At 41.0% G+C, this 121,896-nt stretch overlaps 6 protein-coding genes across 7 annotated transcripts; 3 read left to right on the plus strand and 3 right to left on the minus strand.

Moving 5' to 3' along the window:
* Positions 1–9,390: 9,390 nt before the first annotated feature.
* zgc:153675 (uncharacterized protein LOC768179 homolog) lies at positions 9,391–17,739 on the minus strand. The gene is made up of 3 exons (XM_038296719.1): positions 17,570–17,739; positions 12,043–12,130; positions 9,391–10,404 (listed from the first exon to the last, which is right to left on the minus strand). Exons 1-3 carry the CDS (start codon positions 17,576–17,578, stop codon positions 10,118–10,120), a joined length of 384 nt encoding a protein of 127 aa, XP_038152647.1. The 5' UTR covers positions 17,579–17,739; the 3' UTR covers positions 9,391–10,117.
* A 7,892-nt stretch (positions 17,740–25,631) lies between these two features.
* rbbp5 (retinoblastoma binding protein 5) lies at positions 25,632–57,906 on the plus strand. 2 transcript variants are annotated; one of them, XM_038296706.1, is made up of 14 exons: positions 25,632–25,770; positions 27,374–27,399; positions 27,514–27,686; positions 28,607–28,747; positions 28,830–28,992; positions 29,108–29,217; positions 30,770–30,889; positions 30,979–31,132; positions 31,236–31,307; positions 31,469–31,586; positions 31,985–32,054; positions 34,514–34,749; positions 54,861–55,100; positions 57,558–57,906. In XM_038296706.1, exons 1-14 carry the CDS (start codon positions 25,752–25,754, stop codon positions 57,608–57,610), a joined length of 1,695 nt encoding a protein of 564 aa, XP_038152634.1. In that variant the 5' UTR covers positions 25,632–25,751; the 3' UTR covers positions 57,611–57,906. The 2 variants fall into 2 exon arrangements, with proteins under 2 accessions (XP_038152634.1, XP_038152635.1); XM_038296707.1 differs by having other exon boundaries at positions 25,633–25,770; positions 54,861–54,938.
* Positions 57,907–62,539: 4,633 nt separating this feature from the next.
* Positions 62,540–64,249, plus strand: LOC119790919 (tripartite motif-containing protein 35-like). Its single transcript, XM_038296685.1, has 2 exons — positions 62,540–62,695; positions 62,792–64,249. Exon 2 carries the CDS (start codon positions 62,809–62,811, stop codon positions 64,195–64,197), a length of 1,389 nt encoding a protein of 462 aa, XP_038152613.1. The 5' UTR covers positions 62,540–62,695; positions 62,792–62,808; the 3' UTR covers positions 64,198–64,249.
* A 6,538-nt stretch (positions 64,250–70,787) lies between these two features.
* LOC119790924 (nuclear factor 7, brain-like) lies at positions 70,788–72,470 on the plus strand. Its single transcript, XM_038296692.1, has 2 exons — positions 70,788–70,928; positions 71,025–72,470. The coding sequence occupies exon 2, from the start codon at positions 71,042–71,044 to the stop codon at positions 72,428–72,430; it is 1,389 nt and encodes a 462-aa protein (XP_038152620.1). The 5' UTR covers positions 70,788–70,928; positions 71,025–71,041; the 3' UTR covers positions 72,431–72,470.
* A 13,180-nt stretch (positions 72,471–85,650) lies between these two features.
* On the minus strand, positions 85,651–89,910 carry LOC119790925. Its single transcript, XM_038296693.1, has 2 exons — positions 89,491–89,910; positions 85,651–88,567 (listed from the first exon to the last, which is right to left on the minus strand). Exon 2 carries the CDS (start codon positions 88,534–88,536, stop codon positions 85,651–85,653), a length of 2,886 nt encoding a protein of 961 aa, XP_038152621.1. The 5' UTR covers positions 88,537–88,567; positions 89,491–89,910.
* Positions 89,911–99,003: 9,093 nt separating this feature from the next.
* LOC119790942 (protein SSUH2 homolog) lies at positions 99,004–121,653 on the minus strand. Its single transcript, XM_038296722.1, has 12 exons — positions 121,520–121,653; positions 114,604–114,699; positions 111,431–111,521; positions 111,222–111,351; positions 109,343–109,403; positions 106,461–106,585; positions 106,314–106,376; positions 105,056–105,135; positions 102,978–103,070; positions 102,788–102,893; positions 102,400–102,507; positions 99,004–99,885 (listed from the first exon to the last, which is right to left on the minus strand). The coding sequence occupies exons 1-12, from the start codon at positions 121,542–121,544 to the stop codon at positions 99,751–99,753; spliced, it is 1,113 nt and encodes a 370-aa protein (XP_038152650.1). The 5' UTR covers positions 121,545–121,653; the 3' UTR covers positions 99,004–99,750.
* Between the last annotated feature and the right edge of the window lie 243 nt (positions 121,654–121,896).

Genomic DNA, 121,896 nt, shown 5'->3' on the forward strand with positions numbered 1-121,896 from the left:
ATGCAATACTTATGCTAGTACAAAAAGGCAGATGGTAATGGCAGCAGAAAAATTATTATTACCAATTATGTAAGATATAGCATTTGTAACAGTAACAGTGCAAAAGAACAGTAAATATAGCATTAATAGTAGTGCAGGAGACAGTTTGTCCAGAGTGATTTTTTTTTTTAAGGGGGGCTCAGCTTCCTGACAGCTTGGTGGATGAAGCTTTCTGTGAATCTGGTGGAGCGGGCAAGAGCCTGAACAGACAGTCTCTGAAAATACACACATGCACAAAGACTGTCTGTCTGTCTGTCTCTCTTTCATGCACGCACATGTCCTGCTTTAATCCAGTTTCTGACGAATGGAAATGGGTCGAATTTGTCCAGAGGAGGTCCGTTGAGGTCCACAAACAGGAGTGAAGACCTGCTGTCTTCACGCAATCTGTTCCCACGAACAGGCTTGACTGGCTCCACTTCCCAAAAAACAGCATATTTGTGAATAAAGGTTTTGAATTTTAATACTGTGTTGTGTTCTGCGTCATGTACAGTGTGTACATAAATCGACATGAGCTAATTTGTTGAGCTGCTTCTTTATTCGGCAGATACTCAGAATACAGTTACAACGTGAACCGTCAATACGTACGTTCAACTACGTCATGCGTGCTGTATCATGTGACTATGTAAACGAATCACAACGTTATATGTAAATGAGGAACGGCACTTCATAAACAATACATTCTGTCAGAATGTTACATCCCCTTCCTTTTAAAGATATAAACTACTGTACATAGAAGTGGAAGATGTTGCACTAGAGTGCTAAGTATTCCAAACTAACACATTTTACAACAGGTTATATGAAACGTCTGAAAAGCTTGATAGTGTGAACTTGAAACTCAAAACTGTCACCAGGCGAAATATACATCCTCTGAGTATGCGCATAATCATTCAGTACATCATCACACATACCACAGAGATCTTAGTATATAAGAGAAAAACACCAAAGTGGTTAACCAATTTTAGAGGTCTAAAATGTCTCGGGGCCTAACCACACGGCCAAACCGTGTGTGGTATGTGACCGGCACTGGAGTGGCTGGTGTTGGTGGTGTGTGAGCTGTTTCTTCAGGTGTATGCTGGTTGCTGGAGTGGTCACTGGGTTGAGCAAGGGGTGCTTCTCCAGTGTCCATGAGGTGGCGGCGGTTTCTCCTGTACTCAGCTCCATCTGGTGTTCGAATATAGTAAGACCTGGCAGTATCAGCTGGTTGAACAATAACGGCTGGTTTCCAATGTCCGTGTACCTGAAAACGAATATTTTGTCCTGTCTTTAGCGGTGAGAGCGGTGTTGAAGATCTGTTGTAGTATTTCCTCTGGTGGTCCTGACGGAGGGTTCTTCTGGTGCGAGTGTCCTGACAACTGACGACTCTGGGCTTGAGCTGCTGATGCGTGTTAGGAATAATTGAGCGCAGGCGGCGACTCATGAGCAGCTGAGCTGGTGTTTTGAAGTTATCCACAGGTGTGTTGCGGAACTCCAGGAGGCTCAGATATGGATCCTTATGATCAGCTTTTGCCTTCTGTATGAGCGACTTGGCGATTTGCACAGTTTTTTCTGCCAAACCATTGCTCTGCGGGTAGTGTGGACTTGAAGTTATATGTTTAAACTCCCATGCGTCTGCAAATTCTTCAAACTCCTTGCATTTGTACTGGGGGCCATTGTCAGAGATCACAGTTTGTGGAATACCATGTCTTGCGAAGTGTGCTTTAAGCTTGTGTATTACTGCAGTTGCGGTTGTGCTGGACAGCTTGTCTAACTTGAAATACCTGCTGTAATAGTCGACTGTGACTAGGTAGTTCTCGTTGTCCAGCGTGAAGAGGTCAGTGGCAACCGTTTGCCATGGCCTGTCAGGGATGGGGTGACTTATCATGGGTTATATGATGTTTGACGGTCTATATTCTAAACATATAGAGCATTTCCCAACCAAATTTTCAATTTGCTGGTTCATCCCTGGCCAGAACAAAACGTCACGTGCACGCTGCTTGCACTTTTCTATGCCCATATGTCCTGTGTGGATTTTGGACAGCATTTCTGCACGTAGTGATGTTGGTATTATTATTTTTTCCCCTTTAAACAGGATGTTGTTCATCTGGGACAGCTCGTCTCTGTAATTCCAGTACTCTGTAATGCTCTTGGGGCATTGCTTCCTTTCCTCAGGCCATCCATCTTTGATGGTCCTTTTTAAGAGCGTTAATTGTGTGTCCTTCTCAGTTTCGGCTTGTATCACTTTCAGCTTAGCATCGCTGACTGGCAGGTTGCTATACACTGTATGTACTTGTAAGTCCATGCCTTCTGAGAGGCTGTTGTCTGGATCAGGTAGAGACTTTCTAGAGAGGGCATCTGCAAGCGGAATGTCTTTACCTGGCTTGTGGGTGATTGTGACGTCATAGCGCTGCATTGGAGGATCATTCTTTGCAACCTCGGGGGTGCTGCAGTGAGCGGCTTGCGTAGAATGGACTCCAGTGGTTTATGGTCACTTTCCACTATGATGTGTCGTCCGTATGCATACTGGTGAAAATGCTTGCATCCAAATAAGATGGCATAGAGCTCTTTCTCGATCTGTGCGTAATTCACCTCACTTTCAGTGAGTGACCTGGAGGCATAGCCAATGGGCTTTCCTTCTTGCAGCAGAGTTGCACCTAGACCGTGCTTGGATGCATCAACTTGCAGTCTGAGTTCTTTACTGGGGTCATAGTATGTGAGGATTGGTCCAGGCTCACGTGTGATTAGCTCTTTCATGTTTTGAAAAGCTCTGTCGTGCTGTGTGTCCCAAACGAACTCGTTCGACTCCTTGAGTAACTGGCGGAGCGGGGCATTGATGTCTGATAACATGGGGGCAAACTTTGACAAGTAGTTGACCATCCCAAGTATGGTTTCCAGTTCCCCTTTGTCTTTAGGTGGCTCCATATTTCTGATGGCTTTTATCTTGGCTGGGTCGGGCTTAATGCCGTCTTTTGTGATCAATTGTCCGAAATAACTAACCTCTGTGGCGCAGATAACGCTCTTGTCAGGATTAAGTTTGACTCCTTTTTCACGGGAGCACTGCAACATTGCACGTAGGTTTTTATCGTGCTCCTCCTTGTTCTTGCCGTAGATGAGGATGTCATCGACTATGGCTGTGACTCCATTTAGACCTTCATAGGTCTCATCCACTTTGCGCTGAAACTCATCTTGTGATGACTTAAGTCCAAATGGTAAGCGCAGAAATCGATACCTGCCAAACACAGTGTTAAAGGTGGTTAGCTTTGAAGATTCTTCAGTTAGCTTAATTGCCCAGTACCCAGATCTGGCGTCCATTACACTGAAGTAACATGCTCTTGCTAGTTTGCATGTAATGTCCTCTAGTGTTGGCAGTGGATAGTGCGGGCGCTTTATCACTTTGTTGAGATCTTTGGGATCTAAGCATATTCGCAGCTTGCCCGTGCGTGGTTTTTCTGTTGCGACCATCTAGTTTACCCATTCAGTCGGTTCTGTGACTTTGGTGATGATCCCCTGTTTTTCCATACTTTTCAGTTCCTAGTGAAGACGGTCTCTCAGTGCGATTGGAACGTGTCTTGGCAGGTGTATTACTGGAACTGCATCAGGGTCGATGTGGATGGTACATTCACCAGGAAACAGGCTTATTCCTGTAAAGACATCAGAAAACTCCTCCATGATCAACATGCCTGGGTTGTTTGAGACTGACATTATCAGCTGTATTAGCTTAAAGTCAAGACATGCTTTGAGTCCTAATACTGGCGGTGCAGCAGTGTCGACAACATGGAATTCAATGGCAGTTTAATGTCTTTAACGGCACTTGATGCTGCACTTCCCTTTCACTGCTAGCGGTTCACCTCCATAGCCATAGAGGGGGCGTGATGAGTGCTCTATGGTGTGCTGTATTCCTAGCCTTCTGAAGACGCTGGTAGGAATTACATTAGCTGAAGCACCTGTGCCCAGTTTAAATCTGACTGCAGCTTTAGTGTGGCCAACATGAATGTCTGCAAAAACCTGCTCTCTGTCGTAGCAGTCGTGTTTCTGTGTTACCGCATCAATAAAAAGATCTTCCTCATCTGTCAACACGTCTTGTTCCTTTTCATATACTGCATGCACGGTTTTCCTCAGTTTTGAGCGGCATACTTTGGCAAAGTGATTCCATTTGTTACACACTTTACACTGCTTTCCTTTTGCGGGGCAGCTGTCTTTTGGTGCATGCGCCTTATTTCCACAATAGCCACACGTGTTTTTAACTCTTTTGTCACCATCAGCTTTGTTGAAGCCTGTTGCTCCACCATTTCCTCTGTTGGAATGGTGCGGCTTCCATGGCGCTGCTCTCGGCGGCTGTCGGCTAACAGCATGTACTGACTGTTCACTGCTGCCTGATATGGTTCTGAGTTGTTCTTGTGCGACTTCATGAGAACGTACAATGTCTATTGCCTTATCCAGCGTTAGATCTGATCCGGCATCAAGCAGCTTCTCTCTAACTCGTGGGGAATGGATCCCAAACACGATGCGATCACGTATCATTTCTTCGCTATTAGCATAACTGCAATCCTTTACTAGCAGCCTCAAATCCGTGACGAACTGTTCAAAAGGCTCGTTTTGCCCTTGTAGTTTTTCATTAAACTTATATCGGGCGAAAATGATGTTGCTCTTTGGCATAACATATGCTTCGTAGTGATCATAGTACGTTTTTAATAACTTACGTTGGTCTTCGGTTAATGTCCATGTGTTGAAAATGTCCCTGCCTTTTTCTCCGACCCAGAGGAGGAGGTAGCTGCACTTCTCGTCTTCCCCCTTTTTCTTTAGAGGCCCTGAGAACATAAGTTCGACATGTTGTTTGAACTTCCGCCATGCGTCGGGCAAGTTTTTTGCATCCCAGTCCATGCGGGGCGAAGGTACACCTGAGGCGTCCATCTTTCGTCGATAAGCCTTTTATTCTGACACCATGTTGTGTTCTGCGTCATGTACAGTGTGTACATAAATCGACATGAGCTAATTTGTTGAGCTGCTTCTTTATTCGGCAGATACTCAGAATACAGTTACAACGTGAACCGTCACTACGTACGTTCAACTACGTCATGCGTGCTGTATCATGTGACTATGTAAACGAATCACAACGTTATATGTAAATGAGGAACGGCACTTTATAAACAATACATTCTGTCAGAATGTTACATACTGGACATGTTGAGCTTAAAAACATTTTAGTGATCATTAACAACAAAAAAATAATTTATGTCCTGCCCTCACTCTTAGCTTAGCAGGTAGATAACATCATTTCCAATAACCACACCGTAAGCCCTTTCTTTGGATTTACTGGCTGGTATGGATGGATGACTGAATGGTAAAACTGCAACAAAGAAATAATGTGCATAAGTGTTTGTGTCAACAGACAATTCCAAATAAACAGGCACGATTCTCCTAAATAATAAACTCAACATATTACCTGAATATGTACAGAAACGCATATCGACATAAACAACATGTTAACATTAGCCGCTAGCTAGCGGCATCGCTAACGACTAGTAACTTCTCTTCTCGGTGACCTTTCTTGCAATAAACCTCCAAACACAACATGAAACATAGTACTATATGTACATAAACGAAATATACCCTTCACATCAAATTATATGCTGTACTGGCCAAAAACGCAGCACAGAGAGAACAGATGTAGCTATGCAGTGTTTACTCGTTAAACAGGAGGACACCAACTGCTCTACTTCCGGTGCTTTCAAAATAAGACTATATCAAATATTATACATAAGAAAGCTTATAGTATATAACTTAGAAACAATACGCAAATTTGAGCAATGGCTTCCTAAGGAGCCAGAACAATTTATTTAAAAATTTCTTGACACAATTTAAGACCCCCCTTAAATTTTGCTTTTGAGGCTTTCAGGTGCTCTCATGGGGGGGGGGGGGGGGGGGGGGGGGGTCGAGCCCCCCCGAACCCCCCCCCGTATTTCGCACTCTGTCTGGCAGGCCAATCAAATTGTCAGGGCGGGCTTTATACGATGATAGACAGATGATCAACAGTTACGTAATCAACCACGTCACCAAAGCGCGCTTGGGTGACAACAACAATGGCTGCCGCTGGAGAGTTGATGTGTGTAGATTCTGCTATTAGGTCTGTTCTAGAAGATATCGACAGCAAATTAATTTTAAAAGAGGAACAGAGAAACGCGATCAATGATTCTTGTGCTCTATGGAGCAGTATCAGACTCATATTCTGACTAGAATTGAGTAGGACTACGTCAGGCTAGGATTGGCTGGCTCCACTTGGCAAAAAACAGAACATATTTGTGAATAAAGGTTTTGAATTTTAATACTGGACATTTTGAGCTTAAAAACATTTTAGTGACCATTAGTGACAAAAAAATATTTTATTTTAAAAAATTTTGGCACAATTAAAGACCCCCTTTAAATGTTGCCTTTCAAGCCCACCCCCCCACCCCCCTGTATTTTGCACTCTGGGCTCCATCCATCTTCCAATCAAATGTAACCACCTTCCCTGTCCATGCGGAAGAAAAGCAGGCCCACATGTTAATAGTGCCACCACCATGTTTGACAATGGGGATTGTGAGATGAGCTGTGTTGGCGCCATAGTTTTGCATTGTATCCATAAAGTTCGATTTTGGTTTCATCTAACCACCTTCTTCCCCATGATTGCCCATGTCTAACAGGTGGCAAACTTTAAAAGATACTTTTTATGGATATCTTTCAGAAATGTCTTTCTTCCTTAAAGGCCAGATTTGTATGGTATACGACTGGTCGTTGTCCCATGGACAGAGTCTCCCACCTCAGCTGTAGGTCTCTGCCGTTCATCCAGAGGGAGAATGGGCCTCTTGGCTGCATCTCTGATCAGTCTTCGTCTTGTTTGAGCAGAAAATGTAGAGGGCCAGCAGGGTCTTTGTAGATTTGCAGCGGTCTGATCCTCCTTCCATTGTCCTATTGCTTGCACAGACCTCCTTGGGATGTTTAAAGCTTGGTGAATCTTTTTTGTATCGAGATCTGGGTTTAAACTTCTCCACAAATGTGTCTCAGATCGGCCTGGGTGAGTTCCTTGTTCTTCAAGATGCTCGCTGCACTTAAAACAGGGGCCGATTTATTTTGCCCACCACACTCTTCAGTTCTGTTATTTTTTTAAAACTAGGCTGATTCTCACCCCCAATCCAACTTATAGATATCTCTTGATTCCTAACTCCGGTACCAGGCAGGACTCTGTTGTCCAACTTCACACTTCCTGAAGATATAATTTTTCTATTTCTGGAATAAGTGGTTTCTATTCTGAGCTTTTTCCTCCAAAGTCTTCATCTCACCGATTGCACAGACGGATTCCTCACATCAGCACTAAGGAAGCTCTGCACGTTTAGCAGGGACAGGATTCAGTGCCTCCCTCCTCAAGAGTAGGCACCTTTTCATCTGTGACTCCATGAAGAAAAAAAAAGTTACATGTTGAAAATAAAAAAGGTACGATCTGCCATAGTTATAAAAAACATTTGTTTTGCTCTTGTAATTTATTTTTTCCCCAGTGATATTGAAAATGCTATTAAGCATTCCATATTTACTTAGTATTGAAAATTTGATTTTGGTATCTCAGTGAGATGCTCTCCCCTACAACACATGAGGTTTAAACCTTCCAGGGTGAAAACTTCTGAAAATTTTGCTTTTTTGTTTTTAAGATCTAATGTTGAATTTGTCAAACACTTTGGTCTGATGGCTGTTATATGTTTTTAGCCTCCAAATGAAAACAGCAGCACTTTAAAGGAAAAGTCCGCTCATATTTAGAGTTCAAACTTCTGAAAGTACTTTAAATATGAAGTTCTTACATATTGTTTAATAACTTTGTGTTTTTAATTAAGAGTAATTTTCATTTGAATGTGCTTTACTGGAGGCATCCATGTTTGTCAAAGAACACTACTGCCACCTACTGCTGCCCGTGTCCTCACTAAGACTAAGAAAGTAGAGCACATCACCCCGGTTCTAAAGTCCTTCCACTGGCTCCCTGTATCTCAGAGAATAGACTTTAAAATACTTCTGTTAGTCTATAAATCTCTGAATGGCTTAGCACCTACATACATCACAGACTTGCTATCAGTGTATCAACCCTCCAGACCACTCAGGTCTTCTGGCTCCAGCCTGCTCTGCATACCTAGAACCAGAACTAAACATGGAAAAGCAGCATTTAGTTCCTATGCTCCACTTATCTGGAACAAACTTCCAGAAAACTGTAAAAGTGCGGAAAGCCTGAGTTCCTTTAAATCAAGACTAAAAACACATTTGTTTAGGATTGCCTTTGGCTGTTCTAGTTAAACAGTTCAACTAAAACATCATTAGTTCAACTTTTTTATTTTCTTTAGTCCAACTGTTTTTAATATTCTTTTTTGTTTCTGCATTTTTTATTTTATTTTTCCTACTTGCTTTGATTCTGTTTTATTTTCCTGTATTTTAATCATGTAAAGCACTTTGCATTGTCTTTGTATTGAATTGTGCTATACAAATAAATTAGCCTTGCCTACTGGTTTGTGACGTCACTGTGAGGTATTGGCTGTTGATCGGCTGACGACCAACCCGTCCGTGGAGGATCAGGAATCAGAAAGGTGGAATAACACTTTTTTTTTCACTTTTCCCCGATGTATTCCAGCATCCAGCTGCCATGCACGTGGGCATTGTCAGTTTCACTATAGCTCTGGTGAATTTCAATGGTGAAGTCCTCTGGAAATCTTCAATAATTGTTGTTGATTGCAGATGAAGTGAAGCGGCCAGGATGAGGATCAGAACCTCCAAATCCGAGCTCATGGTTCTGCACCAGAGAAAGGTGGACTCCCCTCTTCAGGTCGGTGCAGAGTCCTTGTCTCAAGTGGAGGATTTCAAGTTTCTCAGGTTCTTGTTCATGAGTGAGGGACGAATTGAGCGTGAGATCGATAGACAGATCGAGTCGGGGTCAGCTGTGATGTGGTCGCTGTATCGGACTGTCGTGGTTAAGAGGGAGCTGAGTCGATCAATCTACGTTCCCACCCTCACCTATGGTCATGACTTCTGGGTAATGACCGAAACGACAAGATTGCAAACACAAGTATCCGAAATGCAGAATGGCGCTAGGCTTACCGCACCGTGACGTCACTGGCGGAAGATGGCAGGAGGGAGGGGTTACTATATTTGGGCAAAAATGGCCGCTCCCAGACTCAGTGATCGCAATAAAAATTATTTTTATCTTTCTATTAACGTTATTAATTAAATCACTGTGAACGTATTAGTTTTATATATAAATAATGATCCATAGATTATTCCTTGCTGACCGGACTTTTCCTTTAAAAGGCACCAATACATCCAAACCAACACAACCTTAAAAACCCAGAAAACAATCCCAGCTCATCCTAATGTTCTAAACTACTTTATTGATAAAGGAAAATAATACAAACATCTTTCACATAGTTCAACTCCTCCACAAAAGCTGCATTGAAATGCTGATGTTTGCTTCCTGCTCTGAAGCAGAGGAAACATCGATTAAAGGAGCAGTCCACCTTTTCTGAGTAACATTGGGATCTTTAAAACCTTTCACTGTAAAGACGCTGCAGAGGAGACCCAGGCTCTGCTTTGGTTCGAGTGTCGTCAGGCGTTAGGTATTTCAGAGAGACGTCCCTGCATGCAGAAACAGGGGGGGAGGGGCAACCACTGCCCTTGGGGCTCCGCAGCAGAAGAAACAGTCTGATCCCTCAACACTCATTCATTAACAGACAGGTTTCAATAATACTTCAATATCACTGCAAAACAAACAAAGCATAAAAATCAGCATCTGAAGACAGAAGGTTCCAGCAGAAGTCTTCGGGTTGGAGAGCAGAAAAAAAGGGGCGTGGCCTCAGACTGATCTGTAAACTGGTGAAAGTGTTCATCGAGATGACGCCACATATGGAGCTGGAGTAGAACAGAGATGTTCGGGTTGTGGAGAAGTACTTAGAATATCTAAGAGCTGCACAGTATTTTACAGTCTGGGTGGCGTCAGGGGAAGGCACTGTGGCGTCTGATTGGTCGAGATCGGCTCTCTCTCTCTCTCGGCTCAGGGCGGAGCAAATCTGTCAGTTATCCTCCCAGCATCATCGGCTCCTCACTCTGCTTTGTCTTTCCTCTTGGCGGTGAACGGCACTTTGTTGGCGACCGTTGAGCCCACGCTGGAGACTCCGCCGGCCACGGCTGAGACTCCGCCCTTCACTAGCCCCACCCCCATCGACGGGACTGTGGTCACAGCCGATTTGGTGATCTCCAAGCTCTTCCCGCCCACCCAGGCCACTCCTCCCACCGCGGCGCCGACGACGCCCTTGGTGACGTTAAAGAGGCCGCCGGTGACCCGCCACACCATGCCGGGCGGGGCTGTGGCGTGGTCTTTACCAGGGTCTGGAAAACAGATCAAACACAGATGTCTGATTTAGCCTGTTGTAGGAATATGTGGGAACCACTGTGGCAAATTTAATTTAGATTTTCCATTGCTCCAAGCACAATCATGTAGCAGTTTAACTCTAGAGTTTCCATCTTATGCAATGTGATGGGCCTATTTTTTTTATTATAATTTAAAGTAATCTACTGATGGTATGAAACAGGCAGTGTGTTGTTCAATGCTGTAGCACAAATATTGTTTACAGTGCGACCGGTCTAACTAGGGAGTAGTAATATGGCGGCCAGGGGCTTTACTTCAACCCTGTGCTACTAAGGTGCAATCAGCAATCCAGTGAATTAATAGAGAGCAGTGGTCTGTGTGCTAGCTGCAGCTCTACTCTTTTCTATGCGGCAGCAAACCCACTGTAAGCATATAATAATAATAAAAAAAAAAAAAAAAAAAAACATGTCATGCAAACATTCCAGAACATTCTGATCAGATCTGTCCAGCTTGAGAGGGGTGGTTTATGCCGATTCCCAATCAGAGCTGCATGCATATAAACAATCAAAATAAACATGCTGGTCAGAGTGTTCTGACTGGCATGTTAACATTTCCAGTCTGGTCGGCCATTTTACTCTGATTACCCATGTCCATATAAACGGTACAATCAAAATATTTATATTTTCTGCAATTTTAAAATTATGTTCTGTTAAAATGTGAGAATTACCCAGCCCTAGGAATCAACATTTTTCACCACCTTCCTCACATCACCTGGTTCTGATTTCAAGGTCAGATCCATCCAGATTAATGGCAGGAGTGGAGGCCTAGTGGTTGCTCTCAGAGCGAGACCCTGAACCCCACTCGGCTCCCCGGGAGCCGCAAATGGCAGCCCACTGCGCCCAAAGGGAATGGGTTAAATGCAGAGAGTGAATTTCTTTGTGCTGTACTTGTGACAGTGTAATTAGTGCAATAAAACGCAGAGCGACAGTCATAAAGGTGACTCCAGTGGATTGACTGAAGCTGATCTGCGTCTGTCTCTGAAGCAAAGACATGATAGAAAGGGAACCAAACATCCAAACATGGTCTGGTGGGATGAAAGTGATCCAACTCATTCCCAGTTTGTCAGATCTAACTCTAAATCATATGAACTCTGAGCTCTTAATGGCTGCAGAAGGGGAGATGCAATCTTAACTGTAAAGATCTTTATTCATTTTAATAAACAAAAAAGACTCACAGCTAAAAGTTTGTCTAGATTTTTTTGTTTCATCTTATTTTAGAAATAAGCAGACATTGGTTATAAGGTAGAGTTTTTATTTTCCTCTAATCTTTATTTAACGTTAAATAGATGTGAAAATATAATTTGCTGATTGGTTACATTAGAGGGCTTTAACTGACTGACTGAGACTGCTTCTCTGATCCTCGGGAGGCCGCAGCGCCATGGTGACCCAGAGACGCTGGGGGGGGCCTGACCCTGTGCAAAGTGTCTCAGAGCTGCGCCACAAATACACTGGAGCTGTAACCGCTGGAGCACACAAACACCGATCCTCCTGATAGAACAAGCCTTTCTTCAACAGCACCAGCAATATGTGAGCCCAGATTGCACCATGTTCCCCACTGAGGTCCCAGCATTTAGACACGTCCCTCAGCTCAGCGCTTACCCTCTGGTGACTGGCTGTCGGCCGGTTCGGCTTCATCTGACGCCAGGCTGGTGCCGGGCTGGGGCTCCACGTTCACGCTGTTCACATCCTGGAACCAAAACAGGAAAAATCCTGAGGTGGCATCAGGAAATAGACCAGACCACGTGAAAAATTCCAAATAACATTCCACCGTTTAGTTTAAATTCAGACAATTTATAATCCATCTCCTGGATTAAATTCAGTCTAAAATGGAATGTTTGTTTCTGTAAAGGGGGATTTAAAGTTAACCATGCAACAAATTATATGTCAGATTAAATAATACTACTATTACTTATACGATAGTATCAAGGTGCCACTTTATTGCATTCCTTATACTATATCCGTTGGTTGAGCTGTTCTTTTTCCATCTCTTTGCAGATGATGAAGCAGACTGAAGATGTTTTATCATTATCTCCCTTTTATCTCCTCTTTCTTTCATCTTTTCTCCTTTTTTTCTGTTTCTCCTTTCCTATTCTATTTACATTACAGTGTCCATTTAATCTGTAATAATCCCTGCATAATTATAATAAAGCTTATATGCATAAATCAAGCGGAACACAATGGCGATAGCCATACTGCTCCACTGGGGAAAGTAAAATCTGTTGGGCTCTTTTTGGCATCAAGACAATTATAATAATGATAAATTATTATAATTATGATAAATTAGTTATTTTATTAAATTAGTTATTTTTCTGCAACATGATGGTCCCGGTTCTTTAAATAAGAGATGCACCAATCCAATCTGATATCTGGGCTGAACATATCGGCCACCATGTGAGTGAAGGCTTTAGACTTCACATAAACAGTTAAAAGTGACAACACAGATATAAATGTAATTTATTTGTTAATAAATATAAAATGTAAATTAGCAGCAAAAAAATAAATAACAGTTCCATGTAAAGTGCACCGAATTGCATCTCTGATATCAGATTGCTGATATTCGGTCAATGTATCTAAAAAATGCATCTGTTTTTAATAAAGGTACCGATTTATAATCCAAACTTCAAAGAAGATATTTTATCTATTAGTCCTAAAGTCCATAGCTACAAATTAATCAAAATAATTAATTTCACAATAAGAAAAAGTATATACATATTTAGTAAAAGTGTAGATTGGTGCAGAAAAAGGTCAATTTTATATTATTTTAATAATTGTTTTATAAATTTTGATGGGTCCAAAATATATTAGGCCAAAAACATCAACATAAAGGATCCTGTACTAACTGGACTAATAGATTGAAATCATGTAGGATGAGCTCAAGCGTTGCCTCATCCTGCTAGCTCTGTGCTAGCTGACGCCATTTCTCACTGCTTCATTTTTCAGCTTCAAGCAAAATAAATAAATAAAATTAGTGTAAACATCAGTTAAACTTTTGAGGCTTGGTGTGAAGCAATGTGAGGTCACGCTTCCCACATTTGCTAATGCTAACCATTAGCATTAGCTGACCTTGCAAGCTGCGCCGAGTGAGAATTGGCAAGCAGGAGGGCGCCACCTACTGGCTTGGAGGAAGTAAAACTCATAGATAACTGTATTCACTTTTATTGTAGTTTAACTAACCCAAAACAATGCATCAAATAGAAACAAGCAGTTAGGTCAGTGTTTTAGTTTTGATGCCTTAGAAGAAATAACAGTAGGGATCAGATCAATGGATAAAGTGCTGGTGAAGATTCTCAGTCATCCGTACGGAAGAGGATTAGGGCCAGTGAAAAAAAAAAAAAGTTAACTGATTTTTAAATTTTATTTCAGAGTAGTATGGGTAACAAGTCAGCTATGGCTTGATGCTAACATGTTTGTTATCTGTCAGAATTCTGAAAAAAAAAAAGCCAGAATTCTGAGGAAAAAAAAGCCAGAATTCTGAGGGGGAAAAAAAAAAGTCTGAATTCTGAGGGGAAAAAAAGTCAGAATTCTGAAATAAAAGTCAGAATTCTGAGAAACAATTCTGACTTTTTTCCCATACTAAATTGAAATAAAATTTTAAAATCTGTAAAAAAAAAATTCCAGTGGCCCTAATCCTCTTCCGTACATCCAGCTCATAGTCATTCCAAATAAAGTTCAACAATCCACTGGACTTTGTTTCCAACTTTGAAGACGTTTCGCTTCCCATCCAGGAAGCTTTTTCAATTCAAAATGTCACAAAACAGCGTTGAGTTCAGAGGCTTTAAAGAGTGGACCAAAACCACAGCCTTGTTTTGGCTTAGAAAACATGCAGATTGAATTAGCATGTCTCTTTCAGAGACATAGACAGGTATCAGGTATTGCAGGTTACCAAAGAACCCAACGACTGCCCATTCCTAAGGGGCGGACCCGTTCGTCTGGCTCAATCTGCATGTTTTCTAAGCCAAAACAAGGCTTTAAAGTCTCAAACTCAACTCTATTTCTGACATTTTGAATTTAAAAAGCTTCCTGGATGGGAAGCGAAACATCTTAAAACTTGGAAACAAAATCAAGCAGATTTTTTTTACCTTTTTTGGGATCAGAGATAAAGGTTCAGCTTTTTCGGATGGACAATAAATCCATTTGAAAATGTCCTTGCTCAGGAGATCTATAAGCTAATAATAATAATAACTTTATTTATCTCACATTGGAGAATTTACCTCTACATTTAACCCATCCCCTTTGGGGAGCAGTGGGTTAAGGGTCTTGCTCAGGGACCCAGAGTGCAGGCTGTGGGGATTGAACCAGGTACCCCCTCATCCCCTCGGGGAGCAGTGGGCTGCCATTGTGCGGCGCCCGGGGAAAAAGTTAAAAAGCCACAGTGGGGATGTTGATATGTTTGGATAATCTGGTGTACTTGAACACATCACAGAAGAGCAGCTGCTTTGGGGAGACCTCTTCTGGCTGAGAGGGACCCATCAGGATGGTACCAATGGGCCGTCCTGATTGGGTGCTGCAGGCGGCTGGATTTTTACTTATTTTTCCACCATAACCAGAGATATTAACATTCTTCCCAGCGTTGTTTCAGACGAGTAATTTGATTCTCAGACCTGTGGACCTTGTTGCTGTTTAGATGAAGTTCTGATGCAGTCCACCTTTTTCTCCATTGTAGCTACATGAGACACCTAGTGACACCTGATAGAGTTTTAGCAATGGCTGGGAGTGTCCTGGTGTTACCTTTAAAAGCTTCCCTACAGAAGGCTGCATGGAGCTCATTCAGGAGGAGTTGGGATAGAAAACAGGTCTGCATGTTTGAGGGACGGCCTCAAACATTAGGGTTTCTCTTCACTACATGGATCAGGACAGAACCTCGCGTTCCTTCTGGTTCTTCCACCGGGCTGCAGCTCTCCACACCTATAATGCCTGCAGCTCTTTGCAGATCCCATCGTTCTCCGTCTGGTCGCAGCATTTCTGACTCCCTACCTTCTCCCCGAACTTTTCCTCAGAGTTTGTCCTGAATGCAAACCAGACGTAGAGCTCTGCTGTTATGAAACTCTGGATCTTGGCATAAAGTCTGAGGAGGATTGGGAAAGACGGAGGCCTTCCTGGTGCCCAATCTTCTATCTGCGCTGATCGACATGGAGGAAAACTCAGAATCTGTTTGCTTGCAGCTGAATTTCACACGAGGACACGACTGCAGCTCAGAGTCACGCTTAAACCAGTGGCGGCCGGCCCATAGGGGGCGCTGGGGCACCGCCCTCCCTGATAAGAAGAGAGAAACGTAAAATATATTTTTAGAAATTAACTCATAAATGTCTGTTTTACTCTCTAGACTGTGTAACTATAAGCAAAACAAATTATATAAACTACATTTCCCTATCTACTGTCATTAATTTGTGGATTTCCACAGACAGACTCCTACCGTCTCTGTTCTGGGGGCTGTGATCAGACTGACCCACATTTGCAGAGAATCTGTCAATCATGTACTATTGCTAGGTGAATTTAATGGCCAATCAGCGTCTCGGAACTTTATGGTATTGGGGCGCTGAAAATACTGCGCTTTTACAGGCTTCTCTTCTGAACCCAAGCGCAGGTGCAGACAATTAGAGGGAAGATGGCGAATGTAACGAGCGAGATGCAGCTTCCACCAAATTCGGTGAGATCCTTATTTATCTACCCGTTTGCCAGAAGAACATCCCTGTTGTATGATATGAACATTTCATTTCATGGTTATTGTGACTGTGACGAATCCACCTCGTCGCTTAAAACAACCTCTCTAACTTTGCGCGCCACACACACATTCCTGTTATACTGTGTTTGTGAGGACCAATACACTCGCGCTGAGACCAGTAGCTCCATGAACTTAAAACACACAAGCTGTTCCTGGTTACCTGCTGGCGTATTGAGGGTGCACACTTAATATTTCAGTGGGGTTAGCCGTGTGTGTGTGTGTGTGTGTGTGTGTGTGTGTGGGGGGGGGGGGGGGGGTGTGGGTGTGTACGTGTTTATGCGGGGACTTGTCATCTTCAGTCTGGCTGCGTCTTTGCTGGGTTCAAACCCAGTTTGGTGTAATTGAATAAGTCAATGAATCTGTGTAAAAGAATTAAGTTGTAAAAATTATTTGTTTTTGTACATCAATTGTTTGTGGAGGTAATATATGGACAAAACTGATTAATGAGAAGAAATCAGAAATAAGAGAGCCTGAGGTGAGGGGCTTAAACTATTTAATGAGGGCTGTGGGAAGAAAAGCGGCAATTTTTGTTTTCTGTTTCTTTGTTACATTGCTGGTAACTGGAGAGAGGCTGAGGCCCAGAGTATCTTGTATATGTTTAGTTTCTTTTGCACCCTGTTTTGAGTTTTTGAGCTCAATAAATCACCAACACCGGTAACCCGACTGAGACTGGATTCTTGGAGGCCAAAGAACCCCGTCACAGTGACCCAAATCATCACTGTTACTGTTATTATATAGTAAATTAAATCATTACTGTTAAATTGTATGTATTGTCCAATTGTTTATTTGAATTCTTATTCCGGGTTAGTTGGAGACATACACTAGGCTATATCAGCCCCACCAAAAATATTTTTCACCAGCCGCCACTGGCTTAAACGTGTAATTATCATATTTTTAGCTCCCTCTGAATCTGAAACTTTGGCTGTTTTATCAGATAGTTTTGAACTGGTGTGGTGTTTGGTTGGAAGTAAAGGCCTCAAAGCTCCATCTTGTTGAATCCATGAAAACCATGTTCATGTTTCCACCTTGAGACATTTAAGAAAAGACAAGGCCTCATTCTTCTGCAGCCAAGAGCTGAAAACATGAAGCCTGACAGCCTTTCAGTGAAATATGACGCACATTTCATCTTTTTTTTTCTTAATTTATTTAATCTGAAAGGAGATATTCATCTCGGTCCTCTTCCCTTGTGACTCACAGCTACAGTTCTTGCTCTTTTTTCTTTTTTTTAATAAACGCAACTGTAGTTGCAGGAGGGGCTCATATGTTTTAATGTTAGAAAATAAACATTTCCTCCTGAATAATAAACCCCCCTGTAATGTCTCCCATCTTCACTGAGGGAAGCAGTTGAACTTGGAGCATGCTCTGACACATCTGTGCCTTAATGAGATACTGGTGCGTCCTTACCTTCACCATTGTTCCCAGTGCGTCTCCCTGAGCTGCTGCAGGTCCTGATGTCAGCCTGTGGCTCTGCAGCTGCAGCCTTCAGTCCTCCTCTTCAAACCAACTCACTAACTTTTCTGCACAACTGCTCCTCTCTGCTCCTCTGTTGCTTCTGCCGACGTGGCGCCTTCACCACGCACAAGCGCACACGTACACGCATTAATCCCCCAGCTGTCAAAGGCGATACAACAACAACCCAGACTTCCGGTTGAGCCCTTCAAAGTAAAAGAGTCAATCAGGAAAAAACAAGATTCAAACTCAGAACCTTTTAGCTAAAAGGCAGAGATGGAAGAGTGGCCAAACAACGCTGCTGTTCTGAAGTAAGAACAGCATTAATTCAACATTTAATAGAAAGTAAAAGATTTACTGAATTAAGAGTCAAAAGCTACTTAGTATAAAAGCTACTGAAGAAACTGTTGGCCCATAAGATCCGATTTTATGTTCATAATAATTTAATCCACAGAGTTATGTGCCAATTGTGGTATTTTGAAGTATAAAATAAAATGACACAAATAGACAACATGGTCATAAAATGACAAATTCTTGTAAATGAAACATTTTGATTTTCAGCTTTCAAAATCAGAATCAAGTTTATTGCCAAGTAGGTTTGCACTTACAAGGAATTTGACTTGGTGTTGTTGGTCCAGACAAAAAACTAAATAAGATAGAACATATATATATATATATATATATATATATATATATATATATATATATATATATATATATATATATATATATATATATATATATATATATATATATATATATATATACACAGAAGCTATCTACACACAGTAGACTGTGCGTTAATGTAACGCAGAAATCCTGATTGGGGGAGAGAAACATTGTCCAGTGTGACGGGCGGCTCTTGGCCTTGTTGATAAGGCTGGTAGCAGATGGGAAAAAACTGTTTTAGTGACAGGAGGTTCTGGTCCTGATGGACCGCAGCCTCCTGCCAGAGGGTAGTGACTGAAATAATCTGTGACTGGGGTGCGAGGGATCAGCCACAATCTTCCCTGCACGCCTCAGAGTCCTGGAGGCGTGCAGCTCCTGGAGAGATGGGAGGTTGCAGCCAATCACCTTCTCTGCAGACCGGATGACACACTGCAGTCTGCTCTTGTCCTTAGCGGTGGGACCAGCGTACCAGATGGTGATGGAAGAAGTAAGGATGGACTCAATGATGGAGGAGCAGAACTGCACTGCATCATTGTCCTGGGAAGGTTGAATTTCTTCAGCTGCCGCAGGAAGTATGCAGGAAACCTACAATGCAGCAATTGAGTTAATCTTTCCCGCTATCATCGCAGACCCAGCCCCTGTACAGAGAGAGGAGGTCCTCTCTTTCAGCCAGGCCAACAATTCCCTCTAACGACCCCCCTTTCAGAGACATAGACAGGTATGGGGCATTGCAGGCTAACAAAAGAGGCCAAATGACCCCCATTCCAAAGGGGGGGACCTGTTCGTCTTTCAATTTGCATGTTTTCTAAACTTAAACAAGGCTTTGTTGGGCTCCTGTATAAAACTTGGAACTCAACACTATTTCTGACATTTTGAATTGAAAAAGCTTCCTGGATGGGAAGAGAAACGTCTTAAAACTTTGAAACAAAGTCCAGTAGATTGTTTTTAACTTTCTTTGGAATCACTATGACCTGGATGACGGAGAATCTTCACCGACATGAAACATTTTTAAAATCTTTTTTTTTTTTACCTGAACTCATGAAACCAATATTAACCGTTGATATCCTCCATCTGGTCTGTCCCCGTTTGGCTGTGTCTCCATCCTGGACAGAAATATCCGCTGCGCTGCTGCCATCAACGCTTTCGATTACAGATGATAGAATTGAATCTCTTTTTTAAGTGTTTGGTCCAATTTCTCTCTTAGACATAACTATGGGCTCAGATTTTACTGTCGGTACCAGTATTTTCTAACAGTGAAAATATTCATGGATCATTGTTTCTAGGTTCCCTTTATGCGTCTAATACCCCATTTACACTACCCTTTAAAACCGTGCCGAGACCGGTCCGAGCTCAGTAACTGAGATAACTTATCGTGTGTAAATGGAAAGCAAACTGAACTGAACCGAGCTAGACACAACCGAACCGAGCTAACTGCAGACCAGTTCCAGAGGTGGGCTCAGCTCGGTTTTTCCCTGGCTCGGTTCTCTGATAACAAGAGCGCATGAGCAGAACGCGTCATCTCCGTCTGGCTGCACATCCCGATTCACACTCCATTCCTGTAGGTGGCGGTAATGCCCCTCTGGAAGTTGTTTGTCAACCAACAAAAAACAGAAGAAGAACAACAACTTCTTCTTCAACTATAAACAGAAATCGAAATATTCTCCACGCAACATTTTGATTTGCTTGATTCCCTCCTCCTTCTTCTTCTTCTTGTGTTTTATGGCGGTTGGCAAACAACTTTTGGTGCATTACCGCCACCAACTGCTTGATTTCCTCCTTCAATACTGGCAGTAATACCGCAGATCGTCACTAGGAGGCGAGGAGTCGAGGAGCCGAGATAGCGTGATGTGTAAACGGTCGTCAGAACCGAGCTCGGCCTGGTCAACTGATCCGAGCTCGGACCGGTCTCGGCATGGATCGGTTTTTCAAGGGTAGTGGTATATTTCTGTCTCCTTGAACCCCAGTCAGCCTCGGCAGATGGCCGCTCACACTAAACCTATCAGACTAAGTGGTTGGGAGGCAGAACAGTTTAGGATCAGGTAACTAAGAACTCCAAGGTACTCTAAAAACACTCTCACCCCTGGCTAGGGAGAACAAGAATAATCTGGGGTGATGACTGGGTGGATCAGATGAGAGGTAATGAGCAACCAGGCAGATTTAGACAGGTGAATGAAATGAGGGATTAAGCCAGTCATTAGTGCCGAGATCATGACATCCTTCTCTCTTGTACAAACTAGTTTCCAAAGATTAAACTATATAATTAACAGTTTAGGCTGACTTGTACTTTTTCTGATCTCTAACTACAAATAAAACCTTCTCTCTGATGTACCTAAATCAGAAATGATCCTTCAGTTAAACATAATATTAATACAGTGGTTCCTTTGCTTGGCTTCAACATGGGGTGTAAACCCAGCTCCAGCACAATGATCCACCGCCGTCGTGCAGGGATAAGAGGCACAAATAGATGGTTTAGTTCAGGGGTGTCAAACTGGTTCCAGAAAGGGCTGTGTGGCTGCAGGTTTTCTTTCCTACCAAGCAATAGCACACCAGATTCCATTCATCTCATCAAGGGAGTCCAATCTGAACATGATGACTTGATGAGATGACTGGAGTCTGGTGTGCTATTGCTTGGTAGGAAAGAAAACCTGCAGCCACACGGCCCTTTCTGGAACCGGTTTGACATCCCTGGTTTAGTTGGTGACCAACTAAACCAGGGATGTCAAACCAAATCAATTAGAAAAACAAAGCCCACAGAATAGACCAACTGTTGGTCTATTCTGTGAGTTACGGTTTTTCTAATTGATTCGTGTTTTTTTTTTTACTGATGATCACTATTACACAGTCATTTTGGTTTCATTAAATACATTTGTAAAATCCAGAAGTTGTTTTAGTTGCCTAAATAAATACAATCTTAAGATCATAATAATTTTATTATGTTCCTGGAATTTTAACAAAGCCCTTGTCGTACCCTGTAACTACGTTTAGCAGAAAAAACATCTTTTTAAACATATTGTAGCTGCCATCAGAGTCAACTCATTTAAATATTTTTAATATTTAGTTAAAAACAAGACATACTAGTATTGAAATTAAAGGTTAAATCATAAATAAATAACTTTTATTTAATTTATGTTTATGTACGTTGGTTAAAAAGCTCATTAAAATGTAAGGAGGAACCTATGTTTTTTTTTGTTCCGCATGTCAGGTTCTTGTCCATGGGAAAGATTGATTGACACAATTCGTTTGGTTTTTTTTGCGCCTGTTTTTTCAAGAAGTTTCACCAGAAAGCTTTAAGACTGGTTTTCTGAGAAAAGCTGTATAAGTTATCTTTATTCCTCTGGAGTTTATGCGGCCAATGAGGTACGACTTTGTTTTACTTGGATTTATTTGTGTAAACCTTTATATTTTTTTTTTAGCTAATTTGGGTTTCTGTTTCCCTTCTTAGTTCTGACGGCATTTTTTGGGGCTTTTTAAGACGTGTCCACAATAAATGGCTGTTAAAACCAAAAGAATGACGTTAAGCCTTGATTATCTCTAGAGGACTAACGCATATAATTGGAAAAAAATATCCATAATTGAACTGGAGAGCACCTTCAGTGACTGACTGCTGCACCCTAAATGCACCAGGGAGCGTTATCACAGATCCTTCCTCCCAGCAGCTGGAAGACTCTAGAACCACCACTGTTCCCAACAACCTCAATAGGTTGTTACATTCATGCTGATTTTTGTAGTTTCTTTCTGGGGCTAATAACACGCTGATGTATTTTTATTTTTTTTTGCACATCTGTGATGTTGCTGCTATTTTTCATATATCCATTACTACAAGTATGTCCACAGCTGTTTACTGTTTATTTACTCTGAAGATATAGAGTATTTATATGATAAAAAACACTACAGTACTTTATGTGTTTATCTTTTATCTGTTATTTTTATGCAGTTTTCTATGGTCCACATTGTGTGACCACTTCTGCTATAACCTTTAGCTGCTGTAACACCACCATTTCCCCATTGTGGGACAATAAAGGGATTTTCTATTCTATTCTATTCCCTTCCTAAGTATTTTCTCTTTCTCAGAAATAATTTTGTTGCAGTTTAAAATCCAACTGTTATATGAGTGTGTGAGTTTTTTTAACTCATATTTTTGTAGATAATATTATGATTTTAATGATACTTTGAGTTGTACTTTTGCAACAGGTTCCATATAAAAACAATGTGGACTTTTGTTTTGTAATCAGGAAGCCAGGTGTGTCGGTTGTTGACGCAGCAGTTCCGGCTCCTTCCCCGGATCCTGCATCAGCCTCTGTTTGCCCTGCTGGTCTGATGTGGAGGTGAGAAGTCTCATCAATAACAGATGAGTTATCTTCAGGAAGTTCAGGATGAAAAAGTTCTTTAGTATCAGATTAAAATATAGCTCATAAAAATTACTTAGGATATGAGGAGGTAAGTATTAAATTGATCAGTTATATTAGAGCCAAAGAAGTTCACCCATGATTATAGCTTGTGGTAAGGAGCAGAAAACTAGGCAGTAGCCTAGGGCCCAAAGTTCCTGGTGGCCCCATAAAACTATTTCCATATATGGTTAATATAACTGTTCCTTATTTGTGCACATTAATTATATTTTTGATAAAAATCCTTTTGCTAAAATGCCATCAGAACGCTGATAATATTAAGTGTGTCTCAGCCCCCCCCCTTCAGTGTCCACCATATTGGATCAGTCCATTTGCTGCACAAACACAGGAAGGAGCAATCAGCTAAGTTAGAATGGGCTTAGTCAATGGAAAATCCTTTATTCCTTTTGAGACAGCTTTAAAGTTGCCAATATGAAAAGAAACAGGGACAACAGAAAACATAGAGTGGAAAACACCAAGAGAAGGGGATGAGAGCAACAAAATGAATGACGTATAGCTATTCTATAAAAAAATCTGTATAATGGGTCTTTTTTATGTGTTGTCTTATCAATTCACAGGGCACCCTGCCTGCCTTTACCTAAGGCCCTAAATTTTCTAAATCCACCCCTGCTTTTAGAACAAGAGCTGAACTGATTGCTGCAGAGTTTGGTATCATTCTCCTGTCAGTGACCCAGTTGGATCAGCAACATTGGGCGTTCCGGTACTGGTCCACTCAGTGACTCTCCAAGGTTCAAAGGTCGTGGGGTCCATATCATCAGCCCTACACTGCTGCATGCCTGACTCTTAGTTTTCTCCTCCACTGTGTTTGAGTTTCTTTAAACATGGAGCTGTGTGTGTCCTGATAACATCTCCACTGTGCTCTAACCTGTCCTGCTGCCATCTTGTTTAAGAGACAGGAGAATCTCTCCTTTGACCTTTCCATAGAGCCAGACCTGCTCAGTGTCGTGACCTCTAACCTTTTACCTGCTAAATGAGACCTGCTGAGTCTGAGATGGAGCTCTTGGGTTTGTGCTCATTTCTCTGAGCTTCACGCTCCTGCCTTAATCCACTGAGCGTCCACTACTGAAAATATTGGCAGCCCTCTGAGATTTTTCCTCTTGGGAATAATGTCTCTCTTTGTAGGACGACAGACTTCAGATGAAAATGACCTTAGAATCCTTCCAACAATAATTTGCATCATACTAGCTCCTCTGTCTGCTGTCATTGCTGTTAAATCAGTCTTAGTATTTTTCATAGCAGCAAACTGATTATAACGAGTCTTTAGTTGTTGATCTATTTATTTAATTTTATTCTAAAAAATGAACTATAGTTGTCGTCCATCTGACGTTGCTGGCCTCATGCAGGGAACTCGGTTTAAATTTAATTTTAAAACGTTGATATGTCAGTCCTAAGTTTATCTATCTATCTATCTATCTATCTATCTATCTATCTATCTATCTATCTATCTATCTATCTATCTATCTATCTATCTATCTATCTATCTATCTATCTATCTATCATCTATCTATCTATCTATCTATCTATCTATCTATCTATCTATCTATCTATCTATCTATCTATCTATCTATCTATCTATCTATCTATCTATCTATCTATCTATCTATCTATCTATCTATCTATCTATCTATCTATCTATCTATCTATCTATCTATCTATCTATCTATCTATCTATCTATCTATCTATCTATCTATCTATCTATCCATCCATCCAACCATGCGGAGATGCAGGGGAAACCATATCTGATGGGGAAACGTAGCTCGACATAACACCGGCACGTTTCAGTTGTTTTGATTGTATGGCGCCCCCTGCTGTCGGTTAGTCAGAATGACAATTCTCCATGCATCACGTGACTTTTGGCAGAAACTTACTGCGGAATGGGAAGATTTGTCTTGTACGCGAGCAGAGATCGTTTTGTACTCAGGGACAAATTACTAATTATATTTTAAGTGCAATGTTAGAGTCCGGTTTGTAAAACTAACTGTTGTGTGTGCGCAACATTTAAGGACAGTTTGAAAAAAAAGTTTTATTTGTGTGTGACATTTGAGGAGAGTTTGTAACACAAGTTTTATTTGTGAGCAATAAGATTTATTTGAGTGCAACACGTTTATTTGTGAGTGATACGATTTGTTTTTGTGAAACATGCTTTTGCAACATGCTTTATGTGTGTGCAACATGCATTTTTGTATACAACGTTTTGGCAGAAAAATCACTCCACAGACGGATCGCAAGCAACTTTAAGGTGCATACCGCCACCCACTGTAAATGTGTGTGTAGCAACATTACATCAAATTCTTTTTTTAATTTTTTATTCTGAATACCGGTATAAAGAAATAATGCTTTCCTTAATCTGTAAATATCCTTTATATTTAATTAATTTCCCAATATTCATGTTTGCCTCTCCTTCCAACCATTCTTCTCAATTTCTCCCTTTCATGTTCATAAGGTTTACAGTTCATCAGTACATGTTCTACATTTTCTTTTTCTCCACATTTCTTCACATTTATCATTATTTTCCTCCCTATTAAATATAAATTGTCATTTAAATAGGTATGACCCACTCTTAATCTGGTCATTATTATTACTTCTTCCCTTCTGTTTCTCTCATTAATGATTCTATTTAATACTGATTGTTGTGCCCATAAATTCTAACACAGCCCAGGGCTTACAACATGTCAATCAACAGGTAGTGGGCGTGGCCACCACATTTCAGTTTAGCGTCATCCCTAAATCCGCCACTGTCAAATAGTATATTTCTCACATTAAAAATTCTATAAACACATTTATTGCTGTCATTCACTGTATAACATGTATTTGTATATTGGTTCTTTTAGTTATTTATTTTATATGAGCCATTCAAATTCTGTTTAGTATAACATTTAGTGAGATTGTGGCACTTTGACATACATTTAGTTCAGGCACATCTTTGGTGGCTATGTTTGGGGTCCGCCGTGGCGCAGCTCTCTGGACATTTCCAGTAAACCTTAACAAAAAACGATCATTTTAGACTGAAATATTTAACGAACTCGGATTTGTGGGAGTTTGGGTCATTGGACACCCAGCCATGAATCTAGAGCTGCTCGGTAATTATATGAAGATGCTTTTGTTGTGTGATTAATGCTCACTTTCCTGCAGCGCTCCGCTCTTGTTGTGGTTAGCTTATTCTGTTAGCCGAGGATGCTAACAGCTAAGCTACTAATCATATTTAAAATATAAACAGTTAGAATTGTCGATTCAACTTAAGCTATTCAATTTAAACGGGTAAATTAGCAACATAGTCTTTGATATTTATGAATTATATCATTATTCTTTTTTTGAAAGTAGAGAACTGTCAGTTAGCCGAATTTAGCATCCGTATCCATATAGCATCGTTCGGTGTTCTACATTAACTAATACCTAACTTATAAAAAGTTCATATGCCTCCAATTTAAAGGATGTTAAATAGTCGACATTTTTATAGTTAAACGTTTTTGTCGCCCAGGGCGTATTTTCTTATTCGTGAAAGCCGTGAATCTAATTTAAAGTAATAAACAACATTATTCACTCTGGGGTAAATCAATGGAAGCCTTTTTTGTTTGTTTGTTTTTAATATGCCACCGTTCTTAGGTACCATCCAAAGTGCTTCTGTAGGGAAAAACAATGGTCATGGTTCTTTCAACATAAAGAAACCTTAATCTTGTTTTGACATCACCTTGAGTTCAAGCAATGTTTCTCAGATGCTGAAATACTTTTTTAGTCATTAACTTATTGTGGGTGATAGAAATTGGATACTTGATTAATGTAATGATGCAAGTATTGTTGTGTAATGAGATATAACTCAAAAATGGTCAGGTATGTGTTATTTCTTTGTTTTCTATTCAACCAGCCAGTTGTTCTTATAATTTATTTAAAGTGATCTGAAGTTCCTTCCTTATCAGGGTTCCTGCAGGTCTTTGAAAATCATTAAAAGACATTATTTTTTAAATTAAGCCTGAATTGGCATCAAAATTCATTAAATGTGATTATCGTGGCATTTAAAATGCTTTACTAAAAAAAAAATAAGTTAATAAAAAATTTTCGTCAGATATATTACGTATAAATATATATTATAGATATGTTTGTGTTTGAGGTGAAAAAAAGCTAGAGAATGGGGGAAAATGCAATCATCAGCAAAAGTGGCTGGAAAACAAGAAATTTGGGACATGGCTGCAGCCTGTCGATGGTAAAGATGACAAAGGATTTTGCCGTGTTTATATGAAGGTCATGGGTACCTGTTGATGGCATTAACATTATTTCTAAGAGCATTAAAAGTGCATTAAATTAGAGTTACTCATTCCTGTATAAACCCTGATATTGATTGCCCTTTCTTAATTAACATTTAGAGAGACATCAGTGCACAAACGGTACAACCTTTCCACCGATATATATATTTTATTATATAATTTTTCAGGCTGATTGCCTTTCTTTTTCTCCATTTACATGATGAAAATGACAGAAGGACACTGAATGTGACACAATTCTCGATTTAAACGTAAAGAAACATTTATTTATGAATCATAGAAAACACTAACAGTGATAGCAAATAGAGAGAAAGTCAGTGCATGCGCTGATGAATCGTTCGATGCATCTGTCCATCTCTAATATTAATCCTTTATACATTTAACTGGTTTGATTAAAATTCTATTCTGTGTGTTATTTTTTTTGTAGAATCGTTTGGGCAGAACTATCCAGAGGTAAGACACCATGTTTTAAAGCAGCATGGGCTTGATGAGCAATTATTAATAAACTTCTTTTAGAGCTTTCTTTATGTTCCATCTGGTGTGATAACTCTGACTTTGTTTTTTCAGGAGGCAGATGGCACCCTGGACTGCATCAGCATGGCCCTCACCTGCACCTTTAACCGCTGGGGCACGCTGCTGGCGGTCGGCTGCAACGATGGCCGCATCGTAATCTGGGACTTCCTTACTCGTGGAATCGCCAAAATCATTAGTGCACACATTCACCCCGTCTGCTCCTTATGGTAAGAAACGTTGTGATGATACGTTATAAATCTGTTCTAATGTGTTCGAATGAGGACAAACTCTGCAGCCTCTTTGTCCTGCTGTGCTTTAAAATCGTAGGGAAATCATATTTAAATGTCAATCATTATGGCTCAAACAAATGTATTCTTTATCAGACTATATTGTCCCAAATTTTCGAAAAGTTCTATTTAAAATCCTGTCTTAAAATCTGTTTTTTTTTCCTCGTTATTTTATGCAGGCCAGTTAGTTCTACGTCAGCCTGAACACCTAAATCATATCAACGGTCATCTGTCAATTTAAATGTTTTCGGTCATAGCATCTTGATTCATATGTTGCAGCTAATATACGCAACGGTTGAAATCAGAATCCTTTCCTTTCCCATTGAGTTGCGTCCCAGTGTTCACGGGGATGGACGTCTGTGTCTTCAGCAGGCGTAGAGCTAACAGAACTGGCAGCGTTGCGAGGCAAGGGCTCAAACATGTACGGCTGGAAGCCTTCTACACCAAACCAAGCTTCTGCCGCCCTGGCGTCCTCTTCCACAACATCTTCGTCCCCGCTTTCCTCCTCTAATGAAAAAAAAGGATGACGGAGGAGACTCATCCACGATCTCCGACACTAAACTCTCCTCCTCTTGCATGTTTCCTCTGTCCATAGCGTTCCTTGACAGTGTCGTTTTTAAGTCACCAATTTAGTGCTACTTGGTCCCAATGGAATTTCCCATTGGGAACCTACTAGCACTAAGATGCTAACTGGTTAGCATGATGCTTCCGACAAACCGGCCACAATCAAACTTGCTTGCAAAGTGTTAACGACAGGTTCTCTGTTTGATAAGCTGGTTTAACTGTGAACATTTTCTTCTCAGCGTTAAAACGGGTCACAGGTAACTTACAGGATGTCTTGTTTATGTTTTTGGATCCAGTTGGAGTCGAGACGGCCACAAACTGGTGAGCGCCTCGACAGACAACATCGTTTCCCAGTGGGACGTCCTGACTGGAGACTGTGACCAGAGGTTCCGCTTCCCTTCACCCATCCTCAAACTGCAGTACCATCCCAGGGACATGTGAGTGTCCAGCTCTGAGCCGCAGCTCAGAACCCTCCTGCAGTCACTTTCAGCCTTTTCTGAACAGGGTTTGGTTTTTCAGAGACAAGGTGCTGGTTTGTCCGATGAAGTCGGCTCCAGTCCTGCTGACGCTGTCCGACTCCAAGCATGTTGTCCTTCCTGTAGACGACGACTCGGATCTGAACGTGGTGGCAGCTTTCGACCGGCGGGGAGAACATATTTACACCGGCAACGCCAAAGGAAAGGTGAGACCCAGGAGGGCGGTTAGAAGTTTAGCCTTTTCTGGACCGGACAGCGAATGTGATGGAGCCAGAGGTCACTTCCGGGTCAAAGTTGTCACCATCATGTTTGATGTTTCAGATTCTGGTGTTAAACACAAACACTCAGGAGCTCGTGGCTTCCTTCAGAGTTACAACCGGCACCAGCAACACCACAGCCATCAAATCCATCGAATTTGCACGAAAAGGAAGGTGAGATGCAGACGGAGCTCCTTCTAAATCCAATCCTGGTTCAGAACCTTTTGTTTGGTTTTATTTCTTATAGCCCCGTTTACACTAGCCTTTAGAAACCGTCAAGAACAGTCCGAGCACGGTAACGGACATAACCGTCGAGTGTAAATGGAACGCAACTGAACCCTACACTGATCAGCTTTAGAGCTCAACTCAAACTATAGATGAAAACAAACCAGTCATGTGACCACTAAACTCTTAACAGTTCCTTGTGAAGCTTATATTGTATATAATATGTTCTTTCTTATGTATTTGTCTGCCTAGGGACTACGGATGAAAAGTAGCTTTGTAGCTATAATCCGCCATATTTACATTTGTTTTTATACTGATGTTCATTAATGTGCTTTGTCCCTATTCAAATAAATAAATAAACTGGACTTTGTTTTTGAAGACTTTTCACTTCCTGGATCGGAAGCGAAACATTTTCAAACTTGGGAACAAAGTCCAGTGGATTTTTTTTTATTTTATTTTTTTTTATTGCTATGACCTGGATGACTGAGAATCTTCCCCAGTAAACTAAACCGGACCTGTACCAGACACAACCCAACGGTGCTAAATCTAGTACTAGTTCAACAGTAGGGCTGGGCAGGGTTCATCTGAGGCTCGGTTCTCTGATAACAAAGAGCGCATGAGCAGACGGATACGCCGGGTTTTCCGGTGTGTCTAGTTTTGCAATTCTCGGATCTCTTCCCCCTTTCACAACACAAACTTCTTCTCAGCCTAGACTCTGGGCTGAGAAGATGCTATTTTCTTTGCCTAATTCCGCCTTGAGAGCTTGAGTATCGTGGAGTAGCGACGGGTTAAAGAGGCATCTTGAAGCGTTTCGACACATTACCAAACTATTAATCCTGTCTCACAAAATACTGACACCTGCTGCAGCCAATAAATAATGTAAACATATATCATGAGGTGAAACCTTTGGGGAAAATGTGAATGATGATGCTTGTAAACTAGGATTTTAAAAAATTATTTCAAAGCAATAAGAACAGTAAAAACTAAATAAACTAAGAGTCAATTTGAAACTAACTTTCATTCAGATAAGTTGAGAGATAACTGAGAGGAAAAGGACGACGCAACAAGAAAATTAAAATAAAAACGTCTCAAATGTTCCTATTCCTTTTAGGCTGCTCCAAAATTCTTGATAATTTTAATTTTTTTAGCAGATGCATCATGTTGACAGAAATGTTTTTAACACAGATTAGTGAGTCAGTCAGTTAGAAGCAACTCCTTGGTCACATGACTTTCTGGAAACGACACGCGCATCGATACGCAACGGTGTTGCTGGACCCATCACTATTGTGGACCGTTGATATGAGGCGAAGAACCGTGCTAGAATGATGTGTAAATGGTCATAAGAACCAATTAGGGACAGTTAACTGATCCAAGCTCCACATGAATCGTTTCAGAGGGGTAGTATAAATATGGTTGGGTCTGTTTTTTTTTTTTTTTTTTTTTTTTTTTTTTTAATCTAAGCCTTGAACTCCATGTCTGCACCGTGTTTTTAATGATGCAGCTGCTTCCTGATAAACACAGCCGACAGAATCATCAGGGTGTACGACGGCAGAGAGATCCTGACCTGTGGCCGGGACGGCGAGCCAGAGCCCATGCAGAAACTACAGGATCTGGTCAACAGGTAGATCAGCCTCCCTCAGCGTTTCACCTGACCTCTGAGGCGGTTAGGTTCCTAAAACAATAAATGTTTGTAACGTTTACTCTGCCCAGGACTCCGTGGAAGCGCTGCTGTTTCTCTGGAGATGGTGAGTACATCGTGGCCGGTTCGGCCCGGCAGCACGCCCTCTACATCTGGGAGAAGAGCATCGGGAACCTGGTGAAGATCCTGCACGGCACCAGAGGAGAACTGCTGCTGGATGTCGCTGTAAGGGCGTCCAAAATTAGATTTCTGCGCCTCGTTGCACTACATGGAAAATAAAACCCCTCTATTGAATGTCTGTCAGTGATACTGAGATGATTTCTTGCAGTGGCATCCTGTTCGACCCATCATCGCCTCCATTTCCAGTGGAGTGGTTTCCATCTGGGCTCAGAACCAAGTGGTGGGTAACAGTCATGAACAGAAATAAAATCCATCAAATATTTACCCGGTCTGTCTATTTTAGATTTTACAAATAAACTTCCAGCTGCGGTTCAGGCAGACGTGATTTGACTAGGCCCTTTGCTTGCCGTCGGTTTGTGATCCTCTGTTTATTTGCTGTAGGAAAACTGGAGTGCATTCGCTCCAGACTTTAAGGAGCTGGATGAGAACGTGGAGTACGAGGAGCGAGAGTCTGAGTTTGACATCGAGGACGAAGACAAGAGCGAACCGGAGCAGACAGGTACACTGGAAAAAAACTAAATCTAGATAAGTAATTTTTTCTTAAATAAGTGCATTTGTTCTTGAATTGAGAAGGTTAAAGAGACTTTTTTCCAATGGAACAAGACAATTTACAAACTCATTTTAAGTGCATTTTATTTAAAAGTCTTATTTTAACAATAAAATTCCTCATTCCACTGGCAAATCATCTCATTTACCTACTTAATTTAAGAAATTTCTACTTATTTTTATATAGTTTTTCTAGTGTACTGACCCATTACAGGTTCTGTTTTATATGTCTGATGCTCTGTGTGAAGGTTTCTAAAGCCACTCTTGTTATATTTTTTTTTGTTGGGGGTGAGATGTATTTTATTGGTAATTTTGTGACGGCTGAGAGGTGAACTTGTGGTTGCGTTCCAGGTGCGGACGCTGCAGAGGATGAAGAGGTGGACGTAACAACCGTTGATCCTATCGTCGCTTTCTGCAGCAGGTAAACCCGCTGAAAATCAGAGGAGATTTATGTCCACCTCATTTACACTGATAACCCTAAAGTCATCTAACTGATTGAGTTCTTGGTCATTTGTTTGATGACACAGCAATATTTTTTTACTCTATTCTTAAAAAAAAAAAAAAAAAAAAAAAAAAAAAAAACTTTTTTAGAATCTAGTTTTTTTAATAAAGTTTCTAATTTATTAAAACAGCATCATTTTCCCACTGATTTTAGCCTCACTTCATCCGTTTGGTATCAATCTTTTATTATATTACGTCTTTATAATGAATGTTTTTAGGGTTTAACTTTATCGTCATTTAGATTTAAATCACATGCATGTGGAGAACATTTCAGTGCTGATGGAAAATGTGCAGCAACATGTATTAAGAAAACCTGTCAGATTGGAACAAAAGTAATCTTTAAAGACATAGAAGAGAAACATTTATTTAAAAGAGATTAAAAAAAATAAAAGATCGTAAACATCCAGTATATTATCTTATTCTGGTTTGATTTTTAAGATGAATTTCTGCTCTTAAATTAAGACTCTTCATTTAAAGGAAAACTCTGAGCAGCAAAGAATAATCAGTGGATCATCATTTATAACTCAAACTAATACGTTCGCCGTGATTTACTAATTTTAGCGTTAATCAGTAAAAATTGCGATCACTGAGTCCGGGAGCGGCCATTTTTGCCCAAATATAGTAACCCCTCCCTCCTGCCATCTTCCAGCAGTGACGTCACGGTGCGGTAAGCCTAGCGCCATTCTCCCCGCTTTACAAGCTAAATCAATGGGAACTACTAGACACATTTGCAATCAACAACAATTATTGAAGATTTCCAGAGGACTTCACCATTGAAATTCACCAGAGCTATAGTGAAACTGACAATGCCCACGTGCATGGCAGCTGGATGCTGGAATACATCGGGTAAAAGTGAAAAAAAAAAGAGTTATTCCACCTTTCTGGTTCCTGATCCTCCACGGACGGGTTGGTCGTTGGATCGCCAACTTGAAGAGGGAGGATTTGCCATCGAACTTCTGGCCAGAGAAAAAACCCGTAATATGTAGCCAACATTTGGAAGAAGAATGTTTTCAAGCTGACTTGGATAATAGCGCGTTTTGACAAACACCAGATACAGCTCTGGGACTTGATCAACAGCCGATACCGCACCGTGACGTCACAAACCAGTAGGTGGCAGTTAGGGCTGGGTATTGTTCAAAAATGTTCGGTGCCGGTACCAATACCAATACCTTCACTTCGATACCGGTTCCTGAACGATACTTTTTTCGATACCAGTTTTATAATATCAATTCAAAGAAAAAGAAAATTACACAACATAAAAAAGTACAAATCTTGAGTTTTATTTTAGCTCTGATTTTTCCTTTTACATTTTTCCTCTTACATAAAAAAATAAAAATCAGTGACTAATATTCACTGTTACATTGTGAGGACCTTTTTACTTAGCAGTTTTCCTTTAGAAAATTGACCATGTCTGACAAACAAGCCCGTTGAATGGGATCCTACTGACAGCGCACCGCTGGTATGTGGGGGTCTGAGCGGCTCCCACAGAAATATTGGAAGGCAGGATGAACTGACTGCACTGATTAAGTTTTCAGGTGGATTTTCCCACTTAAAAACATAATAAAACTACTTTATTCCCACTGATCACAGGAAATACAGCTGCAAGGCAAAGAAAGGATAGAGTAGCTCCGCCCAACGCGCGTCAGAGCCACTTTTCGACCGCGCAGCCAGAGCAGCAAAGCTGCTTCAGCCGCGCGTCAGAAGCTGGTACAAGCAGCAAAAATGAAGCAGCAGACGCGTTTTTGCTGCTCTTGCTGCGTCCAGTTTGAAAGCAGCATGATTCACTCCGCTCTGGCTTTGCTCCGCCCACGGGCTGCAGAGAGGAGGATGGTCGCGCCGGCTGCGGTCCGCTCTCCTTGCAGTCAAACACCGAGCAACTTTCTGCTCTTAAATTGTTTCCGTGCACGATGTATTGCACTGCGCGCTATTGGCATCAGTCTTAATAAAGTGAAGCCGCACTTTTGACCTGGGGGGCATTTTAAAGGGGTTCCACGACGCTCGCAACCAGTTCACAACAGATACACATGAACCCTGGCTGTAGGCGGGACCACCTGTGTATTTTTCCTGGATGACGCAATCACGTTAAGTGTTAAAGCCAATCACCGAAACTTGGTACCGAAAGACGAGGCATCTTTCGATACTCTGTAGAACCGAAGCATTTCGGTCGGTACCATAAAAGTACCGAAGTTCGGTACCCAGCCCTAGTGGCAGTAGTGTTCTTTGACAAACATGGATGCCTCCAGTAAAGCACATTCACATGAAAATTACTCTGAATTTAAACACAGTATGTAGTTATTTCATATTTAAAGTACTTTCAAAAGTTTGAATTGTGAATATGAGCGGACTTTTCCTTTAACTTTTAAATGTTTGTCTCTTTAGTGATGAAGAGCTGGAGGACAACAAGGCACTGCTGTACCTGCCTATCGCCCCCGAAGTCGAGGATCCTGAGGAGAACCCCTTCGGTCCCCCACCGGACGCCTCGGTTCAGCCTGGAGCTCCAGACGAAGCGCTGGCAGGAGCAGACAAAAAGCAGAAGCCGCCCTCATCTGACGGAGGCCCGGCCAAGAAGAAGGCCCGCACCACCACCATTGAGCTACAGGGGGTGCCCAGTGACGGTAAGATGGGAGAATCATGATGTCTGGTTCTGCTGTTGGTCTAAAACTAAAGAAGATACGTTGATTTTTATCAGATGGAAAATTTAATTTGGGATCCAACCTGTTTCCTCTACTAATTAGATTTTACTGTAAAAGACCAATTTGCAGGTTACATTTTTGACAAAATGCAAACTAAGTGTTGTCGAGTAGGACCACGTTCAAAAGGTTTATTTAGGATTGAAAGTGTTTCGAGCACTTAATGTATTATATTTGTTATGGCTGAAACAATTAATCAGATAAATTGTGATTAATTAGGAGTTCAGTCATTTATTAATCAATTAATCATTAACTGGAGTACAGAGACTAAAGGGAGAACGGTTCACAAAATCCACGGTTCGGTTCACGGTTTTCGGTTCGGTATATGTTGATTGTTAGGAAAATCTATGATGTCTTGTATAGTCTGTTTAAAACTGAAAGAAAAAAGCAGTCTGGCATTTGATACATCATTGTGACAGTTTTAGGTTAAAAGTAGTAGAGATTCTGGCATTGCAAGAGAGGAGACAGTGCTAGTTCCAACATGTGCTTCATTTATTTGGCAAACAATCTTTAACAAAGAAGCATAGGCTCTATCAAAACTAGACTTAAGTCCCTTTGTTTGAAATTAACTCAAGATAAATTGACATGTTTCAATTCCCTGATTATCAAAACTCAGTTTGTTCTGCAGTATTTGAAATGCAATCAAATAAATGAAAAAATGGCCAAAAATTGCACTTTGACCCAAAATGGCCGACTTCCTTTGGGTTTTATGGCATACCTCCAAGAGACTTTTTTTCATGATTTGAGGAGATTTACCTGTGTGCCAAATTTCAGGTCTCTGTGACTTACAGTTTTCCCCCCACTCACGTTAGGGGGCGCTGTGGCGCAATTTGGGGGCGGCCATTTTGGATTCCATTATAGACTGGCTATTTCACACGGGGGACAATTTACTGCCACGTTTTCTTGAGTTTTTGAATATGCGAAGTCCCCGTAAAATGCGTTCAAAGTGCTACAAGAATCGTAATTATAATAATAAGAAACTTTCGAAATACAATAGGCTCTCGCAGCCTTCGCTGCTCGGGCCTAATAAGGCTGGATTTCTTATCAAACTTAAAGTGCCACTGTGTTATCTAAAATAACAAAATAAATAATCCAGTAAATATTATAATGATCAATATAAAATATAGCATAAACCAAACTAACACATACTGCGCTGCTTATAAACAACAAGGCTCTGCTCATTCTATTATAATGTTTTCTGCAAGAAGAGGAGTTTGTCCACATTCTCTGCCAAAAGATGAGATCTACTAGCAGTGACAATGTCTCCTGCTGTAGAGAAAACTCTCTCACTTGGTACGGATGTACCTGGGACTGCAAGGTAACGTCGGGCCAATTTAGCAATAGGAGGATACTTCTGCTCGTTGCTTCTCCATCATGCAAGTGGATTTTCATCCACAGGAATGCATCCTGTGAGTCTGTATGACACGACCTCCACAACTTTCTTTCCGCTGTCATCGTATGTCACTCTAAATGCAAAGTGGTCCCATACAGCAGACCTATAAAGTGCTGCTGGCGCGTCTTCCAACTCCAGTTCTTTCCCACTCGCCATACCCACACAATTCTCCACAACAACTGATTTTTTTCTGCTACAGCCGGCTACGCTGCTTCGCTTCTTCTTCTTCTTGTTTACTACTGGTGGTTGGCTTTGGCCGCAGTTAGGGGTGTAAATAATAATCATTTTGTATCGATGCATCGATCCAACAGCCGACGATCCGATGCATCGATACGTCCGCAAGAGTATCGATTCATTTTTTTTTTTTTTTCCTCAGGTCTATTTTTATCCATTTGCTCCTGGGCGTAATTCTCCCTCCCGTGCTGCGGTGGAGCTAAACCTATTTTGCCCTCCTACCTCGCTTCCTGTTTGTACTCCTGCAGCAGTGTGTTGCAGTAAGCTTGACACAGACATTTTTAAATCATGCTCAATATTGAACCGCGGTCTGTGCTACATGCTGTGGGTCTAGATACGGCCGAGGCGGAGAGGAAGTGGGGGCGAATTAGTCAGACAATGGAGGGACATGAGGGCCAAAAAGAGCGGAGATCCAGGTGGAAAAAGGGTCCCAGCGTTCCCGCGCACCTCGCTCTTCTAGCGGGTCAAACTTCACGAGTTGTTTTCCATAATTTCGGTCATAAAAACAAAACAAGCCGGCCTCCTGTCTGCGGTCAGCTACAATTTGGGAGAGGAGCAGCGGAGCGTCTGCTGAGGGGGCGGGGACGTCTGGAGCCGAGGTATTGCATCGCACTTCTTGCACTGATTATGTGCAGGATTTTTTGATGCAACTTTTCTACTTCTGCTATGTGCTGTTGTTTCTAAAAAAAAAAAAAAAAAAGCATAACGATGTTACAGCTTTCATTGATGTATTTCAAACTTGAAACTTTGTTTAGCCTGTAAGGTGTAAAAAAAAAAAAAAAAAAAGTTAACCGATGAATCGGATCGAATTGTACGGTGGTGTATTCTTGAGTATCGAAATTAATGGAATTGTTGGGTCAGGAAATCGATACTGAATTGAATCGCCATGATGGATGTGATTTACACCTCTAGTCGCAGTACCGCCACCTTCTGCTCTGGAGTGTAAACGCTTCACCTATGAGAAAAAGGAGCAGCGCATGAACTGAACGCAACACACGCAAATCGAACCGAGAGAATGGTTCGACTGTGAAAATCCTTAACGTCAACCCCTGCTGGAGTGATAGTTGCTGGAAATGGGCCTCTATACACTAGGGATGGAACGGTTTATGAAAACCGTCCGAACCAGCAGAAAAAAATCAGTTGTTGTGGAGAATTGTGTGGGTATGGCGAGTGGGAAAGAACAGGAGTTGGAAGACGCGCCAGCAGCACTTTATAGGTCTGCTGTATGGGACCACTTTGCATTTAGAGTGACCTACGATGACGGCGGAAAGAAAGTTGTGGATAAAAGTGCAACAGTGTGCAACACGTTTGTTTATGCTAACAGCAACATGTCCAACATGTCATGCTAACCCCGAAATCCCGCATACTCCGTCAGCGCTCCGCTCCGCTGCGCTCCAGACCGCCTGTACAAAGCAAAGCCTACAGCCTGCGCTGTGGCTCCCGTCCGCTCCCCTCTGAGTTCCTTGAAGATCGTAGAGAGCATGCACCAGATGATTAAATTCAAAGCAGCAAAACATGCGGAAATGATCCAGGGTTTCCGTGGATCATTAAAAATAATTACAATTCATTATTTTTTGGGGATTTTTTAATTAATTTCATTAATTTTATGGGATTTCGGTGTAACAATCAACATATATCCCGAACCGAAAACCGTGACCACGAAACCGTGAACCGAACCGAACCGTGGATTTTGTGAACCGTTCCACCCCTACTATACATCTATGTAGATGTTGCACCAAAAACCAGACATTTGCAGCTTGAATAGTCATTTACCACATTAGCAATGTATAGAGTGTATTTCTTTAAAGTTAAGACTAGTTTAAAGTTATCTTTATTGAAAAGTACAGCGCTTTTCCGTCAAAAATAAGGACATTTCAATGTGAGCCCAAACTTTTGAACGGTAGCGTAGATCACAGCATCTACAGCTTTGTCAGTTCTGGAGTTAATAAAAGAAGTGAGCAGATCCAAAGATTTTCACACTTGGTCTTTGCATCTGGTGTCCCCTAGTGGTCAGGATTGGAACCAATACTTTTATTCTCTACATAAATTACATATGTAAAGTTTTAGGAAAATTCTGTTTCTTTTTTTCTTTGTAGATGACAGATATTTTGTGTACAGGTGAGAGCTGATAGCAGCTCATTGATGATTTCACACCGAAAGGACTTAGCCCTAGCATGCTAGCATCCAGAAAACTCCAACATTTTAGTGCTTCTTTAGATATTTCAGAGTTCTCACTGATTGGCTATTTTATAGCCAATCAGTGAGAACTAATTAGGCAAACAGCTTGCCATAGTCCCTGTTGAGTCGCTCTTTGTCTGGTGCCTTGCTCATGGACCTTACTGCCTAGGTGGACCTTAGCAGGAGCTTGGGACCCAAGCCTCTCCACCACGTCAAGGTGGCGACTCTTCGAAGAGGAACATTCACTCACACACTCACACCAGATATTTGAGGGGAAAAGCAGCCAAGCATGAGGAGCTCTATCAATACCTGCCAGTCTTTCTGCTAGGCTACAATGCTATCAGCACTGCTCCACCATGCTGCCCTTTGAAACATTTGGGATGTTTCTAATTTACAGACTGATGACTTTTCATCACACGTAAAACCCACACATCCATCCATCCATTCATTAAAACACTTTTTTTTATTATTATTATTATTTTTATTTTTTTTAACTGCTGGAACAGATATAAATCATATAGAAGCCGCTTTTAGTTCTCCTGCTCCAAAAATCTGGAATAAACGTAGTCACTGGGTAAGTAGAGGGGTAGGTGGCGGTAGAGCGTTTGCAGCCCGATCCAGCGGAAGAGAATTTCAGTCTGAATAGACGTTTCTACGTTGCTTCATTCTATCTCTTTTCTTCCACTCTGCAGAATCTGTTAGTTCAATCTCTAACGTTCTGCTCTCTCTGCTTTTTCTCATAGTAGCTTCATCTGGTCTGTTCCTGTTTGGCTGTGACTCCATCCTGGAGAGACTTATTTTAATGATTCACTTCTATTCTCTTTAATTTTCTGTTGTCTCTTACATTCTGCTTTTCTTTTTCTATCTGTTTTCCTCACGTTCAGCTCTTTGAATTGTCTGCCACTGAAATCTTCTGCATAGATCAACCTGCCTCGCTTAGAGTCCGTAGCTGAAGCTCTAATAGGCAGACATCTTCTGATTGTTTCTGCTTTGGTGCCTGAGGCGGATATGATGCTGATGGATCTACTGGAAATATCCCAACAGATGGACTGGAATCCACTGGAATCCAAAATCGGTCCCATTCGATTCCCATCAAACACGGTTTGGCTGTTGGAGTCTTTTTAAGGGGCTTCCATTGAGAAGGTCTGGTTCTTATGGTGACCAGGAAGCACGTCTCTGGGCACAATCATTCACACACCAATACACTGAAGAGGCCAATTAACCGGATAGGTGGGGGAAACCGGAGCGCCCGGGGAAAACCCACGCAGGCATGAGGAGAACCACTTCTCCACCATGCTGCCCTTTTTTTTTTTTTACTTTTGGGATGTTTGGATTAAAACATTTCCAAGGCCAATTCTTTCAGTATGGTGGTTTAGGATGTTTAGAGCTGATGGTGTCCAGTTCAGTCCCAGTATAATTAAACCCTGATAAGGTCTCTCTGCGTCACTAAAAGGTTCTAGTTCCTCCCTTCTGAGGTGGACTTCTTTCTCTTTAATTGTTCTGGTTTCCTCAAACCCAGAGAGTGGCGAAACCTTTTCCAGGGGCTCTTCTTCCCTTTCTCTGGGACTTCCTCCTCGGTGAGTTGAAGGATGGAATCCTGACTGATTTCCTCGTCGGTGGATGTTTGTTTGAGGGCTGAGATCTCTTGCTGCAGTTCATCCCTTTCAGCTCTAAGTTGGTTGATCAGATCAAGGTCCTCTGCTGATTTCTTTGAAGAAGTTTCTGCCTCATCATTGAGGAGCGTCTCTAAACGTTCCAGCTTTCTTTCCAGGTGAAGAACCTCCCTTTCTTTCTCAGAGACGATTTCCTGGTGGGAAACTCTTTCTTGTTCCAACTCTCTCTGCAGCAGACTCTCCGTCTCTTTAAGTTCTTCCTGCAGGCCTGAGATTTTCTGAGCCATTTCCTGACGGAGAGCCTGGTTCTCTGCTGTCAGGCCGTTGATGACCTGAAGGTTGGACGCCGATGTCTGTGAATGGGCTTCTCTTTCTTCATCCAGCTCTTGTTTTAGTGTTTCTGTCTGTTCTCTCAGGGTCAGATTGTCCTGTTGGTACTTCCTGATAGCTTCCTGCTGTGAAGCCCTAATCCGGTCCACCTCCTCCTGGAAACCAGCTGCTGTGTCTTCAGGTGTTTGTTCGAGGGATTCTAACATCTTGTTCATGGTTTCAAACATGCTCTTATTCAGGACCTCCATTTTGTCGGTCATGTTTGAGGTTCTCTGGTTGTTTGCGTTCAGCTGCTGTTTAAAACAATCAAGCTCTATTTTCAGCAGGCTAACCTCCACCTCATACTTCCTTATGACCTCTTAGTCAGAAAGTTTGACTTCTTGCAGCTGTCTCTGCAGACGTGTCTCCGTCTCCTCGGCGCTTTGTTCAAGGCTCGCCATTTTTTCAGCCATTTCTTGCCGGAGAGCTTTGTTCTTGGCTGTCAGGTTGTTAAACATCTGGATGTTGGTCATCGATGTCTTTGAATGACGTTCCATCTCCTCCATCAGTTCCTGCTTCAGCGTTTCTGCCCGTTGTTTCAGAGTAGCTGTATCTTTTTCATACTTCTCAGTCATTTCCCTGTGTGAAGCCTTTACGGTTTCCAGCTCTCTCTGTAAATTGGCCACCATGTCTTCAGTTTTTAGCTCCAGGGATTCATGGACCTTTGCTTCCTTGGTCTGGAACTCATTCTCTGCTTTCTTTGAGTAGTTTTCTCGTTCTCTAGTTAACTCCTGCTCTAATTTCTCCACTTGTTGCCTCAACATAAGAATCTCCATCTGGTTCTTAGAGACGGTTTCCTGACTGGAGGTCTGAAGCTGCTCCAGTTCGTTCTGCAGAGTTTGGTTCTGGTCTCTCAAAGTGCTTATAAGCGTTCGTCCATGCTCTATTTTCAGCTCCCGTGCTTCGGTTAGATTCTTCTGATTCTGCAGCTGGTTCTTTGTATCTTGTAGTTCTTTTGACAAATAATTCACCTTACGCTGCTCTTCTTTTACTGCTTTTCTCTCCGCATCCAAAAGACATTGGAGTCGGTTCATGTCCGCCTCAAAGTAATGACCAGGCGGAGGATTTCTGCCTTGAACCCAGGCACCCTGGTTGTACTGGTTTCTCCGTCCACTTTCCTGGACATACTGCCCCCTCGGCTGGAATCTTCTTGTCTGGTTTGACATTTTTACTCAAATACGATTGGAGGAAAACAATTCACTGAAAACGATCAAACAATATTTGCTAGAAACTCGCTGTATGTGCTCTGTGCTCTGTGGGTCCAGGGAACTGAGGTGGGAAGAATGTGTGGGAGGAATCGTAATGTCTGAGGGAGGTCTTAGAATTAGAATGACTTCATAGAATCAGTTTGAACAAAAACAATGAGAGAATATTACTTTTGTTTATGTTCAAAATTAGACTAGAATCTATTTGGTGTTTCCATTGCAAAGCAAGCAGCATAGAACGCCATTGTGTCTTTTTATGCTCCTATTCTATTGTGGCACACACACAATATAGGTATCAAAATGTCCGGCTCCGTCTAGGCAAGGGTGTGATTACTTTTATAAGCGATTGGATTTATCTATATATCCATATATATATATGAGCCTTTGCTGTGTGGGCATACATTAACCTACAAACACAGTTTAAATGGTCATTTGTAGATAAATCCTTTGTTCTTCAAAAACTGAAAACGGTATGTCGATAACTGCTACGGTTTTTCTAAAATCAGTCTTTAAGCTCCACAAAGGTTGAGGGAAAATCAGACACAGGATTTTTGAGAGTGGGAGAGAGACGATTTCTGCAAACATGAAATGTTTTTATATCGCTCTCACGCCGGTATCATTTTATCTACAGTCACCATTTGTTGTCAGTTTGTAGACTGAAGCTTTGCTTTCACACAATGTCTTTGGAATTACTCTAAGATTTATAGTTTTCTTGAAAACGTCCCCAGACCGACCAAAAGATGATGGATTTCCCATGATTTTCCCATTCATTTTCTTATTTTATTTTAATTTTACACAGTGTCCTGTTTGGTGATGTGGCAATAAGAATAATTGTCTTGATGCCAAAGAAAGAGCCCAACAGATTTAACTTTCACCAGTGGAGCAGTGCGGCTATCGCCATAATGTTCCGCTTGATTAATGCATATAAATAGCTTTATTATAATTATGCAGGGATTATTACAGATTATATGGACACTGCAATGAAAGCAGAACAGGAAAAGAAAAACAGAAAAAAAGGAGAAAAGAAAGAGGAGATAGAAGGGAGACAATGATAAAACATCATCAGTCTGCTCCATCACCAGCAAAGAGAAGTAAAAATGACATCACAACCAACAGATATAGTATAAGAAATGCAATAAAGTAACACCATGATACTATGGCTGAAGTATAAGTAGTATTATTTAATCTGACTTGTATACTGTGGTAGCTGAAGATCAGAATATGCCCCCCACCCCCCCACACAATGACCTACATAGATGTGTGTTGTGAAAATGTTGTAGATGAAAGTGGCTAAAATGCAAAAATAAAATTAGGGAGGGGGGGACGTCATTATTCGTTTCGTTGGAAGAAGAGTGATTTAAATATCGGAAATGGATTCTATATTACTGCTAGGTGTGACCCTTTCCTTAAAGGTGCAGCAGGAGATCTTGGAAAAATGATTCCAGCAAGTTATACTTTTTAATATACACAACCATGCCTCTCCCTTCAGACCATCCCTCTACTATTTATTATATATATATATTATATATATATATGTGTGTGTGTGTATGTGTATATATGTATATCTGTATATATATATATATATGTATATGTGTGTGTGTGTGTGTGTGTATATATATATATATATATATATATATATATATATATATATATATATATATATATATATATACACATACACTCACTGGCCATTTTATTAGGTACACTTGTCCAACTGCTCGTTAACACTTAATTTCTAAGCAGCCAATCACATGGCGGCAACTCAGTGCATTTAGGCATGTAGACATGGTCAAGACAATCTCCTGCAGTTCAAAGCGAGCATCAGTATGGGGAAGAAAGGTGATTTGAGTGACTTTGAACGTGGCATGATTGTTGGTGCCAGAAGGGCTGGTCTGAGTATTTCAGAAACTGCTGATCTACTGGGATTTTCACGCACAACCATCTCTAGGGTTTACAGAGAATGGTCCGAAAAAGAAAAAAACATCCAGTGAGCGGCAGTTCTGTGGGCAGAAATGCCTTGTTGATGCCAGAGGTCAGAGGAGAATGGCCAGACTGGTTCGAGCTGATAGAAGGGCAACAGTGACTCAAATAACCACCCGTTACAACCAAGGGCGTAGGTTTGATTTCAACTTTGGTAGGGACACTATTCTTCAGTTTCATTGGTCCTTTGCAAAAATATGCATGCTCTTTTTTATGCTTAATGTGAGCTTCAGGGCTCATTTTGTTAAAAGAGAACAGCAGCATTTCTTGCTACATTAATACAAATCTTATAAGCACGACATGCACTAGACGCTGTTTATCAATATTTAAAGCATCACTGGCTCTGATGAATGTGGAATTAGGACTTTTTCCACTTTGAATAGGATTGCATTTAAATTTACCTGCGACTAAGACAGTGTCTGTTTGACCAAATATAGTCTATAATATGTGGATTTATCCTGTGTTTTCTTCTGAAGATATAGAATTGTGCAGAGGTAAAACCCACTCTTATTTTTTTTATCTAATATGCTCTCTCTGGATCAGGCAAAATAATACATTCAAGGGACGGCAAATAAATGTATTGTATTTACATGTGCACTGGAACTAGAAGAGGAACTGACACTGAGGATTTAAAGGTACACTATGCAACCGGTGTTGATTTTCCAGCGAGGCTCCCCCCAGAGGGCGAAAGTAAAAGTGCACTGTCGTAAATATGCACAGCTGTTCTCCTGGTTTCTCCGTCAAGCCAGGCGCGGTTGTTTTGAGCTTAGCAGACAGGCGAACGCAACGAATGCACACACTGGACGCAGCTGGCGCGACAGAAACAGCGAGTTTACATGCAAGGTCAATGGTTGACGCGCGTCAAGGCGCAGCAAAAGGTCCCACGGCGCGTTTTTAGCAGCAGGCGAAGCGCGTCCGAGCAGCTGAAGAAGCGCGTCGGGCGCGTTTAATGCTACGTTCGCTTTTATTATCCTGCTGCCTGCAGTTTGGATTATTTAGATGAAAAACACCTACCAGCTGCTGCGGTGAACCGCGAGGAGGCGACCCGGCCAGAGGCTGCTGATGAAGGGATTCCTACTGTCGGCGCACCACTGGTATGTGGGGGTCTGAGCAGCTCCGACAGAAAAAATATTGGAAGGCAGGATTATAATCTGAATGAACTGACGGCACTGAGTACGTTTTCAGGTGTATTTTCTCACTTAAAAACATATTAAAACTACTTTATTCCCACTGTTACGCCCACCAAGGACACAACATATTTGAGGACACGAGACAAAAAATGAGGGTTCAAAAAAAGATATTTTATTAATAAATTCTCTCCGTTTTAGTTGTTCTTGGTTTGGCTTCTTCAGATGTTCTGCGAAGAGAAAAATAGTTAACGGCCCTCAAATCCCGTGCCCCAAAAAAAATAAAAAAAGAAACCCAAAGTAACAACAGAAAGTTGGACCTGGCAGGCCGATCAAACAGAATAAAACGGTACAGCAGGGGGCCAACCCTATACAGGGCCGTCGAAGCCCCTACTGGTACCGGACTAAAGGCAAAAAATAACCTAAGCGAAAGAAAAATCGAAAACAGGACTACCGGTCCCGCCAGGCCAAAAACCTCAAGAAAAAAGTAAGAAAAAGTTAACAAAAATACCACATGGCAGGCTGGAACGTCCGCTGCAGGCCGCAGCGACAAGACAAGTGCGCACCGCGCACGATGGAGCAAATGAAGCAGGTGGGAAGTGGCGTCCAAACGAGGTTGGAAAGGAACGCGCTAACGTGCTGAAGGCCAGCCTATTTATAGGCGGACGACAGCACCACAAATTAACATAATTAACTTGCTAAAAGAATCCCAAAATATATTAACAAAAGATCCTTCAACTAAAGTTTATAAGAAACAAAGAAAAGAAATGGACAAAAATCATAATGTGCCCGAAGCACATAACACCCCCACCCAAAGACTCTGAATGGGGTCTGAAGTAAAAAAAAACCCCAACCCATTCAGAGAAAAAAACAAACGGGACTAGAGACGCGAGAGTGCGTCGGCCACTACGTTGTCTTTACCACGAACATGCTGTATAGAGATGTTAAAGGATTGGAGTCGCAAAGACCAGTTCATCAAGCGGCGGTTTTTATTCCGCATGCGAGCCAGAAAAACTAACGGATTATGGTCCGTAAAAACAACCACAGATCCGCTAGAACCTCCAACATACACCTCAAAATGTTCCAAAGCAAGGATCAACGCTAATGCCTCCTTCTCAATGGTGGAATACCATCTCTGATACTTATCCAGTTTCTTAGAAAAATAAGAAACCGGATGTTCCACCCCATCAGTACCATCCTGGAGCAGGACAGCTCCGACACCAGAATCACAAGCGTCCACAGCCAACATTAACCAGCAAATACTTAGTTTGCTCAAAAGCAGATTGACACCGATCAGACCAAATAAAAGCCACTTTAGGGCTAAGTAGGTCTGTCAACGGGCAGCCACAGAGGAAAAGTTTTTACAAAACCCCCTGTAGTAGCCAACCATCGCCAGATAGCGGCGTAGCTCAGTACGAGTGGTGGGCACTGGGACAGAAAGAATAGCCTCTACTTTAGCCTCAACGGGGCGCACCTGACCTCCCCCGACCCTTTTTCCAAGATAGGTCACCGTCGCGTGGCCGAATTGGCATTTAGAAAGATTAACCGTCAAATTAGCCTCACTCAGACGCGTAAAAACAGTTTTTAAATGGTCAACGTGCTCAGTCCAGGTAGCAGAACAAATCACCACGTCATCCAAATAAGCCTCACAGAATGATAAACCCGACAAAACAACATTCATTAGCCGTTGAAACGTCGCTGGGGCGTTACGCATCCCAAAAGCCATCACGGTGTACTGAAGGAAATCATCGGGTGTGACAAAGGCGGAAATCTCCTGGGCTCTCGCCGTTAAGGGCACCTGCCAGTACCCCTTTAGCAAATCCAGCTTCGTAACGAACTGGGCAGCCCCCACATGGTCCACACAATCCTCCATACGAGGGAGTGGATAGCAATCCGGCCTAGTCACCCCATTTACCTTCCTGAAGTCCGTACAAAAACGGTCCTCCCCATTGGCTTTAACAGTCAGGAGACATGGTGAACTCCACGCACTACTGCTGGCAACAGCAAGTCCATGTTCCACCATGTACTCCACCTGCGTCTGCAAACGGCGCCGTTTGTCTGGGTTCACTCTGTACGGGTGTTGTTTAATTGGCCTGGAATCACCAACGTCAATGTCATGGCTGAGCACACGAGTCTGAGTGGGAATATCTGCACACAGAGACCTATGAGACTGGATCAAATGAACCACATCAGCCTGCTTGGAAAAATCAAGGTGTGACAACAAGAGAGGCAAGTTCCCCAACACCGCTGAATTTGGAACCCTCCCTTCAGTAACAGCCGGGGAGAAAACGTCATCTTCAGGTTCAGCACCGGACAGCTCCTCCCGTGCATCTGCAGCTGCCCCGACATCTGCGTCATCTCGTTCACTGGAAACACAACTGATAGATTTATGCAGAGCAGATGCACGTTCGACGTACGGCTTCAGCATGTTCACATGACATAAGCGTGAAGTGCGCCTCCGATCAGGAGTAGAGATCAGATAATCACGATTACCAACCTTTCTCGTGATTGTATAAGGCCCACTATAGCGCGCTTGCAAGCTGGAACCAGGAACCGGAAGTAACGCTAACACTCTCTCCCCAGGCTGCAAAACTCTCAAAACTGCCCTTCTGTCAAACAAGGACTTCATTTTAGCCTGTGCAGTTTTAAGATTCTCTTTAGCAATCTCACACGCACGATTCAACTTCATCCGGAAATTACTAACATAGTCTAACAAATTCAGGTCAGATTTGTCACACAACCACTTCTCTTTCAACAGCCTTAAAGGGCCGCGAACAGTGTGAGCAAAAACCAAGTCCGACGGGCTAAACCCCAGAGATTCCTGAACCACCTCCCGAATAGCAAACATTTGTAAATGTACACCTTCATCCCAGTCTTTTTCAAACTCCAAACAGTAGGTGCGAAGCATTGTTTTTAAAGTTTGATGGAAACGCTCGAGTGCGCCCTGACTCTCTGGGTGATAAGCGCTGGAATGACAGTGCTTTATGTCCAATTGACGTAAAACCTGTGCAAAAACTCTAGACATGAAATTAGACCCCTGGTCAGTCTGCACAACCCGAGGTAAACCAAACAATGAAAAAAACTTTGTCAATGCTTTAACCACTACGGGCGTAGTTATTTTACGCACCGGAAAAACCTCTGGAAAACGAGTAGAGGTGCACATCACCGTTACTAAGAATTTATTCCCCGCTTTGGTTCGAGGCAACGGACCCACACAGTCAACCAATACTCTCTCAAATGGTTCAGTGATGGCTGGGATGGGATACAAAGGAGCAGGAGAAATCGTCTGATTTGGCTTTCCAGACACTTGACAAAAGTGACACGAATTACAATAGCGCACGACATCGCTCTTCAATCCTGGCCAAAAGAAATGACGCAAAATGCGATCATAGGTCTTTCTGATGCCAAGGTGACCCGCTAACGGATTATCATGTGCCAACCGCAAAATTTCTGAACGATATGGAGATGGAACAACAATCTGCTTCACCACACTCCACTCTTCAACAGGAGACACATTCAAAGGGGTCCATTTACGCATCAGAAGACCATCATCCAAAAAATAGCCAGTAGAAATGGAGTCAGGCTTATCAGTTAATGCATCGCCGAACAATGACTCCAAACTCTTATCACTTTTCTGGAGCTCGATCAACTGCTTCCTAGACCATGATAGCGTATTCACATCCAACATGTCATCCTCCACAGTTCGCTTCAATGGAACATGTTCGGATTCAGCGTTGAACAAAAAACTTCCACTCAAGTCAAACTCATCTTTCCTCTCGGCTTGATGACGTTTAAGTGCTGCACGCGTAACTGCGCATGACGTGAAAACACCTGGGAATTTACGGGCGAGCGCATCTGGACAGTCGCTCAACACCGGAACAGGTGTAACCTCTGGGGTAACCAATACTCGACCCCCAGCCAAATCGTTGCCCATGATCATGGAGACGCCCGCTATTGGAAAACTAGGACGCACCCCAACCACAGCGTCACCAGACCACAGCTCAGACTGGATCACGATTTTATGCAGAGGAACGCAGATTTCTTGCATGCCAAAACCACGCACTGGAACATCAGAGCCAATCGCAGTGTCGTTATTCAACGGCAAGATTCCCTCCATAATAAAAGATTGAGAGGCAGCAGTGTCTCGTAATATTTTTACAGGGATCTTTTCACCAGTTAGAGACAAAGAAACAAATCCATCCATAATGAAAGGCTTAAAATCAGCATACTCGCAAGGCTGTGTTGAAAGCGGATGAACATCGCCTTTCACAGTTTTAATTAGAGCGACGGGCTTAGTGTTCTTTTTCTGCAAAACCGGGCAATTGGCTATAACGTGTCCACCCTTTTTACAATAAAAACACGTCCCATTAGTTTTTAATTCCAACCTGTTATCCGATTTGCCTCCCACGCCACCGAGCGCAGCAGATACATCTGTTTCAACAAGCGAGGCAGTTTTGGCCCACTCCTTCCCATTATTTTCAGAGTGGTCAAACTTACTAAAGAGATGTGAGCGCTCAAAATTACTTTTGTGCGTTAACATGTACTCATCAACGAGCACCGCAGCTTCTGACACATTTGAGACTTTATTTTCATTCAAGTAGGTGGTAACTTTCTCAGGCAAATTATTTTTAAAGTCTTCCAACAAAATAAGTTGCTTAAGCTGCGCAAAATCGGCAACCTTCTTAGAAGCGCACCAACGATCAAAGAGAATTTCCTTATCTCTAACAAAATCCACATAAGTTTGATTGTAGCGTTTTTTTAACTTACGAAATTTCTGACGATAAGCCTCTGGTACTAGTTCATATGCCCTCAAAACAGCACTTTTAACTTTTTCAAAATCAAGGCTATCAGCCACAGAAAGAGACGCATACGCCTCCTGCGCTTTGCCACTTAATGCACACTGTAACAACAAAGTCCACACATTTTTGGGCCACTTAAGTGTGAGTGCCACTCTTTCAAATAAAGTAAAGTATTTATCAACATCCCGCTCATTAAATGGAGGAACCAGGCGAACATTTCTACTCACGTCAAAATCAGTCGATTTGGGTTGTGAGGACTCAGCACCAAGCTCGAGTTCCTTCAAACGCAGTTCGGCTTGTATCTCTAATCGTCGCTGTTCAAGATGCAGCTCCTTTTCTCTCAAAGCAAGCCGACCCAATTCAACTTCCAGTTCCTTCAAACGCACCGGGTCATCTTTCAACGAAGCCTTCGATGGCGATCCAACAGGACTTTTCGGAAAACTGTAGCAGGAAAAATTCCTATCTGCACCAGCGCTTCTAACAACTCAGCTTCAACTGTTCCCCTCTTAACGCGTTTATCTACGGTAACCTTGAAATGCTCGGCTATTAACAGCAACTGATCCTTTGTGCAGTTACGCAAAGTATCCAACGTGGGCCCTCGAACAAACTCATCCAGGTCAAACTCCATGTCTACCCCTGGAATCAAGCCACACTAAATCAGGAACACCTCTGCACAAATGAAGCTACAGCACCACCAGAACCGAATGCTCTAACTAATCAGCGCAACGCGCGTCAGCTGCGCAAAAATACACACAAACCCAGCACAACCGCCAACAAACAAGAACCAACCGTAGGACACGACCTGTCTCTAAAAGGCACACTTTGTTTAAACAAGCCCCCAAAAATATGTTACGCCCACCAAGGACACAACATATTTGAGGACACGAGACAAAAAATGAGGGTTCAAAAAAAGATATTTTATTAATAAATTCTCTCCGTTTTAGTTGTTCTTGGTTCGGCTTCTTCAGATGTTCTGCGAAGAGAAAAATAGTTAACGGCCCTCAAATCCCGTGCCCCAAAAAAAATAAAAAAATAAACCCAAAGTAACAACAGAAAGTTGGACCTGGCAGGCCGATCAAACAGAATAAAACGGTACAGCAGGGGGCCAACCCTATACAGGGCCGTCGAAGCCCCTACTGGTACCGGACTAAAGGCAAAAAATAACCTAAGCGAAAGAAAAATCGAAAACAGGACTACCGGTCCCGCCAGGCCAAAAACCTCAAGAAAAAAGTAAGAAAAAGTTAACAAAAATACCACATGGCAGGCTGGAACGTCCGCTGCAGGCCGCAGCGACAAGACAAGTGCGCAACGCGCACGATGGAGCAAATGAAGCAGGTGGGAAGTGGCGTCCAAACGAGGTTGGAAAGGAACGCGCTAACGTGCTGAAGGCCAGCCTATTTATAGGCGGACGACAGCACCACAAATTAACATAATTAACTTGCTAAAAGAATCCCAAAATATATTAACAAAAGATCCTTCAACTAAAGTTTATAAGAAACAAAGAAAAGAAATGGACAAAAATCATAATGTGCCCGAAGCACATAACACCACTGATCACAGCAAATATAGCTGCAAGGCAGAGAAAGGATAGTGAAGCTCCGCCCAACGCGCGTCAGACACACTTTTGCACCGCGCAGCCAGAGCAGCAAAGCTGCTTCAGCCACGCATCAGAACTAACTGGTACAAGCAGCAAAAATGAAGCAGCAGACGGGATTTTGCTGCTTTTGCTGCGTCCGGTGTGAAAGCAGAGCTGCACAAAGATCGCCACTACGCTAGCAACGAGCATGCTTTTAACTGGGGGCGTGTAGCAGTTCTCGCCGTAAAGCAAGACCGACTCTCATGAGACTTCTGAGACTGTGGGTGCGGGTTGGTGCTCCTGCAGTTGCAAGGGCGGTATTTCCCCCACAGACCACCAGGGCGGCCGAGAATACCTTTGTTCAACCTGAAATGACTCATTTAATCATCCAAAACGTTATGGAACACATTAATTAACTGAAAAATGTTGCATAGTGTGCCTTTAAAATATTAATATTAGAAGTTGTACATCTGGGCTGTAGTTACTCTGTGTCGCTAATTTCATGCATTTTATCTATGGCTGAAACAATCATATTAACAAATTATTTAAATAATCGTGAACTAATTTAGTAATTGATTAATCGTAAACTGGAGTATAGGGCCACTAAAATGTGCCTTTAGCCGACAGAGCGACCCACTTAGAGCAGGAATTATACCAAGATTGTAAAAAATATGTAAAAATTCAGCATTTAAGAAGTTAAAAAAAAAGTTTTTGTCTGTCAATATTCTCCATCCAGAACTCCTCCAAAGGAAACGTTTAAAAGTTTCTGTTTCACCTGGTTTCATTTCATAAAAGATCTTCTTTAAGGAGCCTTTGGCTATCTGATTAAAAGATAAAATAAAAGAAATCCTAACGTTGTTAACTTACATTTCTCAAGTTCCACAAATCAAAAAACTCTCTCCTGCTTCTTTACAGAACTCCAATCAGAAGCTTTCGCCTGTTTTAGCGTAGATAATATTTATTTTAATTTGGACTAGCTTCGTAGCCCAATATTAATTTATTTTAGTGTCTTTATTTTTTTCGCGCTCCAAGCACCCGCGCGTGCGCGCATACAGACTAGAAAACACGCAATCAGAAAGAGAGAAGGCGGAACTTAAGGCAGAATAATCAGAGAGTTAAACCGCGCAGCACAGTTGATGCGCTGCTATGTGAAAGGGACAGGAAAGAGCAGGCAGCTGCAGCTACCAGGCAGAGAAGCTGCGAGAGGAAAAGAAGCGGCTGCTGTATAGTAAATTATAAACATGTTGTTCACATCCAATTATTGGTAGGGACAAATAGGTCCGTCCAAAATTTTGGTTGGGACATGTCCGTATGGTCCCTATGCAAACCTACGCCCATGGTTACAACCAAGGTGGGTAGAAGAGCATCTCTGAATGCACAGTACGTCGAACTTTGAGGCAGATGGGCTACAGCAGCAGAAGACCACACCGGGTGCCACTCCTTTCAGCTAAGAACAGGAAACTGAGGCTACAATTTGCACAAGCTCATCGAAATTGGACAATAGAAGATTGGAAAAACGTTGCCTGGTCTGATGAGTCTCGATTTCTGCTGTGACATTCGGATGGTCGGGTCAGAATTTGGCGTCTACAACATGAAAGCATGGATCCATCCTGCCTTGTATCAACGGTTCAGGCTGGTGGTGGTGGTGTCATGGTGTGGGGAATATTTTCTTGGCACTCTTTGGGCCCCTTGGTACCAATTGAGCATCGTTGCAACACCACAGCCTACCTGAGTATTATTGCTGACCATGTCCATCCCTTTATGACCACAATGTACCCAACTTCTGATGGCTACTTTCAGCAGGATAATGCGCCATGTCATAAAGCTGGAATCATCTCAGACTGGTTTCTTGAACATGACAATGAGTTCACTGTACTCAAATGGCCTCCACAGTCACCAGATCTCAATCCAATAGAGCATCTTTGGGATGTGGTGGAACGGGAGATTCGCATCATGGATGTGCAGCCGACAAATCTGCGGCAACTGTGTGATGCCATCATGTCAATATGGACCAAACTCCCTGAGGAATGCTTCCAGCACCTTGTTGAATCTATGCCACGAAGAATTGCGGCAGTTCTGAAGGCAAAAGGGGGTCCAACCCGTTACTAGCATGGGGTACCTAATAAAGTGGCCGGTGAGTGTATATGTATACATATATATATATGTATACATATATATGTATATACATACATATATACATAAATACATATATATTTAGAGTCTCTGCATACATATATATATATATATATATATATATATATATATATATATATATATGTATATATATATATATATATATATATATGTATATATATATGTATATATATATATATGTATATATATATGTATATATATATATATGTATATATGTATGTGTGTATGCAGAGACTCTAAAACCATCTGCTTGGAATAGCAAAACATTTTTTTTTACACATTTTGCATTTAAGACTTAAAAAAAACTTTTTCATCTGTTAATCTTCTCTATCCAGAACTCCTCAAGTTAAATTTAATTTCACCTGGTACCTTAATCTTCTTTAAGGAACCTTTGGCTATCTGAGTATTAATAGAAAAAATAATCATTAATTGCAGCCCTAATATTTACCAATAAAGGTGACGTTTCCATTGATGACTGCTGTAAAGTTAAGCGGACGCCCTGAGATTACGTCCATTCTGGTCTCTTTTTTTAGATATGGAAATAATATATTCTCAGATAAACTCTAAATGCTTTATAAGTACTTTTTGAATCAAATCAAATTTCTCTGCAGGTACCAGATCTGCTCGGGGTCCTGTCCCTTCTTATGACATCAACATATGGCAACTCCACTCGGACAAACTGTATTGCACCCGTTTCTTAAGGATCAAATCTGTTTTGGATCCTCAACATATTATTCCCTGTTTCTGCTATTATTTTACATTTCATTGGTGATCTAAAGTAGCCGAAAGTAGAAAACAATAATTGTCAGTCTTCAAGGAAAGTACTGCCTTCTAAGACTAAGACATAAAAAGTTGCAGCTTATTTTGAGATCTGAGGGCAGCGGAGGACAAATGCAACACCTGAAAAATGACTTTCGTAGAGTTTGTAGACAAATAAAACATTAATTGTACTTGTAGAAAACTAACTTTTTTGGTTGACGCGAATTCAAAAGTAGTATAGCTCAATATGGCTACCTGACCGAGCAAAAAGAGGCTAAACTGTTAGCTGCTGAGCACTGCTAGCCACAGCGCTACTCATGGTTAAACAGTTACTTTGTTCACCATAAACGGCTTTTTTCCAGTTTTGTCATCAATCAGGTAAAACTTCATCGGTCATTAGACACGCTACCGGATGCTACGTGATGTTTTCATCATTGTCTGGGCAAACCCAATGTCTTACATCATGTGGCACTAAACACTAATAAAACTGAGGCTCTAACCTGCAATTTGCTCTTTGAAATGAACATTTCTTGGACTAATCAGCTTTTTTCCTTTGAAAACCGTTTTTAATCAAGAAGCCAAAACCTCTTTTCCTCTTGTAAAGTTCTCCACGGGTTCTCAACGTGCAACTTTTTGTCTCTCTCCACAGAAGTGCACCCCCTACTGGGCGTGAAAGGGGACAGCAAATCAAAGAAGAAGACAGCGGGTCGGCCCAAAGGCACCAAAGGTAAAGACAAAGACTTCTCCTTCAGGCCAAAGCCCTACAAGGGTGAGCGGCCGTCCTTCCCCATGGTGCCTGAGGCCCTGAACAGCTCTGGCCTGGGAGGAGGAGGAGGAGGAGGAGGAGAAGGAGGGATGAAGGTCAGGGCAGAGGGGGCCCTGGCTACAGGTAAGCCCACCACCACTGGTGCTACGTCTGCTGAGTGTGGGAGCTGCTCACCCTGCTGACCTGCTTACAAACCCGGCCTGTTTCCAAAGCCCCTCACCCCCCCGACTGCTTCCAGCCCCCCCCCTGAACCACACAGCTGCTTGACAGAGAGCCAGTGCTGCTGTAGAGCCACAGTCTGTATGCTCACATCTGAATCTGAAGATCTGGTCAGAACTCAGAGGATAGATTAGACCTCCAAAGCTGCTGAGATGATCTTTTCATAAACCTTTGTGCTCCTAGGTGAATTTTTAATAATAACTTTTGGTTTGTCTTTTTCTGTCCTGTGAACACACGCCCAAACGGCTGAGTTTTAGTACAAGAGATGAAAGTGTGATCATTATCCAGCAGCTAAAAATGCACACATCTTCTAAATTTCTCATGTGAGAATATATAAACAAAAGTAATTCATCTCCAGGTTAAATATGTTCAGATAAAGCTTGAAACTAGTAAAGCTCAACTAAGCTAATAAGCTACCATGAAACACAGAAGAAAAGAAGAAAAAACATCACCTATGAAATAATACCATGATTTTACAGTTCAGTCAGTGTTATAGCAGCCTTCACAAGATAATGACATAACTATCTCGTTATCACGGTTAAATCATTACTTGTCTTCTCGAGATAACAAGATGATTATCTCGTTATCAGGAGAAAACGTTTATTAAATTCTTGAGATAACAATGTAATTGACCTGTATGAGTAATGAATGAGGCTGGCTGACATCCCTGGATTCCCAGCTCATCCATCGTAGTTGTGGTACCGCGTGTGCAAAAAAAAAAAAAAAATCAGCTTTTTTGTTTCCTTTTTCTTTTTTCAGTGAAAATCTTTAATCTGGACTCATTTTGGGGGTTAATGCATGTTATACCTGTTACAGGCGTAACACCGGGACTGTTCAGAAAACCTCTGGAGGCATAAGGCTGACTGTTGATGAATCAGAAGTGGAAGCAAATCATCAAACCAACGACGTCGGCTCGTTACCTAAAAGTTTAAACGCAGGATTATTTACAGAATTACACACAGGCTGCCATGACTGATAAATCCTCTCCCTCTGTTGTGGGATTGAAGAATGTAATCAGTTTTAACACCAAACATCTCGTTATGCTGAGAAAACGGCTTTAGTTATCTTTAGATGATGAGGAAATTAACTAGTTTTCTCAAGAAAAAGTATCGGACGGACATGACCGCTCTCGGCTTCCATAGTTCTGGTTAGTTGGGTTTATCTCTTTATATTTCCCAGTATTTTCCTGTTTCTATTGAATATATTACCCCATTTACACTACCCTTCAAAACCGTGCCGAGACTGGTCCAAGCTCAGTAACTTATCGTGTGTAAATGGAAAGCAAACTGAACTGAACCGAGCTAGACACAACCGGACCGAGCTAACTGCAGACCAGTTCCAGAGGTGGGCTCAGCTTGGTTTTTCCCTGGCTCGGTTCTCTGATAACAAGAGCGCATGAGCAGAACGCGTCATCTCCGTCTGGCTGCACATCCCGATTCACACTCCATTCCAGTAGGTGGCGGTAATGCCCCTCCGGAAGTTGCTTGTCAACCAACACACAACAGAAGAAGAACAATAAACAACAATCGAAAGCCGATTTTCTCAATTAAACCGATGTACACCAATAATAATCAAGCATAAGTTTCTGAATGTGACGGCCGCCGCCATTTTGATTTGCTTGATTCCCTCTTTCTTCGTCTTCTTCTTCTTGTGTTTTATGGCGATTGGCAAACAACTTTTGGTGCATTACCGCCACCAACTGCTTGATTTCCTCCTTTAATGCTGGCAGTAATATCGCAGATCGTCACTAGGAGGCGAGGAGTCGAGATAGCGTGATGTGTAAACGGTCGTCAGGCATGGATCAGTTTTTCAGGGGTAGTGTAAATGGGGTAATAGTATAATTTGTCTTTAATTTTAACCCTTGCTAAACTGTGAGCTGGTTTCTAATTCAGATCCTGAGCAGACTGTGGCTTTCTGCAGTAAACATACGATCTTCAGCCTCACTCTGTTTAAATCTCCTGTCGAATCTGTCGATTCTTCTGGTGGTTTTGCTGCAGCTTGTTTCTTTGCAGGCGAGCTGACTGGTCTAAATGAACTTCCTGCTTGGCCTTTGTCCCTCCTGCTCCCACTCCCCCCTCGCTGCGTGGGCTTTCTGTGTGACCATGAATGCGTATCTCCTGTGTCGCTGCTCATGTTCTGTCTCCTGTCTCACAGATCTGTTGGTATTTTGTCATGTGTTGGTTCTGTTTCGAGCTCAATGTGAAGTTCTGTTTATTAAATCATCTCCTGATGGTCTGATTTCTATCTGAGGGCATAGTTTACAGCCTTTTCAGTTACACCAACAAAGATAAAGATAAATGATCCTCAAATATTAGTATTTCTGATTTTGACTGACTCTGACAGAACTTTGTTGTCCTGCAGGGAGTTTGGTCTCACAGTCGTTCAAACAGCACAACCTGGGAGGGATGGACTGATGGCCGCCGTGCGTTGGTGTGCAGGAACACCGATAAACTTGTACTAAGAGACACAAGAGATGGTGAATGAAAAGCTTCTCTGATGAAGAGACAGTTCTAGATCTGAGATCAGCATCAGAGGAACCCTGCTGAGCTCCCATCACCAGCCGGACCCATGAAGCACCAGAGTTCTTGCAACAGAGATCCAAATGTCCTTCTGTACCTGTAGGATCGGTCCTGTAGAGAAAACCTCATGTTCATGTCATTCTGTTGTCCTTCTTGTTTTTATACACATTAAACATTGTGATTTGTAATCAGCTTTTCTTTCAAACTGTTTCTTTTCAGTTGACTTTCTCATCAGATGCACATTTGTTCATATTCGCATATAGACAGAAAAAATAAATCCTTTTCTCTCCCAACATGAAGAGTTACAGGAGAGCAATCAAACATCAGGTCACTAAACATCCATCTGCTTTACAAAATGAAGGGCACCATGTCATCTCGTATGTGGAGCTCCAGTCTGTTGGGTCTTGTACTAAAGTCTTTCCAGGAGTTTCTTCCATATCTCGGTAAATCCCTCCAAGTCATCCTGTAAGACGTAGATCCAGGGTTCCCGCGGGTCCTTAAAAAGTCTTAAAAGGCATTGAATTCTTCAAAGTAAAACTAAGGCCTTAATTGGTATTAAAATGTCTTAAATCAGTCTTTCGTTGGTCTTAATTTTTGAAACATAATAAATAGGATTATTTTTATTACGATTTATTTTTGTAAACTAAATAAAACATTAAAATAGACCTTTTTTTTATGAAAAAAAATAACGGCTCGCCATTATTGGTTCCGGCCCGATAGCGGAACCAATAAAAGCGTTGTTGCGGCCGGGACATTTGGGAGATGCTCCATTAACTTTTTTTCTGGAAAATGTGAGCAAGTGTAAATGTAACCAAAATTGTCTCCAGCCAAGAGTTTTCTCCATGGCTAAAACCAGGGAACATACATGAGGCTCAGTGGATTTATGCAAGAAGTCATTCAAGCTCAGAACGATGGGAATGAAGGCAGTGGAGTCGCACATGCGAAGCACGAAACACAAAGCGTCAAAATGGAGTTACAGAGAAACAGCCGGTATTTCTCAGTTTAGTTCCACCCTTGTCTCTGCAACGCCTCCACTTATCACCAAATCAAACATACTAAGAAAACCATACAAAGAAAAATAGCTGCAAAAAAGACTTAGCACTGGTTATGTTGTGGCTTTAAAGCTGATTTGTTTTGTTCCCTGCTAAAACAAAGTTTGTGAATTCAGTTCAATAATTGTTAAAATATATCTGTCATTTGTGTGTTTTTAGCTTTCTTCCTGTATGGGAAGCTTTTCAAAATCTGAAACATTAGTGCAGTGGTTTATGTTAAAATAAACCTTTGGGTTAAGTTGTAGCAAGCAGGTTTTTCTTGTGTTTCTTGTCAATTTGGTCTTAAATTTGTATTTCAAGTGGCATTAAAAAGTCTTGAATTTAACTTGCCTTATGCTGTAGGAACCCTGCAGTCAGTCAGTGCGGGGAATCCTGTGATATCCAGAGCGCTGCACCACAAAGTGAGCTCAATCTAGTGGTTTTACTTCCAGTCTGTCGAATTTAACCAATCCACAACAATGGCCATCAGGGAAGCTAGTTATCAACTCGCTAACTTAATCCAGCTTGAACTGATCGTTAATCTGTGAACACGCACGTATAAAGGGGTGGGTTCAATGCAGTGGTGTCAAAAGTACACACATTTGTTACTTAAGTAGAAGTATAGATACTGCAGTGTGCAGTAAGTGCTAAAACACTACTTAAAGTATGAAAGTGTAAAGTAGTCTTTAAAGTTAGCAGACCAACCATGAGAGCAGAAGGGAGATTGCTGCATTTCTCCTGACAGGAACAAAAAAAACTAATCTTGCAGAAATACGACGAGGAAAAAAGAAAGAGATGCCAAGCAGCGTGGTAAAGAACTGCTAACTGCTTAAATGAGCAAGTTACACATTGATATTAACACAGTCCACTCTGGAGAGAAGAGGACTTGGAAGCCAATAAAAATAAAACATAATGTCATCTGGTTAGCTGGACTTTTTAGATTCAATGTTTGGGCTGTAATAAAGCTGGAAGCTGATGCCCTGATTGCATCATATTAAAACAAGAAGCGATCGATCTGAGTGAAATCCTGTTTTTAGAACTCAGCGGGACAAATGGTTAAAATCAGCTCTGCTTTTAAAATAGCGAAACTCCTCAAATGCAGCCTTAAATGTAAAAGAAATACCTCAATGTCTTTTCTACTTAAATGAAACGTTTGTCATATTTCTGATTCCGTCTCAGAGAGACCCTTTGCTCTACATGATCAGTACTCAATTTCGCAGAAACATTACAGACTTATTGCAGTTTTTTGTTGTTTTTTTTTACCTGCAGGTTTACCATTAATCCCCTATTGGTGTAGTTTCAGTGTAAGACCTACACTTCTAATTTATACGGTTACAGCAACGACATGCAGGGCGTTTGGAGAGTAGGTCAGTTTGGCTAACCATATTTCCATTCTATGATTTTGATATTCTGTATGTTTCTTGCACTGCTCACTTCTGCTGCAGATGTAGAGGAGGGGAGATTAGTGTAGGTCAGAGGTCACGGATTAGTGGATCGCAATCTGGTTCCGGACCCACCTGCTGGCAAACCTGTGGCAAGCCTGGCGATGGGAAAGAAGGAGAAGACGATGAGAAAAAGAGAGCAGAGAAAGTGTGGACTGCTGGAAGAACTGTGGTGAACTGGTGAAAGAAAAGTGAAATGGTGCTCAAAGATGACCCTGCACATTTAGAGGATGTTTGGCTCAACCTGCTGCTGTGAAGCAGGATTCTCCACCATGAACAGAATCAAAAATGGATCCAGGCTCAAAATGAGCTCCTTGATATGTGCTTGAGAATGGCTTAGTCTCCATTCAAACCCAGGTTTAAAGCCTTGCAGGGCAGCATAAAGCCCACTGCCAACATTAAGACAGAAAAAAGAAAGATAATAACAAACGCTCAGTTCAGGTGTTTGAGAAAATATGGGAATCAGGAGATTGTCTATAAACCAAACTGAACGATTTTTGTTCTCTACTTAAAAAACACTAGATTTTAACATCACAACCTGGACTTCATTCTTTAACGTCTCAATGTTTGCACCTCTCAAAAACATTTAACAGCAGTCAGAAAACTCAGTCCAAGGATTTATGGGGAGCCTGTTTAATGTTTTAAACTGTGTCTCTCCATCCGTGTTGCTTTTCAGAAAATTGTGTCTTTTAAGATGATCTCGATTCTATTCAATATTGTGATGGACCATGGGTTTTCCATAATCTTGAAGCATGTATAAAATGTTCTCTTTATCAGGATGATGGAGCCATATGGATGAGGAGGAAAAACATGTGGTAGACATTAAGAAAGTAGAAAATGGTCTAATGAATGGGGTTTTAAATTATCTGCAAGCAAATCTTATAAATAGGAGAAAAAAACGATATTATAGCACTTTTTCAAGTCAGAGGACATGACCAAAGCCCTTCACTTTTCATTCACTCACACACTGATGGTGGTGAGCTACATTGTAGCCACTGCTGCCCTGGGGCTCACTGACAGAAGCGAGGCTGCCGTACACTGGCGTAGCCTCGTGAGACCATCCTGATCTCGCGAGCTTTCAAGGTTTCATTCGCAGATCAGTCTGGCTACTTTCCGTTAAAGAAAATTTGGAGCCGTTCACCAAACGAACGTCCAATCAGCGTTGGCTTTGAGGCGGGTTGAGGTGTGACGCAACGAGAAGCGAGACAGTTCAGTCTAAAGAACATGGCTGCTTCAGCCGATGAAACTAGCGTTAGCGTGGCTATCGAGCAAGTTTTATTGGAATTACAGAGTATTTCTTCACTGAAAGAAGAGCAAAACACTGCTCTGGAGGCTTTTCTCAGAGGAAAAGATGTTTTTGCTCTTCTCCCGACTGGTTTCGGCAAGAGTAGCCTGGCTTGCGGTCGTGTTTTCGTCGTCGCTCTGTTAGTACGTCATATGCTTCGTTGATCTGATTGGTTTATTTGGCCCGTCTATCACCAACATAGCTAACAGCTAACCAGTATTTTCGCCCCTTCCCAAAATTACTTCTACGGAAGGTTTCCAGATGGATATGCGGAGCAAATCCATCTGGCGGAGTCAGGTTATCACCTATGGTCATGACTTCTGGGTAATGACCGAAAGGACAAGGTTGCGAATAAAAGAATCTGAAATGACTTTCCTTCGCAGGGTGGCTGGGCACACCCTTCGAGCAGCCACAAAGCTAAACCGTTAATATAACCTGGTAATTATGCAAATCATCAGTTATAATCATATGACCAACGTTTACAGGACTCTTTAACCTTGATTAAAGAAAAAAAAGGAATTAAATATAATCTTTGGATACAGTTTTTAATAAATAAACAATCAAACCAGTAAAATTACATAAAGAAACTTTCCAAGCTCTTCTCTCCACTCATGTTGTCTCAGATTGTCTCATGAAATCTGCTTAGCTCTTTTTTCATGTCTTGTTCTGCTTTTATATCCATATGGATAGCATCTAATAGAAGCATGCCGGTTGGTTTCACATGTACTAACGTCTCCTACCTCCATATCCTTGTTTTCCTCACTAGTAAAACTCGTCTTAGTAGTTTTTAGTTGATATTTTCACTTGAATACTCATTTGTAGAATTGCATTAATTAATTTAAAGCAGTTCACTTAACAGCTACTCTCACCTGGAGAGTGAACAGCTAGCCACCAAACCAGAAGTCTTCCAATCCAATCAGATTATTGGAAATTATATTACAGGTTATGTTCTGATCAAAACAAAAATAAAACTTTTATAGTAGCCAAAGGTTTAACTATGGACTTTGTAATAAAACACGTCAGCTATGTATGAGGCAGGAGGTTAGAGCTCCGCCCCTCACCTGTTGTACCTGAGCTAAGAAGGAAGGTTTCTGGTTGTTGGTCTCTGCAGTGAGACTCAGACGATCAGATTCACCTTCAGACCAAACTCTCAGATGCAGGAGAGAAAAGTGGAAACCTCCAACACTGCTGCTTCAAGCTGCTCACACTCCACACACTGAAGGTGAGTTGGACCAAGAACACCACTCAGAGTCACTTTGAGGGAAGTTAGTAGAGGAGGGAGGGGAGCCATGACTGACTGGACCTTCTGTGTTTTCAGCTTCACTCAGAGACTAAATGGCTTCCAGGTTAGAGGAGGATCTCTGCTGTCCGGTCTGTCAGGACATCTTTAAGGATCCAGTTGTTCTGTCATGTAGCCACAGCTTCTGTAAGGAGTGTCTGAAGAACTTGTGGAAAGAGAAACCAGTAAAAGAGTGTCCAGTTTGTAAAACAATAAGTTTGACCCTAAATCCTCCCTGTAACCTGGTTCTGAAGAACCTGTGTGAGACCTTCTTACAGCAGAGAGAGCAGAGAGCTTCAGAGGATCTCTGCAGTCTGCACTCTGAGAAACTCAGACTCTTCTGTCTGGACCATCAGCAGCCAGTTTGTCTCATCTGCAGAGATTCAGAAAAACACACCAAGCACAGATTCAGACCCATCGATGAAGCTGCTCAGCAACACAAGAAGAAACTTCAGGAAACTCTGGAACCTTTGAAGGAGAAGCTGGAACTCAGGAAGAAAGTTCAAGAGGAGTTTGATCAGACAGCAGAACACATGAAGGTCCAGGCCCGACACACAGAGAGGCTGATTAAGGAGCAGTTTAAGAAGCTTCATCAGTTTCTAGCAGAGGAAGAGGAGGCCAGGCTGGCTGCACTGAGGGAGGAAGAGGAGCAGAAGAGAGGGATGATGAAGGAGAAGATGGAGGCTCTGAGCAGAGAGATAGCAGCTCTTTCAGACACAGTCAGAGCCACAGAGGAGGAGCTGAGAGCTGAAGACGTCTCATTCCTGCACAACTACAAGGCTGCAGTGGAAAGAGTCCAGCGCTGCCCCCTGCTGGAGGATCCACAGCTGCCCTCAGGAGCTCTGATAGACCAGGCCAAACATCTGGGCAACCTGGCCTTCAACATCTGGAGCAACATGAAGAACATGGTGTCCTACACTCCTCTCATCCTGGACCCAAACACTGCTGGTCCAGAACTCATCCTGTCTGAAGATCTGACCAGTGGGACTAAAGGAGAGAAACAGAATCTTATCGATAATCCAGAGAGGTTTGGATCTGGGATTGATTCTGTCCTGAGTTCTGAGGGCTTTAACTCAGGGAACCACAGCTGGGATGCTGATGTTGGAGACAGTGAAGAATGGGAGCTTGGTGTGATGAAAGAGTCTGCCCAGAGGAAGGAATACATAGACTTTGGATTGTTATATATATGTTTATATTTTGGTAAATACTCAGCATGGTCTCCATCATCTTCTTCCAAACGTCTCTCAGTTCAGAAGAAGCTCCAGAGGATCAGAGTGAATCTGGACTGGGACAGAGGAAAGCTGTCCTTCTCTGATCTGGACACTAACACACACATACACACCTTCACACACACCTTCACTGACAAGATGTTTCCATACTTCTACACTTGGAGTAAAATAAAAATCTTACCCATGAAGATCTCAGTGAGCAAACAGCAGCTCTGATGTTCTCAGCATGAAGAACACAAAGTCCAAATGAAACCTTATTCAGAATAAAAAAAAAAAAAAAAAAAATATATATATATATATATATATATATATGTGTATATATCAAGAAGAAAAATTAAATCTTACAGTAAGTGATGGTATATTTATGTATTTATGTTTTAAACAGGTGTTCTATGTGTTGATAGCTGTCTGTCTTGCACTGGATCTGGAGAAGCCTTTGATTGAAAACACTCTTTTTATTTAAATATCTTCAGAAGAGGATGCTCTCTTTGTGAAATAATCTCCAGTTCCAGAGGAGTTCCTAGAACAGAGACGACATTCTTTATTAGCTTGTTGAGCTTTTACATTTGCTCTGATGCTCTTTCTCCAGCAGATAATGGAGGAAGAGATTACAATCTCCACAGCAGCCTTAGAAGATATGTAGCATCTTTCTGCAAATGCCAGTGGACTTAAGCTTCCTTAGGAAGTCTAATCTTCTACGTCCTTTCTTGTTGATGGCTTCACAGTTGTGTCTCCAGTCTAGTTTGTTGTCTAGGTGAACGCAAAGGTATTTCTACTCCTCCATCAACTCCACTTCTCCCTTGATGTTGGCAGGATTTAACTTGTTCCTGTTTCTTCTGAAGTTTAGAATCATCTCATTGTTTTGTTGACATTCAGGATCAGATGATTGTTTCTAAACCATGCCAGTGTCTCTAAGCGGTTCACCAGCTCTTTGTTCTCAACTTCTTGTCCATCTCTGATCCACCCAATGACTCAAAGTCATCCGAGTATTTCTGCAGGCAACAGGACTCTGGTCCTGGAAGTCAGACATGTTCAGAGTAAAAATGAATGGTGGGAGTATAGTCATGGACTGTGATTCTCCTGTTCTAAGAACTACTTGATTGGACAGCTGACCCTTGAGTCTAACAAGCTGTGGTCTGTTTGCCACTGGTCATCTCAACTCTTCATCCTCACCTCTGGCATCCTACAGGGCTGCGTCCTCAACCCACTGTGACAGTAAGTCAGTCTGCAGAAGATTCAGGGGCAGCAGTGGGGCTAGTCACCAATTGAAGCCAATGCATTCATTGAGACAATAATGTAAGGAGAACCAGATCATCCACAACGTCTCAGGTTCAGAGATGGAGATGGTCACGAGGTCAAGGGATAAAGGGACCTGCATGATGAAAGACCCCAGCAATGGTTTACATGGGCGTAGCTCGTCTCCATAGGATGAAGGTTCCCCAAAAAACGCTTCTTCTCAGATGCTGAGAGGCTGTTTAGGAGATGGTTGTGGTGGACTGTGTGATAGACAGAGATGGAAAGAGTACTAAAAAATTGTAATTGAGTAAAAGTATCTTTACTTTGCCTAAATTTTACTCAGAGTAAAAGTAAAATTACACACCTCAAAATTTACTCAAGTAAAAGTACAAAGTTACTTTATTTAAAATGTAATTTGAGTAAAAGTTACTTAGTTACTTTGAGTTATTTAATGCAAACAAGGATGAGTCATGAATCTAATTGAGCACAAGGTGTTTTAATCGATTTCAAGGCGTATTTCAGTCAACATCCACACTTGCAAAAGATCAGCTGGGCTAAAGAACATACTTCCTCACAGCACAAGGACAGTCACAACCTGTACCATAAAGTGCAAACAATTTTCAATCCTACTGTCCAACAGACAACACCATGATAGGAATAAAGAAATTTAAACTACATTTTAAAGTTTTCAAAATGCACAAAAAATTAATTGCCCAAAAGATACCAGAAATCAGACTAGAACGCAACAGGATGCCACTGTTATTAACAAGCTCCTCATTTAATGATTTTAACTGACACTTGTTTTCACATCAATTGTTTATATGTTTGAATTGTGTAAATAAAATGCTGTTAAAAGTCAAAAGTCTCCTTCTATTTTTTAATGGCGATTAAGTGTCAGTTCTGTGACACAGGGGTTTAAATTTCCGGCCGCATTTAATTTTTTCACCATCAGTATTTTTATTATTTTTTTACTCAGTAACGTGATGGGGTTTTAAATGTAGTGAAGTAAAACTACTTAGGTTAAAATTTACTCTAGTAAAAGTAAAAATTACATATTTCAAAAACTACTCAGAAAATTACAAATTACTCATAAAAAGTACTCAATTACAGTAACGTGAGTAAATGTAATTCGTTACTTTCCACCCCTGGTGATAGAAACTTTAGAAAGAACCTCTAAAGTACAACTTTCCAAAACTTTCTAAAACTATTCACCCTCTTCTCACAGCTGCAGGCTGACTTATGCACATAGTGAGCTCTGTTTGCTTCCAAAGTAGTGGACACAACATTTCAATTCACCTTGAAAAAGAGTGTGCAACCATAGTCTCTAGAAGAGCAGTCATATCCCAGAATTCTTTGCGAGAGCTCTCCTCAAAAAGCATCATGGGATTTGTTTTCGGCGTGAGAGAGAACAAAGATGGTGCAGGCACCGTGCAGGATTCCCGAGTCACTCAACCAAAGGGGAGTGAAAAGTAGTGGAGATCTATCCGAATGGTCAGTTAGGTGAGTTCACTATAAAGTCCTCTGTTTGGTCCTCTCTCTATATAGTTATTGAAGGGTTAGGAGTCACTAGCTCCTATATTTTCACATTTTAAACAGTCAATAGTAAGAACAACATCCAAGTTAGGAAAGAAACTATGGACTGTCCTGCTGAATCCAGGCAGAGCAGAGCGAATGTGAAACATGAATGAAATTTTGGCTACAGGCTTCTAGAACAGAACTAAAAGACAGCAATGCTTATAAAAATGCAGTGAACGGCTGAAGCACTCCTATTGTATATAAACCCAAAACATATGAAGGCAAGATCATCTTCAAAATACACACAGATTAATTGTGAACATGTAATGCATTTTTGTTGAACTCCATGAGGTGGGTTATGCATATAGGTCCTGCAATGTAAAGGATGTGGAAAACCAGATAGCTCCATGTGGCAGAAGAGAACTTTACTGCTTCCCAACTGCCAGCACTATGCAGACAGCACTTATCACGATGATTGCTGACACATTTACACTGTGGATTAAGTGTCCTAATTGACTCTAAGTTTTCAGATCGAGCCTTAGGTTCCATCTGGATAATCGGTTAGGACACTGGGAGCCGTCTTGATTATATACGATCCAACACCACTTAAATGCACTTCTCAACTATAGATTTATATAGTCTGTAAATCTTTTATCTGCTATAATCTGTCATTATTTATCCTGTATTATAACCCCACTAATATATACACTAACGTTCAAAAGTTTGGGGTCACATTGAAATTGCTTAGAAATTGAAGATTTCCTATAACGGTGTGTACTACTCCCTTCAGAGGACAGCACAAACAGGCTCTAACCAGAGTAGAAAAAGAAGTGGGAGGCCGCGTTGCACAACTGAGCAAGAAGATAAGTACATTAGAGTCTCTAGTTTGAGAAACAGATGCCTCACAGGTCCCCAACTGGCATCTTCTTTAAATAGTACCCGCAAAACACCAGTGTCAACATCTACAGTGAAGAGGCGGCTGTGGGATTCTGGGCTTCAGGGCAGAGTGGCAAAGAAAAAGCCATATCTGAGACTGGCCAATAAAACAAAAAGATTAAGATGGGCAAAAGAACACAGACATTGGACAGAGGAAGACTGGAAAAAAGTGTTTTGTGGTCGGATGAATCCAAGTTTGAGGTGTTTGGATCACAAAGAAGAACGTTTGTGAGACGCAGAACAAATGAAAATATGCTGGAAGAATGCCTGACGCCATCTGTTAAGCATGGTGGAGGTAATGTGATGGTCTGGGGTTGCTTTGGTGCTGGTAAGGTGGGAGATTTGTACAGGGTAAAAGGAAAAAGGAAGGCTATCACTCCATTTTGCCACGCCATGCCATACCCAGTGGACAGTGCTTGATTGGAGCCAATTTCATCCTACAACAGGACAATGACCCTAAACACACCTCCAAACTGTGCAAGAACTATTTAGAGCAGAAGCAGAAGCACCCATCCAACCAATCCAACTTGTGGGAGCTGCTTCTGGAAGTGTGGGGTGCAATTTCTCCAGATTACCTCAACAAATTAACAGCTAGAATGCCAAAGGGCTGCAATGCTGTAATTGCTGCAAATGAAGGATTCTTTGACGAAAGCAAAGTTTGATGTAAAAAAAAATCTCTTCTCAAATACAAATCATTATTTCTAACTTTGTCAATGTCTTGACTCTATTTTCTATTCATTTCACAACATATGGTGGTGAATAAGTGTGACTTTTCAGGAAAACAAAAAATTGTTTGGGTGATTTAGCCTCTTACTATTACTCTCTGTTGCTTTGCACTTGTGACAGTGTAATGACAATAAAGTTGAATTATTTTCTATTCTGTTTTACTCTATATAGCCATATACATATTATTTTGATATTCTTTGTGTTTCTTGCACTGCCCGCTTCTGCTGTCAAGATGCAGAGGAGGGGAGATTATTCTAGGCCATAGCCCAACAAAATGTTCACCACACCCTGGACATCGTTCTTTAACTTCTAAATGTTTGCATCTCTCCAAATATATATACATATTTTTACATACCAAGGTCTAAATTACATTTAACACAAGTCAGAGAATCAATCCAAACCTTTCCCTCAGTGCCGCCATCATGTGGAGCCTGCCCCAATGCTTTAAGCTGTCTCTCTGTCCACGTTGCTTGTCAGAATATTGTGTCTTCTAAGATTGATGCCCAGGATCCTTCCCCAACATGTTAATCTATATCCACTTGCCATTGTCTGTGATAAATATTTCTAACAGTTTCATGTTTTTGTAACCTACATTCAGCAGCTGAATCATTTACTGAGGCAGTTCTTTCTATCTGAAGGAAACTTTCCTTGGGGCCTTTTTCAGTCTCCACTTTATTTTCTTTGCAAAGAAAAAGAACAGGATGACATGCTGTCCATCCCTGGTCTGGCTAGACAAAGTTAGTCTCTCACTAACTTAAACCCTGCAGTAAGGATTTGAAGTTCTCCACATACAATTACAAAAAAAAAAAATTAAAGACAATTGGAGCAAACTGTAAAATGATTTGAATACAAACCCTGAGAAACAGTTTAACTTGTTCTCAGAACAATTATTTTTACTGGGGTTCACCTTGTGGCTTTGCAGCTCTGAAGCCTGAGTGAATGAAACTCAGCCGTCATAAAACAACATCTATAAAAGGGAATTAATAGGAGATAGATTGTTCCCACTACAAAAAAGCCATTCAGTTTATTTATCTCTTTTTCTCTCCATAGCAACTGGGTTCAACCTGTCTGGCTGCTTTTCAGCTCACAGTTGTCACGGTGTCATTCATGCATTCAGTATGATGAGTGTTTAGAAAGGTTCATATGTCCTGATCAGTGCAGAGTTGAAGGTTTCTGACAAACTTTGGAGGGAAACACTTCAGTTAAGCTAAGTTAATGACAGCAGTTTAACAATAGTTAAAGTAGTACTGAACACAGGAATAAATATAAAGCTGAAAAACATAAAAAAACAGCTATGCATGGAGAAGCAGAAAACCCAAATGACAAAAGCATTAAAGGATTTGTCAAAACCAAGACAGAAAAAATAAAAAACTAAAGCCTAATTAGGAAAACTAAAAGAAAAGTTAATTAAACAAAACTACATTTAAACACCAGATTCAGATAATAGGGAGAAAAATTTAACTTACACAGAAAAGAAAATAATAAACCTCAATAAAGTCTAAATTTGGACAGGAGCAGACCAGACAGCAATGTCTAGATATATCCTCTGCTACACTCCAAAACAACTGCAGCATGGAGGAGATTTGTTATGACACAGGACAAGAGAATCCAATATTCAATACGAGACAGACAGTGGGATAATTCAAAGTGTTTATTAAAACTGAAGCAGGCTGTGGATCCGTGTATCAGCGGCTAGGAGGGGGCGCTGCCCTTCCTGGAAACTCTGGTTGGAGAAAAACACAGGTTAGTGACCATGATAATCTGATAGAGGGTTATCATTCATATGAATCACTAACCTGGTTTAACAGTTCAGTCCAAATCCATAGAACAAGCTCGGATGGGAAAACAGGCTGGTTCAGGATTCAAGGAGTCCATAGATAGTTCGGGCAGAACATACAGATGGGAGCAGGCACGCTCAGTGGATAAGAGGCAGATAAGGTTCAGGAAATCAGAAACACTACGGAAGGCTAAAAACCCTCTCTCCACTGGCCTCCGAGAACGAGAGCATCAATAATCTAGCACAGATGGCTGGGATTGGACTATATAAATAGAAGCAGCAGGAGGTGGATTAGATGAGCAGTAATGAACAACTGGGTAGAGTTAGACAGGTGAATGGAGTGAGCAATTAGGTCAGCCATCACTGACAAGATCATGATATTATTGGAGCCTTTATTACAGGGAATGATCTGATCTAAATACGAAAATCAACCCTGTTAATAAGTGAGTGTTAAAGCAGCGAAGGGTTAAATTCTGGCTTCTGGAATGAAACAGGTCAGGTATGGGTGAAGCAGCAGGTTTGAGAGATTTAATCTCAGCAGGTTTAATAGGTTTAGTCTCTGCTTCTTTACCTCCCACACCTGAACTAAAGCAGGCAGCAGTTTCTGATCGTTGGTTCCTGCAGAGAGACTCTCAGACGATCAGATTCGCCTTCAGACCAAACTAGCAGCTTCCTCTGAGTGAGTCCAGCTGCAGGAGAGAAAAGTGGAAACCTCCAACACTGCTGCTTCAAGCTGCTCACACTCCACACACTGAAGGTGAGTTGGACCAAGAACACCACTCAGAGTCACTTTGAGGGAAGTTAGTAGAGGAGGGAGGGGAGCCATGACTGACTGGACCTTCTGTGTTTTCAGCTTCACTCAGAGACTAAATGGCTTCCAGGTTAGAGGAGGATCTCTGCTGTCCGGTCTGTCAGGACGTCTTTAAGGATCCAGTTGTTCTGTCATGTAGCCACAGCTTCTGCAAAGAGTGTCTGAAGAACTGGTGGAGAGAGAAACCAGTAAAAGAGTGCCCAGTTTGTAAGAGGAGATCTTCAAAGGATGAACCACCATTAAATCGTGCTCTGAAGAACCTGTGTGAGACCTTCTTGCAGCAGAGAGACCAGAGAGTTTCAGAGGATCTCTGCAGTCTGCACACCGAGAAACTCAAGCTCTTCTGTCTGGACCATCGGCAGCCAGTGTGTGTCATTTGCAAAGTTTCAGAAAAACACACTGGACACAGGCTCAGACCAATCGATGAAGCTGCTCAGCAACACAAGAAGACACTTCGGGAAACTCTGGAACCTTTGAAGAAGAAGCTGGAAGTTAGGAAGAAAGTTCAAGAGGAGTTTGATCAGACAGCAGAACACATGAAGGTCCAGGCCCGACACACAGAGAGGCTGATTAAGGAGCAGTTTAAGAAGCTTCATCAGTTTCTAGCAGAGGAAGAGGAGGCCAGGCTGGCTGCACTGAGGGAGGAAGAGGAGCAGAAGAGAGGGATGATGAAGGAGAAGATGGAGGCTCTGAGCAGAGAGATAGCAGCTCTTTCAGACACAGTCAGAGCCACAGAGGAGGAGCTGAGAGCTGAAGACGTCTCATTTCTGCACAACTACAAGGCTGCAGTGGAAAGAGTCCAGCGCTGCCCCCTGCTGGAGGATCCACAGCTGCCCTCAGGAGCTCTGATAGACCAGGCCAAACATCTGGGCAACCTGGCCTTCAAGATCTGGAGCAACATGAAGAACATGGTGTCCTACACTCCTCTCATCCTGGACCCAAACACTGCTGGTCCAGAACTCATCCTGTCTGAAGATCTGACCAGTGGGACTGTAGGAGAGGAACAGAAGCTTCCTGATAATCCAGAGAGGTTTGGATCTTGGTGGGGTTCTGTCCTGAGTTCTGAGGGCTTTAACTCAGGGAACCACAGCTGGGATGTTGATGTTGGAGACAGTGAAGCCTGGAGACTTGGTATGATAGAAGAGTCTGTCCCGAGGAAACACGGCATAGCGTCTGGATTGTTGAATATAGTGTTTTATTCAGGTAAATACTATGAAGAGTCTTCACCAGCTCCATTCAAGCTTCTCTCAGTTCGGAAGAAGCTCCAGAGGATCAGAGTGAATCTGGACTGGGACAGAGGAAAGCTGTCCTTCTCTGATCTGGACACTAACACACACATACACACCTTCACACACACCTTCACTGACAAGATGTTTCCCTTTATCTCCACAGTGGATAGAGTAAAATTCTTACCCATGAAGATCTCAGTAAGCAAACAGCAGCTCTGATGTTATCAGCATAAAGAACACAAAGTCCAAATTAAACCTTTTTAAAAACTCAACAGGAAACTGGAGATGGATTTATGTTGGAATCTGGTTATTGACTTTGTAATTGGATGATAGACTTGTTGATCACCAGTCTTTAAGGCTTACTGGTCATCTTCACTCTTCATCCTAACCTTTGGCTTCACACAGGACTGGGTCCTCAGCCACTGTGGCATCAGGTCAGTCTGCAGAGCTTGGAAATTTCAGTTTAGGCAACCAAAATTAATAAATAAATGGAACTTTATTGTTCTCACAATTAAGAAATTAACTCTCTGTATTTAAACCATCCCTCAAGTAGCAGTGTGGGATTAAGGGTCTTGCTCAGAGAGCCAGAGTGGGAGTCTGTGTGAGTAGGGCTCGAACTCAGAACCTCAGGATTCCAATCTCTATGCCCTAACCTCTACGCCGCCACTCCCCCACATGAAATGTTCACCTATATTTAAGAGCCTTCTTCGATGCGAGGAGAACACCCTCGTGGCTTTGTCTCTTTCAATTGTGAGTCAGGTGAGGGCAAGTGAGAGGTTACTCTTCTGGGTATTGTTCTTAAAGGTGCTTTGTAAGTAGGGAGTGAACGATCCATAAGAACCTCCTCCCCAATGGTCAGTAAAATCCCCCAGTTGACCTCCATGGCCAATATGAGTATGTTATTTTGTTCCACATACACTATACCACTCAGTGCTCCTCACCTCCAGTTAACCTCTTGGAAGAGTGGCGAAACATCTTCCGGACTTCATGTCAATTTGCCTCAACTAAAGTTTTTTGTACCGTGACCTGGATGACTGAGAAACTTCACAGACATGTGAGTTTGCAGAGGGTTCAGCAGCAGCAGTGGGGCTCATCGCCAACAGGAATCAATGCATTGACTGAGACAGTAATGTAAGGAGAACCAGACAATCCACTGCTGCTGCATCAAACACACCCTAAATTTCGTTTCATGGGTACATGTGACTTCAAAGCCAGATGTGTAGTGCCCTTCAAAGTAAAGTTCCTGCTCAAACAGGCAAGGAAAAACCTCCCTTCATTTTACTTTCTGCCCTCATCTTAGCCTATGCATCTGTTCTAAATCAAAGCAGGTCTTCTACATATGTAGCTCAGTGTCGTTTTTGTCTACAATGACAAAATTATTTTGTTGATGCTCCCTTTTTTCATGACTATAACGAGAACTGACAAGCTAAACATGGTTCATTGATGACGAAAAGATGACATTTTCTGTTTCTTTTGAATATTTCAACATTTTAGTTAACATATTCTTAAAATGTAGTTCCAGATTGTCATGGCATTATAAGACAATTATGTAATTTTATGTATTTTTTTTTAAATATCAGACCCCTTTGAATTTAAATCTACTTTGACCCCTAAGCAGTGTTAACCAAGGGGCAAATTTTTAGAAATAAATCCAAAAGTATTAAGATGTTTTTTGTTCTTTGGATTAATGAAGATTTTATTGATCTGTGTGTAATGGATATTTGATAGTGGATATGGAAGCTTTTGCCCTTAGAAGAAAACCTTATTCTATTAAGGTCTATTATCAATTTTGTTAGCTTGTCTGTCTGTTATATTAACCAATATGATGTGTTAAACTAGATCCGCTATTTTCACAATTTTTGTGAGACTATTTTGTTTAAAGGAAATAATTCTGAAAGAAGTTTATTTGAATTCTATAAATCAAAATTTTGCCCAACAACCCAAATGCAATGATGGACTGCATGGCAGCATTTTATCTTCAGCACTTTATCTTAGTGTGAAAAATCTGGTTGTTATTAGAAATAAGGTTTGCTGTTTGATGACGTTCATCATCAAAATTAACTGATGGCTGCCGAAAACACTGATATAGCTACAGGGTTTGTTGGAAATAAAGCTATTTATTGAGTGTTAGAAGGTTTTATAAGTGACCAGATACACATAAGTGACATAAATCCATCATTTTCTTTCACCTTGTTCTTCATAGCCAACAAATGGGACATTTACTAATGTAATGGTTGTTTGTGGCGCTTTATTTGTGTGGCAATTATTCATGCATATATCTTGGAAAACAGCAAAGTTAAACCTCCGCTGCCATTATGAAATTGGTTCCCATTGAATAAGTTTTGTAAGATTTTACCTTAATACTTTTTTATTTAGTTTTTTTATTTTAGCTGTAGGCTTATTAAGACAGAAAGAAAGTAAAACCCAGAACCAGGCTCACACTGAGCCTGGTTCTGCTGGAGGTTTCTTCCTGTTAAAAGGTAGTTTTTCCTCTCCACTGTCGCTACAAGCATGCTTAGTGTGAGGGATTGTATTTGAGTCAATGCAATCAACTCGTTTTCCTTAGATAGAAAACTTTGAATTAATTTGGCTGGATGATCTGGTGAACTGTAAAGTGCCTTGAGATGATATGTGTTGTTAATTGGCGCTATAGAAATAAACTGAATTGAACGACCAAATGTCAGACCAGTTGTTTGCACTGAGCTTCCTTTCCATCCTTGATTGTCCTACAGCTTTTTTCACAGAAGTCAAAGTATTTCTTGTCAGCACTAATTGTGCTTTATAACAGACTTGTCATACAGCTTAACAATTGTACCATGATTAAAGTTCTCAAAAAGGCTGACTGATAGTATTTTTTTTCTCTCTTATTTAAGAAACTTATAAAGCTGAACCATTGGCTGACATTTCAATAACTTGACAAATAACGTTAATAATAAAAGACTTATGAGGGCTGAATGATCATTTGAAAACTGTTTACAAAAGACAATAGCATAAAGTTTCCAAACAGGGTAGAATATATTTCCAGTTTTTGTGCTTAATCAAGTAATGTTACACTTAGGTTTTAATGTTATTCACTAAAGTATAGATCTTAATTGAATGACTATATAAAAGTACAAGAGAATTTAGTGAAGAAAATTTTTTTGTGTCTTTGTCAACATTTGGTTGTGGTGAGTTTCTTGAAGATTTAATGGAATAAACACAAGGTAACAAAGGCAGGAATCCAACAAATCCAAAAATCCAGCTTAGAAATGTAAAACAAACCAGAACCATGGAGACATCAGGGGAAAACAATCATGAGGATCCAGGGTAAGACGAGGTAGGACAAAGCAAGACTATGTTAGACGAGGAACCAGCACTGAGGAACTGCACAAGGAGAGTATTTGTGGTAGACTGAACAAAGAGAGGACTAATGAGCAGATTGGGAGCAGGTGTGAAGAGAGCAGTCAAGGAAGGAGCTAGGGAAAGGAGGGCAACAAATAAATACCTTAGAACTCAAATACAGTATATCCAGAAAATACAACAAAATAGGAATTAAACCAATAAAACTAGAAAACATGGAGCAAAGTAAAGCATAACAGAACCAAGACCGTGACAGTCCTGATTTGCCAATATGTGTCAGCAGGCTCAGAGGATTGGACCCAGAATTCAGACGAGACAGACAGTGATGGATACACTGGGAGAATGTAGGCACAGATCAATGACTTCTGAAACTCCAACGGGGAACTACAATGAGCTAGAAAGTCACCAACTTGGCAAAGTTCAGTATGTGCAGAAGGAGTGAGTCCAAAGGAGCGGAAACACGCAGTTTGAAACTGAACCGGTAGCAGATATCCAGCAGGGAAGAGGAGCCGCAATCAGCAGCAGTCAAAGCACACATAGGCAACAAGGGATCCAGAAGGGATAATCCAAGCCGCCGTCAGAAGACAGGTCCAGGGTCGGCAACAGATGAAATCCAGGTAAATCCAGAAAACACAGAACAGGCAAAACAGAGCAGGACAGGGGTGGCCAAAACTCAGAAGTCACATTGATTTGTGTTGTCTCTGGGTTACCTGTGGACAGTGTTTTCAGGGTGGACAGGGTTTTCACTGCCTGAACGCGTTCATTGAACGAAAGTTCATGAACTCGTTCATATTTTGGGAGAACGTGAACTGAACGTACTGTATTACTGCCTGATGAACGTTATTGTGAACTCGTTCATTCTGGTGTCTGTGAACGGCACGCTCTCTCAGTTCAACTCCGTTGCCAAATTTCTATAGAGCCCTCCAGGCGAAACCCCGGCTAAATCACATCGTAAACAGGCCTTAATATGTAGCGGGAAAAACACCCAATCTGGCAACACCAGCTACCAGTGTCGTAGCCTACAGCCGCGTGCGTCATCAAAACAAAATGCAGCGTGGAAGCCACAGCAGCATGGAGGCGACCGTGGATGCGACAAAGCAGCAGTATGATCACTTAAAATAGTTTTATGACCAGGTGGTCGGTGAGGATGATGGCAACAATCTTACATTTCTCTGAAAACTTTGCCCGCCGGCTTTCAGTAAAAAAATCCGCACTTCAGTAACATCAAATCAAATCTGAAACGGCATGTGTACTGAAATGGAATTTCAAATGGAAAAAAATATTAAAATAAAAAAAACATTTGTACCTTAAAGACTACTTTCCTGTTTTTCTTTTAATAATTCCTCATGAAAAAGATTATTCAAGCAGCACATTTTTCCTGATGTTTTTGAGAATATACTGTAGGGGGGAAAGCTGCAGCTGCTACTAGTGTGAAGTGAATGGACAGCAACAAAGCGTTAAAGCAACAATGGGGAAATGCTGTCCACTCAATGCTAATGTAAACCCTGGTTGGATAAGGATTCAAAACTGGATATAAAGATGAAATCTGACGCACAGTTTCAGTGTTACAACTGATAAAATAATTGCTGTCTGTGGTTCTACTGTAGGCTATGATGTAATTGAGCAATATATGAAAAAAAAAAAGAACTATGATCTAGTTCATCTTTTGGAACTTTGAACTTAGTTCAAAATTTTGAATTATGAACTATGAACTGAACTAGTTCATTTTAAAATGTGTGAACTGAACTTTGAACTAATTCACGTAGAAAGAGAACTTTCCCAACACTGCCTGTGGAGTACCACAGGGATCAGTGCTAGGACCAACTCTCTTTCCATTGTTATGCTAATGATACTCAGCTACATCTGTCTATTAATCCAGATGAAGCTAAACAATTATATAGATTATAGGAATGTCTTGAAGACATAAAAACCCGGATGACTCTTAACTTTCTCCTCCTGAATGCAGACAAAACAGAAGTTATATTCTTTGTGTCTTCGCTCTCAATCTGCAGGTTTACTAGTGGTTCCTAGAATTTCTAAAAGTAGAATGGGAGGCAGATCTTTTAGTTATCAGGCTCCTCTCCTGTGGAACCAACTACCAGTTTTAGTCCGTGAGGCAGACACCCTGTCTACTTTTAAGGCTAGGCTTAAAACTTTCCTTTTTGATAAAGCTTATAGTTAGAGTGGCTCAGGTTATCCTGAGCTATCTCTATAGTTATGCTGCTATAGGCTTAGACTGCTGGAAGACATAGGGACCCCTAATTCCTCATTCTGCTTCATTCTATCTCTATTCTCCCACTCTGCAGAATCTGTTAGTTCAATCTCTACCGTTCTGCTCTCTCTGCTTTTTCTCATAGTAGCTTCATCTGGTCTGTTCCTGTTTGGCTGTGACTCCATCCTGGAGAGAAATATCAGCTGTGCTGCTGCCATCACCTTTGTTTATAAATGTTGGAGATCGGCCTGTTTTTCAGTGTAGTCCTGTTACTCTGACTGTGGCTGGCTGGATGTGCTCTCTTCATCCTTTGAAATGGGAGCTGGCTCGGAGCTCGTCTGATTGGCTGTGTGTTTCCTGGCAGAGGCCGCCTTTTAAAATTGCCTTTTGTATCTCTGCTTTTGTCTCCTTGAACCCCAGACGGCCGCTCACACTGACCCTGGTTCTGCTGGAGGTTTTTTCCTGTTAAAAGGTAGTTTTTCCTCTCCACTGTCGCTACAAGCCTGCTTAGTGCGAGGGATTGCATTTGAGTCAATGAGTCGATAAAATCAACTGTTTTTTCTTAGAAAGAAAACTTTGAACCCATTTGACTGGATGATCTGGTGAACTGTAAAGTGCCTTGAGATGACGTGTTGTGAATTGGCGCTATAGAAATAAACAAAATTGAATTGAACCCAATAGCTTTGCATTGGGTTTGCCATAAGGTTCTGCTGGGTACTTGTATATGAAAATGTACTGAAAATTATTTAGGGAGTAAAATCCCAGAAGTCTGCATGAGATGAGAGGAACCGAAAACAGAGAACATAACAGCAAAAACAAGATAACATCACGCTAACCGAGATAACTGTTGTATGCCAATGTCACGCAAACTGAAGCAGGCCGTGCCAGACACAAGCGAACCAGTTCTTCGGTATGTATGAGCCAGTTCTGGGTCAGTTCTAAAATAACAAGCACATGAGCAGACCCCGTCATCTCCTTACAGACAGCCTCCATAATCATGAAATTTCAGACATTCATAAAAATACTACCTTCCCTACTGTGCCACATGATTTCCAGTGATGATTCTACTTAGCAGCAGATCTGTTGTTGTTTTCCGCATCTGTAAGCCCTGATTACATTATCGTTTGTCGTATCCACTTCCCAAAAGCCGACTCTGTAAATTAAACTCACCAAAGGCTGCCTTCTTCGCCTGACTCTCCGCAAACAATGAAATACCACAATTATAACCAAACTTCCTGAATGTTATGGGTGCCGCCATGTTGAATTAGCTTTTTTTACCTCTCGAGAGCAGTAGTACCGTAGACGGAGGCGAGGAACCATGCTAGTGTGGTGGTCTGCCCTGTTAACTGATCCAAGCTCGGCATGGATCAATTTTCATAGGGTAGTGTTAATGGGGCTTTAGATATCCATGTGTGTGGAAGGAAAAACCTATGGTGATTACAAAATATTACTGAGGGTGGTATATCATACATACACTGCTTGTATGTATGATATGCTTTGTTCCCTGCGGTCTGCTGTGTCTCAGTCTCCAATTTCTAACAGACTTCACAGGAGGCAACAGTTTTCTACTGTCTTTTGGTTTAGATTAATGTCGAATTTATGTACATGTACAGGAAAGCAGTAAAACTATGGATATTGTTCTGTTAAAAAATTACTTTATTATAAGTCAAAGTAAAGAGCGGCATGATAAGCTTAATTAAGCACATGTAAAACGCCTTTCAGGAATAGCAACAAGTATCCTAAAATATAGGATTTTAGCCGCTACAATGTGTGAGGAAAGTCCTATGGCAACAGCATTGCATACTATCCTCTCCCATGGACCAGGCTTCTCCTACAGAACCTCAGGTCTTGGGTTTTCACTGTATGTTGTAACATGGTATATAACTCTCTCAATGAAGTTGTCTGTAGATTCACCAGACTGCTGCTTGCGGGTGTATATGTTTGTGATGTTGATCTTTGTGGGAAAAGCTTTTGAATCTCCCTATCACTCCAGTAATAGCATTTTTTTTCATCATTCCAGTCCAAATGATGAATGCACAGGTTGGCTGTAGGCAATTTCTAATAGATTTTAGCCATAGTGGCCGAGAGTTTGCAAGCAAGAATCCTACATTTTCTGCTCCAGTTGGTGGAAAACAGTGGCAAACCTTTCAGCAGACAAAGCAGGGTCTGGTAGGGATTTTGCATTGTCCTCAATGTCCTCAAGTGTCCATGGTCTGAAAACCAATTGATGTTCACTTGGTCTGACCACTTCTACCATAGGTACAATCAGAGGCGTGCACAGACATTTTGGGGGGCAGGTGCTCGGTGGGGGTGGGGGGGTGGGGGTCTAACGGCAGCCCGTCTGCAGCGGCCCTCTCTTGGTATAGCCGTGTGTGAAGGGCCGCTGTCTATGATGGCGATTTTTTGTTGTATTTGGCAAGTTTGGCAAATTCCATACTCACATTCTAATGACTTCAGTCTTTACTTCAGACTCTCCTCCTGTAGATTCGACCGATGTAGTAAAATGCTAACCAACACGCTTCACACACGGCTATGCCGAGAGAGGGCCGCTGCAGATGGGCTGCCGTTAGCTTCGGAGCTCCGCTGGTTGCTGCGGTCCTCTCAAGTTCGGGAACATTTTCTTTTAAATTAAGCTTTGAATCTGTGAATGGGCCGTATGATGATGCTTAAAAGTATAATCTTCTCACCTCAAATAATCTTAAACATACTTTTATTGAACAACAGATACAGAAAAGAGAACATTTAACTTAGTACTCTGAGCTCAGTGAGTTAAGAAGATGGACCGCTAACCAATGAGCAGAAGTTGACTCTCTAGGACACACACCGTCCTCATTTGCATAATGAGGCAGAAATGCATGCAGAAATGTAAATACGACAGGCAGAAATGTAAAAAGGGCAGGCAGAAATAAACAAACGAAGAAATAACCAAGGTAAAAAAACATACAAAGGAAGAATAAAACAGACAAAAATATTATAACATGCACAAAAAAATAAATAAGGTAAATATTACAAAGGCAAATAAATAAAGAAGCTAATTAAAAGAGTTATATACATTTATGTCTCACTGTATAATTTAATTTCTACTTACATTTATTTGTTTATTGTATTTTTGTTGGCAATTAATAGTATGCTTATTTATTTATTGAGCATTTATTTATTTCTGTATTTATTTTTAAATATGGCAGAGTTGGTCCTCCATAGTTATCAGGTGACCAGTCTGCAAAAAGGCCTGTTTGGTGCTGCTGAATGAGACATTTTAATGCACAACAAAATGATTTTGCTTGATTTGTATATTACCTGGCTAATGGGGCACGGGAGAAGCAGCCTGTCAGTGACCGTTCCTGCTATCTGAAGACGCTTACTGAACTGCTATGATGCTGCGCATCTGGCATGCCCTGCGGGTGACCGCACGAGTTCACATGACAAAGTGAGAGAGATAGGCTGGTCGGGTGTACGCAAGGAGGTGGCTCATTTCGGGGCATTGTTTCAGTCGTTTTTAATGGCTCAGGTTTTCAAAAGATAATTTCAAACCCGACCTCAGTAAAATCTTAATATTAATAATAATAATAAAAAAAAAAGAACGAGTTTCAAAAGGGCATTTTCGTTGATAAAGGGCAAACTTCCTAGTGCTTTAGCACCACCTAGTGTCTATGTATGCACGCCCCTGGGTACAATATAGTGAATGTTTTTCTTAACCTTTCTGGCTAAAGGATATTTAGGCTCGGACTCAAGTCTCAAGTTTCACCTTGTTTAAATTCGTAAACTTTTGGGTATGTTATTATTAATTCAATTTAATTTTGATTCAGTTTATTTATATACCGATGACAACAAGTCATCTCAAGGCACTTTACAATTCAAGCAGATCTTCCAGTGAAATTGATTCAGTTTTCTATGTAAGGAAAACCACTTGATTGCATCGACTCATTGACTCGAAGGCAATCCCTCACACTAAAGGCTGATTTATACTTTGAAACCAGGTCCTCTGTGTAGTTGTCGCAGTGAACAAAAAGCTGTCCCCGCCCCCTCCGCAGGCACTCAGCTTCACCTCTCCCAAATTGTAGCTGACCGCAGAGAGTGCCGCAGGCAGGGGCCGGCTTGTTTTGTTTTTATGAACAAAATTTAACCGAAGTTTGACCAGCTAGAAGAAAGAGGTGTGCGAGAAACCTGGGACCCTTTTCCACAAGGATCTCCGCTCTTTTTCGCCCTCATGTCCCTTCGTTGTCGAACTAAACTCGCCCCCACTTTCACTCCGCCTCGTCCGTATCTAGACCCACAGCGTGTAGCACAGACCATACTTCAATATTAAGCATAAATCAAAAATGTCTGTATCAAGCTCACTGCGACACACTGCTGCAGGAGTATAACTAGCCCTTAAGAAAAACTTCACAAAATCCAAGGTTCGGTTCACGGTTCGTGGTCACGGTTTTCGGTTCGGTATATGTTTATTGTCAGGAAAATCTATTATGTCTTGTACAACGCGTGTTGCACAATGCTTGCACACTGTTTTTATCCACAACTTTCTTTCCGCCGTCATCGTAGGTCACTCTAAATGCAAAGTGGTCCCATACAGCAGACCTATAAAGTGCTGCTGGCGCGTCTTCCAACTAGGGTGGCCATTTCTATAGCACCAAAAAGGAGGACATTGTGCAGCATATCAATAAATTACTAAGGTGTACATAAGAATCAGGTAAAGTCAAATTTATAGTACAATTCTTAGTAGTTTAAAGATGATGCTTGTGTAGCTGAATAGAACAAAATATTAAAGAGATGATTGACACGATTAATTTGCGCAGAACTGCTGCAATTGATCATAAAGCAGTTGTTTGGAAAAGAAGCTCGAGGCGGAGAAAGAGCTAGAGAATAGGACGATACAAATTTCAAAAAGTCTATCTATCTATTTATCTATCTATCTATCTATCTATATATCTATCTATCTATCTATATAGATATACATCTATATAGATATATATATAGATATATATAGATATATATACAAACTTCAGTCATGGAACTGTGCTTACAGCTCCTTATTTCATGTAAACTAATAACTTGTGTACATGGTACTTTTTGATGGCATTAAAATTATTTCTATTAGCATTAAATTAGAGTTCCTTATTCCTGTATAAACCCTGTGAACGTTTAATTTAATATGACATATTAAAAAAATCCCCATCATCATCCAGCAGATGTTCAGTTTCTGCCAAAATATTTTCTGTGGATTTTTGTAACAGGGATAAACAGGATCATCAATAGTTTGTATGAACTCTGTTTGTTCTCTGCTTCCAAACCCATCATCTCCTTATCCATTCCTGCAATAAGAATTTTCTTTTAAAGTTGTGAGATACGCTCTAGAATCAATGCACTGTCCGGAGGCCGGACAGTGCATTGATTCGCAGCTTAAGGGCGGATTGATTGTCCGCCCTAAAGCTGGACATCTGGCCACCCTATTTCCAACTCCTGTTCTTTCCCACTCGCCATACCCACACAATTCTCCACAACAACTGATTTTTTTCTGCTACACCCGGCTACGCTGCTTCGCTTCTTCTTGTTTACTACTGGTGGTTGGTTTTGGTCGCAGTACCGCCACCTTCTGCTCTGGAGTGTACACGCTTCGCCTATGAGAAAAAGGAGCAGCGCATGAACCGAACGCAACACACGCGAACTGAACCGAGACAGTCGAACCAAACGGTTCGGACGGTTTTCATAAACCGTTCCATCCCTAATGTAATAATATATATATATATATATATATATATATATATATATATATATATATATATATATATATATATATATATATCACGAAAAAAATCCTTTGTCATCTTTACCGTCGACAAGCTGCAGCCACGTCCCGAATTCTTCGTTTTCCAGCCACTTTTGTTGAAATTTTGCATTTCCCCATTCTCTAGCCTTTTCTCCACCTCGAGCTTCTAATCTGAACATACGGCTTTACAATCAACCAGAAGCAGTTCCGTGAAAACGTGGAATCAGTTATATCTAATCTATCTGACGAAATTGTTTTTATAAACGTTTAAACCGTTTTAAATATCTCTATCACTTCCACCTCTTCTTGACGGCAATAAAGAGTTCGGTACTGCTGGTGTGAAGTCAGCTTTATTAAAATTCTTCTTATAATTTATTTTCCACTGACACCAAAACCACCGTCGAACTAAAATACAACATAAACTTAAATGAGATGGTTTCATGAGTACAAAATGACATAAAAAATTATATAAATACATATAAACATACCTCGCTGGCTGACCCTTCCTTTTGAGGTAGAAATGAGAAATAAAGGACCTTTTAAACTAAAATTTCTCTGTAAAACTTCTTGCAAATGTCATGCCTTCATGCTGTGTGCATCCTTTTCTTCTAGTTTTTCAGCGAACATGCTAGATTCCACACTTCCTAAAGAAGCCTTTCAAAATAAGACTCATAACAAAAAATTGCATAATACAAAGTAAAACATGTAAACCAAAAAATATGGCAGTAAAACTCCCACCAAATCACTAACCTATAGTGATTTAACTTCAAACATGTAACATTGCAATAGGAATATATTTACATTTTAACATTTACTGTGCTTCCAGCAACAACACAGTTTTATGAACTGGTCTATCAAGATACACTGGCTTGACAGTCCTTAGTCCATTCTTATCCAAGGTCGAATCACCTAACAACAGTTTCACCTTCCTGATCCTTCCATCTGCGCTTGGATATACATCTGTTACTCTTGCAAGTTTCCACTTGGTCCTTGGAGAATTGTCCTCTTGAAGAATAACAATGTCATTCACCTTTGCATTTCTTTTGTCTCTTTGCCAGATTTGTCTCTGCTGAAGATTAAGAAGATATTCTTTCTTCCACCTTGTCCAGAATTCATTGGCTAAAAACTGAACTTGGCGCCACCTCTTTCTCAAGTACAAGTCCTGGCTCACAAATTCACCAGGAGGGGGCAGAATAACACCAGACTTCATCATGAGAATATGATTTGGTGTAAGAGGCTCTAAACTTGGATCACTTAGGTTTTCTACTGTTAGCGGCCTGCTATTCACAATAGCCATCACCTCATACAAAAACGTTCTGAGGGAAGAACTATCAAGTCTCTTAGAAGTTTTATCAAGAATAGCAGTTAAAACACTTCTAATGGTCCTAATCTGCCTCTCCCAAACACCTCCCATGTGGCTTGAAGATGGGGTGTTCAGAACAAACTCACATCCATATTGTTTCAACTGTTCTTTGTCACAGTCCTTCAGTGCATTCAAAAACTCTCCTTTAGCACCAACAAAATTAGTCCCTTGATCACACCTGATCTGTCTTACATATCCACGAATAGAAATAAAACAACGCAATGCATTAATAAAAGCATCAGCAGTAAGGTCATCTAACATTTCAATATGTATTGCCCTGGAACACATACATGTAAACAAAAGACCATACCTTTTAAGTTCCTTTCTGCCTTCTTTTACATAAAAAGGTCCAAAACAGTCAACACCACAGTAAGAGAATGGGGGTGTTGTTTCCATTCTGTCCTCTGGTAAGTCTGACATCTGTTGATCTTGGGTATGCCTCCTGTACTTCCTGCAGGTTGTGCACTTGAAGATGTGTGAAGCAACTGCACTGCTGCATCCTGTGATCCACAGTCCATTGGAACGCAGCTCATTTACAGTAATTCCTCTTCCTTGATGCTGCACCTTCTCATGGAAGTGTTTAATCAGTAAAGATGACATATGACTTGATTTGGGAATAATGGCAGGATGTTTGATGTATGGGTGCAGACTTGCTCTTGTTAAACGTCCTCCCACCCTGAGTACTCCTTGCTCATCAACAAATGGGTTTAAGCTATACAGCCTGTGTGTCTTATCCTTGAGTTGAATGTCCTTTCCTTGGGTTAAGTCCTTGATTTCCTTGCTGAAAGTGTTTCCTTGTGCAAGTTTATTATGAACATTTCTGCTTCTCGTCTGTCCTCAACACATGTGCTTCCACCTTTTGTTTGTGTGTCTCCTTTAAAATCTTTCACAAATTTCCTTAAACGAGCAATAGCTTTAACAGCTCTTCTCCAATCAGAAAATTTGTTGAGACGATCAAGTATTGTTCTCTTTTCTTGTACTTCTGTTTTGAGCACATGTACGGCTTTCAGTTCTGGGTCATTAGAAACAACTTCACTTATCTTGTCAGTTTCAAGGGGTAGTTCATTTTGCCACAAAAACTCTGGTCCTTTAAACCAGTTAGATTTGAGAAGCTGTTGGACACTTAATCCTCTTGATGCATGGTCTGCAGGATTATTCTCAGATGGTACATGATGCCACTGCTGTGGGTCTGTGAGTGATTTTATTATTTGAATCCTATTTGCCACAAACACATGAAATCTTTTGGCATCATTATTCACATATCCTAACACCACTTTAGAATCTGTCCAGAAATGTTCTTGAAGATTGCTGATCTCCAGTTCCCTTCTTAGCATTACACTTGTTCTTGCTGCAACTACTGCAGCTGTTAACTCAAGTCTAGGGACAGTGGTGACTTTGGTTGGAGCAACGCGTGCCTTTCCCATGACTAGCACACAGTGAACATCTCCTTTGGATGTGACTGTTCTTAAGTAGCTACATTGTCCATAGCCTGTCACACTGGCGTCTGAAAAATGATGTAAATCACACTGTGTGATGTCTCTGTTTTCAGGTAGTATGCATCTTTGGATTCTCACCTTTGACAAGTTTTGAAGATCTAGGAGCCAGGATTCCCACTCTCTGTAGAGTTGATCCGAAAGAGGCTCATCCCATCCAACCTTTTCTTGACATAGCTGTTGCAAGATTTGTTTTCCTTTAAGGATGAAGGGTGCCACAAATCCCAGTGGATCATACACTGATGCTACTGTGCACAGGATTCCTCTTCTTGTCATTGGGTGCTCTTTGACTGTTATCCTGAACTGAAACTCATCAGAAGAGATGCACCACATAACACCAAGTGCTCTTTCCATCAGTGGCTCTCCAAGTGCTAGATCCAAATCTTTAACACTGTCAGCACACTCCTCTCTGGGCAGCGACTTTAACACATTGTCACTGTTTGAAACAAATTTGTGTAATCTTAATTTGCCTGTGCTACACAGCTCTCTTGCTTCTTTTACTAATTTGATTGCTTCTGCTTCAGATTTAACACTTACAAGTCCATCATCTACATAAAAATTTCTTTGAATGAACTTCACTGTGTTTGGAGAGAACTTTCCCTCACCTTGTGTGGCTAGATGTTTTAAACCAAAATTGGCACAACCAGGTGAAGAAGCTGCACCAAACAGGTGAACCTTCATGCGATAGACTGAGGGGGGAACACTTAGATCACCATGCTCCCACCATAGGAAGCGTAAATAATCCTGGTCTTGGGGCGTTACATGGAACTGGTGAAACATACGTTCCACGTCGCACATTACAGCCACTGATCCTTTCCTGAACCTACAGAGTACTCCCACTAAAGTGTTTGTGAGGTCAGGCCCTGTAAGCAGGTGTTCATTTAGCGAAGTGTCTTGATATTGTGCAGAGCAGTCAAAAACTACACGAATCTTGCCAGGCTTTTGAGGGTGGTATACCCCATGGTGGGGAATATACCAGGCAGGGGAATTACAGAGTTCTTTCTGTGGCACTTTCTCTGCGTCACCACTTGCAATAATGTCCTCCATGAACCTTACATAATCAGAGTAGTACCTTTGATCCCTTATGAATCTGCGTTTGAGACTGCTTAAGCGTTGCATTGCACATGACGTGTTGTTGGGAAGATTTGGTCTGTCGTTTTTGAAAGGCAGGGGCATTTCAAAATGTCCATCCTGCTTTTGTTTTATTCCTTCTTGTAGCTTTCTTATGAAGCAGACATCTTCTTGTGAAATGCTTGTTTCTTCCACTGCTTTCTCTGTAAAATCTGCTTCAAGAGCTTTGATTACATCTGGTCCTGTTACTTCTTTTACTTGTGTCTTGCAGATGTAATGAACCTTATTCTTTAGCTTCATGGTTGGCTCAGTCTCTGGTATTACTTGCTTTACAGTGATGCGATGGCTTACTCCAATAACATCGCTGCCTGCATCAACTAAATCACAGTAACTTATGATGCTCCAGCCCAAATCTGTTTTCTGGGCATAAGGTTGGTTTTCTTCACCACATATGACTTCTCTGGGCATTAAAGCTTGTGTACAGTTGTAGCCTAACAGGAGTCCTATCTCACAGTCCAATGGTGGAGCAATGTATTCAGAGAGATGTTCCAAATGTGGCCATGACCTTGCCGTGTCTGGAGTAGGAATATGGCTACGATTGGCAGGTATAAAATCACGTGTGTAAGCAATTGGCACAGTGAGTTTCTTTTTGGAAAACAATCCTCTTATTTGCAGAGCTTCAAGCTTTGTACATGGTACAATTGTTTTCTTGGATGACATCGTAGATAATTTTAGCTTAACCTGGGTTTTAACTGTGTCCAGATTGTTTGCTACTTCATTGAGAATAAAAGATGAATCACTCTGTGTGTCCAGCAGAGCGTAGGTAAGTATTTCTTTGCTTGGCTCATTTTGTGTGGATACATAAACAGGTACTATTGCAGATGTCTGTGTGTTTCTACTTTCATGAGTCACTCTGTTAGATGTAATTTCGTTAACTGCGTCTTGTGACTGTGTTACCTGTTGCTGAGTTTCCTTCCGTTCAGCTGCTTCTTGGTCTTTCGGTTGTTCTTTCTTTGTCTCTTGTCTTTGTCTTTCTTCATGCAGACATGTGGGATGTCGTTTGGAGCATGTGTTGCATGTCATTCGGTTGCTGCAGTTCTTGGAGAAATGACCACTATTTAAACAGCCAAAACATAGTTTTTCACCTTGAATGAACTTGATTCTCTCAGTAACTGGTTTCTCAGTAAACTTACGACATTTGTATAAGCTGTGTCCTGCTCTTTTACAAAACACACAATAACCCATGCTTCTTTCTGTAGAGTTAGTTGTGAAGATTTTTGCTGTATCTTGTTTCTTGTGAATGGGTGTAATTTGAGGTTTTGTCTTTGGTTTGTCAAATTCACTTTGTCTTATAGCTTGATATGATGTAATGGGATTACATGCAATACTTGCCTCCATTGACAGGAATGTTACAAAGTAACTGAAACGGGGGAACTGTCTGTGCTCCAGCTGATACTCTGTAGCCTTTCGGTTCCATCTGTTGCTCAACCAGTCTGGCAGTTTAGCAGCAAGTCTTTGATTCTCTATCCCATCATTGAGGACGTTCAGATTCTCATTAGTAGTCATTGCAGATTGACAGCTTTGTAAAAAATCCACAAACTTTCTCAACTCTGCACTATCTTTACCTTGGAGCCTTGGCCATGTGTGCAACTTGTCCCTAAATGCCTTAGCGATGACAAAAGGCTCTCCATAACGTTCATTGAGCATATTCCATGCTGCTATATAGGAATCTTCAGAGCCAATCAGAAAATAGCCTTCTAAGGCTTCTTTAACACATCCACCTACATACTTCTGTAGGAAAAATATCTTTTCTGCAATGGGGATGTTCTTTCTCTCTATTAGAGTCTGAAAGGATGCTTTCCAATGTTTAAACTTAAGTGGATCCCCACTAAATACTGAGGGTTCTGGAATAGGTAGCCTATTAGCTGACATAGCTTCTGCCAAAACCTTTACAAGCTCACCTGTGCTCTCATGGATGACATTTAACTGTTGTGGTGGCTGTGTGGGTTGATTAGCAGTGTTCTTGAACTCAGTTACCTGTATGTTTGCAGGACTTGGAGTGATGCTTTCTTGCTTTACTGAAAAGTAGTCCTCTTCATAAACTTGTAATTTTGCCTTTGCTGCATTGAGTCCTTTCAGATTTTCCAGTCTTTGAATTTCCCTTTTTAAGTCCTCGACTGACTTTCTCCTTGCAGCACTTTCCTCTTGTTGTCTCTTTATCACAGCTGCCTTTTCTTTTTCTCTTTTCAACTTGCGTTCTGATTCCTCTCTTTCCTCTAGCTGGAGTTGTGACATCACAGCAGCTTGCTGTTCTGCAGTTATGCGTTTGTCTTCTTCTTCTATGGTTTGGATTTTTTCTCTGAATTTCTCTTGTTCAGTCATTATCTTAAGCACAGCCTTTGTGGCTTCATACTCCGCTGCAGCTTCTTGTCTTTTGGCGGAGGAGCCATTAGAAACAGCTGAACATGATTTAAACAGACTATGAACTGAGACACTAGCTGAGCTAGAAGATGTAAATACAGAACTGGCATCAGGCCAAACAATCTCCTCCTTATTTGTTCCCTCAACATGGCACTGGATGTTTTGCAAAACTACTTTAGTCACTGATGTACATTTGTCTAACTTGGAACGCATATTATGAGGTGGTCCATCCTTTGCTCTGTATTGGTCATAAATATCATTAAGAGCAGCTAGTTCTCTTTGCACAATGTCCATGTGATCTTCAAGGATGTCAACAGGATCTCCTTTAATAACAGATTTTTTAGCAACTTTAATTAATGCTTTCCATCTGTCATAAGTGCTTTCAAAGTGACGTTGTAACACCTGTAGTTTTTTTTATGGAATTCTCTTCCTTTTCCTGTTAGCATGCGAGGTCTTTCACTCCTACGCAGCTCTTCTTGCCCAGATTGAATTAAAAAGGTTTCATCTACTTGCTCACCTACGGCAGCCTTTTCTGCATCAGCAAGTGTTTCTGTTTCATTTGTTTCTGACATTTTGTTTTACTTGGAATGTTATGGATTTTTACTTGGTGAAAATCTCCTTTTAACTTGACTTAAATTCACTTTGAACTTTGTTGCATTATTTCCCTTCCCGTTACCTTTTGTGCTGTTGTTGTCAGGCTTCACACAGTTCCTTGTTGTTACTCCCTCCTTGTGTCACTTCCCAAACATTAACTTAAATGTCTGGCTTCTGCACGTCTTTATGAAGAAGCAACAGATGAACGTGTGTCCATTAATTTTGCAGCAGCTTGGTCTTTGGTGCAATGACGCGATGTGTCCACCAGAGGGCCGGGAATCATGCAGCTCCGAGTTCGACTATCACTTCCACCTCTTCTTGACGGCAATAAAGAGTTCGGTACTGCTGGTGTGAAGTCAGCTTTATTAAAATTCTTCTTATAATTTATTTTCCACTGACACCAAAACCACCGTCGAACTAAAATACAACATAAACTTAAATGAGATGGTTTCATGAGTACAAAATGACATAAAAAATTATATAAATACATATAAACATACCTCGCTGGCTGACCCTTCCTTTTGAGGTAGAAATGAGAAATAAAGGACCTTTTAAACTAAAATTTCTCTGTAAAACTTCTTGCAAATGTCATGCCTTCATGCTGTGTGCATCCTTTTCTTCTAGTTTTTCAGCGAACATGCTAGATTCCACACTTCCTAAAGAAGCCTTTCAAAGTAAGACTCATAACAAAAAATTGCATAATACAAAGTAAAACATGTAAACCAAAAAATTTGGCAGTAAAAATCTCTATAACCAATTAATTAAGGCCTTAATTTAGAAAATAATTAATGACCCTGCTACACCCTCCGCAAGAGAATGAGGTGCTGAGGACTAGGAGCAGACTCAAATACCAACCCCAGCTACATTACCCATCCACAAACAGGAATAGAGACTACCAGCCCTCAGCAAAGATGTGAGCCATGGGGCACAAAATGAGACATAGCCCGACGCACCCCCAGGCCCGGATAAGCGCCAGCCAGATCAGGAAATGACTAAAGCAAGTCCTATGTCTACATCAAGGTGGAAGATATGCCACCCTCAACCAAAGGCCAACCCAACCCACGTTTGGAACACACACACACACACAGACTGCACACTGAAATGGACAGAAACAGCCCGCCAAAGAATCGATGAGGCCAGAAGACAGGCGACCTCCACACCCAGGCGCCAATGGGGCGGCATGGAAAACCCAGGACCATGGCAGTGGACATATCCTCACCCAGAGGCGGCACGAGGGGACCAGAGCCCACCAAGACCAGCATCAGCTTAGGTAACGCCCAATAACAGGCTGTGAAAAAGAAAAAGGGGCTTGCCAAATGGGGAATGCGCGTACTATATTTCTGTTTGCGTATTACAAATGGGTTGGTGCATGGTTGCAGCAATAAGCAACAAGGGGGTAAAAATTGAAGACTTCATGGGGCGTCCATTGGTGGTGCAGTGGTTATCGACATGACCCATGTATGGAGGCCTTAGTCCTCGCCCCGGTCAACCTGGGATCGAGTTCGATCAGTGGTCCTTTGCTGCATGTCTCTCCCCCTCTCTCATACAATCAATTCAATTCAATTCAATTTCAATTTAATTTCAATTCAATTTCATACCCCCTTTATTGACAGCTTACTGTCCAAAAAAGAGCCAGGGATGTTGTAAAAACAAAAAAAATTAAATTAAAATTGGAAGACAAGGTATTTTACCTAAATCATAAAGTAGTATAACTATAAACGACCACATAAAGCTGCATTGTTCTTGTAAACCAAGGATAATTTAATGATTGAATTTTTCCAATTTGTCTTCAGACATTTTTTATCTACAGTTAGAGATAGATTCTCCAAAGCTCCTCACATAGATCCACCAAAGCTTTGTTTTTCCTCAGCCAGCCAGCAAAAAACCGGCAACAGATTAAAAAATTATTATTTCTTTACATTAGAAGTGCGGAGAGGATGGACCCAGATACCACAGAGTAAAAGTAATGTCCATAAGACACGCAGGAAGAGAAAAAGGAGGAATTCAGCTACTTTCATAGTGTTAGACAATCATTAAAAACTGTTCCAGGCTGAAGTTAAAATGCAGCCATCAAGGTCAGGAAGGTTATATCAGTGTTGGGTTTTAAAAGATGCCTTTAAACATTTTTTTTTATTTCCAGTTGACCCAAAATTACTGTTAAAGTTCTCCAGGAATATACAAGGAATAACAAAGGCTCCAGATCTGCTCTGAAGTGAAAGCTGCAGGGACACCAGTGTTTCTGTCAGGGGTGAAGGCAGTTCTACACCAACATGGACTGTATGGGGAGGACATAATAACTAGAAGCACTTTTAGATTAACGCAAGTCCCTCTTGCTTTGTGGCATGGAATAACACAGCGCAGACGACGCTTTTACATTGAGCATAAATCAAAAATGTCTGCGTCATACCTGCAACAAGCTCACTGCAACACACTGCTGTGGGAGTATACCCAGCCCTTTAACCCGTCTGCAGCAGCCCTCTCTCGGCATAGCCGTGTGTGAAATACTGCTGGCTCCGATGGCAAGTTTTTTGTTTTATTTGGCAAAATGTTCATTTGATTTTTATCTGATGGGTTAATTAGTATTCCACTCTCTACGGACTTCCGGGACTTTTGGCATATGGTCCATTCGTCCGCTATGTCCCGGGCGCCGCTCCGTTGAAAAGATTTTCCAGCTTCCGCCTTGGCCCTGGCAGATTCCCCGGGTGTTGGCGGCATATTTTTAGCGTGCCCGGGGGCCGCACAGGGATTTTTTGAAAATCGGGTAAAATGTTCCCTAATGTCCCAGTACCTGAAATGCCCACCAGGTGTTGCCTGGAATGCACCTCGGGTGTCCCGATTCTTCCTTAATGGCCCGTTTGATGTTTGGGAAACAATATTCCCAAATGTCCTGACATTTTCAGCCCAATGTCCCGAATGTTCCCCCGTGTCCCTCTCTGGTGGCCGGATGTTTCCCAAATGTCCCAGGGGACGGGACAGGAGGGTTACAGCATGGTCCAGATGTCCCGAATGTTCCCTCGTGTCCCTCTCCAGTGGCCGGATGTCACCCGGACCCAGAGGGCCGGAAGGGACGATTCCGGCCACGACGTTTACATTGTGTGTAGTATTCCCTAATGCTACTGTGTGCCAAGTGTCACATTTTCTGGATTTTGGGATGCTTGGTATATAAAAATGTCAGGCAAATGTCCCTTTGCATGGGGACAAATGTCCGATGGCGAGCGGACATTTGCCGGACATTTTCCCTAATACTACTACATTTGAAGTTTCCCAATTTCTGGATTTTAGGACACTTGGAATAAATTTATATTTGGAAAATGTAAGGCAACTGCCCCATTGCATGCCATCACAGAGTGTCTGTCAGAGGTCTGAAAGGGGACATTTGACCAGCATATTCCCTAATACTATTGTGTCCCAAGTGTCCCATTATAGGGGCGACCGGGTATGGTTGCAACACTTTTTGCTCCAGCACCTTTAACTCTCAGAATATTTGAGCTAGAGTTTTCTAGCTTTTATATAAAATACACACATTTGTTTATTACAAATGGCACCAATTCCAACCCCTGCAAGAATATCACAGACTTCATGAGTTAATGTCAAATAAATGGTGTTCCTTTGTTACCACCTACCCCGCTAACCGGGGTAGGTTGTAACACTGGACCCATCTTCTCAGCTTCTGCAGTTGTTGGTACCATTTTCTATTTGATAATTTACACTCATATTTAGTTATTATTTTTGGCTATGTGTGGTATTTGCATATTATAGAATATTTTACGATTGCATTACCACATTACCACTTTACTATTTTATAATTTCCTTTAGTTTAAATCTGCATTTATTTAATGCTTAAAATTATCTTGAATGGATAGCTGATAGGAATTGACGCTGAGCGATGATGTTGCAGAGCTCGCGTGTCTTTGGAATACAAAAAAAATCAACTGATATGTTTGTTCTAACTGGAAATAAAGACAGGGCAAACACACTGTTTTCTACCGTCGTTCAAAAAATCAACACACATAGACTCTTTCTTTCTGTCTGACTAAGTGGTTATTTGCATTCATCAGAAGAAACATTTAAGCACGGATATGCAGTTATTTGCAGTATCTTTTCAGTGTTATATGGCAGATCCTTCTCAACTCATCTGATTTACTTGATCTTCAGATAACCTCATCAGATAACTTTTTTAAAACATCTGAAGACAGACCTCTATTACTCTTTCGTATCCACTGCCTCAGCATTCTGTAAAATTATTCAAATCAAACTGTTCTTAATTATATGTAAGGGGATGGTTGATGCACTTTTTAAAGATGTGTTACAACCCACCCCAACCCTGCCAGCGATGTTTAGCTACCTGTAGCAGCATAGAGGTTTAAAATTAGCATGGGCAAATGCATCACATTTTGCCTGAAAAATTACTCTTTCATCTAATTGAAGTAATATCGTTTAACCCTATTAAGGAAAATGTAAGGTAAATGTCCCATTGTGGGACACTTGCCTTACAATTCACCCAATGTTAATGTATACATACTGTCCCAAAGCAAGGTAAAATGGGACACTTAACATACATTGCTATTAAAGAAATTGTAAGGCAAAGGTCCTATTGTGGGACACTTGCCTTACATTTCACCCAATGTTAATGTATTCATACTGTCCCAAAGTAAGGTAAAATGGGACACTTAACATCCATTGCTATTGAGGAAATTTTACGGCAAATGTCCTATTGTGGGACCCTTGCCTTACATTTGTCCCATTGTAGCCCAACGATAGACACTTTCAGCTGGCCAATAATGGGACACCTGACTTACAATTCACCCAATGTTAATGTATTCATACTGTCCCAAAGTAAGGTATAATGGGACACTTAACATACATTGCTATTGAGGAAATTGTGAGGCAAATGTCCTATTGTGGGACACTTGCCTTACATTTCACCCAATGTTAATGTATTCATACTGTCCCAAAGTAAGGTAAAATGGGACACTTAACATCCATTGCTATTGAGGAAATTTTACGGCAAATGTCCCATTGTGGGACCCTTGCCTTACATTTATCCCAATGTTAATGTATTCATACTGTCCCAAAGTAAGGTATAATGGGACACTTAACATACATTGCTATTAAAGAAATTGTAAGGCAAATGTCCCATTGTAGCCCAACGATAGACACTTTCAGCTGGGCAATAATGGGACACCTGCCTTACAATTCACCCAATGTTAAGGTATTCATACCGTCCCAAAGTAAGGTATAATGGGACACTTAACAAACATTTCTATTGAGGAAATTTTAAGGCAAATGTCCCATTGTGGGACAATTACCTTACATTTCATCCAATGTTAATGTATGTATACTGTCCCAAAGTAAGGTATAATAGGACACTTAACATACATTGCTATTAAAGAAATTGTAAGGCAAATGTCCCATGTAGCCCAACTATAGACACTTTCAGCTGGGCAATAATGGGACACTTGCCTTACAATTCACCCAATGTTAAGGTATTCATACTGTCCCAAAGTAAGGTATAATGGGACACTTAACATACATTTCTATTGAGGAAATTTTAAGGCAATTTTCCCATTGTGGGACACTTGCCTTACATTTCACCCAATGTTAATGTATTCATACTGTCCAAAAGTAAGGTATAGTTGGACACTTAACATATATTACTATTAAAGTCATGTATTATATATTAAAAATTATATATTTTGGCAGGCCTGACTTTGCTATAGTGAGTACGATGGAGAATTTTAAACTGAATTAGATTAAGACTTACATAAGAAGTAGTGTCATTCACAAGATTAAGAGCTCTAGGCCAGATCTCGTCTGGAATGACTATCCCTAACTCTTCTTCCCATTTTGTCTTGATGTTGGCTGTTGATACATTACTAAATGACATAATTGTCATTTAAGGCAAATGTCCCATTGTGGCACACTTACCTTACATTTCACCCAATGTTAATGTGTTCATACTGTACCAAAGTAAGGTATAGTTGGACACTTAACATACATTACTATTTTTCTAATCCTATTTTTATTGTTGCTAAAAAAATTGTTACAATTGTTTTGACAGTATAACAAGAATCAAACAGCATTTCAACATTTTTATATTTTTATAAACCCCATTCAACCCCAGAAACCCCTGTGTCTGCAGAAAAATGAAAAAAAAAAAAAATAAAAATAAATAAAAATGAGATTGCTATCCCAACATGAAAACACTTTACATTGAGACTTGTTTACTAGCGAGAAGGGAGATTTCTAAGTTTGTTAAAATAACCCAATAGAGGGTCCCATACAAATTTTTTGGTTGATCCATTCAAAACATATTTCACTTTTTTTATTTTTAGGAACATCATCATATCCTAGAGCCACATTGCTGTCTTAGGTGGAAATTGGGATTTCCATTCCAGAAGTATTCTTCGAGCAATAACATTTTCCTTTCTAGAAATCGCAGAGTCAACCCCAAACATAGCCATTAAAGAACCAGGTTTTAGTTGTAGGCCAGACGCATTGTTTAAAATCCCAAATACTGATTTCCAATACACTTTCAGCTTAGAGTACGACCAAAACATATGAGCTAAGTCTGCGTTGGTGGCTCTACAGCAATCAAACGCTCCATCTATTTCAGGATATATTTTGGCAAGCCTGACTTTGCTATAGTGAGTACGATGGAGAATTTTAAACTGAATCAGATTAAGACATACACAAGAAGTAGTGTCGTTCACAAGATTAAGAGCTCTAGGCCAGATCTCTTCTGAAATGAATATCCCCAATAAATGAAAAAAGTCAGAATTTATCATTATCTAGAGACTATTAATAACAGGAAGTGAAATGCAGCTCCTGGCGAACCAAGCTTGTGATGATGTCATCAGTATGCTTTTGTTCCAATTGACCCATATTTACGCTGCATGCTCCCATTCTCACAAAGTCCAGACTTTCCCGTGTTCTTCTCAAGAACATACTTGGCGAGAACACGAGTCCGTACTCACGTTCTTGTGAATCGATAAACGGCCTGAAAGGCTTGAAATAAAAGATCCAGAGAAGAAGAAACTTACATCAAAGGATTAAAATGGATAACATCTTATATATGACAGTGAAAATATAACGAACGTCTTATTAAATAAATTACATTATGTTTAAGTATGGTATGTTTTTTTTTTATTTTTACAGGGACAGAGTATAACATTTCATTTGTAAAAAAATAAAAGGAAAGATTTGGGTGCACACATTCATTACTAATGATACAAAATAACTCTGATTTAGAAAAAGAGGTCGTAGATAACGGAAGACTGCAGTCTCCTCATCGAATGGCCCTGGAAATGTGAGTTCTCACCTCAGGGTGACAAACATTTTTAGAGCAGGTGCAGCAGAACAACGAAGAGGTAAAGAAGTAGGCATACATTGGCATACATCATTACATTATTAAAGCTGAGAAAATATATTTAGAAATAATATTAAAATGGTGGGACCGGCTAGTTTTTTGTCATGTGCTATTATTGCACTTTTAGGCTACGTTCACACTGCAGGCCTTGATGCTCAATTCTGATTTTTGTTGTGAAATCTGATTATTTTTACGTTGCCATTCATATTTCCAATTATATGCGACTTGTATGTGATCTCCTGTGTGAACTGCAGTTATACAACGCAAGTGTCCCGCATGCGCAGTAGAGGACGCAATGACGTCACAGGCCAGTCTTTTTTTCCGGAAGTAAACATGGATGGCAGCGCCGGCTTGCATCTAGCGGTCTTTTCCAACCATAAAACACAATCTTTTCAATATGGTGAAACATAAATACTGCTCTCCGCATCATCATCTACCATGGTTGTTGATTTTCTTGCCGCTTCTGCGTAGGAAGACACATAATAGTGTCGGGTATTAATGATTTTCAGGTCGAATGAATGCGACCTGGCTGTTCAGAAACAGGTCGCGTTTGATCAGATTCATATCGGATTCAGGACCACAGAGCCAAGTGGCCTGCGTCGCATTGGAAAAAATCGGATCTGTGTTGTTCAGACAGCCATGAAAAGATCAGATCCAGGTCACATATGAGCAAAAAAATCGGATTTGGGTCACTTCATGCTGCAGTGTGAACGTAGCCTTAAAGAAAGATTCAAAAGCAGCAAGACTGTTGAAAATGACTGCGACCAACTATACAGGAAGCGGGAAGTTACCAAAGAATTCAAATGCATGAGATATTTGAGGTATATATGTACGGAAGAGAATTAGGGCCAGTGGAAAAAAAAAAAAAGTTAACTGATTTTTAAATTTTATTTCAGTTTAGTATGTGAAAAAAGTCAGAATTCTGACTTTTTTCTCATAATTCTGACTTTAATCTCAGAATTCTGACTTTTTTTATTGTCAAAATTCAGTCAGAATTCTCAACAAAAAAGTCAGAATTCAAAAGTCAGAATCAGTAAACTTTTTTTTTTTTCAGTGGCCCTAATCATCTTCCGTAATATATGAGAGGCTTGTATATACCTGAAATTTGCCAGATGTAATTTTATAGATTTTCTTAGGTTTGTTCTACCTGGAAATAAAGATTAGATTTTTTTTTCTTTTTAAGTCAACACCGGCTAGAGTGACGACTAATTTGGTAAATTCACAGAGTTATAATTTTTGTTCCTTTCATATGAACATTTGGACAATTTATAATTTATCAGCAGTTTCTTAAAAACATTGCAAAAGTATTTTCTGTGTTTAATGTCAGACAAGAGTTCTGCTACTAATCAGGCACCTTATTCATTTCCTCTGTTAATCTCATGGCCACTTCTATAGCACTTTTCCCATGAGTGAACAAAGCAGTATCATCTGCATACATGATAATATACATATCACAAATAATGAAATAAACATGACTCTCTATAAATGTGGTGCTGTGTAGTTATTTTCTAACTGAAATACAATGAAATAGAAAAAGCATGAGAGCACAGACCTTAACCAAGCAGCAAGTTTGTGATTTACAAATACATAAAATGGATCATAACCACATTCTAATGAATTGTTCTTTGACATGAGGCAGAGCTTTGGTAACAACATCCTTAAAATCTCTTCATAATTTTATAAATAAGGCGCAGCATGTGTCTGCAGTCTCTGGTGTTTGTTCTGCTCTCACCCTATTCATTCAAAGCTCCAAACCTGATTCATCTCATTCTGATCTGAATCGAAGGTCATTTTTGAGGTTTAGATCTTCCAAAATTACTTCATAACTGCCTTTCACAAATAGGCTGCATATATAGTGGATGGTAAATGGTGATTATGAGTATATATATATGTCTGTTGCTGCCACGGTTAGCTTATAAAATACTACAGGAAGTTGGATATTTGGAGGTAAAAACCTTGTTTTCCACTCCGTAGACATAGAAGCCATAGTCCTTCCCACTGTACCAGTAAAGAGCGTGAGTGAGGGGCACCAGCTCGATGGTCTGACGCTGTGAAAGAAAAGATGAAGATCATGATTTTAGCCTCTCTTAAACACTCAACTGTTTTAAAAGGCAAAAAAAAAACAATCTACCGCAGCATGCTGGTGGACCCAAAGTCTTTAGCTGCAGCAACATTAGACTGAAATAAAGAAAAAGTCTTTTCTGTCCAGCTTTAGACTAGTAACACATATATCTATATGCAACGGGAGACATAAGCCCCATTTACACTACCCTTGAAAAACCGATCCATGCCGAGACCGGTCCGAGCTCGGATCAGTTAACCAGGCCGAGCTTGGTTCTGACGACCGTTGACACATCACGCTATCTCAGTTCCTCAACTCCTCGCCTCCGAGTGACAATCTGCGGTATTACTGCCAGTATTAAAGGAGGAAATCAAGCAGTTGGTGGCGGTAATGCACCAAATTTTGTTTGCCAACCGCCATAAAACACAAGAAGAAGAAGACGAAGAAGGAGGGAATCAAGCAAATCAAAATGGCGGCGCCCGTCACATTCAGAAAGTTATGCTTGATTATTGTTGCTGTACTTCGGTGTTATTGTTTACAATATTGCGTGGAGAAGATTTTGATTGTTGTTTATAGTTGAAGAAGTTGTTCTTCTTCTGTTTCTGGAGGGGAATAACCGCCAACTACTGGAATAGAGTTTGAATCGGGATGTGCAGCCAGACGGAGATGACCCGTTCTGCTCATGCGCTCTTGTTATCAGAGAACCGAGCCAGAGAAAAACCGAGCCGAGCCCACCTCTGGAACTGGTCTGCAGTTATCTCGGTTCGGTTGTGTCTAGCTTGGTTCTGTTCAGTTTGCTTTCCATTTACACACGATAAGTTATCTCAGTTACTGAGCTGGGACCGGTCTTGGCACGGTTTTAAAGTTATACTATGCAACTGGTGTTGATTTTCCAGTGAGGCTCCCCCCTAGAGGGCGAAAGTAAAAGTGCACTGTCGTAAATATGCTCAGCTGTTCTCCTGGTTTCTCAGTCAAGCCAGGCGCGGTTGTTTTGAGCTTAGCAGACAGGCGAACGCAACGAATCACCATGTCTACTGCGGTAAGTGACTATTTTGTTCCAATTTTCGAGTTTGAAAATTCTCGCTGGTTGCGCCATGATAACTGCACAAATATCGCCACTGCGCTAGCAACGAGCATGCCTTTCATTGAGGGCGTGTAGCAGTTCTCGCCGTAAAGCAAGATCGACTCTCGCGATGCACAAGACTTCTGAGCCTGTGGGTGCGGGCCGAGGGCTCCTGCAATTGCAAGTACAGTATTTCCCCTACAGACCACAAGGGCGACTGAGAAAACCTTTGTTCGACCTGAAATGACTCATTTAATCATCCAAAACTTTATGGAACACATTAATTAACTGAAAAATGTTGCATAGTATGCCTTTAAAGGGTAGTGTAAATGGGGTATAAATGCAGGACCAAAAAAGTACAAGATAACAAGCACCATGATTCCCTGTATAAAAGGAGGGGTTTTAGCTGTGTGTTGCTCTGAATATACATATGTGTGTTTATACTCAGATAGGATGGAAGGAGCCTGGTTGAGCCTGAGCCTGGTTCTGCTGGAGGTTTCCTGTTAAAAAGGAGTTTTTCCTCTCAACTGTCGCTACAAGTATGCTTAGTGTGAGGGTTTGCATTTGAGTCAAAGAGCCAATGCAATCAACTGGTTTTCCGTAGATAGACAACTTTGAATCAATCTGACTGGATGATCTGGTGAACTAGAAAGTGCCTTGAGATAAATTGGCACTATATTAATAGACTGAATTAAAGGACAAGAGCAATATAAAAAAAGCTTCCATCCAGGAAGCTTTTTCAATTCCAATTGAATTGGATGGGAAGCGAAACGTCTTCAAGCTTGGAAACAAAGTCCAGTGGTTTGTTTTTTAACTTTTTTGGAATGTCTATGACCTGGATGACTGCGAATCTTCACTAGCATAGACAACAGCAATAATCTTCCATAAGAAACTGCCCATCAATGTGGGAACTTTTATAACTTAATTACCAAGCTATCTTTAGTTCAGGCAGAAGGAACATTTTAGATGTCAAGGAATAAATGTCCCAGCTGATGCCACCCAAGATCAAAGTAGGAAGCTCCAAGAAATGTTCAAAAAACAAAGTGCTATATCTCCTACTCTACAGGCCTCAGCAGAACAAAATGGCAGTACAATTTTTAAACAAAATTGTATCTGGATGAAGGACAGGACATCTAAGACAATTTCCTCTGGACAAACATATCAGCAAAGACACTCCACCAGCATGATGGGTGTAGGATGATGATTGGAGCTCTACCAGAGCCACAGGACCCAACCATGGAGAGGAAACGTAAATGTATTGCAGGCCATGAGAGCTGAAGCTTGGTCCAAACTGGACCGCCAATAGAACCATTATACAGCAATACAGATGTAGTGGCCGAGTCAAAGGTCCAGACCTCAGTATGACTGATGTGCTGTTGTAGGACCTTCAGAGAGCAGAGCTGGATGTCCTGAAGATGTTTTTAAACAGTTCATTACCTGTTGGAGGATGCGGCTGGTGGAAGTGAAGCGACAAAGATGCTCGTTTATCAGTTTTGTTGAGACGTCACAGATCTCCTGATCAGGGAAACCTACGATTGGATAAACCTAGCAGAACAGAAAGGAGAAGATGCAATGTTTAATAGTTTAATCTTCTTTAAACTCATCCCCTGGACCCCAATGGCCCCCTTTCTTTAGTGGAAGATGTAATTAACCATTCTTAATTAGAACGAAGGTATCAAACCTCTTATTTCCATCTTCTTTATGGTGAAGCATTAGTAAGAAACTTAGTTTCAATGCATAAAATCCAAAGAGTAGATTCTGGCTGCTAAGACAGAGAATTAAGCATTTGGAACTTAATCATAAACAAAAGAAGAGGTTGCTTTACCAGTACATTCTCATCAATAAAGAACGGGTCTCCTGACACCTTCTCAAACTTCTTGTCTGGAAAGTCCGGCTGACGGTCTGGAATGAAGTTACTGACGTTGTTTTTCCTAAAAACCGGTCATGAATAGACAAAAAAACTGTGAAGAACAGGCTGTTCAGAACCGATTCTTGTGCGGGTTTTACTAACGCACCATGTGACTGTGAGCTGGATGAAGTGCAGCAGGTTCTGGGCCCCGTGACAAACGGAGCATGTCTTGTAGCCGTCCCCACGGCAACTCAAACACCTGGAGGTAAATAAAAAAATATGAAACATCATTCTGTGTTTTCTGGGTCATTGGTTTAATTTCAATTTTGTGTCATCGTGGAAGTTCCTCCATCTTTTCCTCCGTGTTAGTATTTATTTATTTGAAGGTCTTCACACGATACATTTATAATTTAACTTTTTTGTGATGTTTTTTTTTTTGGGCATTAGGTTGTTTACTATTATGGGTGCACACATTTAGTAAACACCTTTTGTTTGTTTGAATTAACTGCTTTTCTTCGCTGAGTTATTATTTATGTTTATGCATTTTTTGTCTTTGTCTCATCTCCCACCCCTCCTTGTTTGGGTAGGCTAGCCTTTGAGTATAAATTCCCCTGTGTGTTCAGTGTGTGAGGCCAGTTTTTTTGGTTTGTTATCCTGAGTTAGGTATGCCTTAGTTGTTTCCTTTGGGCACATTTTGGTATATTTTTTTAGATTTGATGTAAGTCCTTTTGTGAAGAATTTATTTGGACTTTTTTATTTGTCTTTGTCCTTGTGCCTTACTGGACAGACCTCCAGTCATTGTAGTTGTTTTCTAGTTATATCTAAGCAGTGTTTTATTGTTGCCCCCTAGTGCTAGTCTTATTTCCCCTTAGCTCCCTTCTAGTTGCTTCTATTCACACCTGCTCCCTATCAGCTGATTGGCCCATTCATTGTTCTATCTCCCATATATACACCTCCTGTGCAGTTCCTCGTTGTTGAATTCTCTTCATTACTTAAAGGTGTACTATGCAACCGGTGTTGATTTTCCAGCGAGGCTCCCCCCAGAGGGCGAAAGTAAAAGTGCACTGTCATAAATATGCTCAGCTGTTCTCCTGGTTTCTCCGTCAAGCCAGGCGCGGTCGTTTTGAGCTTATCAGACAGGCGAACGCAACGAATCACCATGTCTACTGCGGTAAGTGACTATTTTGTTCCAATTTTCGAGTTTGAAAATTCTCGCTGGTTGCGCCATGATAACTGCACAAATATCGCCACTGCGCTAGCAACGAGCATGCCTTTCATTGAGGGCGTGTAGCAGTTCTCGCCGTAAAGCAAGATCGACTCTCGCGATGCACGAGACTTCTGAGCCTGTGGGTGCGGGCCGAGGGCTCCTGCAATTGCAAGTACAGTATTTCCCCTACAGACCACAAGGGCGACTGAGAAAACCTTTGTTCGACCTGAAATGACTCATTTAATCATCCAAAACTTTATGGAACACATTAATTAACTGAAAAATTTTGCATAGTATGCCTTTGATTACTTCGGTTTATTCAGTGTCTCGTTTATTTATTTTTTTTGTCGATCGGTTCTGTTAGCAACAAAGTTTAGCAAGAAATCATCTCTGCCTATATAGCTCTGTATCTGGGCCCTCAAAAAGTATCCACTAATCCTAACAGAGGTCATTATCTGCTCTGGTCTGCCTTGAATCAAATTTAAAAGGAACTTAAAAAATGTTTTTGTAGTTCAGACAAGCTAAGGATTCTGCCAGTCAAGAAATCAGCGGCATGACACCCTTTTTTTAATCACATTCAGTATCGGGTGATTGTTTACACAACATGCCAAAAATTAGTTTATGGGTGCTCCCTGTGCTCAGCTTTGTCCCAATACATCAGTACCCCATGACTGCATAGTCAGTCAAGTGTAGATAACGGGGGTCTGTCTTATACTGGAAATATGAGGCATAAAGAGTAAAACATAATGGTTATAGTATAGATCCCTGTGGTGCTCATGTTCATCTGGTCCATAAAAAATTAACCATTTAGTCTTAAAACATGGTCTGTTGATCAGGCAGTCATTGATTCCTAAAATCAGCTGAGTCTTCTGGAGGTTCCTGAGATAAAAAATCTGACGGAATTCTCTAAAAAAAGGAAACCAAAAACATGATCCATACTGTGTCCCTTCAGTCTCAAGATGCCAGTAAAGCAACAGTGGGTCTGAATGTTCGCAAAATCCCAACCGATAAAATATGAAGAAGAAAAAACATTTCACCTCTTGCGACCTCGTCCGTGACAGCGAGTGCAGCGTTTGTTTCTAGCCCGACCATGGCCATGGCAAAAAGTGCAACGTTTCTGAGGAAACGGGAGAGCTGGAGTTAGAAAAACTGCTTGATTTTAAACTTTATGATTTCAACAGAAACTCCTCCAAAGATGAAGGCTCTTATGACTCAAACCAGAGAACTTTCACCTAAAACTCGACAGTCTGATCTTGTGCTTAGAAATGAAGGCTATTTCATGCGAGATATTGCTAAGAAATTGAAGATTTCCTACAACGGTGTGTACTACTCCCTTCAGAGGACAGCACAAACAAGCTCTAACCAGAGTAGAAAAAGAAGTGGGAGGCTGCGTTACACAACTGAGCAAGAAGATAAGTACATTAGAGTCTCTAGTTTGAGAAACAGACGCCTCACAGGTCCCTAACTGCCGTCTTCATTAAATAGTACCAACAGTAGCCTGTTTGTGCTGTCCTCTGAAGGGAGTAGTACACACCGTTGCAGGAAATGTTCAATTTCTTAGCAATTTCTCGCATGGAATAGCCTTCATTTCTAAGAAAAATAATAGACTGTCGAGTTTCATTTGAAAGTTCTCTTTTTCTGGTCATTTTGAGGACACAATAAGGACATTTCAATGTGACCCCAAACTTTTGAACGGTAGTGTATGTTAAGAGGGGGTAGACTCAGATTTCAGCTTTCAAAAACCTACAATTCAGCAATTGGGTTGATTCCTTCCCACTATCATTGCAACCCCCAACCCCCTTACAGGGGAACAGAAGACCATGCAACCCAGACTGACAGCTCTTTGGCTGATTTGGATCACATGCAGCCTAGTACCAGACGCTCTGGAGGGCTTTACCGTATTAACAGGACAAGCGGCGCAATTTAAATTAGACACTGCCGTCAGATAAAATGGGGTAATTTATAAATGTTTTAAATCAGGTTGGGTCTGGATTGGTTATCAGGTGGGTCCGGATCCAGACCACTAATTTGTGACCTCTGGTTTAGAACATAAAATTTCCCAAAACACCTGAATCGCAAAATGTAGCTTCCTCACTAGCAGCAATCAAGCTCTGCTAACGAGCTCATACTGAATTCAGTTGTGTTGAAGCAGTTTGATCTTCAGTTTCAAGCACGGTGAGTGAATCTTGATCAGTGAATGTGACCTTCTGAAGGTCTGCAGATGGACTTCATGTGTCATTGAACTAAACCAGAAACCTATTCAGTAAAACCCGTCTTTGAAAGGCTCCATCTCACCATGCCTCTGCCGAAGCAGCCATTGCAGCGAGTTCTTCCAAAGCCATGACATTTATGGCAGATCTGCAACATAAACACACCTAACTGTTACAGCTGATGCTAGGAGTGAGCAGAGCTGGAAAAAAAAGACCAAAAAAAACCCTGAACCTTCACAAATGACGAGTGCGGCACTCGGATCTTCTCCTTCTTGTCAGAGTACATCTGAGGCAGGGATACTGGGATGTCCCACGGTGGAGGAATCATTCCACACTGAGGACCATCCACCATCTGGCCTGATTAAAACAAAACAGAGAAATGTTTCTCCATCTGACATCTTCTATGTGTGGGCTTTAGTTCATCTGCAGGGACCTCAGAAGCAGTTTTCCACATCTTATGTTAGTTCTCATGTTTTTCTGTTGTCCTCTTTTGCCCTCTTGTGTAAGTGTGTATGTGTGTGTGTGTGTTCCTTTCCCCTTGGCTCCCTCGTTGTCTCCTCTCACACCTGCTCCTTGTCAGCTCGTTAGCCCTGCCTTTGTCTCTGTCAGCTATATATACTCTCCCTCTGCTGTTACTCCTTGTTGGTTCCTTGTCTTTGCTGTCTTCCTATGCTGTTGTTTACCTACCTCGTCTCTTCCTGGCTCCTCGTGTTTGGGTTTACCCAGATGTCCCCATAGTTCTGGTTTGCTTTTCATTATTAGTTGGATTTCTGCCTGTGTTTACTGTTTTGCCCCATTAAAACTCCTAGAAATCTCCTCAGCCTCTCTGCCTCTGCATTTGGGTCCTCAAAACCACAACCAAACTCTGACAATAAATAGCTGACTGAGACAAAGGCAGGCCTAACGAGCTGACAAGGAGCAGGTGTGAGAGGAGACAACCAGGGAGCCAAGGGGAAAGGAACACACACACACACACACACACACACACACACACACAAGAGGGCAATAGAGGACAACAGAAAAACATGAGAACTAACCTAAATCTAGAAATTACAACAAAACTGGAATTAAACCAATAAAACTAGAAAACAAGGAGCAAAGTACAACAGAACCAAGATCATGACATCATGCAATTTGCTGAGTTTTGTTGATGTAAAATCTAAGACTAATCCATCTGTATGATTTCACTGAATTTTTTCTGCAAAGTGCCTTGAGATGACACACAATGTAAATAGGCGCTATATAAATACACTGAATAGAACTGAAACAGAAAAACCATAATAAAGACCTCAACAGTATGTCCTTCCTTCCCACAGCCATAAATTTCCACAGAAACTCTCTGATGAACCGTGGTTATTACAGGTGCTGGTCATAAAATTAGAATATCATGAAAAAGTAGATTGATTTCAGTAATTCCATTTAAAAAGTGAAACTTGTATATTATATTCATACATTACATACAAACTCATATATTTCAGATGTTTATTTTGTTTAATTTTGATGATTACAAATGACAACAAATGAAAATCTCAAATTCATCATATCAGAAAATTAGAATATTACTGAAGACCAATAAAAACAAAGGATTTATAGAAATGTTGGCCAACTGAAAAGTATGAACATGAAAAGTATGAGCATGTACAGCACTCAGTATTTAGTTGGGCCTCCTTTGGCCTGTATTACTGCAGCAATGCGGCGTGGCATGGAGTCGATCAGTCTGTGGCACTGCTCAGGTGTTATGATAGCCCAGGTTGCTCTAATAGTGGCTTTTAGCTCTTCTGAATTGTTGGGTCTGGTGTATTGCATCTTCTTCTTCACAATACCCCATAGATTTTCTATGGGGTTAAGGTCAGGAGAGTTTGCTGGCCAATTAAGAACAGGGATACCATGGTCCTTCAACCAGGTACTGGTAGCTTTGGCACTGTGTGCAGGTGCCAAGTCCTGTTGGAAAATGAAATCTGCATCTCCAAAAAGTTGGTCAGCTGCAGGAAGCATGAAGTGCTCTAAAACTTCCTGGTATGTGGCTGCGTTGACCCTGGACCTCAGAAAACACAATGGACCAACACCAGCAGATGACATGGCACCCCAAACCATCACTGACTGTGGAAACTTTACACTGGACTTCAAGCAACGTGGATGAAGTGCCTCTCTTCTTTTCCTCCAGACTCTGGGACCTTGATTTCCAAAGGAAATGCAAAATTTACTTTCATCAGAGAACATGACTTTGGACCACTCACCAGCAGTCCAGTCCTGTTTCTCTTTAGCCCAGGCAAGACGCTTCTGACGCTGTCTGTGGTTCAAGAGTGGCTTGACACAAGGAATGCGACAGCAGAAACCCATGTCTTTCATACGTCTGTGTGTGGTGGTTCTTGAAGCACTCACTCCAGCTGCAGTCCACTCTTTGTGAATCTCCCCCACATTTTTGAATGGGTTTTGTTTCACAATCCTCTCCAGGGTGCGGTTATCTCTCTTGCTTGTACACTTTTTTCGACCACATCTTTTCCTTCCCTTCGCCTCTCTATTAATGTGCTTGGACACTGAGCTCTGTGAACAGCCAGCCTCTTTAGCGATGACCTTTTGTGTCTTGCCCTCCTTGTGCAAGGTGTCGATGGTCGTCTTTTGGACAACTGTCAAGTCAGCAGTCTTCCCCATGATTGTGTAGCCTATAGAACTAGACTGAAAGACCATTTAAAGGCTTTTGCAGGTGGTTTGAGTTAATTAGCTGATTAGAGTGTGGCACCAGGGGCCATCAATTTTGAACCTTTTCACAATATTCTAATTTTCTGATATGATGAATTTGAGATTTTCATTTGTTGTCATTTGTAATCATCAAAATTAAACAAAATAAACATCTGAAATATATGAGTTTGTATGTAATGTATGAATATAATATACAAGTTTCACTTTTTAAATGGAATTACTGAAATCAATCTACTTTTTCATGATATTCTAATTTTATGACCAGCACCTGTATTGAGAAACTATGAGAAACTAATTATTACCGAACTGAACCTAATTGAACATTTCAGTTTTAAAGTAAACTGTTCTGAACTTACTGCTAGCATCAGATCTAGCGTGACGGCAGATATATTCTAGTTTGTTGTGATGGTTTACCGTTGTAGGGCTCAAACTGCCAGGCGCTGGTTCTGGTCTCGGTGTAGGTCTCCAGTCTATACTGCAGAAGGAGGAGGAGTCAGAAAACAGAGGACAGTTGGAGGAACGGTGGATTTATGTTGGAGGAAAGTCAGAAACTTTTCCTAAAGGCTTGTTAGTTTCTGACTTCTGGGAGCACTTAATCATGCAGCATATTGTCCTGTTGATGACTCAGAGATCAGTGACAGCTTAGGGTAACAAAGAGCAACCAGTTTGTTCCTGAATGCTGCTGTTCTTCTCCCTGCAGCAGTGTTGGAGCCTGGGTCTGATCCTACATAACCTGATTCACAAAGTCTTTACAGGATAATTAAATACAGAAGAGGGGCTGCACAATACATCCCAAATATATCATTACTAGTGCTGAGAGTGGCGTCTACTGCAGGAGTTTGCCCTGCAATCAAAGGGTTGTCAGTTTGAGCTCCGGCTTTTAGTGTCTTGTGTCCTTGGGCAAGACACATAACCTGCATTACCTTCTGATGTTGGTCAGATGCAGGGGGGGGATTTACCATTAGGCAATATAGGCAATTGCCTAGGGCCCCAAGTTCCTGGGTGTCCCATGAAACTCTCATAAACAGCTATTCCTTATTTGTGCACATTAAGTTTAAAAAAAAAATCCTTTCACTAAAATGTCATCAGAACGCTTAGAATAAGTGTGTCTAAGCGGTGTGAAGAGCAGTGTTGCCAGCTTTGAGCTTTTGTGGCTATATTTAGTGACTTCTCAGACCCCTCTAGTACTTTTATTTTTAAAAAGCTCCTAGCGCCAAATCGAGCGACGTTTTTCTGCTACTGGAGACTTTGGAGACAACATCTAAAAGCAGCGAACTCTGCTCTCCAGAGCAAGTAGATTGGTAACCCCGCCTCCTGCTCTCCTCTATCTTGTCTGCTGTCATGATTCATGCAGCTATTATTTCATCCAAATGAAAAATGGAGAACAGATAAGCAGATCATGGCTTGTCTACAGTGAAAAGAAGGACTGGGTTATTTACTTTGGCCTTTTTGGAAACACAGGAAGGAGCAATCAGCTAAGTGAGCTTAGTGCTGGGAAAAAATCTTTCATTCCTTTAGAGACAGCATGAAAAGTCAGCTGAGTACAAAACATAGAGAGGAAAACAAGAAGAGAGGGACAAGAAGAGAGGGACACAACCTAGAACAGATAATAGATGTCTATTCTATTAACATCTCTCTATCTATTTCATGGATCTGTTTTATGTGTTGTTTTTTCAATTCAGAGGGCCCCCTGCCTGTCTTTGCCTAGGGCCCCAAATTTCCTAAATCCGGCCCTCGTCAGAGGGCCCAGTGGCGCCAGCCTTGCTTCTGTAGGTGAGCCCCAGGGCGGCTGTGGCTATAATGTAGCTTGCCAATGTGAGTGTGTGTGTGAATGACTGAATGTCTTCTGACTTGACCAAAGCACTATATAAGTACAGGCCTTTTACCATTATTACAATATTACTGGAAGCACTATGTACACGTTACCTGGACTGAAATAAGTCTAACAGTTCCAGCTGCATGCATTTAGAGATGTCATTCAAATCGTATTTGAATCTACATAAAATGCTTTAGAAGGTAAAGAGGCTCTAATGAGAAAATCTGTATTTTATTTTCCATTTTCTGTAAAAATGATTTAGCTGAGGTCCATGTCTGCTGCGATCCCAAAGCAGAAACACATTACAGGTTATTCAACACAAGTAATAGCATTATGATAATATGAATCAAAATACTGCAGTCTTTCCTGGTACCATGCAGACCTGTTCCTCAGCATTCAGCCTTAAGAATATATCAGCTCTGATGCATAAAGCTTATCATTACTGTAATGTTAGAAAAGAGAAAGAGGAACTCGAACCCTGTAAACGGTGATGGGTTTGAGAGTTTTGAACGTGAGGTTTCTGGCTGGTTTGGAGCTGTACTTCCATTTGGATTCCACGAACTTCAGCAGAGCCTCTCGGGCCACGTCCTCCGACACCGACGGGACTCTACAGGAGAAGAGAACAGCTCAATGTTCCTCATGTCATTCAGAGCTCTTATCAGATAAAAAAACTGGTTTGGTTTTACCTGATGTTGGGGACTGAAGTGCTCCTGTTGAGTTCAGGTTGGGGGTTATAGGCAGGGGGCGGGGGGTACAACGGCTCTTCATCCTCCAGACCTAAACATCAACACAGGGAGGGGTGTGCTGTACTGTACCGTCATATTAGAAGGCCAATGTTACTGTAACACGATTGTTCCAATACTGTAAGAATCTTCTATTTCATATTAAGCATTGAAACGTTCATAACTAAACAGTGTGAAAGATTCTTTAAAGGAAACAAAAGAGTTGACGTTACAGGATGTAGGTCACATTCACTTTATATATATTATATTATAAACCAATTAAAACCAATTAAAAATCAGCAGGTTGGTATAAAGAAAATCAACAACCAGTAAAGGTCCGGAGACATTTTTAATTATAATCTGTTTTTTTAAACAGAATTTAACACTAAAATAAAATTAGGTGTTTATGCATCCATGTTATACATTTAATTTTAATAAAAAATAAAAATAAAAAGACATTTTTTCCATTTTAAAATCTGAAGTGTTTTTTTAAGTAGAGAACAAAAATCGTTCATTTTGGTATATAGACAATTTCCTGATTCCCATATTTTATAAAACACCTGAACTTAGCGTTTCTTATTTTTTGTTCTTTTTTCTGTCTTAACCCTCTCAGGCTCAAATTAAGTTGTAGTTGCAGGAAAAATCGGATATTTGGAGAAAATGATCATATGGGGTTGTACCGGTAATATACAATTCAGACTTTTTTTTGAGAGACCTTCACATGCAATGAATTCTGGAATGTTGCAGATTTGTAACAGTTGCCTGGAGTGGTAAATTAACACTGAATCTGATATGAACATTAACTTTATTTGAGTGTCACAAACAAAAAATTAACAAAACAAAATTCGAAAAAAAAACATTTTCTCTCACAAAATTAGAGACAACTTTTTCTCAAACTTTTTCTCCACCGACATCTAAAAACCTCTTGAGAAGGCCGTTTCTGTTAAACTGTTGCTCAAAATATAGGCAAACTAGTAGATAAAGCATGTAGCATCCATTGGTACCTGTTTGGGGACACGTTGCGAATCCACAACATTGAAATCGAGATGCATCTGGTGAAAAACCCACAGGAGATAAAATCTACTCGTTGGCATGTGTCATATCTATACACATTCATGATTCATCTTATGTAGTATTGATTTCAAAATAATGGACATTTGTAGTGATATTTACATAAAATTGGTGCTTAGAAAATCTGTTTCAGTGACACCAAGGACTCAGCCATGTATAAAGTGAGTCAGCAGTGCTATCTGATGAGCTGGAGAGAAACTGTTTGTTGCAAATGCACAACTAAGTCCTTCTGTTGTACTTCTGAGTAACAAAAGCTCTTACAATATGGATATGGAGTAATTAGCTAAGTGGCATTTAGCTGTTGCAAATCTGCAACATCTGCCTGGAGAGGGTTAATGTTGGCAGTGGGCTTTAGGCTGCCCTGCAAGGCTTTAAACCTGGGTTTGAATGGAGACTAAGCCATTCTCAAGCACATATCAAGGTGCTCATTCTGAGCCTAGATCCAGATTTATTGTTGATTCTGTTCATGGTGGAGAATCCTGCTTCACAGCAGCAGGTTGAGCCAAACATCCTCTAAATGTGCTGGGTCATCTTTGAGCACCATTTCACTTTTCTTTCACCAGTTCACCGCAGTTCTTCCAGCAGTCCACAGTTTCTCTGCTCTCTTTTTCTCATCGTCTTCTCCTTCTTTCCCATCGCCCGGCTTGCCACAGGTTTGCCTGCTGTGTCTAAAAGTAGCAGCAGCAGCAACCCTGGGCTTTACCGTGTTAACAGCGGCGCAAGTGAAATTAGACACTGCCGTCGGACAACATGCGGTAATTTATAAATGTTTTAAATCAGTCTGGGTCCGGATTAGCCATCAGGCTGGTTCAGATCCAGACCACGGTCCACTAATCTGTGACCTCTGCAATAAATCATCACTGTTTGGGTCATGTTGCTTATTTGGAGAATATCCACACCCAACTTTCCAAGCAGATTTCTTATTTTTTTCCTAGATGAATTTGTCCCTAATAGTGTGGCTCTACAGAGCAGCATCACCTTCTCTCAGGCTGATCTTGAATGGGGCAAATTTTAGCTTCTAGCTCCTATTCATTCCCCTTTTTTGAGATAAACAGTAGAAGCACTATCCAGGGTAGGTAAGAACAAATGTCATTAAAAGTATAAAGGATAAACCTGGACTACAGCAGTCCCAAAAAAAATAAATAAATAAAAAAAATAAAAAATAGGTTTAATGAATGGCTGAATACCCCCATTATAAAACCCAAAACATATGAAGGTGTGTAGATTCAAATGTGTTCCAAGTACATGACGACCTGTCATTTTTAAAAATCTCCCTGAGGTGGGCTATGCCTATACTACGGAAGAGGATTAGGGCCACTGAAAAAAAAGAAAAAAAAAGCTAACTGATTTTAAAATTTTATTTCAATTTAGTATGAATTCTGACTTTAATCTCAGAATTCTGACTTTTTTCTTAGAATTCTGACTTTAATCTCAGAATTTCAGATCTCAATGTAGATGGGCACCATGAAGGAAGATGTGGAGCACTCAGCTTCACTGACAAAGATGTGAGTTGTTTGGGAGGGCCAGTGACACATTGGTGGAAAATGAGGGAATTAGGCAACTTTTTACGTGCCTGAGGGGTCCCCTCATTAATGGAGGAGCAGAAGGTCATTAAAACAAGAGAGCTAGTCTCTAAAACAGACATGGCTATGGCTTGATGCTAACATGTTTGTTATCTGTCAGAATTCTGAGAAAAAAGTCAGAATTCTGAGATTAAAGTTAAAATTCTGAGATAAAAGTCAGAAATCTAACTTGTTTCCCATATTAAACTGAAATAAAATTTAAAAATCAGTTAACTTTTTTTTTTTCCAGTGGCCCTAATCCTCTTCCGTACTATACAACCTGTCACGCAAGGAATTGCTTAAAATTGTAAAGGTCCTATGCAGCATCTAGGAATGGCAGGAGGTCACTATGAAAAATAAAAAAATCCATAGGAAGAATCTATCTTCCTCTTTCTACCTCTTTCCTTAATGATTGCACTTCTCATTTCCACTACTGGCACGGTTCTACTTTGGCTTAAATGTCTTTAAGAGATTCACCCAAATCAGCATCAGTCTCAGACTCACCTCCTTTATTATTGCCCTGGTATCCATGTATGTCCTCCAGCCAGCCAGGAGGGGGCGCTGATGGGCCCTCTTCAGGTATGTTGGGATCAAATTTTTCTGAAACACATAAGTATGATGATGGGTCATAGATAGACTTTTCTATGTTTCTGTCCTTCTCTTATAATGTTAACCTAATCAGTCCAAACTGATTCAACACAGAATTACAATCCCAAATTAAGGTGGAACGATTTTGGCAAGAATCAAAATTTAGATTTTTTTTTTTTAACAACAAAAATTGAGACTGACATTTTTTTATTCATATCACAGGCAAAGGTGTTTGTCTCCATGACTTTATTGTTTTTGTGCTGGTAATGCTTCCTTATCCAAAGTACATTGCTGTGTAACTTAATTTCTGTGTGGAAAAGCGCTTCTATCTCACATGCACGGACATGCACGCCAGCTTCAATACTCCAAAGCCACTTAATGTGTTTTACTGTCCCTCAAAAGGCTAAATGAGAAAATCTGTGTCTAACTCGACCAAAAATCAAGTGCCTCCGAGACTTGGAAATTGAGTCTAACAGTAACGGTCTAATTAAGAAGAAGACGATTGGTTCCCATGGCTCTGCTCTGGTGGGACCTTTAGCAGCTGGGTATCAATCAAAGTCAGACCTGAAATGACAGCGTTGGTATGATCCAGTTTCTGTTATAAGGTTATAAAAAAGTTAACTTCAAAAACAGGAAACCTTTGGAGCAATTGTCTCCTCCTGCTGGTCAGCAGCTAAAATAAGATGGGCCATTTCCTCACCAATGTTTTTTTGGGAAACAAGAAGAGTAGTAGAAATGAGAAAAATCTGCTATTAAGGTAAAGCTCCTTTAAGCAGTTAAAAAGCTAGGAGCTGCATAAAACGCACCCTTGAAAAGCAGCCGGCTGCATCATTCGGGGGAGGGCCTTGACGGTGATGGTGCTTCAACAAGCAGTCTTATAACAGAAACCTAGCAGCTATGCTATGAGGTTCGCATCAAGCAGTGACAAAGGAAGGTTTAAAGTCTAAACCACAGATTTATCTTCATGTTCTTACAGCATTTTGGTGAAGATTCTCAGTCATCCAGGTCATAGTCATTCCAAAAAAGCTCAAAATCAATCCACTGGACTTTTGTCCCAATCTGAAGACTTTTCGTTTCCCAACCAGGAAGATTTTTCAATTCAAAATTTCAGAAATAGTGTTGAGTTTGAGGGTCTATAGAGTGGACCAAAATAAAGGCTTGTTTTGGCTTAGAAAACATGTAAATTGAACCCGATGAGCGGCTCTGCCCCTTTGGTCCATCCCATTACAGGGGAACAGAGCACCTCGCCTATTTAGCCAGGCCAACAATTCCCTTTAACAACCCCCCCTTTCAGACACATAGACAGGTTTTGTTTATTACAGACTAACAAAGACAACAAACGACCCCCATTCCAATGTGAATACCAGATTTAGTCCGCACACTGCAGAGATATTGGAATCTGAGCTTAAAGGTATAGAAGACAATCTTTTATTTCCGAGTGGATCATCTAAATAAGTGGTCCTCCTAATTATCAATCATTCTGGTGATATGTTTGCGTAAGACGGTCCAACGTGCTCGTCCTGTTAGCTATCTTTTTCTGCACATGCGCACTTTCAGGCGTATAAATGTGGTGAGCTATGGTTTCAGACAGTCATTGAAGCTCACCTTTCTCACCGTGGTTCTTTGAAACCAAAGTGTATTACGAAGTGTATTAGAAGAAAAGAAAGGCCTCAGAAGAGGCAGATATATCCCAGAATGCTTTGCACAGTATGGGATTTCCTGTCACAGCGGCTGGCTGTTGCCATAGGATTGTTATCTGACAACTACTAACAAAGATGGCGCAGGCACCACGCAGTGAAGGAGGAGATATGTGACCAACAGGGAGCAAAAAGCAGTGATCATCTGTTACCTGAGTTCACTATAAAGTAAATTATATAGTCCCGCTCTATATAGTGATGGAGGGATTTAGGGGTGAGGGTGAACGTTTGGGCACAGGAAGCTTGTATGAGCTATGAGAACAGCAGCATTTCAACAGATGAGAAGAAATGCATGAGGAAAAATGGACTCCTGCACGCTCTCGCACGCGTTTAATAGGCGTTTCCTCTCGGGAGCGGGTACAGGGTGATGCATTGTGTATATTTTTAAAGTGGAGAGTGCGGGTCTTTTAAAAAATTTGCGAAAATCCTCGACAATACCTTTAAATGTCAGCCAAACTCATTTACACAGGGAAAGATAAAACTTTTACATAAATTAAACATTATTCTCCACATATCTGAATACGTAACCATTAAAACACAAATTTTCATTAATTTCAGACAGAGATATTCACATGTTTATATTATATTAAACTGCGCTTCCAATTTTTACCTCTGAGCACAGAGCAGCCGGCTTGCTCGGACTCGTGATGAATCATGGGATACCCAAGGCTATGTAGGAAAGACTGGACCCGTCCTTCAATACGAGCAAAAGGAAGGCTGCATTTGTCAACTGCGTAATGAGGAGCCTTCCAATCCGAACAGGCCTCTGCGCCGAACTATGATGTAATCGACAGAAAAATCTGACCTTTGAAGGTTGCAGCTACTGAATTCATACTCAGCAACAGAGTAATGGGAGCAACTAGTTATCATGAAAACGGATGACTGGACATATTGATATGTTTTCCTGTACTTCCATGTCCTCGCCATAGATTTGATGCTAAGTATCTAAAAACATTTTTTTTTTCTCTGTAATATTGCAAGTTAACTATTGGAAAGGTAATCTGATCTCAAATGAAATGTGCTACTTTGAAATACTAGATATTATTTCAATCATCCCATCTGTGAGGTGACTTCAATTTAAAAGGCAAAAATAATCAAGCAGTGAAACATCCATTGTTGCTTTTAAATCATTTTTCACAACAAACAATGAAGATACAACAGTGATATTACAGTTTAAATTAAGAGTATATATGTAACCAAAAAGATCTGCATCATATCCTGTGTCAGAGCTGCTGTATATCTGAAGCTGTATATCTGAGTTGCATGCTTAATATCTCCAGGAAGAACATAGATCCAAACCATTAAAGATAAATAAGAAGAATGTTTCTTAAAGTAGCTGCATTTTATCGTCGTTAACTCAAGTTTAAATAACTTAATCTGTTTTCAATCAGATTTTACACAACAGGATAATTATGTTGCCCCAAAGCAAACACTAGCACCGCCTCCTCTGACTGTTTTTCAGCTTGTTGGGTTTCTTCACCCATTGGCAGATAAAAATACAAGCGGAGTCAGAGGCTGTAAGGCTCGCTGTAAACAATACCTCTGGCTGAGGGATAAAAATATAAGCGCAAAGGTGTTTCCCCACATAGATCCTAGCCTAGATGGATGGAGAGTAAGAACGGCGGGAGGGAGGGAGGGAGAGTTAGAGTCATTATTAAAAAAACAATCAGGGAGGGAGCGTGAGAACAAACACGACTACAGAAGCTATAACGACTTTAAACCCTAAAAGCATGTGGAACCCTGAGAACTTAACATAGATCATGTAGGGTTTAAACACCAACTACAGTCAGAAAGACCTTAGATCTGTTTTTATGGTTGTTTATCTAATGTGTCACTGGGGTGTCCTGTAGTTTTACTGGTGACCTGCTGGTTGATGGATGGATGGATGGATGGATGGATGGATGGATGGATGGATGGATGGATGGATGGATGGATGGATGGATGGATGGATGGATGGATGGATGGATGGATGGATTAATTGATGGATGGATTAATTGGTGGATGGATGGATGGATGGATGGATTAATTGGTGGGTGGATGGATGGATTGATTAATTGGTGGGTGGATGGATGGATGGATTAATTGGTGGGTGGATGGATGGATTGATTAATTGGTGGGTGGATGGATGGATGGATTAATTGGTGGGTGGATGGATGGATGGAGGGATGGATGGATGGATGGATGGATGGATGGATGCATGGATGGATGGATGGATTAATTGGTGGGTGGATGGATGGATGGATGGATGGATGGATTAATTGGTGGGTGGATGGACGGATGGATTAATTGGTTGGTGGATGGATGGATGGAGGGATGGATGGATGGAGGGATGGATGGATGGATGGATGGATGGATTAATTGGTGGGTGGAAGGATGGATGGATGGAGAGATGGATGGATGGATGGATGCATGGATGGATGGATTAATTGGTGGGTGGATGGAGGGATGGATGGAGGGATGGATGGATGGATGGATGGATTAATTGGTGGGTGGATGGATGGATGGAGGGATGGATGGATTAATTGGTGGGTGGATGGATGGATGGATGGATTAATTGGTGGATGGATGGATGGATGGATGGATGGATGGATTAATTGGTGGGTGGATGGATGGATGGAGGGATGGATGGATTAATTGGTGGGTGGATGGATGGATGGATGGATTAATTGGTGGGTGGATGGATGGATGGATTAATTGATAAGGGGTGAAATGTTATATGTCTAAATATCTTTAAAAGGTTTATGTGTATAAAAACATGTCCAAACTGAATAACATGTGCAAAGCTGACCTTCATACCATAAAGGCACACCTGCAAACTTTTTACAAAGCTCAGATTATTATTGCCACTCATTTGATGGATTAGCCTTTGTATCGGGGCGTATTTAGGAAATTTGGGGCCCTAGGCAAAGACAGGCATGGGGCCCTCTGAATTGAATAACCCAGTCCTTCTTTTCACTGTAGACAAGCCATGATCTGCTTCTCTGTTCTCCATTTTTCATTTGGATGAAATAATAGCTGCATGAATCATGACAGCAGACAAGATAGAGGAGAGCAGGAGGCGGGGTTACCAATCTACTTGCTCTGGAGAGCAGAGTTCGCTGCTTTTAGATGTTGTCTCCAAAGTCTCCAGTAGCAGAAAAAAGTCTCTAGATTTGGCGCTAGGAGCTTTTTAGAAATCAAAGTGCTAGAGGGGTCTGAAAAGTAGCTAAATATAGCGACTAAAGCGCTAAGTTGGCAACACTGCTCTTTGCATGGTTTGTTTTCAAATGGTTTGCTGCTGTCTGTTTGGACCTTTCTGAACATGTGCAGCAAATGGACTGATCCAATATGGTGGACACCGAAGGGGGGATGAGAAACACTTAATATTATAAGCGCTCTGATGGCATTTTAGAGAAAACATAATGAATGTGCACAAATAAGGAATAGTTGTATTAACTATACATGTAAACAGAGTTTTATGGGTTTTATGGAACTTTGGGCCCTAGGCAACGGCCTAGTATTGCCTAATGTGTTGCCTACTCTGTACACACAGTCATAGCAGATAAACCACAACATGCACATCTATTGCACACTTTTTTTTTCATTTACAGATCCTTATTTAGAATCTGCTTAAAGACCAGGCCTGATGTGTAGTGGAAAACCAACACTACACATCATCCTGAAAACACCATTCCCATAGTGAAACATGGCAATGGCAGCATCATGCTGTGGGGACATTTCACTTAAGCAGCAACAATAAAATGGGGAGAGTTTTTGGGGAAACGCATGGAGCTAAATCCAGGACTAGAAGACCTGAGGATAGGATGGAGTTACACCTTCCAGCGGGAATGCAAATACAAGCCACACTTTTCAGATTTATATTTCCATTAAATCATATGAAATGTGTAGCATTTACAACTAGAAATTGTTTCCCACTGATGTTGCCAAAAAAAAAACCCTGATGCTTTAAGGTCTGATATTTTATTGTGAAAAAGTTTTACAACTAAACATCAGCGGCGAATCCTTCCAAGTAATCTTTATACTGACCAGAGTCCCCGGGATCTATCTACAGTAAATAATTAACTAACATTTGGTAATAAAACATGAAGATCACATGAAGATCATCAACTGTTTGTTTTCTGTTTTCATATCTAAAACAAATGTATGGATTCCTCTGAAATAATCTGAGTTTAGCTGATAGATTTAGGATCCCAGGCATTAGAATTAAATTTATAGACATCTATCTATATATAGACATCTATTTATAGACATTGTATGTAATTTTTTTTAGGAAAATATGTAGGAATAATACATTCATTATGTATTTATTAGTCATTTTATATTTCCTAAGCTATTATGAAACAGTTTAAATTGCTCTTGTAGCTCTTTATTCTGATTGGTTAACCTCTAAGCGTTGACTCAGTGATTCTAAGCTCCGCCCACAAAACTCTGATAATTAGTTTACATTTTTTGAGCAGTTATTTCAAATATAAAGGTTAAGCTTTTAAATGATCCCTCACTAATGATGAATAAACAAAAAAATATAAATTTTATAAACAAAGAACAGATAAACAGAAAAAGAACAATATGTTCTAATTTACACATTTAAAGAATTAAAATTTACAGATTAAATTAAAGACTATAAATAACACTGCATAAAATATAAAGATGTTTATATAAGTTTTTAGTAAATATGTGTGTAATAATTAGTTAACTAACTAATGTAAATACTATGAGTGATTTAGTATTTATTTAAAAATGAAATAATTTAGTTACTTTTATTAAATGATGGTGCTGTTAGTAACTTCGCTGCTAAAAACAGATTAATTTTATTTATTAACAGAATTAATTAATTACACAGTAATTGGTTACTGTCTGCATAGCCTGAGGGTTAAAACTTTTAGTTTGTTCTAAAGTAGAATCTAGACTCTAGTTTATTCTACTGGTTCTATATCTGGACTGGTTCTCCTGGCATCCCGGCTGGCAGCATGTTTTTCTTTTTAACGAAATAAAAAATCAGATATAAATGGGATTTAATGTTCTGACCCAGTTCAGTTCGGAAAAGGAAAAACTACCAGAGGCGATGGTTGGACACTTCAGATCAAGTTTCAAACGTTAAAGTTTGGCGTCAGAATAAAAGTCTTAAACAAACTCACCGAGATCTTCGTCCATCTCGTCCATTTTTTCTGATGGACCTGCCCAGAACGCAAATAAACCTCCGCGAAGAAGGAAAACAACAAGATAAAGTAAAGCTGCGCAGAAACACGACCTTTCCGGTTAGACCTTTCACAATAAAGCTCTGTGAGGGCAGCTGCTTAGAGAGCGTAAGATAGGGGAGTAGGGGCTGGTATTACAATACTACTCCTACTATGAACCCAATAATGAAAAAAAAAAACAATCAATTCAGTTTATTTCTATAGCGCCAATTTACAACACACGTCATCTCAAGACACTTTTCAGTTCACCAGATCATCCAGTCAGATTGATTCAAAGTTTTCTATCTAAGGAAAACAAGTTGATTGCTTCGACTTGA

Source organism: Cyprinodon tularosa, unplaced genomic scaffold (genome assembly GCF_016077235.1).
Source record: "Cyprinodon tularosa strain WSP-4 unplaced genomic scaffold, ASM1607723v1 ctg375, whole genome shotgun sequence".
Classification (NCBI taxonomy): domain Eukaryota; kingdom Metazoa; phylum Chordata; class Actinopteri; order Cyprinodontiformes; family Cyprinodontidae; genus Cyprinodon; species Cyprinodon tularosa.

Bases quoted from the DNA above. Each gene is read 5' to 3' on its own strand.
- zgc:153675 (XM_038296719.1), bottom strand. The intron at 10,405-12,042 runs GTAAGCGCTGAG...TCTGTTTTCCAG, and splicing joins CGACAGCCAGTCACCAGAGG to ACCCTGGTAAAGACCACGCC.
- rbbp5 (XM_038296706.1), top strand. The intron at 31,133-31,235 runs GTAAGGGCGTCC...GATTTCTTGCAG, and splicing joins AACTGCTGCTGGATGTCGCT to TGGCATCCTGTTCGACCCAT. The intron at 32,055-34,513 runs GTAAACCCGCTG...TTGTCTCTTTAG, and splicing joins ATCGTCGCTTTCTGCAGCAG to TGATGAAGAGCTGGAGGACA.
- LOC119790919 (XM_038296685.1), top strand. From the start codon at position 62,809: ATGGCTTCCAGGTTAGAGGAGGATCTCTGCTGTCCGGTCTGTCAGGAC.
- LOC119790924 (XM_038296692.1), top strand. From the start codon at position 71,042: ATGGCTTCCAGGTTAGAGGAGGATCTCTGCTGTCCGGTCTGTCAGGAC.
- LOC119790925 (XM_038296693.1), bottom strand. From the start codon at position 88,536: ATGACATGCAACACATGCTCCAAACGACATCCCACATGTCTGCATGAA.
- LOC119790942 (XM_038296722.1), bottom strand. From the start codon at position 121,544: ATGGACGAGATGGACGAAGATCTCG. The intron at 106,377-106,460 runs GTTCAGGGTTTT...TTTATGTTGCAG, and splicing joins CGCACTCGTCATTTGTGAAG to ATCTGCCATAAATGTCATGG. The intron at 99,886-102,399 runs GTAATGAACTGT...TTTCTTTCACAG, and splicing joins CCAGCCGCATCCTCCAACAG to CGTCAGACCATCGAGCTGGT.